The sequence below is a fragment of the Sinohyriopsis cumingii genome, chromosome 4, assembly GCF_028554795.1.
Source record: "Sinohyriopsis cumingii isolate HCF-2022 chromosome 4, ASM2855479v2, whole genome shotgun sequence".
NCBI classification, from domain to species: domain Eukaryota; kingdom Metazoa; phylum Mollusca; class Bivalvia; order Unionida; family Unionidae; genus Sinohyriopsis; species Sinohyriopsis cumingii.
In genome coordinates this window covers 90,582,126-90,726,304 of record NC_142964.1, presented here as the reverse complement: position 1 = coordinate 90,726,304, position 144,179 = coordinate 90,582,126, and the positions used below count along the sequence as shown (strand labels likewise).

At 37.1% G+C, this 144,179-nt stretch overlaps 5 protein-coding genes and 1 long non-coding RNA gene across 6 annotated transcripts in view; all 6 read right to left on the bottom strand.

Annotated features, from left to right (window-relative positions):
- The window catches only part of LOC149801656 (chitin synthase chs-2-like), a 152,781-nt gene extending 102,433 nt beyond the window's left edge, over nt 1-50,348 (bottom strand). The window contains exons 1-2 of the mRNA XM_089956824.1: nt 50,130-50,348; nt 1-17 (exon numbers count right to left, since the gene is read on the bottom strand). The exon at nt 1-17 is cut by the window's left edge and continues 49 nt beyond it. Of these exons, the coding sequence (XP_089812950.1) occupies nt 1-17; nt 50,130-50,348 (236 nt within the window). The remainder of the gene's footprint in view (nt 18-50,129) is intronic.
- Nucleotides 50,349-59,963: 9,615 nt separating this feature from the next.
- LOC149801655 (chitin synthase chs-2-like) lies at nt 59,964-74,965 on the bottom strand. The gene is made up of 7 exons (XM_089955922.1): nt 74,902-74,965; nt 74,466-74,571; nt 73,592-73,748; nt 73,101-73,256; nt 72,368-72,503; nt 68,963-69,163; nt 59,964-68,275 (listed from the first exon to the last, which is right to left on the bottom strand). The coding sequence occupies exons 1-7, from the start codon at nt 74,939-74,941 to the stop codon at nt 66,441-66,443; spliced, it is 2,631 nt and encodes an 876-aa protein (XP_089812048.1). The 5' UTR covers nt 74,942-74,965; the 3' UTR covers nt 59,964-66,440.
- Nucleotides 74,966-75,245: 280 nt separating this feature from the next.
- LOC149801654 (chitin synthase chs-2-like) lies at nt 75,246-83,311 on the bottom strand. The gene is made up of 8 exons (XM_089956823.1): nt 83,307-83,311; nt 83,100-83,208; nt 82,456-82,518; nt 80,516-80,847; nt 79,818-79,992; nt 79,232-79,369; nt 77,106-78,187; nt 75,246-75,453 (listed from the first exon to the last, which is right to left on the bottom strand). The coding sequence occupies exons 1-8, from the start codon at nt 83,309-83,311 to the stop codon at nt 75,246-75,248; spliced, it is 2,112 nt and encodes a 703-aa protein (XP_089812949.1).
- Nucleotides 83,312-83,719: 408 nt separating this feature from the next.
- On the bottom strand, nt 83,720-84,954 carry LOC149801653 (uncharacterized). Its single transcript, XR_016420703.1, has 3 exons — nt 84,890-84,954; nt 84,410-84,465; nt 83,720-83,863 (listed from the first exon to the last, which is right to left on the bottom strand). It is a non-coding gene; the product is annotated as an uncharacterized LOC149801653 (long non-coding RNA).
- Nucleotides 84,955-88,302: 3,348 nt separating this feature from the next.
- Nucleotides 88,303-101,969, bottom strand: LOC149801652 (myosin-IIIa-like). Its single transcript, XM_089956822.1, has 8 exons — nt 101,914-101,969; nt 98,499-98,631; nt 97,766-97,892; nt 96,149-96,229; nt 95,788-95,923; nt 91,534-91,765; nt 90,186-90,353; nt 88,303-88,407 (listed from the first exon to the last, which is right to left on the bottom strand). Exons 1-8 carry the CDS (start codon nt 101,967-101,969, stop codon nt 88,303-88,305), a joined length of 1,038 nt encoding a protein of 345 aa, XP_089812948.1.
- A 5,291-nt stretch (nt 101,970-107,260) lies between these two features.
- On the bottom strand, nt 107,261-133,615 carry LOC149801651 (myosin-IIIb-like). Its single transcript, XM_089956821.1, has 6 exons — nt 133,585-133,615; nt 119,661-119,801; nt 117,819-117,884; nt 114,945-115,169; nt 110,145-110,259; nt 107,261-107,502 (listed from the first exon to the last, which is right to left on the bottom strand). Exons 2-6 carry the CDS (start codon nt 119,751-119,753, stop codon nt 107,261-107,263), a joined length of 741 nt encoding a protein of 246 aa, XP_089812947.1. The 5' UTR covers nt 119,754-119,801; nt 133,585-133,615.
- Nucleotides 133,616-144,179: the final 10,564 nt, after the last annotated feature.

Here is a 144,179-nt window from a genome sequence, read left to right as displayed (position 1 = left end):
AGGTCCTGAATGTACGTCTGAAAAAAAGATTAAATGAAATGATACACTGCTGTCTGCAACAGATGGTGTTCCAAATTACTCTTATGAATGAAGTACAATTTGCTATTAATGTTCCTAAAGATAAAAGGAGAGAGAGAGAGAGAGAGAGAGAGAGAGAGAGAGAGAGAGAGAATATGGCAAGATACCATTGATAAATTTGTGTCTCATTGATGATACTGTTGCAATTTTGAAAATTATCCGTGCATGTATTGCTAATCTTCAACGGTCTTAAAAAAAAAGATGTAATAATTATTTCTGATATAAAGTATCGTATGACTATTAGAATCAAATACATCTAATAATATTTTAGAAGTTGTCTGTTAAGCCAAGCTATTTTTTTATACAAAGCACATTTTACATGCATTGTTCAGGATAATAACAAACCTGTGCTTTATCGAATTATATATTGATACATAGTCTATCGGTAACATTTCAGGAGAATGTCATTTGATCTTTCGCCATAAAAAATATAATCACATTCGATCATTACATAGCATGCAATACACAATCCTAGTATTTTTTGGGTCGACACTTACTCTACATGAATGAGAGTCGACAGATTTTTCGTTTACTGAAAATTTCACAGGAAATGGCGGAAATATTTTGAAGTTGTGACGATCTGAATTTGTACATGGTATACAATAGCTAGATAAAGGACATGAGGTCTAAAGGTCCGACAGGCTAATGGTGCGGCTGTAAATCGAGTGATACCACAAATCACACACGGGATTGAACAGAATTTTAATACAGTTATTGCAAAATATTTCCAAACTCTGTCTAGTAGTTTTGGAGAAGTTTTAATTTTGTTGTTCATTTTCTTTTCAAAGGCATTTCCGGTAATATGTGATGAGACCACATTCTGTAAAAGTACCATGTCTTCGTGCCAGAGGCTTTCTGACGTCAGTTTTACTGAACAACGGTCAGTGACCCAACTTACATGAATCTGTTTCAAATGTAACATAGTTCAAGTCATTTTTAGGTGAAGATATCGTTTCCTTGTTTTAAACACTTTCTTTTCTTTGCGCTATTCATTACCGGGTAGTTGCCATCAACTTGTATTGTTAGGTGTGAGGGTACAAAAAAGTCAACGAGTTGTGATAACATTTATCCAGGTGAGAAAAGTCTTGTGTTTGACAACAAAATGATTGCCAACATTCCAGTACACCATACATTCATCTAGGGAAAATAATGAAATTATATCGAATGCCAAATGTATCTTAATAGTGTCTCAACAAAATGGAGAAATTCGAAATTTTTATTTGCGCAGACTATATCCAGGAAATATATGTTTTTCTTCTGTTATGAAAATGAGCATCAGAAATATGTCATCTGTGTATGCGTGCGTGCAAGTGTATGTGTATGTGTGTATTGTGTTTGTATGTGTGCTTGCAATTGTATGCATGTAGCAGCAGGGAGGGCGAACAGACCACTTGGTTGAAATATAATTTGCTTAAAACAAAACATCATACGAAAAAAAGTATGTACTTTGTTCACATATATGAGGTTGCGCCCTCCCTGCTACTATTAATTTATCCAAATATTTTATCAAGACCCACACGATATCTTGTTCTAGGATCATGTAAATTTATTGTTATAAATCCATGCGGAGTAACTTGCGCTCGTAAAAAGAAGTTTCTAAATTTAATTATATCCATGTCACCACCACACCAGGTCTGATGAATATTTCGTAACGTATGAGTATAGACTCCATTAAACACAACTAAAATATTACAGTTGTCTCTGATCACTTTTGGTATTTGTGTGTATCGTTGAGTAACATAGATCACATCAGTGTTTTTATGTCTACCTCGAGAAAAAATCCTAGCAGGATTTGATGGTTTGTCCAGTATCACATCATCGTATACAACCAAATTATTAATAAATCCGTCTATGGAATATACTGATGGTGCTTCATCAACGTCGGTTAAAAACTCGATAAAGCCCTCATTCAATAATCTTGCGTTTTCATTAAAATCTTTAAGCACATCATAACATCGTTGATCATCAACTGATGGTGCTACCAAATATAACTTATCACATTTTACCCATCTCATTATAAGATTAAGTAACAATTGTGTCTTTCCACTTCCAGATAGTCCTATTATTATCATCCTAATCGAGTTCGGTAACGCAGGATAGTGTTTGACAGATTCTCGTTTTCGAGTCGCTGAGAAATCAATTATATCCATATTATATAAATACATGAATCTATATTGTTTAAGCTGTAGAACTAAAACCCCAACTAATGATCTATCCACGGTTACAACAAAAAATGCGAGAATAGCATATGGTGGAAAATGTGCATTATGTAAAAGAAAAAGTTTTCTTTTTACCTAAAAAAGATGGTGGTGATATTGCTAAATTAATGTCAAAGTTCCCAGGAACTCCGTGGGCTAAATTCTCTGGAGAAAAACGTCTACCAGGATATAATTATTGCGGTCCTGGAACCCGACTTGATATCAGGCTTGATAATCAGGATCAACCAAAACCAGGAGAGGAACCAATAAACGCTGTTGATAAAGCGTGTCATGTTCTTGATGTAGCTTATAAAAGCAAAAACCCACAAGACAGACATATTGCGGATCTGAAGTTGATTCAATCATTAAATTCTATAAAAAAATAAAAATATAAGAGAATCATTAGCTAATTGGTTAGTAAGATCCGCGATGAAAGGTAAATTAGCATTAGGTGCTGGTAATGTATAAAAAATGGAATCAATTTATTATTCCTCAATTGGATACTGGAAGGGTAAAGCAGCAATTAGTAAACTCGCTAATGCAGCAAAACTCAAGTATTCTACTGCTAAAGCGTGGTTATCCAAACAAGCAATATGGCAAATTTATCTACCGCCACCTAAGCAAATTCAATTTGCACATTTTGATGTTAGTGTTCCTAATGAAGTTCATCAGGCTGCTATATTATTTCTGCCTCATGATACCGTTAAAATTGGTCGACGTCAAATAACATACAAATATTCACTAACCGTTGTTGATGTTGCAAGTAGATATAAAGATGCAGAACCGCTATCAGCTAAAACACCATCTGAAGTAGCCGATGCGTTTGAACGAATTTATCAACGAGGTGGCTTACGATGGCCACAACTATTACAGGTTGATCCTGGCAGGGAATTTCTTGGTCCAGTATCATCGTTGATGAAACAACATAATGTCAAAATACGACGAGGACACACTGCAATTCATTGTGATCAGGCAATCGTTGAACGATTTAATCGAACAATCGCTGAGCGGTTATTTGGATATCAATACGCGAAGGAATTTATTCAGGATACGAGATCTCGCGAATGGGTTGCAAGATTACCAAATGTGATAACCGCGTTAAATAATGAGATTACTCGAACAACCAACATGAAACCCATTAATGCAATTACAAAAGTGCATATGCCAATACAACAACGTGATTTTGCAACACAACCAGTATTAGGTAATACCACTGTCAGGTATTTATATGAGCCCGTTGAACTTGAAGGTGGTAAAAAAAGAGCAACTGATCCTATTTGGAGTATTACGACGCACAAGATATCTAGCGTAACAAGATCCATTGGTAGACCCGCAATCTATAGACTGGATTCAACTGCTCCTCAACGTGGATTTGTATGTGAACAATTACAAATAATTCCCGAGGACACTCAATTACCACCCAAATCACTTAACTAGCACCTCTACGTCGATTACACTCAAGACAGGTCAGCATAGTATTTTTTCGTGTATGACCAAGATTGTTATTTTTTCTGTCTACGGTAAATTGTCTTGGATCATTTTTCAGATACCGCCATAACATTATACAATTACAACTAACACAATGATTATTCTGTTGTTGTTTCAGTGTGTTAATAAATTCAACATCAAGATCAAAATCGCGTTTATTTTTTTTTTGTCATTTTGTTTATAACCAGCCAATTGTTTTCTTATTATATCATTATTGAGGTCATCATTGATCACTGACGAATCCATGACGATTCTCCGCAGTTGAGATATTTTTCCAACTCGAGATACTGCAAGATAAACTAAGTTCGACCACTCGATACGATCATCGACGATCCAAACAACTGTATCACTAATAGTTAATCCCTGAGATGAATGAATCGTCATCGCGTATCCAAGCGTCCACGGGGATTTATCAGCACGTAGAGCATCTTCAACAACATCAGCATCAACTGCGACAATATCATTGAACACAAGATACTGTTTCCCCTGTCCTGGTATATCAACGTCAATAGTTTGCTGTCGCGTATCTGCTTTTCGATAACATAACGGAACTGGCAACGTTGGAAACTTTTCTCGTTGTAACTGAAACAACTCCCGTTGAAGTGTATCACGAACTATCTTCCTGCTTACCACTATCAAATCGTTTGGTCTCCACGATTGCAAAAAGTCGTTCATGGGTGTTTCTGAAATTATCTCGCACATTACCTCACACTGAATTTTGTTCGGTTGTAGTCTGATTAATTTTTTTAATTCTCTTAATTCTGCATCAAGTGCATTATGATCATCAGTTATTTCTTCGTAATAATCAACGAAATTTTTCAGCCAATCATGTGGAGATGCTCCGTCTATAGGTGGTGGTTGACCGTGATCGCTGCACATTATCACAGCAGTATTTCTTGTTAATAACCAATCAAGAAATGTTTTTAATGTTTCTGATGATACTGTACATATTTCATCCCAAACGATAATCCTCGGAATATATTTTTCTCCCATTCGATCAGGAGTCCATGCATCACCCTTCCATCGGAAGAAGCTGTGATAAGTACATGATTGTACTCCTCGTTGTTTCATTTCTCGCGCAAGTCTGTGTGTAGGTGTTAGTACGATCATATCTGAATTTTGAAATAGTTCGATCGCTCGAGTGGTTTTACCGGAACCTCAGATCCGTTTAGATAAACAGTTTTATTTCTAGTTATTGGATCGTATACCGATGGTACAGATGATAGCTTTAATGTTTGATTATTTTTGCCTGATTTTATGAGGTAAATACCTTTAACTTCAACATCAGCGGATTCGGAATAATTAAGTATATTTTCTTTTTTTTATTCTCCACGAACCCAATGATGCACAAGTATCGATATTTAATTTTTCCAATAATCCTGAACATTTTTATTGATATAAAACGAATCTGTAGCGACTCTGACAGCAAACTCAGAAACCTTATGTATCATCGATACTAGATTTATCGAAACGTACGCTACCATTGAAGATCTTAAATGAGTATATTGAGGTGACTCACCGTCCATATAGCTCACAATTGTACCTAGTTTGGCAAGAAAGCTATTTCTCGATTTATAAACGTGTTTTTATTCGTTGTATCAGCGATTATAAAATCTAACTCAGCATCATCCATGATCAACCTTATACAATATCGTTTATGGTCATATGATCCTCCTTGGGTGAACTTGCCAATTATTTTTCTGCCAAGATCTTTTGCGATTTTATTCTCATAATCTGTTTTGTTGGGGTTTTCATCATCAGAATACTCTTTTTGTTGTGGTAACCAAATTTCGGTTTGTTTCCGATATGAAGTAATTGCTTCGCTGATCGTCAGCGATATTAATATCGCACAATCAGCATATATCGTAATAGTACTATTGGTGCCCACATTTTTTCTGAAAAATGCCTACCGAACCAAACATAACAAATCGTATGAAGATCTTTAGCAAACTCGAATGACTCGACAAGAGCAAATCCAGTCAGGTCAAAATCCGGCAATGATCCATTTATCGATACTCGCGTCATTTCGTGTGTCGGATGACCGAATATTTCAAAATATACAGAAGAATCTCCGTATCCGAGAAAACTTCCCGGATAACATGCAACCATATCAACCGAAATAACATCTTTATGATAGTATTTAGTATTCCACAATCCGCCGTGTCCGTATTCGACACAACTCGATATTATATCATTGAGAAAATCAAATCTAGTTGGTTTCCACGAATTTTTCTTTCTAGCAAAATGAGCCGCAACTGACGGAACAGTAAAACAGTTGCTCAATAGTTCGTCAGTATCATCAGTATATTGCAGCGCAAGATTTTTCATTTTCTCTTGAAGAAGATCTGTTCGATAACTAACACCATTCGGTCTTACAAACTGATCAAATTTACTTTTTTCTTCCATATCTGATTCGTCGTTCTCAGAACTCTGAAATAACCATACTGACACAGGATCGTTTTTACTTATTTCGTTAATAAAATCAAACATATCTCCGCGATAGCATTCAACAGTTCGATTTCGTGGAAATATCTTTACTGCGTTAGCCCACGCGTGTGCGTTATGATCAATAATTTTAATCGAAGCTCCCTTTGATTTATATTTTGATTCATATAATATTTCTCCTGTTATCGTCGCTACGATTATTGGGAATTTTAATTTTTTTCCTAACTCAGCGACATCTTTGATAGACGCTCCGGTATCTTTAACCATTGCTCCCCACTCTTTGATTATTTTACGTCTTTTATCCGTTAGACCGTTTCCACGAGTCGAAACGGTAAAATGTTATGTTACTCGTTCAGCTACACAGTTTATTTTTGAAAATTCCATCGGCTTCAGATTATTAACGCTAGGTTTTTCATTCATCGGATAGATTCCATAAATAACTGCTGTTACAGGGTATGCTCGTTCATAATACTTTTTGTCAATACCAATCAATTTACCTGGTTTGGAATCTTTACTTAGTACGACAGATTTTTTTTATTAGCATGAACAGGATCATATTTGTCACAAATAATCCAATCATCTTTTTCTGTTAGCACGACAAATTTTATTCTGAAAAGATATTTGCGATTATCATGGTAATTAATGATATTTGTCGCTCGTTTGTCGTTCATCGTAGCGTCGATGATATCTTTCTTGCGTATAATCTTGAACGTTGACCAGACATGACATGCACCATCTGCGTGAAATTCTTTCTTGGCGTCGTGAATTTTATTAATCAAACTTCTATTTTTCGGATCAACCAGATCTCGCATCGGTAGGTCAGGAGATATTCTGTCGAGATTAAATTTATCTGCTTTCCAAGGCTTGATTCTGGATAATCTATCGAATTCGTTCATGTTATATTTCAAACAAGTATTTAAATTAAATTAGTATATATAAAATGTCTCCATGCAAATGGTTGATGATCGGTTCATTGACTCCTTGTAATAAATCCTGTAAAAAGGAATTCTGCGGACAGTACTTGCAGAGCGTTCGTAGAGGTTGTTTAGGACCAATACCGTGTCTGCGATGTGGTGTTGGAGTACGAGGCAAAACACAGTTGTATGCAAATAGTGGTGGAAAAAATATCGCCAGCTTAAAAGATACTATGACAAAAAAAATAATGACAGTAATAACGCTATAAAATCCGTGGAGGATTATCTAAGTTTTCAGACAAATTATGATTTAAACAAATAATATTATTATAATGAATGGAGAATTTGTGCAGCATCCTATAATAACTAACTCCGAATCAAATCGTGATGGCGTAGTTAGAAATTGCAGGTTGAAAAAACCAGTTGGTTTTGTTAGTAGTCATGGCTATCTAATGTTTACTGTTGATGGGAAGAAAAATTATTACTGTCACCGATTCACATACGAGTGTTTCTTCGGAGTGATCAAAGATGGTCTTGTGATCGATCATATCGACGGTATAAAAACCCATAATTATTTATCCAACCTTCAGGCTATTACACAGAGCGAGAACTCTGTACCGGGAGGGACTGGTAAATACTCAAAAAATCCTAGAGCAATTAAATCCTTCAATACAGAGATTTGCGAAGAGAGAATTTTTCAATCAATGAATGCAGCTGGCAAATATTTTGATATTCATCCGTATTCAGCACAAAATGTCGCACAAAATATAACTAAATCCGCTTTCTCAAAAAAATAAACAAAAAATTATTTTCTATTATTGTTGATGAGATAAACTATCATCTTTAGTAAGTAATTACCTCAAATTATATTTATTAACTATTTATTTAATTATTTATTTTTTGGTCAGAAATTCCCACTCACATATTACTGATTTTTTCGACTTGAGCGAAGGGAGATAAGTCTGTAAACATATATTTCTCCGTAGATTGTGATTTTTATGGTCGTAATTAGTTAATTAACCATATACGTCGTAATTAATATCAATAATGTAACATAATTAAACTCGTAGAAGGATATTTATATTTTCTAACTTACAAAATAGAAAAATAAACCTGGTAATATCGTACAATATAGCAAGTTATTTTTAGATCTATTCATAAACCGCTGTTTTAGTGCAGATATTTTACCATCTATTCATAAACCGTTGTTTTAATGCAGAAATATATATAACTTACAATCTATTCAGAAACCGTAACTATATAATAATTTCTGAAAGGTATATCAGATGTTTCCGTAGCTCATTGCGAACGCGTCGAACTATGAAACTCGAGGTCTGGCGATCGAGTCCCATGACTGACAACTGTCGGTGGCTACGCTTATTAGCGATTTTTATAATTAATTGGGGCTCCGCTAGGCCTCGAAACTCAACATAACCCCCTTCCACCATGTCGTAACGTAGAGGATACATGTTTTTGTATCACCCACGGGCTGATTATTGTGGGGGTGGGTGTCAAAATCTGTTGAGCGTAGAGAATGGCCCCGTATATGTTTGTACAGTCCTTGGTGTTGTATTGTCCTTTATGTTTCTGCCGTCCTTACTTAAGATTTATGTTTGTACTGTCCTTAATTGTTATGCCGTTTTTAATTAAGGTCTATATTTGTACTGTCCTTAATTTTTGTGTCGGCCTTAATTAAGATTTATGTTTGTACTGTCCTTCATTCATTCATTCATTATACATGTTGTGTTTTCCTTGAAACACGCCCTCTTGAGCTCGCTAGAACACTCGAATAGGGGTTCGCATGGGGGTTTGTGTTTCGTATACCCTTTGAACTCACTCGACTAGGGGTTCATAAGGGGATTATATGTTGTGTTGTCCTTGAAACACGCCCTCTTGAACTCGCTAGAACACTTGACTAGGGGTTCATAAGGGGATTATATGTTGTTTCGTATACCCTTTGAACTCGCTGGAACACTCGACTAGGGGTTCATAAGGGGATTATATGTTGTTTCGTATACCCTTTGAACTCGCTAGAACACTCGACTAGGGCTTCGTATTGGGATTATATGTTGTGTTGTCCTTGAAACATCCTACCGAGCCTGCTGGAACACTCGACTAGAGGTTCACATTTTTATTTTAAATACATATATATATTATATAATAAATTATGAAAATATCAATGATGTAATTGTTGCTATTAAAAAATTAGAAAAAGACGGTATTAATATATCTGATGAACTGAATCCTGAAAAGATTATTTCTGATTTTGAATTTTTAAAACAACGTAAAATTGATGGTGGTATACACTGTCGTCTGAATACAAGTTTATAAAACGAATTCAGGCGGCGATGTTCCAATCACTAGCTGCAGTAAAAGATGATCAGGTCAAGGAATTCGTCCCTCTCTCTGCCGCAGTAGAAAAAATTAGATTGGAGTTATCTCATTAATACGAGGCAAAGAAAACAATAAATGCTCGTGTAAGACAATTAAGAAAAATTATGTTAGATCGTGAAACGATCCAAAGTAACTTCGTTACTGATGAAACGACAGAGCACATGTAATATTTTATTATTCTGAAATATTTTTTTCTCAAATATTTTATATTTTATTATTCTGATATATATTTTCCATAAAATCTGATCGATTTGTATAATTTTGACTACCTATCTACATATCAAAATTAAAAAACTGATCGATTTGTATAATTCTGAGTACCAACCACCCCATCAGAATTACAAAACTGATCGATTTGTATAATTTTGAGTACCAAATACCTCATCAGAATTAACAAACTGATCGAGTTGTATAATTTTGAGTACCTAACTACATAGCAATTTCAGAATAATAATAATAATAAGATATTTCAGAATAATAAAAAAAATTCAGATTAAAAAAAAATATTTCAGAATAAAAAAAATATTTCTGATAAAAATCTTACGACTTTACATACAGATTCACAATTAATTCCTCTCCCCTTAGGTCAATTGAATGTCCAAGGTGGTCTGTGAGTTTAAAATTTATTCGTGTTAACATATTATTATGACACCGCAGATAAACAGGATTAGTTGGTTCTTGCACGATTAAATTTCCAGGGGAAATTTGTGGAGTGAACGTATAAAAGATTTATTCTTGTTGAGCCTGATTTGATTTTCCAAGATCTATTTGATAGCTGCCATCGATCACATCACAAACCAGATTAACCGCGATCGTTGATGTTATATTGACGATTCCTGGTGAGACATTTCTACCGCCTCTGTATAAATCGTTATTGTATCCGAGGATAAGCGAAGGTGGAGCTATTTTTCTCCACACAGCTAGTATATCATCGAAGTTTTCCTCGATTACATCATTGACCAATTTTCTTAATTCGGATGCGCCATATCCCGGAAATTTATAATTTGGAAGCGACGCTTCTGTTATTTTGTATACAGTTAAAAATCGTTGTTTGTTGTCTGACTTTTCAATATTTATTGCCTGAGTTAATCGCTGGTTAATATATTCCATGTCGGATACAAGTTGATTTAGTATTTCAATATGTTTAATGATTTCGTTGCGTGGTGATGATAAATAAAAAATATGTTCTTGGAAACTTTGCCGTAGCAGCTGTAGATGTATTTTATGTTCTTTATTAATTTCTTTAAAGTATTCAATAATTTGACTTAAGCAAAGATACATTTTTCTTTTTCCTCTTTCTTCTCTTCCTCTTCCAGGAACTAACTCAATAGCAAAAATCCACTGAATAATATTCTTGTTGAAAAAAAAAATTCGATATCCACCGTTGTATTTTGTATATCAAGTAAATGTTGTTTGTATGATGGGGTAATTTCGTGGTTTGATTGTTTGTCCGTGACATAATCAGACTTTTTTGGTTCTGGTGGTATCGATGGTGCATCCGGAGCAATTTCGGGCCATCCTAACACCGTTCTGATTGAAGATTGATATATATCCACGGCATAATCAGGTGAGTTTATTTCAATCGTGGTAGATAAAGTCGGTTCATGAACGTTAATTGATATTTTTGACTCTCTTCCGGTTATTGATTTTATTCTACGCTGAAATTCTTCATTAATCTCTTCAATCTCATAACTACCAGTGGGTATCCCAACAACGTTCCAGTCAGGAGTTCCATCGGGTTTGTTCTTATTAGCAAATGCAAGCAAATTATTTGCTGGTGTACCATTAAATGATTTCGATCTAATATTTGGCCAACTATAATATACCCGTAATTTTGCTAGTGCAATTTCTTTTACTGGAATTGCAGTTGGAAAATTGATGTTAAATTCAGGATTAGTCGAGCTTACTGAGATCATTGTTGTTCTTGGTGGAGTTGTGTTTGTCATGATCTGTTGATGTAGCTCTACTGATGTCATTATTAATACTCGTATCTTTAATACCAGCGTAGTTGTACATTTTAATCATCTCTGAAAACTCGAAATCAGAGATAATTCCATCACTGAGGCTTGCTGATAACAACGAAGATAACTTCGAGTATGCGACCGTCGCTGTATGTAATTTTATAATGTAATCGGATAACATTTCATTCGTGCAACTACATATTTTTTTGCAATACTATTAAGAACACCTGCAATCGTTGTTGCAGCTGAAATACAGATTGTCACGGCTACTGGTGCCATCATTGTTATCGTTGATAATATCACACCGGTTCCAGCAACAACAGCGGATACTGAATAAACAATCACGTCAACGATAACTAGTCGTCGTCGATATTTTTTTATTTTTACTGTATACTGCTCGTCTATATTTTTCAGCGATGTTTGCCACTCACGTGCTTGATTGTACCTGAATTTGTGAACGTCGATTGGGGTACTCATTATATTTTATGCAGTAAACAATTGAGGTGTTTCAGCTACAAATTCTAGACACCACCAGTAAGATATTGCGTTTAATGTCTTATCAGCTGCTTCCAGCATAAATTCTTCTTCGGTTCCTTTATTTAATACAACAGACACAACCCCGGAAAACCTATGGTTGGAATATCGCCATGGATACTTTGTAAATATCTCAAATTTTGCAGCACTGAACACAGACAGCCTGTACACGCCAGTGACTGTTGCGGTATATTTCATAGTTTCATTCTGCACTGACCATGTTGCAAATCCATATGATACTATGTACACGATGTTGGTAATATGCCCGGGAGTTACTTCGGGTGGGATTTTAATCAAGCTAACTTTGTTGACGATCTCAGGAATCCCCGCTACGATATCTTGTTGTGTTCGTTTGATCGTGTCAATGTTAGTTTTGATATCAACGAGTTTTATATCAACGGCGAGGGGATCACCAAAGAATTCATTTGCGGTTTCGTTAAGTTTTCAAAAATTTCTACGGAGATTTGTGAACGCGTTTACATGAACGTCATACTGGGCCCGTAACGTGGATAGTTTACCATCTACGGTGTTGTAGTTGGTGTCAACATATTTTTTCGTTGCTGCGTCTTCGTCGGATGTTGGATCTCTTAAAAGTACTATCTTATTCCCGTTCATGCTGAGTTCTCCCGTCATTGTGTCACCGGTATTTTTCACGCGATTAGCAACGCTTCTTGCAATTTCATCTCTGATAGTTGTAAATGATACACTTGAATCCCTGATTCTACCACTGTCAGTAAACACAGGGATGTTATCCGTGACCGCACCGAGTACTCGTCGAACTATATCATTCCACCTGATATTGCTGGTTTTTAGCTTACCATATCGATCCTGAAAAATAACAACCTCATCTGAGTCAACTCCAGCATGGTTCATAATATCAGCGAGTTCATCTTTAGTCGCGTACTTCGACAGATCAATATCACCTTTTTCTTCCTAGTGCTGGTAGAAGGGATCTTCCGGTAAATATCAACCATTATAGAAGATCTAAGATCTGTTTAAAACGAATCGGTTGCTTGTATAACCATGCAAGACTTTATGTGGTGGTTTGGATGATTTTGATATAGCATCGAGTACATTAATTACTTCACGGCCGCATATTGGCGGATCTGTCATTGTTTGTGTGGGTAGAGTTGAATACCAAGTTCGTGCGTGAAGTGGCGCGACATACTTGATAAACTCACGCGGTGGAGCTAACCCATACGAATCGAAATAAACGATTCCACGTAGATCAACCGCGTATGATACCCAATGAGTACCGGGTCCTGAATTCGAGTCGAGATTAATAATACCTGTTTCAACGCCGTTTGGTCGTTGTGGTAATTGATTTCGCATAAAAACACCTCCGAAGTTTTTTATTTTTAGTTGTTTAGCAGCATCAAGTAAATCAAAATTTGATGCTGGAGCATCTAACGAAGTAATCCTGGAAGCCTCAGACCTATTCCCCAACGAGATCCCGGTAATCTTAGACCAGATCCCTTTTTTATATCCTTTTCCTGTTGCTTTCTTTAGAGCCATTCCAGCAGTGGTTCCAACGGCACCTAACGCGGCTGCTTTTGCTACGGCTGGAGCGGCAGCAGCAATTAATGTTGGTATTGCTGAAAGAAGTGGAAATATACCACCGGTTTTAATCATGTCGCTGATGGCTCTTGGAGCGAAATCAAGTTGAACTGCGGTTTTTGATTTCTGCGCCTTATTGAAATGTTTTAGTTGAGTTTTAGTCAACGATAACTTGTTTGGACCACCATTAGCAATTTGATCTCGCTTTAGTGTTATTTTTGTAACGCAGTTTTTGTTAAATTTGATTGTAATTTTTTCACCTGACCAGGAGTCAGAGTAACATTAACATGATTGTATGATATTTTATGATAAATACTTGCCACGCTCCAAATAATGATTATAGATTTTCCACCGGTGCATCAACGAATCTCATTCGACCACTACCACCTTCAAGTAACATTGCTTTGTCACAGAGTATAACCGCGATTACTCTGTAATCAACACCATCACCTGTATCTAATGTTGCTTTGAGATGTATATAAAAAACAAATTGTTTTGATAAATCAAGATGCTCCAGCGAAAAATAATAGATCGGATACAAAATTCTAAAATCATGTTGTGATATTTGCAAACCAGTATCCACATTTTGATCACGCCCCATGAATGTCATCAAACGATGATATACGCGTGCTATACTATTTTGTTCATAATTTAGTAGTATATTTTCCGTTGGTTCTTGTTGTCCGTTTATCCACAAAGAAATATCTGTGATACCTAGTTTATCAAATATCATATGAGAGTGAGTCTGTGAGTTTAATCGATTATAATTTTGCAACGCAATAAAAATATGTCGCGGTGCAGAAACACCTTGCTGTGATGCTATATACCATGCAAACTGACCGTTAGTATTACTTTGTATACTATCCGTGCTTGTTGTCAACCAGACAACAGAGACTTACCACCTGTATCCATGAAAGAAATCAAGTTTTGTTCTTCTGTGATCGTTGGAGTCATTACCGGCATACACAACGAAAGTTTTTTTATTACTAGTTTACCAGCATCACCAACAGGTCTCCAGAGAGCATCGTTACCATCACTTTTTCTCACAACAGTAACCGTGTGTTTAGCTCCAAAGATAACTTTTCTAACATTTCTACAAAATCCGAAGATGTGTGATAATGGAATAGCACACGAAAAATTTCTCCTCTCTATATTCAACATTGATCGGCGTATTGCAAATCCCAAGTTGAAATTTGGGCTAGCACCATGAAACACTCGCCACATATCAGCATCATCGTTATTGGCATTGTTTCTTGGTCGTCTTATATTATACGGATCGCTTTCAGGGTGATCAGAATTATCTTTTACAAACATCATCGTGGGACCTGCTGATCTTGTATAATCATCAGAGTATCTTGCCAACCCTATTATTGTTGTAGCAACATCAACATCTTTCTGAATCGATTCAATATTTTTTCCACCAATCATATATGTAGCGCTATCAAATAATGCCATAATACCATTGTTGACAAAACCAATTTTTACTGCATCTCCGTAATTAGTATCATCCGTTCTTATAATTTCACCTTCCACCTCAATAAAAGCCTCAGCGGGTAAAAAATACCTACTTGTGTCATGAACTTGTAGTTCAATTCTTCCATGTTGATCTGGTATTCGTGCTTCATAGGAATAAAACTGATAATCACGTACCGATTCATCCTTACGGACAGGTGGTTCCATATCAAATGCTTCGTCGGATACGCGCTTGAACATTTTATTATAAATATTTTCGTCTAACACGAGAATCATCGTGTTCGGGAAATTCTGCTTCCTGATATTAAACTTGAAATATTATTCCTTGGTTCACCGAGCCCTTGATCTGCTAGTGTTGCTAGTCTCTGATTTGCAGCTTGATTTATTATTTTACTGCCATCTGCGGACATAATTTTAGTACTTGGTAATTTTACTGGTTGTGATTTTCGTCTTATTAATCGTGCTAGTCTATCTTTGATCGCCGAGAACTCCTTACCAGCAACATTGACGATTGCAGCAGAAGTTTTTTGACGAACAATATCAATAGCCTTTATCGATAATTGTTTTGCAATAGGCGCTGCTTTTGGGGCGATCCTTGTAAAAAATCCCCGTACAACATCACCAAGTCCATCTCCGTAAAATACGTCGTAGACTGGTAATCGTGAGTTCACTACTCTGACAGGTACAGATTTACGATGATTATTGTGTACAATCATCTTATTTTAATTACCATTTATCTAACAACCAGTCACTGTAATCATCAACGAGTTCATCGATAAGTTCTCGGTAAACACCGATATCCATAATACCACCTTGAAATAATCGCCGACAAATATCAGCTGCTTCATTAATTATTTCTGGTGAGTTATTTCCGGCACGTTTTCCCCATATGAGAACTTCTAACCGTGACACATCATTGAGGATATTATCAGGACAAACAAAATTATTTCCCAAACCACTACCAGTAGCACCTGGTTTTTCTCCTGGAGATTGTTGTTTATCTTGTTTCATTTTGTCCTCTACACTCCGTCTAAAATGTATGTACTCTTTATCCCTTATATTAACACGCGAATTTTTAGAAGCAAAATATAATGAAGAAATCCAACTTTCAAGTGCTACTTTATTAATATATTCAGGTTTTAGAAATTTTTCTCTAGAATTATAATCATATGCAGCAATATCAATTAATTTATTCCAGTCAGTAAAAGTATCAAGAGCCTCGTCGGTAAACATCGTTGCAGGTTGTGATGGTAATAATTTCTTGGGTTGTTCTGTTTGTTGCTCAGGTGGAGGAGGTTGTTGTTTTTTTGTGTGTGTTTTTATGTTGCTGTGGTAAAGAAATTTGTACTTGTGGTTGTTGTATTCGTGCAAAATATGTATCTATTGCGTTAATAAATGCAATATATCAACTATCAGCTTCTCTAGCCTGATCAAGTCCATAGTATATACGATATATCCACCTGTACCAAATAATACGACTGACATTATCATCAACATACTCGGATTTTGAAACCCTTTCTCGTTCATCAAAAGTCCGCGCGGCAAACTCACCTAAATCACTTATGTTTTTAATTGATTTTATAACTTTAATACTATCTTCGGTAAATTTATCTTTTATATCAACCCTAACCTTGGCTTCTGTTTCAGTGCTATCTTCAGGTATTTCTTCACTTACAGGTTGAGATTGAGCTGCAGCTATATCAGTTGAAAGATCTCGTAAAATCTTTTTTGTTTGTTTAGTTCTTCTTGCTATTTTTTCAGTTTGCTCAGCGGTTTGCTTTAATACTGGAAGAATACCCTTCTTCCTCTCCTCCTCATCCTTAATATCTCCCCATATAGCTCTTTCAGTAGTCGCTGCAACTTTTTCAGTAGCTGTAGTGACGGGTTTAAATAGTTTTTTAGTGTCTTCTTCGTACTCAACTTGTGCGTCCTGCTGCGTTTGTAGGTTTTTTCTGAATGAATCTCTAACAGGAAGAAATGTTTTGATTGCTTCTAATTGTTCTCGAGCTATTCTTGCAGTATTAGATTCCGGATGTACCATTATTATTACAACATAATGACTTAATTACAGCAGCAGGGAGGGCGCGATCTCATATATGTAAACAAAGTACATACTTTTTTTCGTATGATGTTTTGTTTTAAGCAAATTATATTTCAACCAAGTGGTCTGTTCGCCCTCCCTGCTGCTCATGTATGTATATATGTCCGTGTGTGTGTGTGTGTGTGTGTGTGTGTGTGTGTGCAACGATCTGTGCCAAATAAGACTCCATCCACATTATCCAACGTTCATTCATTACAACAATTTTTTTCTTTAATTCGACTTTTGAAATCTTTCTTGTATGTGTATGAAAGAAGCAATGCAAAAAATTCCCTCTATCCTTTATTGCGACATTTTGGGGTAATCTACAAATGTAACGTTGGGAAAGATTAAAAAATGGAATAATTTATACATTTTCTTTCTAATCGCGGTAAATGTGAGCAAACAATTGCTTACACAGACAGACGTAGGAGACAGTGACACGGGAAACTAAAGAGACATGAATATGTACTTACAAAGAATATGCCATCTTCAAATCTTTCACGCAAATATTTCAATATTATATCTTGGTCCAAATCTGGCAAACTGCATAAATCGTCCGTATTCATTGCTCGGGTTATCTTCCTTCAAATTTTAACAACTTTCCTCGGTTGGACCTGAAGTTAAAACCAATATCCATCACCGTCAAATCCCATAATGAATGTCATCTTACCAAGTAATACTTGCCGCTATTTATTAATCCTAATTGTTCACTTTCCCTAACAAGTGGAGTCACACCTGTTTTACTCAGCGCGCATGCGCCTATTTAGTTGTGTGAAATCTTGTCTTAGTCGCTTTAGAGCTCCACAACAAAATATCGAAATTAACGAGATGTAAAGAGACACAGTAGCGATGGCGATGAATATATACTTACAGCTATTTAGCGTACACGGAAACATCTTAGAACTCAAAATTGACACGGTTCCTGCATGATGCAGGCGCAGATCCTCAAAATACCGTTTAATAGGGAGCGTAAACTTAGAAAACTTACTGTAGTTAACGCTCCGGTTGTTTGGAGCCAATGTTTGAAGAGAGTGGGTCTGGTGGGGAAGCTAGGGTACATACATCTCCGTCAAGGATCCTCCCTTATGTACTTCAGCTTTGATTTAATTTATTTCCGTTAAATGTACGAATATTAGATTTTATCAAATGTATCGAATGAAAATAGACTGCTATGAAGACTTCCAAATCCTACATTGTCACAACAGACTTCAAGTAGGCATGTTTCCATGTCTTTGTGGTTTCGGATAAACAAGCTGAGAATATCCAATGATCGTCCAAATTACGTAATGCGTGTACCATTTAAAAAATAAGCATCTAAGCAAGCTCTCGCTCTCTCTCTCTCTCTCGCTCTCTCTCTCTCACACACATACATGCATGCATAACGACATTATTATTAATTGAAGTATATATTTAAAGTGCGTAAAATAAAATCTAGTCCAAAAACATGTATAATTCTACTTTGCAGGTAAAATAAACAATAATTCTCTCAAGGGTGTATGTACACAGGTAAGATACAGAGAATAATTCTCTCAAGGGTGTATGTACAGATACAGATAATGAGATAAATGCACATTGCAGTGCACTTCACAAGCTCCACAGTCAGAGAAAATGTTAATTTCTTTATCACTTTAACGCTAGAGACATTCTTTCCTGGTATGTAGTATGTCTGTATCTACCCATATTGAACCAAACTTTCATATAACCAACTCCAGGTTTGCATCACAAGTTAAGGCACAGTGGATTTTCTGTAAGGATGAATATCATTCTTAACAAAGTCCAACCGTATTAATTGGTAAAGTCATAATCTATCCAATTCATTAATAGAGGCCTTCCAGGTTTGTATTTCAATGTCAATACACATTTTCTTGAAAAATGTTATACATATTAGTTCATCCGTTACCTAATTATAATGTGGGTTTACGTAGCAAATGTATATAGATTTTAATAATATTTTTAACACATGTGTATCACAGTCAAAGCCGTCAAACATAACTAGATAGAATACTCTTTTATAGAAAGTGTTGGTAAAATCCATAAATGTAGGCAAATACAAAATACAAATTAAGGCTAAGTGCGTAGGAACGATAAACAATTCCATACCCTTGCAACGCCGAGCGTGTGCGTGTGTGTGTTTCACTTCTATTACGCCTTACATAAAAGACGACAGCTACCTGAAGCAAGCTCTATACTAAAATTAGTAACAAACCATTAAAATAGTATCTAATACATGCCCTCTTACGTAAATATAATGAGATACGGCGTGAGAGACGAGGTGTGCAGTGCTATAAGTTGCAGTTACACACGAAGCCCTTGATTTCTTAGCGGTATTCGCGTTTACCACGAACTCTACAAGTATTCTAGTTGTCATTTTAATGTCAATAAGTATTCCGTTTTAATGAGCCATTACAAAATTTTACGATTTGGACTGAGACGTTGAGATAAATGTGATTTTTTAAAATATTATTCTTTGATTAGACGGCCTTACGCTTTCTGCAGTTCATCGGTATTCTCTAGACTCCAATGCTGTATTAGTGCAGTGTAACGCCAAGGCAAAGACTCCTGCAGACATTTATTTTAGTATGTAGAATTACTTTTCACAACAAAATTGTCGGTCACATGCATTTGAAAGAAAACTTCCAACTGTCTCAGTTTCCACCAACTTTCGTATCAAACGATCTCTTTTGATTAAACTTCTATTCTAGCGGACTAATCAAGGGCGATGTAAATGGAAAGAGTGTTGATTGGTCAAAAAGATAATGAACGCTTCAAGGTCACGACCTCCATTTCAATTCCAATAAATTAGTTCTTGCATATACATTATTTGCTTTATAAATAGGTTAAAAGTGAATGCATTTGTGAAAAATAGCAGAATCAACTGAGACAGTTAAAATACTTGAAAGCTTATATAAATATGTATTGAAGTGAACATATTTCAACGACACTTCAATGAAATACTGGCTATTACTTTGTATTTATTTAAACGCAAGTTTTGATCTGATAACTGCTAACGATGAATACTTTAGTGAAAATGATGAGAACATTGATAACTTGCCAGAACGCTTATGTAATTGCAAACGCAGCCTAACTGGAGCTCGTAGAATAATAGTGCAGAAACTTAAAGCAATAGCAATATTTATACAAGTATTTCAGCTGAATGCAGCAACAACTGTAAAAAGATATGCGACTGTTGAAAACTTTAACAAATATTAACGTTGTTCACAATAATGAGCTAAGGTTTGAGCTTAAACAGGCGAGACAGTGAACACCTATCATATTGGTGTACAATCTTTAGACGCACAGTAATTGTATTTCTTCAAGTTGAACACAGCCACCGATTTAGAAGATATTTTAATCTCAAAAACATTACCTCATAATAAACAACTCTAAAACAAGTAGTCATATTTTAAAGGTGTTCACCTGAATGTAGTAACTGATGTAGAAAAGACAACTTTCAAAATGGTATTGGAGACGTTTAATGATTGCTGACGCCCCGTTCGCTGCAAGGAAAGCAAGTACTATATCTTATCATACCCACGAAGATATGACGAGAGAGAGAGAGAGAGAGAGAGAGAGAGAGAGATTTGGATTTTTAACTTAGCTTTAACAATGTTTCAGTCATATCGCTACGATGTCTGCAGTGTGACAGTTTATAGTGATGTCTAGCACTGGGACATCATGCCGCAGACACGTAGCATGATGTCCCACCCAGTCACATTATCCTGACACCAGGCCGATCAGTCCTAACACTAACCTCGTAATACAGAGAGAGAGAGAGAGAGAGAGAGAGAGAGAGAGAATTACTTTTCTGGACATGCAAAGAAAAAGGTGGTAGTTAAATACTTTAATAATTTGTGTTGCAGTACTAATCCGTGTTATCCACCCACTCCAAAATTTCGGAAAAGAAATGTTGGCAATTGCTGATTGTTCTGCCCTTTCAGAAATAACTGGGATGGGTGGTATTCAGTGTCCGCCTTTGAATCATCATTGAAAAAGTCGGGTATGTTTAAGAAACAAAACATGTACAATTCTTAGAAACCCATTTTAACAATATCCAGTGTAGCTGTTAAATTGGACACAAGGGTTTAGACACTCTGCTTAATATGTATAATATAGCTATCAGATGGAGACATACATGACAATCAATGTATAATTTTATCATTGACGTCATCCGTTGCATTAATTGGATAACCAATCAGAAGTCGTTATCTCTTGAACATGACATTAATTGGATAACCAATCAGAAGTCGTTATCTCTTGAACATGAATTCATTTTTTCTAATCAGAATCTTGATTCCTAAGATTTGTGCCAGATTTAGATTTGGAAGTGCTCGTAATCGACTGAAATATTTCTTTTACCAGAAGACTTTTGAATGGAAGGCTTACTAACAAAATAAACTTTATGAGCTAATGAATACTCATCATATCTACGAGCAGTATTTTCTAAAGGTTTGACCTTATGCTCATTAAAAAAATTCTCAACTTTAGATGACACTGTAAAACGCTTGCTGATTTCACTAAAGGATTCTAAAATTTAAAACAATACTTGGGATTATAAAAATTCCGAGACTAGGGGTATGTAATCTTCAAACAAAGTTTTCTGAAATATTTTATCCAAATTCGTATCCCAAGGACGAGCGCCCAATTTTCTGTTACGAGTCTATGCTCTTAAATAAGTAGCAGAAAAGAATGAAGACAACAGGCGACATGCTTTTGTAATGTTTAACAAATAATTTATTTCCCTAGAATACAAAAGTGAAAAATGAGAAAAGAAAACTTCAGGTATTGCGAATTAAATTAGAAAATAATCTAAGAATTAAAAATACACAAGTCCTAGTAATAAAAAGTCCTGAATAAAACTCAGTTCAAGTCCCGAAGAGGTTTGAAATTGAAGGTGATGACGTATATGTTACAGCCTGCGAAATACTGATGTGTCAACAGTCTCTTGCTGAAACACATATATATATTATTCCAAGTTTGAATTCAGTATAAATTCTAATGAATGTCTTTATCCAAGAATTTTGTCAGAGCACTTTTGTATTTCCAGAGAAAATAATCATTTGAATTCAATAATTTAAAGAAAATAAAATTCAGCCCAAACTGGTCACAACATAATACAACTTAAAGTGCTAGATATTAAAGCACGACTGGTAAAATCCTCACAGTCACAAGATAATATAATTCTCTGTTTGACCTCAGGTTACAATTCACATTTTATAAAATACAACCATTACCTTATGAAAAATAACCTTCTAGAATGATCTAATGAGCCTTGTTTATTTACAACTCAATGCTCTGTAAAGTTCACTTAGGAATCTCCAAAACCCTGACCCTGATCAACATATTTAGGTATACTTGTTTACCTGAATAATAAGCTCATACACATAGAGAATAATGAAGTTATTATTAATTATTTACATGTATGTTACTCATTTTCATTTAGTATCACGCACAGTTTCTTTTAATTGCATGGTTATATTCTGGACGTTGGTTCGATATCGGTCAAATGTGTGATTTCAACAAGCATAATTAAATGGATTTTTCAAAAACCAACTAGAAAAATCCATACTGTTCGGCAATTTTGATCTATCTGCCACTGGCGTGCTCCATCATGCCGTCCTTTGTGCTGCAGTCCCAGAAAAATTGCTATAAACTTCTGTTTGTCTCCGGTGGTGTGCAATGGCGGGGGGGGGGGGGGGCTGATTTCAATCCGACTTAGTTTACAGTCACAACACTTGCCAATACCTTGCCTGTCACTTCTAGTTCGGTCTTCTTTTCAGGCCTGCTGGTTTGGCACCTGCTTCCCTATGTTTCCCTCATTGTTCTGGTCCTTTCGTTTGTACTCATCGACTTGATGCATGTTGGGGGCAAGAGTAGGTCAGTTATCTTATGTGTCGTTCTACCCCATATTTCCAGCTACGCCCCTTACTTCCTTGTATTCAATAGCAGGCTGGTCATTAACTGCATGAGGCATCATGTGGAATCTCCACAGGTGGCTCATCGCCTCTTCCTACATCGATGTTGATGGATTGACGGTTGGTTACTGGAGAAGAATGATGGCACGCCTGACTGACTTACCTTAAATATTGAACGTGTGGCGCAAGTCGGCCATGTACAGTCGGGTAATGTGCACATAGCGTGCGAAGCACCCATTCGACATCTTACAGTGTGTACCACACACTTAACAATTACTCATTACTGAAGACAAAAAGGAGAAAATCGACGTCAGATGGCGCTTCAACCACTCTGGGGAGCTCCAGGGCTAAATATTTGGCTTTCATTTGCCAAATGAAAGAAAAATTTCGACTTCCAACTTTGTAAACATTTTCTAAGTAGAATTTTGAAAACAAACGCTGTACATGTGGATGTGAGCAAGGGGTTTAGTTATAAAATGGTTAGGAAAGGATTATGTATGTATGTATGTATGTATGTATGTATGTATGTATGTATGTATGTGTGTGTGTATGTATGTATGTATGTATGTATGTATGTATGTATGTATGTATGTATGTATGTACGTATGTATGGATGTATGTATGTATGTATGTATGTATGTATGTATGTATGTATGTATGTATGTATGTATGTATGTATGTATATGGGTGTGTGAGTGTATGTATGTATGTATGTATGTATGTTATTTATCGAAGCAGGTATAATAAATATACCGCTAAGCTTATATAACGCTATTTGACGTACGGGAAAACATTTTAAGAACTAGAAAATCTATGCGGCTACTGCGTGATACAGGGGCGTTTACTGGAATACCGTTTATGGGGAGCGAAAACTAAGAAAACTTACTGTAGGAGACGTTCCAGTTGTTTCGAGCTGACGTTAGAAGTGAATGGGGATGGTGGGGACGTTGGGGGTCGATATATCTTCGTCACAGCTCCTTCCTGTGTCCTGAAACATTTTTATTTCCGATAAGTGTACGGACATTAGATATTGTCAAATGTTCCAAGATATTGCTCCATTAAGATTTTAGATCCAATGTATCCAATGAAAATGGCGGACGTCTGTGCAGATTTCTGAGTCAAACATGGTCACAATAGACTTCGAGTAGGTATGAACCGTGTCTTTTGTTTCAGATAAACAAGCCGAGAATGTCTTTCAAATTCCAATAAGAAAAATTCTTTAATGTGTGCCAATAGCCCGAAGTACGTCACAGATTAAAAACTCAGATATAATAAGTATATATATATATATATATATATATATATATATATATATATATATATATATATATATATATATATATATATATATATATATATATATATATATATATATATATATATATTCTTTCCTGGTATGGAGTATGACCGTATCTACCCATATTGACTAACAGTCATATAACAACCTCCATGTTTGCATAACAAATTAAGGCACAATGGTTTTCTGTAAAATTAAATATGATTTCTCGACTAAAGACCAACATTATTAATGTGTAAGGTCTTAATCTATCGAATTCATTGATTCAAGCCTTTTAGGTTTGTATTTCAATATCAATGCACACTTTTTGAACAATTATATAATGATTAGTTCATGTACTACTTAATTATAATGTGGGTTTACCTAGCAAGTGTATTACGACTCTTTATAAAATTTGTACATTACATGTGAAGCCGCCAAAGAACTATGTACAATGACCCCATGCACATCTTTTGTTGACAAAATCGATAAAGGTAGACAAAAGAAGAACTTAATAACGGATAGGTATGCTGGAAGAATACAGGGGTGATTCCATACCCATGCAACTCTATATATATATATATATATATATATATATATATATATATATATATATATATATATATATATATATATATATATATATATATATATATATATATATATATATATATATATATATATATATATATATATATATATATATATACACACACACACACACACACACACACATTAATATGATTTTGCCAGAAGAAACGGATTGTGGCAATGATTTATGTAAACATAAACACGAATTTAGCAAACAATATTCACATATTCTTCTGTCAGATTTTTGTAGAACATGTTTGCTGTGTTTATTATAACCTATATTACACAGCGTGTCATACTGTTGACCAAGGGTCGATAACCTATATTACACAGCGTTACACTTTTTTTTCCGGATTAATTAAAAAATGAACGAGGGCGTGCCAACCAATAAAAGAGTAACACTGTTAAAATCGAGATTTTCGGCTGCCCCTCGCATGCCACACCAAATCTCCTGACGTGCAACCTTGCTCAAGCCATCCGTTTGAAGCACATTTATGAAAACTTGATATTTGGATTATATTTTACGAATTATGTTCGCATACATGAAATTCGTGTATATTAAACTTATATGACAGGGACGGACTGACAATGGTAACACTATATATCTAATCCATATTAGTTTGCTAACAATGGCTTTGTCGTCGTTGGTACTCTGCAAGATGCTTTCTTAATGAATGACTCGGAAGTTTATTCCGAACGATTCTGCAGAGAGAGAGAGAGAGAGAGAGAGAGAGAGAGAGAGAGAAACTTTCCCAAGTAATAAGCAATTAATCTTTCATTTTAATGACCTACATTAAGATCTAATTACAAAGCCTCCTCGTGAATTACCCGTCTAACTTCCGTCGTTGTTGCATATTACTATTGTGGTATCTTCCACGGCTATGTAGAGAAAACTATATTGTTATCTCCTTTTTCTTTCGAATCGCCGAAATTTTACGTTTCATCAACGGACACGATCTCTTGATATGAGAATAATTGCATTATGTTATGTCATGTAGTGACAAAGTTGAGTTGGTGCATTCGTGACAGAAACTGGTTAATTAAAGTAAATCAAAACATTCATTTCTCCAAACTGAATGCATTTAAAATATAAATTCGGAAAAGCCCATGCTAGAAGCAGTAAACCAACTATCACAGTATCACCTGCGATAATCATCACAAGGCAAGATTCGTTTGGTAAAAGACGTTATTAAAACTGATTCATGAAATTTATTTATTATATAAGAACTGCAGAAAATTAACCACCCTAATACAGACTAGGTACATGGGTAGGTAGACAGTGTAATACACAAACAGGGTTACAATGATAAAAATTAAACCCACAAGACATTCAAATACAAAAATCATCTTACAAATGCGGAAACACCTTAAATTAAATACGCGTTACAAGATAAACTCTCTGATTAGTCAAGGATCTTGTTTTCCTTCCTCTTACGTAATTTTGGATCTCATATCCAAACCTTTGCACATAAAGGAACTTGCATATCAATTTTCATAATTTGACAAGATCACAAATTAGTTGAAAAGGAAAGTTCGTTCAGTATACAGACTGCATATTAAGTATGTCTCATTTAATCGTCAATGGTTGTGGGAGCGGAGAATCTTTTCTAAAATTTAGAATTATGAAGGCGATACTCGAGGAAAGTTCACCGTCACCATCAGTATAAAAGTTGATTTGTAAGGTTAAGGTACAGTGCTCAATTAGTAAAACTTAACACATAGGTTAAAAGACATTTTATATTGATTTCTTTCAAAAGTGTTAGCTAATGAAAGGGGTGATAAACACTTTCTTCTAGTATGCAGGTGTGTGTGTGTGTGTGTGTGTGTGTGTGTAGTTCAGGCCTTCAGTTCGTTCGATTAGTAATTTTCCGCACCTTTTGACAATACCTAATGATCAAATCAAAGACGACGATTACCTAGATTATACGGAACAGCGCTTTCCTACCAGGAAAAGTCGATCCTATAGAAATGGGAGTGCTCTGTAACAAACCCACAGTGTTAAAGAGTTACAAATAACATCAACCCCTATTTTAATGCAACAGACTTCATTAAAATATGACTTTGGGATTACATGCATTTATAACTCCTGTTGCAATAATTACGAGTAAATATTAGCTTTATTACAATAGGAGTTGTTATAATGTCACTTGCTCGCGCTGGTATGGACGCTATTCATTGGTATTTCGGTTGTTATATTAGCTTAAGTAGTTGAACCCTTCATATTTTACTTGTTATATACACTGCATCTGCTTGTGGCTATTTTAGTGGGGTGTGTATTTGGATGGTTGGCTAATCGAATTGAGTATCTCAGGAGCATTTCTCAGATTTAGCGGCATTTCCCTAGTGAGAACTTGAAGCTCGGCTTGTGAGGTAGACGGAAGGGCGCCAGTGTACACAATTAATGCTTTCCTTTGGATATTATCAAGTTTATGTAAAAGTGGTTGTTTTGCCGAGTTGTAAATTTGACAACCATAGTCCAATTTGGATCTTACAAGTGATTTATAGATTGTAAGCAACGTTTCTTGGTTGGATCCCCATGTTGTTTCTTTGAGATTTCTTAGTAGGTTTATATGATAGCTGCAGCTTTGTATAAGTTAGTCTATGTGGTGGTTCCATGTTAAGTGGTTGTTGCCACGTTAACATATTTAATTAAATGGTTCTAAAAATAAAGGTTAGGGTATTCGAGTTTGTAGTTTCATTTGGGGGAGAATATGATGGCTACTGATTTTTCCTGCGAAATTTTAAACCCCCATTTATCCGCCCATTTCCCTATGTTATCTAAACTTTGTTGGATTTCTTTAATAACTGGTTTGCTGGCGGGGTTTCCTGCTCTCCAGATGCCGCTATCGTCGGCAAATTCCGATATGTTAACTTTGGTGGAGGCTATGTTTTGGTCTAGGTCATTAATCATGAGGTTGAAGAGCTTTGGGCTGAGTACACTCCCTTGGGGGGGGGGGGTGCCATTGTCCAGTGGAAATTCTTCGGAGTGGGTGTTGAATACTCTTGTTATAATTTTACGACCTGTTAGAAAATTTTCAATCCAGTAAAACATTCGCCCAGTGATTCCGAAGTGGTTTAGTTTGGCAATCAGTCCTTTAGTCCAGACCAGGTCAGAGGCTTTTTCAAAATCAAGAAAGAACGCTATGAGGTTTCTGTCGGTTTTTCTCATGGAGTTGAATGCTACTTTTATATCCGCTTCTAGTCGGAATAATTGATCGGTTTCGAAAGTGACATTGATTTTCCTGTAGCAGGTTGTTGCTTTCGAGATGATGTTTTAAATCTGTTAGAGATTATGGTTTCCATTAGTTTACAGATGTTATTGGTGTGGGAAATGGGTCGAAATGAATTTATGTTATTAGGGTCTTTGCCCGGTTTAGGGATGGGGATAACTATGGCTTATTTCCAGCTATAGAGTAGTTGTCCTTTATTCCAAATCGTGTTTAGTTGCTTAATAATGGCTGTTGTTATATTGCTGGGGAGATTTTTATTTATTATGTACCCCATTTGATCTTTGCCAGGGGATGTTTCTTTTTTTGAGCTAATTGCTATATCCCATTCATATAGTGTGACTTCACTATTGAGGTTCGAATCATGGGTTCCTAGGTCTTGGAAGAAGTTGGGTTGTGATTTTTCTACTTCGTTTCTATGATCTTGAAATATGTTTGTATGGTTATTGTTGCTGCTCATGTTGGAGAAATGACGGGCTAGCATATCGACTTTTTCTTTATTGGTGGTAGCACCTCTTAGTTTGGGGGTTGTGTAGGTTGTTTTCCCCCTAATGGTTATAATTTTATCCCAGACATTTTTGGAATTTGAATTTAAGTTTAGTTTGAAACAAAAGGACTGCCAACATATATCTTTAGCTAATTGTATGGGTTTTTTTAAAGTATTTTGTCTTTTCTTTGTGATGGAGGAAGTCTATTGAGTCTTTTGTGTGTTTATATTTATTTAGGGCTCTTTTTTTCCTTATGTGCTGCATTGATCACTCCACCATGGTACTGTCTGCTTATGATGGGAGTTTATGGATTTTGGGATGCATAATTTGGTTGCATTCAGGATTGTACTTATCATATTATCACGGTAAATGTTAATAACTTGTTTTTCTAAGTCTTTAGTGTTTATAGTAGCTAACATGTTTTTAAACTGATCCCAGTCTGCTTGGTCATATTTCCATCTAGGGGGGACTTCAATGGGGATATGTTCAGTTTTTATTTGGAGGGTTATGATTACAGAGTACAGGAGCGAGTACAGAAACCTTTTTGACACCATTAGATACGGAGAATTTCTCAGATGGTTCATAGTCTGAGAGAATCACTCCAGTCATTCATCATGGAAGAGCTGGATGAGGTTGGTAAACTTCTGAGGACAACCAAGCTTCTTGAGTACTATCCACAATGTGTCTCTGTTGACTGTAAGTAATAAGGTGAGGCGCATTAGGGACAATGGGACTTACCATTAAAAACAGGGTCCCGGCCCTTTGGGGACTATGTAAATAAACATGGGGAAAACTGGCCCGGCCCTTTGGGGACAATGGGAATTAACATGGGAATCTATTTTGGGTTAGTCTAGGGACAAGGGAAGTTTAACATGGGAGAAAAAAGCAATTCTAGGGACAAGGGGAATTTAACATGGGATTTTTTTTTGTTTTTTTTTAAAAATAAAAAATAAAAATAGGGTAGGCAATTGAAAATCTATCTCTTTTCGAGAGATTGGAGTAGCCCTGAAAAGGGCCTTTGGGTTTATGTTAATATGCCCTTAACATAAAGGGCATCTGCAACATCTTCTTCGTCTTAGGCTTCGTCTAATGGTAGGTCCATAGACTTACACTATTTTGAGGCATCCTTGCCTCTCCACGTAAATCCTACGTATCCATAGGCTGGTGTCGGTCCTATGGACAACTGTCCACTTGGATCGGACATACATCGGTATGTCCGTCCTGAACATCATCGAAGACACAAGCGTAGAAGATTGAACGTCGGTCCACATGTTGAGGCGCCGAGAACAGGTGAATCAATGCAGTGAACTGCGCTTATTTATAGGTTGGGGAAGGATTGAAACGGATTGAGTTCATTGACCAATCCAAGCACACGTTACAAAATTCAGTCAGCCTACGTCCAATCGGAAGAGAGCAGTCTGTGACGTCACGTGGTCTATATAGATTTGCTAGCGCCTGTGCGCAGTCAATTCATGCGACAGTTTTTCAACATGACGGAAACTCAGAAAACGATAAATTGGGGTGCACCAGCAATGGAGACCACCCAAGGGAACCCGGACTTACTTTCAGAAGAGGTAAATTGGGATTTTGTGGATTTTCTTACATCGCAAGAATTTGTTCCGGAACCTTCGCCACCTTCACCTTACCACACGTAGAGAATTTTAGACAGAGACAGAAAGAAGAATTGGAGAAATTTATACAACAGCAAAAGGAGGCGGAACAAGCTTTTCTCCTACAGCAACAACAGCAAGAAGAAGAGGTAAGAAAAAAACAGCAACAAGAAGAAGCAGCAGCAAAGAAACAAGGGTGTGAAAATCAAACGGTCACGGTACTGTTAGACATTTTAGCCGAGTTAAGAAGTCTGAAACAAATGTATGAGACTTCTTTATTACGACCGAAGAGAATACGACCTTCCCGAGCTAAACACTCCAACCCTGTGACTAAGCCTACCGTGGCACCTTTAGTGATTTCAACCAAATCATCATCATCATCAACAGTACTCAGTCCAGAAGTAGGCCTTGGCCGTGGCAAAGGCTTAAGACAGTTAAAGTTGATTGCTTAAACTCACCCCTACACCAAAAAAGGCCCTTTTCAGGGCCACCCACGTCTCTCGAAAAGAGATAGACTTTCAATTGCCAACATCCATTCAAACTAAAAAAAAACCCAACCCATTTGACCCCTATAGTACGTGTGTATGAGTGTGTGAGTTTACGTTCTTATTTTAAAATCAAAACTCAAAGACACTTACTTTTTAATACCTAATTTATTCTTTTATAAATATTAACAATTCAATTCACATTTCACAACTTAGCACTTTAAAAAGTTCATTCACTTCTTTTGTCTCATTTTTTTTTACTCTCTCTGTTTTTTCAATTTCTTCAGTCTTTTCCTCCTCTTCCTCCTCACTTTCTTCCCTTCTTCTTTTCTTCTCCTCTTTCTTTTTCTTCACATGTCTGCTTTCTTCCTCCGAAGAATCCCTATCTTCTTCTGAAGAATCCCTCTCTTCTTCTGACTCCTCTTGTTTCTTTTTTGGGCAATCTGGAGACCAATGTCCTTTTTCTTGACAATAATAACAGGTATCTTGACTTTTGTCTTTTCTAACCCCTTTTTTTCTTTTTCGACGGTCTGGACACTCTGAAGACCAATGCCCTTTCTTCTGACAGATATAGTAAGTATCTTGACTTTTATCTTGCAAGGAAGGAGAGTAGTCCGTCGGCTGGTCTGAAGAGAATTTTCTAATGACTCCTCGCAAAGCTCTGATGAAACGTTCGATTTGTGTAGTCTCTTCCATCGTTGTGCTCGGTTTAAGAGTGAAATGAATAGTGAAAGGACAAGACACATACCCTTTTATATACACTGGTCTGCTATGACTATAAATTAGTCCATGGTGTTTAAACTTTAGTCATTTAACGTTTTGCTATCAAGATGAAACGATCCAATTCATTTGAGAAGAAAGACGAAGAAAGTAAGAGGCAGAAACGTGATCTATCGCCTCGTACCAGGGCTGAAGTCTTGGCACAAATTCATGCCAGTGATTTTGAAGAGGACATGAGTGAACCAGAATCCGAACCCTCTAAACAAAGTTCATCACCCTTAGTCAACCCTGAACAGTACTATTCCATTCAAGAGACGGAAAAGCGTCCCTCTAGAAAATTTAGAACCACGGCTTACACCTACACGGTGAAGTTTAAAGATTTCAAGTCCGAAGTACCCTTGGAGAAAGCAGAAGGGTTCATCACCGACATGTGGGATTCTTTGCTCACCACACTCAAGCGACAATGTCAACCCAAAGAAGACGATCGCTTGAGACTTTCCATACAACACGACGGCTTGAAATCCCCTGTTTGGATCGAGTTTAGCAGCCCATCAGAATTGACCGCTTCCAAAGTCATGGACAAGATTCAACACGAACAACAATCCAATGACCAGTTTGACATCACCGATGGAAAAGCCACATTGGACATGACCCACGTCTCTCCTCCTCAAGGGACCAGACAACGCAAAAAGGTGTTATTGGTGAACGGCCTTCGTAGCACCAAAAAGAGCCTCGTCCAAATTTACAATTCTCAAGACCAGATGTGTTTAGCCAGGGCAATCGTGGTGGGACGAATCTATGCCGACAAAAACGACACGGCAGAATGGAAAAGAGCATGGGAGAACATTCGAAAATCGAACCGAGCCAAACAACGAAACGAAGCAGAACTCCTGTTACAACAAGCCGGACTGTCCAAAGACACACCCTGCGGTATTCCTGAGATGCAAAAATTGTAAATGTCCTAACTCCACGCTACACCTTGAAAGTGCACCCTCAAGAAGTGCGCGGACTTCTGTTGTTTCGAGGCCAAGACTTTAAGGATGGAAAATACATTCACCTCTATCATCACGATGACCATTTCGATACCATTACCACTATCACCGGATTCCTGTGATATGCTTATTATTGCGAGAAATGTGACTATGGTTATAATAATCGAGAGTAACACAAACATTGCGGATCGAAATGCTCAGGATGTTTGGCCTCTCCACCCTGTCTGAACGAAGGGCAAGAACCAGTGCATTGTTCTGCTTGTCTGCGCACGTTTGTCAGCCCTGCCTGTTACCAACAACATTTGAAGACGCAAGGTTCACAGAAGAAATGTCCTTGTCAACTGCTGAGATTGTGCCCTACGTGTGGACAAGGCATACTTACCAATAATGCTAAGGCACACGTATGTCGAGGAAAGAAAAAATGTCACATTTGTCACCACATCGTGGACTTGGAACACGAATGCTACGTGCAAACATACCAACCCCAACCAGAGAAAGAAGATGGACACAAGAATAAAGGCAAATTCATCTTTTTCGATTTCGAATGCATGCAAGAGACCGGTATTCACATTCCTAATTTCTGCGTGGCTCATCGAGCGTGCGAGAAGTGCATTCAAGAACCTATCTTGAGTTATTGCCCTCACTGCAGCAAGATTCCTGGAGGGCGTGAAAAAAATCTTTCGAGGACCGAACACACTAGCCGATTTCGCTCGATGGGTCTTACACCCCATCGACAAGACGTGGATCCAAGAGGACATCGAACGTTACGGAGATTGTCATCGTCATGCCACGGTGATGGCTCACAGTTTCTCCGGATAGAATGGACAGTTTCTTTCGAGGTACTATACGGAACATGGCACCCAACTTCCTAAAGTCACTTTGAACGGAGCCAAAATCATTTTCATGCAAGTGGGACAAGTGCAGTTTAAAGATTCGATGAGATACTTGGCCATGCCTTTGAGTCGAATGCCTAAAACGTTTGGAATGACAGAAATGGCTAAAGGTTATTTTCCTCACTTTTTCAATACGGAAGCCAATCAAGATGCCATTCTACCCCATTTGCCCGAGGCTCACTATTACGACCCCGACAACATGCGTACCGAACAACGAGAAGCTTTCTACGCTTGGTACCAGGCTTACGCCTCAGACCCTTTCGACTTTCAGGAAGAAATGTTAAAGTATTGTCGTTCCGACGTAGACATTTTACGGCGTTGCTGTGGAAAATTTCGAGAACTGTTCATGGAACACGGAGGGGTCGATCCTTTGAAAGAAGCTTGCACCATTGCCAAAGCGTGTTCCTTAGTCTACCGACAACGATTCATGCCTGAAAACACCGTGGCTGTCATCAGTCCTCAAACGACCAACTATGTCAAACGTCAATACTCGGTCAAAGCCCTACGCTGGTTACGTTACTTGTGCGACAAGGAAGACAAATGGATTCAGCATGCCCGCAACGGAGGGGGCGAAAAGACCATCGGAACGCATTCGGTCGATAGCTTAGACTTAGAAAATCCCAAAATCGTGTACGAGTTTAATGGTTACTTATTTCACTGATGCCCCGTCTGTTACCCTGACCGCGGCACTAAAAATCAGCTTTTACAACGAACCATGGAAGATTGTACCAGGCCACTTGTCAGCGACGCCTAAAGCTAGAACAGCAAGGATACCAAGTGGTGGAAATGTGGGAACACGAGTACGATCACCGTTTGAAAACCGATCCCGAGTTTAAACGCCTCGTCGAAAGCTACCAGTTCATGGACCCCCCGAACCTGAGGGATAGTTTGTACGGAGGAAGAACCAATGCCACCTGTTTGCTGTACCAAGCCGACGAAGAGAAAGGAGAAGAAATCAAATACTTGGACGTGTGTTCGCTGTATCCCTAATGTGCAAATATTGTCGCTTTCCTGCAGGGCACCCACAATTGTTCACCGAACACATCGACCTGAAAAACATTCGACAATACGAAGGCTTGATCAAGTGCAAAATTTTACCTCCCACGAACCTATACCATCCCGTCTTACCTCACCATTGCCAAGGCAAACTGATGTTTCCTTTGTGCCGTACTTGCGCCGAAACGTGCAACCAAGATCAACCTTGTCATCACACCCAGGAAGAACGGGCCTTGACGGGGACGTGGGTCAGCGTAGAATTGTTCAAAGCTATGGACATGGGATACCAACTGTTAGAAGTGTACGAAATTTGTCACTTTCCGAAGACACAACAATACCACAAGGGTGACCCCACGCAGAAAGGCATTTTCGCAGACTACGTGGATGCCTTTTTGAAACTGAAGCAAGAAGCCAGTGGCTATCCGTCCTGGTGTCACACTCCCGAAGACCAAAATACATTCAAAGAGAAATACCGGGCACAAGAAAGCATCACTTTAGATCACATCGAGAAAAACGAAGGTAGGCGATCGTTTGCCAAAGTGATGTTAAATTGCTTGTGGGGCAAAATGGCAAAACGACCGTGTTTACCCAAGACGGAATATTTGACCGAACCTTCCCGCTATTTCCAGATGATTCACGACAAAACCAAATACATGAAACACGTGGACGTCGTTCGCGAGAATTTGATCTTGGTCAATTACGAAGAAGATCTGGACTTTGTACAAGACGACCCTTTGGAAATGTCATCATTGCGGCTTACGTGACAGCTCATGCTCGCTTAAAATTGTACGAAGTTTAGAACTGTTAGGGGAACGTGTCCTGTACTTTGACACGGACAGTTGTATTTACATCGATCACCCGAGTCAACATCACCCTGACATCGAAGGAGACCGTTTAGGAGCCTGGACAGACGAGCACCCCAACGATAAGATTCTAAGTTTCGTCAGTGGTGGTCCTAAAAATTACGGCTACGAATACCATGACAAAAAAGGAGAACTGCACACGAAGTGTAAAGTGAAAGGATTGACTCTGAATTATGGTACCAGTCGAGTGGTGAACTTTGGCGTATTGAAAGAAGCCTTGCAGTCTAGAGAAGATGAACACTTTAAAGTGACCACCTATCAACGCAACAAGATTGTACGTTTACCCACTCACCACATCGTCATTCGACCCTTGGAAAAAGCCTATCAAATCGTGTACCAGAAGCGAGTGCGACTTCCCAATCATTTCACCTTACCGTATGGACACGTCGGTATTGGTCTGTATATAAAAAGGAACCCTAGGCAAGATCGATAGTTCATTGTGACTACCAAGACCAAGCGAACAAGATCAATACTTTCAGAGAAACACGAAATAAGTTCAGAAAGGCACAATTCAAGTTTGGGGCTTCTGAAGTGGAATGCGATTGTGAGCCTTGCGATGGGAACGATGCTGTACGTTGTGACCTTAGCGATGCCGTAAAGCATCATGGGAACTTTGTTCTCACTACACCTATCATGGAAAGTGATGCTGTGCGTGTCAAACCTGAGGGATGCGAAAGCGATGCCGCTCGTCCTCTTAGACACTTTACTGGGTTTCGTTTTAAAGGTGAATGTCCACCTTCACGTCTACCTCCCTACGGATGTCATCTAGCCCTGAGCAAACTCCTGTCCATGTCACCCAACCCTCATCGAAACGAACCTGTGAAAGACGAATGTTCGTTTCCTGTGCGTTTGTTGGAATACTGCGACTTTGAAAATCGTCTTCAATCGTTCAAACGAAAATGGCCTAAATATCTGGAAGGCCCGACCCCCGAAGAATTAGCCAGAGCCGGATTTTTCTACTTGGGCGAAGGGGATAAAGTCAAGTGCTTCAGTTGCGGTGTGTCACTTCACCACTGGGAACAACAAGATTCGGCCTACCTAGAACATGCTCGTTGGTCACCGAATTATCATTACTTACCCTTAGTGGGACCGAGACATTGAAGTAACTTACCATGTCGTGGAAGAAGAAGAAGAAACCAAATTGGTTAGGAGTCAAATGTTGGACATCACCAAGACCAGTATTTAAACTTCATTTCAAAAACGATATTGAATCATTACCTAAAGAACTGCAAGAGAAGATTTACAAAGAAGTTTGGCAGGGGCTTGCCAGAGTGAAATCTGGGTGACTGTAGAACTTTTGTGCCGAGAATTTCACAAGAGGAAAGCGAAAAAAGTCAATCAATGTGTTAGATTTCTCTGGGTCAAGGGTGCATTCATCCTATTATATTACTCTAAACCGTTTACATCAAAAGAGTTCAATGAGATTCTTGGACGTTACCCTGAGTGGCAGTGGTCAGAAATTACTCACTATGTGGATTACTTTTGCTCTAGGAGAAGATTGTGAATTGTACTGACTGACCTATTCATGGATGCTTTGCTAGAGAACATTCGTGCTTTGCCTGTTGAGTTGAGAGAACGCATTTACCGAGAACTGGTCAAAATACAAGTGAAACGTAAAGAACAATTGCATCCGTTACGTCACCGGTGTTTGAACCACTGGTACCTGAATGCTATACAAGGACTGATTCATTTGAAAGTGTTCCATTGGACAGACATTGATCAACGACCCCCTGGTTTTAAAAAGGATTGGTTTGCTATTGATGATTCTATCTACTACATTGTAAACTTACTGCATCGAATTCCAGAGAAAGAGTTAACGAATGCCATACAAGGACTGATTCAGTTGAAAGTGTTCCATTGGAGAGACATTGATCAACGACCCCCTGGTTTTGAAAAGGATTGGTTTGCTGTTGATGATTCTATCTACTACATTGTAAACTTACTGCATCGAATTCCAGAGGAAGAGTTAACGAATTACCAACATCTTTTACACAATGTCAACTTAGTGAAAGAGGAAACTTCTGAACGAATTGTAATGTGTAAATTAGTGATTAAACGATTTAAATTCGACACTGAAGTAAAACCATGTCTGTGCAAACGGTACATTTTTTATGTCAGAAAGAGGATTTAGTATGACCTATTCATGGATACTTTACAAGAGAACATTCGTGCTTTGCCTGTGGAGTTGAGAGAACGCATTTACCGAGAGCTGGTCAAAATACAAGTGAAACGTAAAGAACAGTTGCATCCGTTAAGTCACCAGATGTTTAACCACTGGTACCTGAATGGTATAAAAGAACTCATTCGTCAGAAATTGTTTCAGTGGTCAGACCTTGCTCAACACTTTGAGTTAGTGAATGAACGAAATGTTCATCATTTTGGTTCTTCGAGATTCACCTAGTGCATCGCATTGAGGAAGACAAGTTAAAGGATTACCAACATATTTTACGATGGAATCTACTTAGAGGAACAGGAAACTTCTAATCGAACTCTGAAGTTTAGGTTACAGTATGCAAGATTTAGATTCCCCACTGGAGAACGAAGATCTCTGGCTAGAAAGTACGTGTATTGCTTCCGAAACAAAGAGTATAAAAACAGGAATCCATGCCACGACTTTTATCACATGTGATTCAACAGATTCCGTGGAAGGAACTCAATGACCATATTCAAACCGTGGATCATTACCATCAATTATTACAAGATCTGTATCCATTCAATTTGGGACGACGCATAGTGTGTGTCTTAGTGACTTGTTTTCTGGGATTTCGTTTGCCAGCCGATTCCTTGTGGACTCTTTACGAACAGTACTTACCACCCCAATGTCCTTAAATGATCACGAAAGACTCCTTTTGCTCAAAGCCTTGCGTTTTCATCTGGATACTTCTCGACCTTTACGGGAAAAAAAGATTCGTCAACTTTTAGCTACCGAAGACGTGTATAACGATGTGTGTGTAGCTTGTGACTTACACCCCCATTGGACAGATGTCCGTGCCTGGACAGAATGGGATTTTGAAGCTTGGACCCAAGAAGTGGCCCAGTATGCACGAGAGTTGTTCAAAGAAAAAAGTTACCTTTCAACCTGTGTTCGTGACCGTGCCAGAAGAAGAAGAACCAGTCACCCAGGACAGGACTGTCGTGGACATGCCTGAAAGACCCTTTCGGGAGGACACTTGTGTGACACTACCCCATATAGAACTGGTCAGAACATTACCCAAAACATGTTGTACAGACACTTGTTTTTATTCCACGTTGATGGTTATCGTGTGCCTTTTATCGTTGTACTTAAGCCTTTGGCTTTTATGTATTTTTGTCTTTCGTGTTCATGTTTAAAACATTCAATAAACGTGTCCTGAAAAAGTATATAAACTCTTGTCTTGTCTCTTTTCGTGTCACAAGTGACATTCCTAATACTATGGCTACTTCTGCTGTCTTTGCTCCCTCTTCCTCCACTGTCAAAGTCATCGACGAACACTTAGATCGTGCCAGTTGGGAGGCTTTGTATCTTCGCCATCCCTTTAACATGCTCATTGCTGGACCTAGCGGTTCAGGCAAAACCGAATTCGTCAAACGTTTGATCGAACATAAATATCATTTGATCGATTGACCACATCAACGCATCGTGTGGTGTTACAAAGAGTAGCAATCGGCGTACAGCCTCTTACGAGAAAGTCAAGGCGATTCCATCGTGTTTGTGGAAGGCATTCCTAAAGAAGACGACGGCATCGTCTCTGACTCCCGTCAAACCCATTTGGTCATTTTCGACAACATGTTAGGAGACGACGAAGAAGAAATTAAACTGTGGTTCACGCGCAAAGGGCATCACCGTAATGCCAGTGTCGTTTACATCACTAAAATTTGTTTCAACAAAGTAAAGCCCATCGTACCATCAGTCTCAATGCGCATTACGTGGTCTTGTTTAAAAGCCCTCGAGATAAATCGCAAGTGCAAGTCTTAGCCAAACAGTTAGGAACGCCTTGGCTGACTCAGGCGTACGACGATGACTCAGGCGTACGACGATGCCACTCAAACTTCACACGCTTATTTACTCGTCGATTTGAAACCTACGACCCCCGACGATTTGCGATTTCGTACCGACTTGTTTCACCACTGGGGCCAAGACGGAGGGCCTGTCCTGTACACGTCTCCGTCCTCGACTTAACTTCACTCAACAAAAAAAATCTATAAAAACCTTAGACACTTTTCATCTGTCTCACAGAGTTTGAACATGACGTTCCTTCAGTCGCATCTTCCCGTCAAATTGATTCGTGCCTTGTATGGCATCAGTCGAGAAAAAAATCCACAAATACGAACTCGTGTCTTAGAAGCTAGTCTCAAAGAAGTCTTACGATGGTTCACGGTGACAGCACGTCAATTACTACAAGGGATCATTCAGATTCCTTATCAAACCAAAAGCTTTTTTGATCGAAACAAAGTCGCTTTGACCCAACTGGCCGATCCCCGCATCGACATTCAAACCAAAAAACAAATAATTTTGAAACCTGGAGGGAGCGGTACTCTAGGAGGGGTCATCATTCGCTCTCTCTTAAGATGGGATCCTAATGCTCCCAAACTTCTCCCCAAGAAAAAGTCAAAAGAAGCTCCAAAAACAAAATAAAAAGAGCCACGGTGTCAAGACCAAGTCCCCAAGGAGACCCGTGTCTCCAAGAACTTCTCCAGTGGTGGGACCCTCCTTTTACCAGTCACCACCCCGGAAAAAGAAAAGAAGCCCCCAGAAAAAGAAACAGAGAAAAAGTCCCCCCCAAAAAAAAAGCCCACAGAAGAAAACTAGTCGCAAGAGAGGCACTTCGGCCAGGACGCAACCTTACACTCGCAAACCACGACCAGCAACGGCAGTAACCGCGTCTCCGGTAGCCTCAGGTTCATTCACTTCTCCGTTGATGACACCAAGAACTTCTCCAGTGGCAGGTCCCTCCAATTTAGCGGCAGTGGCCGCTGCTCACAAAGTACCTTCTCCCAAAATCAAAGTTCAAGAAAGATCGGGCATGTTACAAAGTTTACTGGATTTGTCCAAGCAAGAACTGGCTCGATTTAGTCCGTTACGTACCCCTACGACGTGTCATGCCTGTCCTCAAGTTGATACGACGTAAAGACAATCAGTGGTTACGCGTTCCAGTATAAAAAAGGCCTGTGACTAAGTAGGGGTATCAGTGTTTTTGGTGCTGAAAACTCAAAGATGTCACCCTCCAGAAAACATCCCTCTTCTAAAACCCAAGGAAAGAAAAGGAAAGGACTGCCTCCTCGTTTAGTCAAACATGGGGACACGTTATCTGTCCTTTCCAAAGCTTCTCCACCCCTACGAAAAAAATTCATTCAAACGGCCTCCAAAGAGGTTATCGATACTGTGTGCGAATGTTGTTTGAACGTCTTGAAAGGCACGATCCCTTTGTCCAAACACCAGAAACAATGCTTAGGCAAACATCGTCACGTTCTTCGCCAAATGGTTCAAAAGAAAATCCCCATTCGTCAAAAAGGAAGATGTTGGTTCAACGTGGAGGAATTTTACCCCTCTTGCTAGGCCCATTGCTGAAAGGAGCCTTGGGAACCATGTTGGGAGGACTGGTGGGAGCAAGATAAAAAGGCTCTCTGAAGTCCCAAGATCTCAGAATCGACCCCTGACATCCCATGGAAGGACGAAAACTTGCTTTAGTGCCTTACAAACGATGGATGGAATACCATCGTTGGCAAGAACAACGCACCCCGCATTTACCTCACAATCCTAATTTGAGCGAGATGTCCCAGTTACAACACGAATTGCAGTCCTTGATGGATCGCCAAGATTTGTCTGAAACAGAAAAATCACAAAAGTACGGTCAACTCTTGCAACGACTGCAACTCTTTCACCAGAAAGCTTTAGACGAAACAGCTCTTCCCACTCTGAAAGATTTTAAGACCTTGATGAAAAGTCCAGCACCATCATCACTACCACCATCACCACTACTACCATCCCCAAGGGTCACGAGAGATGCTACCCCACGAAGACCTGAAAAAGAAGAGATGCGAGAAGTGTTTAAAACACCGTCAGCAGCTCCCATGTCTAGTAAGATTGCAGCATCCTTGTTGACCCCGTCCCCCACACCCCAACGAGAAGAAATGAAAGCTTGGGTTAAAACGATGATGTCCACTCCTCCTTCGACAGAAGTGAAAAAGAAAGAAGGGAAACCAGAAGTGAAAAAGAAAAGAAGACCAAAGCCATTCCATTGCCACCTCCACCACCACTACCTTCGACTTCTACTCCCGTAGCCCATCGGACACGTAAATCCGTTTCCAAACCACCCTTTCGTCAAACCCAAAGTAGCATCCTCGAAGAGTGGGTGCCTTAATAACAAAACAAAAAAAATGGAAAAAGTGTTAGCCAGCATTTACTACAATCCCTCCCATCCTGCAGGTTACGCAGGAGTTCAAAAATTGTATCGTGCTGCCAAAACTCGACTGAAAAGTCTCCGTTTACCTCAAGTGCAACGATGGTTACAAGAACAAGCTACCTACACTTTACACAAACCCATTCGACGCAAGTTTGCCAGAAGTCGCACCCGAGTGGAAGGCATCGATCATCAATGGCAAGCAGATTTAGCCGATGTCTCTCATTTGGCCAGCTACAATCGCGGCTACAAATATTTGTTCATCGACGTCTTTTCCAAATTTGCCTGAGTCGTACCCTTGACTTCCAAATCGAGCAGTGAGTTAGTGCGAGCCCTGCAACGGGTGTTGAAACAAAGTGGTCGTCACCTTCTTCGATGGCAAACGGACAAAGGCACCGAATTTCTGAACCAAGCTTTCCAAAAAGAATTAAAGAAACGTGACATTCATTTTTTTACCACCGAGAATCCCGAAACCAAAGCCAGCATCGTGGAACGTTTTCAACGCACTTTGAAAGAACGCATGTGGAAATATTTTACGCATCACCACACTCTGAAGTACATCGACATCTTACCGCACCTGGTGCAAGCGTACAACCAATCCTACCATCGAAGCATCGGACGTGCCCCGCAAGAGGTGACTCCCAAGAACGAAGTGTTGGTGTTTGAGCGCCTGTTTGGTACGTCCCCGACGAGGGCTGTCCCCAAGAAAAGTGGAGTGTTGACCGTAGGATATTGGGTATGCATTGGCAAAACCAAACGCACTTTCGACAAAGGTTACTTACCTAACTGGACTACCGAATTGTTTCGTGTCACTGGACGAGTGCATGGCCGTCATCCTGCCGTCTATAAATTGGAAGACATGAACGGAGAAGTGCTCAAAGGAACGTTTTATTTGCTCGAGTTACAACGTGTCACCAAAAAAGAAGGCGACGTGTACGACATCGAAAGCATTCTCGAACGCAGAACCCGTAAAGTAGGCAAACGACGTGTCAAAGAAGTCAAATTACGTTGGAAAGGATATCCACCCAGTTTTGATTCTTGGTACGCTTCGCTAGTCATCGACTATAAAAAGAAGTGACCATAATGCCCTTTCACACAGACGCAGCTACTACTGCTACCACTCCTTCACCCAGTTCTTCTGTGCAAGATTTACAAAAACAACGTTTGTGGGTGTGGTGTGGAGAACGTGTGCCTAAAACACAAATCGTCTTTTTCTGCCAAATCTTCGTGGTGTATTGTGTCACTGGGGCAGCCATTGCCAATTTGAGTTTGCAACAAGGAGACAAACAATTGTGGACCATTTTGTTAAGCAGTTGGATCGGTTACCTGCTTCCCAATCCCTCCTGAAATTCTCCTCGAACGGGAACAACGGGAACCTTGTGTCCAGTGTCAGTGTCAGTCACCACTCCAATAACAACCACAGCAACAACTCCATTTTAGGCGGAGACACGCCTCTGACGTCCAGTAACCCTTCGGACAGCCGCAGAACTCTGGAATTATGAACAATAACAACCAATTTTACTTAACCTTACCCAGTGACAGTTCTATGGAGGTGTTTCCCAAGAACACGTTGTGCTGTTACACGGCCAAATTACCTCAGGCCATCCAATTAGATCACGAAGCCCATTGGGAAACGGCTTTAGTGGTAATCATTCACCCGACCCAAGCCCTCAATGTCCTTCCTAATCAAAATTTTTTTACGGTGGAAGTTCATGACGAACCATTGCAAAAGTACTTGAATACCCATGTCAAATATGAACACAAAAACTATGACAAAACTCAAAAGTGGTCCTACCACTTGTTCGTTCCCCCAGGCTATTATTTTAGTGGTCAACATTTGGTCAGCACCGTTACCTCCAGATTTAATGTCGTGTTTCTTAAAGCTTTGGAAAGTGTCAAAAAAAGTGTCACCATGGAATAGCACAAAGCAGCTCGTCGCTTCTTGATGAAATTTGACGGGGGTAAAATCATGTCTATTTTATTTTGCCCTGAATTTTTTGACATGTTGGGTGGGGACATGGACATGAGAATGACCATGATCAAGAAAAACGAATTACCAGTCATTTCCGACAACGATTCTTTTAGCAAGTTATTTCGTTCCCCGGTAGAAATGAACCAAGGACTGAATTTGATTTTGTGTACTCCGATGTGGTGGAGTACAACGTGGTGGGACACACCTCTGTACCGTTACTGCGTGTCATTCCTTTCAAAGTGGATTCTGCCACGGCCGCTGACGAGGAAGGTGGAAACACTTACCACGTCCACCGCGAATTTGTACATCCTCACTATTTGCCTGTCAGCAAGTAGTATTTGTACACGGTCAACATTGCTATAAAAGGAGATCTGGGACAAAATATTTCATTCACCAAAGGAAAAGTCACGGTGAAACTCCATTTTCGAAAACGGTTCTCTCACGACTCGTAAGTCACGTATCCAGTGTACCGAGGGGTTGCTCGACAGCGAGGACACGGTTTAGGAGATATGTTAAAATCGGCCTTTCGTTCGGTGGCCCCGGTGTTGAAACCGATGGTGACACGCGGATTGCACGCCTTGAAAGATGCGACACTGACACAAGGCAAAGAATTTCTCCAAAATGTCATCATTGACAAACAAAACCCCAAAACAGCTTTCTTCAGGGCAGGCAAAAATGTATTGCTGCAAACGGGTAAAGACCTTTTAGGCCGACGAGAAATACCTATAAATGCCCTGCACGCTACCGAGTCAGACATTCCTACTTCCCTGACACCACAGCAAGGACAAGGTAGAAAGAGACGACAAAGAAAACACCCTTTCACCAGACTTCACACTTCTAAAGCTAGAAAGACAAAGAAAAGAAGAACCGTTCGAGACTTAGACGTTTTCGATTATTAAAGTATTGAGACACAGAGAAAAATCATGCACCGAGAGTCTTGCGCCTGTTCCAAGTCGGAACTGGATCTGTTTGCCATGCCACCCACCATGATGACCATGCAAGAATCCCAGTGGGTGGAATTTCATCCCGTCTCCTCTTTGACGGATTCCGCTCCTATCGAGTTTGAAATTAAAGGACAACCCGAAGATTACATCGATCTGAATAGCAGTTACTTGTACTTGAAAGTGAAAGTGATCAAAGCGGCGGACAACACCAATCCTGGAGCCAATGATAGAGTAGCTCCCGTCAACAATTTCATGCATTCCTTGTTCAGCGAAGTGGACTTGTACTTGAATAACAAACTGGTCAGCAGCAGCATGGATACTTACCCTTATCGTGCCTACCTGGAAAATCTCTTGACGTACGGAAAAGAAGCCAAGAATACTCATCTGGATACTTGCGTGTTATGGAAACCTGACACAGCGGATGATGCCACGTTTAACGATACAGTCCTGACAGCAGATGACAATCCTCACAATGTGGGGTTTAACACACGTAGAAATAAAATTCTGCAAGGGCGAAGTTTAGAACTGATGGATCGTTTGCATTTGGACATGTGCCTGCAAGAAAATTCTTTGCTAAACGGCGTGGATATCCGCCTGAGACTGAATCGTAGCACTGCTGCTTTCCATTTGATAGCTCATGCTAACGAGTACAAAACTGTCATCCAAGAAGCCAGGCTCTACGTACGACGTGTGGAAGTGTTACCCAAAGTGGGAAACGACGTCAGTCACACGTTGAGCAGAACGACCGCTAAGTATCCGATACGACGCGTGGAAGTGAAAACGTTCACCATTCCTGCTGGACAGCGATCCATGATCGAAGATCATGTGTTCCAAGGACAGTTACCCAAACGTTTGATCGTTGGTATCGTCAGGAATTCAGCTTTCAATGGACTTCACCACGAAAATTCTTTTGAGTTTCGACACTTTGGCGTGTCCAAGATTGAAGTCAGTCGCGACGGCAAGGCCTTGTGTACCAGACCCTTTGAGCCTAACTTTAGTGCCGCGATGAATTACTTGAGATCGTACTTGTCCTTGTACGAAGTTACCGAACAGTTAGGAACCAACACCAGTCACGGTATTACGTACGAGGATTATGCAGGAGGCTACGCTTTGTGGGCTTTCGATTTCACTCCAGACCAAGGCAGCGACGAGGGACATTTCCACCCTATAAAATCCGGCCAGATTCGTGTGGAACTTCAGTTTGCAATCCGAGACCCTGATGTAACGGTGAACGTCATCCTGTATGCAGAATTCAATAATACCATAGAAATCAACAGTTTGAGAGAAGTCATTCTAGACTATTAGAAACCATGGAAGACTGTTATCCCTCTTTACAAAGTGGAGAAACTTTGGAAATGGAATGTAAGGAGACCGTGGAAGAAGAAGAATCCCAAGACAAAGACGAAGAAGTTATCATGATGAAGTCGAGATGGCCAGAACAAGAAACCCATTTAGTCTCCTGTTTTGCAAAACACTTGGTCGAAAAAATTACGGAATTGATCAAGAAAGATTGCTATGGATGTCAAAACGATCATCCCAGTCAAATTCAACACGATAAATGCCTGATGCTGAGTCAAGAAGAAAAATTGGACGAGTATCTGGACGAAGCTTGGAGTCTCATCTCAGACGAAGTCGCGTTGCATCAGTGGTATAAAGACTTGCTTGAACATTCTTGTCCACCATTAACCACTCAAGAGATTCATCGTATCGAAGCTGTCCTGAATTGAGTGGGGAGACGAAGCTAAACGCCTTTTACTTGTCAGACATTTTCAATCAAAAAGTCAGGATCGAATTGATCACTTATTATTACCTGTGAAGAAGAAGAAAAGAAAACAACACACAAATCAATGGATATCTGGGAACTTTATTACCTTTTGAACCACAGTTCGTACATGGCTTCTTGGAATCCTGTCGTCTGTGCTAAAGATGAAATCCCTCATCGCAAACCTCAAGACCATCAAGCTTATGTGATCAACACGGACGACAGTCATCTCTCAGGAACCCACTGGGTAGCCGTCTACTTTCCTCATGAAGGATGTGTGGAATATTTCGATTCGTATGGATTGCCCCCTTTGGAAGACGATATCATTGACTTTATGAGAAGAAATGCTCAGACCACCCGATTCAATAATGTGAAATTACAAGGCACAGATTCCTTGGTGTGTGGACAATATTGTGTGTATTTTCTGCATCATCGCAGCCTGGGCTATTCCTTAGAACATTTAGTGACTCATTTTGATCCTCGTTCTTCTTCTAGAAACGATGTGAAAGTAGATAAATGGTTTTGTGACCATTATGCTTATCTTTTGTCTCAAACTAGGAAACGTAGTGTCCATCAATGGCCTAATGACTTCCAACAGTGGAAATCACAATTTCATTCACAACGTTGTCAGCCTCTTCCAAAATAATATGTTAGTTGAAAAAAAAATGTTTGATGTTATATTATTGGATTATTGTTAAAAATGTTATAGTTGTTTGTTAGTGTTAAGTGATTTTGAATAAAAAAATGTTGTGTTTTGAAGAAAAAATGTCTTTGTGGTTTGTTTTGCTATAGGAATCTTGATTCATGCTCTTTGACTTCTTTCTATCCCTCTCATGACACTCATTCAACGTTCCGGCTCGAAAACCGTGGAGGGATGTTTTCCTTCACGTCCGCGCTTTGACTTTAAAGCCGGGGCAGCCTCCAGTCTAACCATCCATTGTCGACTCATCCTCCTACGAAGATGTGCTCCAGACTAGCTAAGTTAAACGAAGCCTACGTGAATTTGCATCGGGTTAGACAGTCTGATACCGAAGCCAGAAGAGATAGAGAATGTGAGAATGTTAAAAGTCACTGAAGACTTGATAGAAGAGCTCTTCAGAGAAGAAATGAACAGGGAGAAAGAAGAATGGACAGAGAAGTACAGACTTCAGAAACAACAGAGAGAGAGCAGCAACAGCAACAACAACAGCAGCAGCAACCTGAACCTGACAGAGGCTTTGTCGATTGTCGTATCGACACCAAAGAGTTCTTCTTCTCTTTCCGAAGAAGCAGACCTATCGTCAGAAAGTCTATCGTCACAGGACGCCGCATTCTTAGAATATAAAAGATCGCCCTAGCTTCTACTTCGCACACAAAATAACCAAAAAAACCCCAGCCCTTTTCAGGGCTACCCCAATCTCTAGAAAAGAAATAACAATCGATTTGCCAATGTGTGTATGTAGAGTAGTGTGAATATAAACACTAACTCTTTTCTGGTGTGATTGTATGTGTTTGTGTTTGTAAGCACTCACGTACGTTTGTGTGGATAGTAGATAATGATAATGTTTTTTGATGTTTGACGTGTGGGAATAGTAGATTTGGGGTTTGTTTATTGCTGCTTCGCGTATGTGGATATTATATTATTTTTTAATGAAAATGTTTAAAATAGTAATGGGTAGTAAAAAAAGTGAGTGTTTCTTTTAGGTCCGCGCGTTGTCTGGTTATGATCTAGGTAAGATAAATTTTGTTTTAGGGGGATGTTTTCCTTCACGTCCGCGGTTTTAGTATAAATTGAAAATCGCTCGGCAGTCTAGCTACCCTTGTTGATTGATCAACACTAGAGAATGAGCAGAAGGCTAGCGAAACTGTTGGAACTTCATGTGCACCTGGAATATGTCAGGCTCATACTAAATGAACTGGCCGCGGAGGCCATCGTCGAAGAGGGAAGGATGAAAGAGGAGGAGAGAAGAAAAAAAGAAGAGGAGGAAAAGGAGAGAGGAATGGCTGTACCACAGCCACAAGAAGGAAATTTCAGAATCCCAGAGACAGAAGATTGGGATTCTGAAACCACTCATTCCGCCTCTGCTCTCCCCCCAAAAAGAGTGAAAGGAGATTGGAGTAGGAGATGTGTATGTGGTGCCAGGCCTGGAAGGTGCCATCATTAACCAGGTGCCATGGAGTTCAAAACAACAGCCCTTTACAGGGCTACCCAAACCTTTGGAAAAGAAACAGTAATCTATTTGCCAATGTGTGTATGTAGAGTAGTGTGAATATAAACACTGACTCTTTTTTTTCCTAGTGTGAGTGTATGTGTTTGTGTTTGTAAGCACTCACGTACGTTTGTGTGGATAGTAGATTATTGGGTTTTGTAAGGCTTAAGTTGGTTTGTGTGGATATAGATTTAGGTTTAATTTTAATGCTTTGCGTTTGTGGATAGTAGATTTGGGGTTTGTTTATTGCTGCTTCGCGTATGTGGATAGTAGATAATATGAAATGAGAAAAGCAGGGGATGTTTTCCTTCACGTCCGCGCGTTTTAAGTAATGATCTAGGTAATATAAATTTTGTGTCTTAGGGGGATGTTTTCCTTCACGTCCGCGCTTTTCGTATAAGAACCCACAACGTTCGTCATTCACACCATTCTACAAAGAATAAAAAAGAAGATGGCTTCGAACCACCTTGATAAAATGAAAAAATTGCAAGACGTCCTGGACAATTTGGGCATGATGGAGCAAATGTTGGTTAACCTAAACGAGGATCACTATTCTTATAGTCCCATCGAGTGAAGATGGAGATTAACAACTTACGAAAACTAAAGGAAATCATAAGTGATCTGTTGAAAGAAATAAAGGAGAAGGAGGATGAAGAGGAAAGGATAAGGATGAGAGCATGGAACGAAAAATTGAAAAGGAAGAAGAAAATGAGAAGAGGAAGAAAGAAGAGGAGGAGAAGCAGAAAGAAGAGAAAAAGAAGAAAAAGGAGGAAGAAAAGAAAGAAAAGAAGAGAAACAGGGTAGGACAGAAAATAAGAAGCTGGTGGAGAAATAGAAGAAATTAGAAGAAGAAGGAAACCAAAGGCCCTTTTCAGGGCCACTCCAGTCTCTCGAAAAGAGATAGACTTTCAATTGATAACCCTTTTTTTATTTTTTATTTTTATTTATAAAAAAAATTCCATGTTAAATTCCCCTTGTCCCTTGAATTGCTTTTTTATCCCACGTTAAATTTCCCTTGTCCCTAGACTAACCCAAAATAAATTCCAATGTTAATTCCCATTGTCCCCAAAGGGCCGGGCCAGTTTTCCCCATGTTAAATTTACATAGTCCCCAAAGGGCCGGGACCCTGTTTTTAATGGTAAGTCCCATTGTCCCTAATGCGCCCCACCTTACTACTACTGTATCGAAAGCCTTTGTCAGGTTCAGGAAGACGGCATACAGATTCATGTTCTGCTCAAGGCATTTCTCTTGAGCTTGTCTCACTGCAAATATCATGTCAACGGTGCTGCGGTCTGGGCGAAAACCACACTGAGACTCGTGGATGTTATCTTCTGACACTGCCGCAATAACCCTGTTGAGAATGATGCGAGCAAGTAATTTGCCAGCTATTGAGAGGAAGGAGATGCCTTTGTAGTTACTGCAGTCTGCACGTGTGCCTTTATTCTTATAGAGGGTCACAATTAATGTTTCGCGGAGGTCGTCTGGCATCTAGTCTTCCGTCCACATGCTGATTAGCACATCGTGGAATGCCTCCAGAGTCTGTTCACTGAGGGCATTGTACACCTCCTCTGGGATACCATCCTTTCCAGGTGCCCTGCAACAGTTCATTTGTTTAATGGCCTTCCTCAACTCCTCTATCGTTGACGGAACATCCAGTTGGTCGTGCGTTGGCTGTTGAGGTATTTAGTCATGAACAGATTGACTGACCGATGGGGGCAGATTTAGGAGCTGACTCAAGTGTTCTTTGTAGCTGTCCTTAATGCCAGCATTCTCCTTTATTAGTGTACTGCCATCTTCAGCAAGCAAGGGGGCATAGCCAGACTTTGAAAGGCCGAAGATTGACTTGATGGCGTTGTAGAACTCTTCGGAGTTGATAGTGTCGGCATAGCGTTGCACTTCATCAGCTTTTTTCCCACCAATGGTCATGCATCTTGTGGATTTCTCTCTGAGCCTCAGCTTGATAGGATTTGAAACGGTCCTCTGGGGGGGGATGGAAATTGTGTCATTTTTCCAGTCCATGAATACTTTGTTCTTTCTGGCAAGCAGATCTTCAATGTCACTGTTGTTCTCATCGAACCAGTCTTGATGGATTTACTTCGTGAGGCCCAGAGTCGCCTTAGCTGCTTCTCTAATCATGTCCTTGAGGTTATTACATTTCTTTGAGGCTTTTCCATGTATATGTCCATTGTTGGACGGTTGACATCTAAGCTATTCTGGAAATTGAGATGGGAGGAAAGCTGATGTAGTTTGACAATGTTGAAGGCTGTAAGCACAAGCTTAGGACGCCTTGGGTGATGTAGAGCAATGCACAGCTTTAGGGTAGTTCGGACAAGTCTGTTGTCTGTCCAGCATTCCGCTCCTTGCATGACCTTGGTGATGAGGACATCGTGGGTATCACGCTGGCGGACTATTACATAGTCGCTTAAGTACCATTGTTGATATCTCAGGTGTATCCAGGTGTTCTAGTGTTTGTTCGCCATTCTGAACAAGTTTGTGAGTAGGAGGTCAACTTCTGCGCATTTGCTGAGCAGGAACAGGCCGGTGTTGTTCATCTTGCCGACACCGTGCTTGGAAACACACCTTTCCATCGACCATAATCGCAGCCAACACGGGCGTTGAAGTCCCCCAGTAGTATGATCTTGTCGCCAGTGGAACTGAACTAAGTACAGAGCTGATGTCCATATAGAACTGCTCAATGGTTTCCGCTGAGCTCAAGAGGGAAGGGGCGTAGACGCTCATGATTGTTGCATGGCATGTGTGGCTGATAGGTAGTCACAGTTTCATTAGTCTCGCATTGATACCAACAGGCGGGTTTGAAAGCTGATTCAGAAAACTTGATTGGATATCCAGGCCGACTACGTGGATCCTGTCCTCGTACCACTGAGTTGCAACTAACAAACCGATGAGAGTGATGCTGTCTCTGTGCAAAGGCTCTTTCATTTTAATCTCCTTCACGCACAGGTTATCTTGTGCACTTATCTTTCATCCTTATCATCACACTCATCGTTCCTTACTTGCACCTACCAAAGTTCTACGGCAATGGGCGACTGGCGATGCAATAGGTGGAGATAACCACTGGGAGTTGTGGTTAGAGACCTGCACGTAGGCGGCCCTTGGAGAAGTGGTCCCTCTGCTCTGTCCCCAGGGCAGCAGAACAGTTCGGCAGCATCCAGGGCGACTGAGCAGACATTTTCAGGAAAGCGCTGCTCACCCTGCATAGAGAGGGGCCTAGAAAAGGTGTCCAAAAAATAGCCTGCTCTTCAAAATCTGGCCAGCTTGCGGCGCCTGGCAAGATCGTCCATATCTACGGTCGAAAATATCAAAGAAAATAACTTAATGGAGCATGGAACATCCGTACTCTCATGGACAAAGAGAACGTAGCAAGACCTCACAGGAGAACAGCCCTAGTTGTTAGGGAGCTTGCACGCTACAATATCGACATTGCAGCCTTGAGTGAAACCAGTTTCGCAGAGCAGGGTTCTCTTGACTGAGCTAGCAAGTGGCTACACCTTCTTCTAGAAAGGAAAAGCCCAAAACGAGGAGAGGATCCACGTAGTCGAATAAACACAAGACCACCTGGATACACCTGAGATATCAACAATGGTACTTAAGCGACTATGTAATAGTCCGCCAGCGCGATGCCCACGATGTCCTCATCACCAAGGTCATGCAAGGAGCGGAATGCTGGACAGAAAACAGACTTGTCCGAACTACCCTAAAGCTGAGCATTGCTCTACATCACCCAAGGCGTCTTAAGCTTGTGCTTACAGCCTTCAACAGTGTCAGACTACATCAGCTTTCCTCCCATCTCAATTTCCAGAATAGCTTAGATGTAAAGCTGTCCAACAATGGACATATACATGGAAAAGCCTCAAAGAAATGTAAGAAACTCAGGGCCATGATAAGAGAAGCAGCTATGGCGCCTCTGGGCCTCACGAAGTAAATCCATCAAGACTGGTTCGATGAGAACAACAGTGACATTGAAGATCTGCTTGCCAGAAAGAACAAAGTATTCATGGACTGGAAAAATGACACAATTTCCATCCCCCCCCAGAGGACCGTTTCAAATCCTATCAAGCTGAGGCTCAGAGAGAAATCCACAAGATGCATGACCATTGGTGGGAAAAAAGCTGATGAAGTGCAACGCTATGCCGACACTATCAACTCCGAAGAGTTCTACAACGCCATCAAGTCAATCTTCGGCCTTTCAAAGTCTGGCTATGCCCCCTTGCTTGCTGAAGATGGCAGTACACTAATAAAGGAGAATGCTGGCATTAAGGACAGCTACAAAGAACACTTGAGTCAGCTCCTAAATCTGCCCCCATCGGTCAGTCAATCTGTTCATGACTAAATACCTCAACAGCCAACGCACGACCAACTGGATGTTCCGCCAACGATAGAGGAGTTGAGGAAGGCCATTAAACAAATGAACTATTGCAGGGCACCTGGAAAGGATGGTATCCCAGAGGAGGTGTACAATTCTCTCAGTGAACAGACTCTGGAGGAATTACACGATGTGTTAATCAGCATCTGGACGGACGGTGAGAGACCAGACGACCTCCGCGAAACATTAATTGTGACCCTCTATAAGAATAAAGGCACACGTGCAGACTGCAGTAACTACAAAGGCATCTCCTTCCTCTCAATAGCTGGCAAATTACTTGCTCGCATCATTCTCAACAGGGTTATTGCGGCAGTGTCAGAAGATAACATCCACGAGTCTCAGTGTGGTTTTCGCCCAGACCGCAGCACCGTTGACATGATATTTGCAGTGAGACAAGTTCAAGAGAAATGCCTTGAGCAGAGCATGAATCTGTATGCCGTCTTCTTGAACCTGACAAAGGCTTTCGATATAGTCAACAGAGACACATTGTGGTTAGTGCTCAAGAAGCTTGGTTGTCCTCAGAAGTTTACCAACCTCATCCGGATCTTCCATGATGAATGACTGGAGTGATTCTCTCAGACGGTGAACCCTCTGAGAAATTCTCCATATCTGATGGTGTCAAAATGGTTTCTGTACTCGCTCCTGTACTCTTTAACCTCTTCTTCACACGGATGCTGATCCATGCCATCCGTGATCTTGACCTATGTGTCTACATTAGATATCTCCTAGATGGATCAATGTTTGATCTTCGTCGCCTTGCTGCAAAACCCAAGACGCTATAAAGACTCATCACGGAAGTACTCTCTGCAGATGAATGTGCCCTCATGGGCCTTGAAGAGCCTCAACTACAGGCGACCGTGGACAGGTTCTATGAAGGCTCCAACCTATCTGACTCACAATCAAGTCCGCCCTAAACACTATTGGCGACACGCACCTGAAAAATGTGTGCAGTTTAAAATACCTTCGCAGTACAATATCCATTGATGGCTCCCTGGACAAAGAGATCACTTGGAGTATCCAAAATGTCAGTCAAGCACTCTGAACCAAGGTCTTGCAGCGCAAGTACATACGCCTGTCAACAAAGATGAAAGTGTACAATGCAGTTGTCCTAATGTTTTTCTTGTATGGCTGTGAAACGTTGATTGTCTACCGAAGGCATATCAGTCAGTGACAAACAATATCACCAGCGCTACCTGAGATTCATCATTCGGATCAAGTGGCAGGACCGAATCACCAACCAGAAGTCATTGACAGAGCCAACACAGCAAGCATCGAAGCCAAAGTAATCCAGGCAAAGATTCGTTGGACTGGCCATGTCATCCGCAAGGATCAAAACAGAATCCACCAGGCTTAGACAGAAGCCACTGCCGAGCCCTGACCAGAAAAGCCTGTTCCACCTTCGAGGTTGACCACCACCAGCGCCTTGCTGCAGCTCGTGAGAGACGTCACAGAGCTGTATCCCATCCAACCCCATCCACCGGTGTTCCATGACCTACATGCAACCGCATGTGTGCATCGGAATTTTGACTCTGGAGCCACATGCGCGTTCACCGTTTATGAGATCGCATAACTTGTCTTCCTTTCAAAATAGTCGGTACACTGTTAACTTTATATATTCATTAGAAAAAGAGCGAAGAAGAACTGAAAATATAATTTATCAGAGCGAAACAGACTTTGAATCTGGTATCAGAGATAATGTTATGGTCCTATTTGATATATAATACATTCTTGACAAACCTATCACCATTTATAATTATATAACTTTACTAAAGAAAGTCTAGAAGGAAACAGAACCCCTATGAGACAATGAGGTACAGTATTATCATTTAACTTTATAATACAGAAATGAAGGAAAAAAGAGGAAGGAACAACTCCAGCGTGATTTTAGGGTCTCTACGATTGTAGAAATAAATGGTTGAATAATGTTTTTCAATCACTATCTCGTCATCTCTATGCATGCGCATATAATCCGACAAGACTGATCTTTGAACCTTGCAGTGAAATATTAATAAAGGGCATAGTCCTCCATGCAATCAGGTATTGCAGTGTATTCATATAGTGACCATGATTTGATAGAATTCTTTTCTTCACATCATGCATGAACACAAGCTTAACTAAACAGACCAAAATCTGCTGTCTCAATCTGTCTATAGTAATCAATAAATAATATATTCCAGTGGCTCTCAAACGTTTATCCTCGAGGACAACTTGAACTAACCCGATGGCTTTTGATGGACCACCTAATGGTTTTTCCTAGCGTTGAATGCATCGTCTGGATACTACTGTAAAGCTATTTACATAAAAGCGCTGCAAATTGGAATTTAAAAAAATGTTGATCTGCAAATAAAAGCACACAGCTCATTTTAATATCAGTAGTCGTTCCTTTCGAATGTGATGACTGATTCTGTTTTCGCTTTTAATACGAAAGTTAAGGTTTTCGATTGTTCCGCATCCGTACCCAGGACGACTTGAAAGAGATCGCAGACCACGATTAATCACTAGTCAGTGTAAGATATTTTGAGAACCTCTGACGTAGATCGTGTTCTACCAGCGCATTATGTGACACCAGATCAGGGTACACGTTCTTTTCAGCTGGATCGACATGTGTGCAAGGATATATGTACTTTGCAGCTGGATCGACATGTGTGCAATGATATATGTACTTTTCAGGTGGACATAATTCTTATAATCATGCAACTAACATCTCAAACGGACAGGTCATTATTGTTGGACTATATTTTATTAATATGTGTTGTTATGGCTTGTTTTGTTTTCTGTTTTGCTTGCTATTTTATTAAGTTGCTTCTTTAAATCTGATATGCACAATTACAGGTATGGCATAATGTTTTTGTTTTGCTTTGAGTTCGGTTTTCAACCGAACGAGATCATAAAAGCACCACATAAAACCCAATTAAAACATCTTTGGGCGTATTGATCTTTCAGATGACTACACGAGATTGAATGCTTGACCGCAAAAAATAGGAAAAGCAAAGTATGTATGTGTGTATGTATGTGTGTGTATGTATGTATGTATGTGTGTATGTATGTATGTGTGTACGTATGTGTATGTATGTATGTATGTGTGTATGTATGTGTGTGTATGTATGTGTGTGTATGTATGTATGTATTGTGTATGTGTGTATGTGTGTGTATGTGTGTATGTGTGTGTATGTGTGTGTATGTGTGCATGTATGTATCTGTGTATGTGTGTATGTATGTGTGTATGTATGTATGTATGTATGTATATGTATTTATATGCATGTATATGTATATATGTATATGTATGTATATGTATGTATGTATGTAAATGTATGTAAATGTATGTATGTAAATGTATGTATGTATGTGTATGTATATGTATGTATATGTATGTATGTATATGTATGTATGTCTATGTATATGTATGTATGTATGTCTATGTATATATGCATATATGTATATATATGTATATGTATGTATGCATATGTATGTATGTATATGTATGTATATGTATGTATGTATATGTATGTATGTAATTATGTATGTATGTATGTGTATGTATATGTATGTATATGTATGTATGTATGTATGTATATATATGTATGTATATATATATGTATATGTATGCATATGTATGTATGTGTATGTATGTATGTATGTATGTCTAAGCATGCATGCATGTATGTATGTCTGTCTGTCTGTCTGTCTGCGTGCGTGCATGCATGTATGTGTGTGTGTCTATGTGTGTGTGTGTGTTCGTGCGTGCGTGCATGCATGCATGTATATATGTATGTATGCATTTGCCGTCTTATTATTGTAAAGTTCGGGTACAATAAAGATGTGTGATTACACACAAATGTTTCCTACCAGTTAGCTGTTAGATCAATATTTGACCACTCATGATCATCAACACGTCATTTTTATGATAGTAATGACTGAGTTACACTAATAGCATAACACAACAATTACTGTATAACTGACAATAATTATATTCACTTGTTTGAATGACAAATATTTATAAATACAATTGGTGTGTCACGTCGAGCATTCGTTGCAAACTTAAAGCCTATGAAACAATTCTTTCACAATGTAACTTCTTTCTTAACCATAATGCAGAGAATATTAAATACTTTGAAAATCTCTAATTGCGAGTCTCAAATATGAGAGGAGCACAAGGAGTTACAAGCAATGAGCAGTTGCGCGCCATAGTGGATGTGGCACGCGTGAAACTTTACTTAAACTTGCGTTCGTTACACAACTGAGGACATAAAAGTCTACTTTTGTTCTGGACATTTTATTTTCCTCATTATCACTGTCAAATATGTTTATCACATCTTTGAAGAAAAAAAAAAATCATTCACAACCCTTCAGTTGAAACCACTAGACTAAAGAAGTCAACTATTGGGCCATGTCCTGTATTAAAAATTGGCGTACATAGTTCTACATCAGAGAGAGAGAGAGAGAGAGAGAGAGAGAGAGAGAGACAGACAGACAGACAGACAGACAGAAGAGAACGGCTTTAGTGGACAGAAACCTCACAGGTAGGCGATACAGAATTAACAGGGGGACAATAAAAGAGGTAATGGGATCAAGAGTGGTGTGTGCATTCGACCGTTTGTATTTAACGTGAACGTCAGTGAAGGTGGGCATCTTCAAGGTTCCGATATGATGACCCTATCTACAAGTAGGCGGATCGAACAGATATAATGATGCTTTGTCCTAGCGACATCTATTCGATTTATTGAGCTGCCTCCCATAGTATATAATGCCAACTAACCAATAGCGTGAGGCACTGTACATCCGCCGAAAACGATGGGGGCAATTAACGTTAAAAAGATATTTTGGAAGTTTAGCATCGAAAATATGAAAATGTTTCAGAGGGAAGCTTTTGCAGGTGTATCTGAGTGAAAGGTAATTTTGCAAACACGGACCGGGCTGGATAATTTCTTAAGTGTCAGTCCATTCAAGCTGGGTGCTCCCCTTGTCTCGATCAAATTTGAACAACTTAAATTGATTGAAAGACTTGGCTTGCCGCATCCAATGAAATTCACAGACCCTAAGCACAGAAATATCTGTTCGATGCACCAAGATGTAGATAGTGTTATCGATATCGAACCTTGGATAACGAAGATGGAACGGGTGAAGACATGGAGGCTATGTTTCTAATAGCTAAGTAAGAAAAGACAAACGGTTGAAAATGAAACTTTCTTTTTTAAATAAAAAACACGAATTTTGCATTCTATTGCCATCATCCCCTTTTTCTTCAAAATTTTAATTTTAACAATTATCGGCATGATGCATCAAAAAGCAACAGAAGACCTTCATGACGAAGATGGCATCTATATCCGATTTCGTACTGATGGCAACCTCCTCAACTTAAGGCGACTTCATGCCCACACCAAGACCTTGGAAAAACTGATTAGAGAACTTCTCTCTGCAGACGACGACGCCCTTGTTGCCCACACGGAAGCCGCCTTACAGTGCGTAACATCTTGCTTTGCAGAAGCTTGCCAGCTCCTTGGATTTGAGGTCAGCCAAAGAAAACTGAGGTACTTCACCAGACTGCTCCGAAGGAAGAGTACCGGCCGCCAATCATCTTCATTGACCAGACAGAGCTGAATGTAGTCCACCAGTTTACTTATCTGGGCTGTGTGATATCCTCTGATGCCAGAGTCTACACGGCTGTCGTACTGACCACCCTTCTATATGGCGCCGAATCTTGGGTCACCTACAACCGCCACCTCCGCCTCCTTGAACGCTTCAACATCCACTGAAGTGACTTCGTCACCAACACTGCAGTACTCAAACAAGCAGAGACGCTCGTGAAGATGCAGCTACGCTGGGCAGGGCACGTGTACATGATGGAGGAGCATCGACTGCCAAATATTGCATTGTATGGCGAGCTGTCCAGTGACTACCTGATAGAAGGGCAAGTCGAAAGAGATATAAAGACTCCTTGATAAAGACCACCTGTGGCATCGATCACCACCGATGGGCATCACAAGCTGCTGACCGTGAAAGCTGGCGACGTACAGTTCACCGGGCCACTACCACTTTTGAACAAAACACTCAGGCCAGCTTGGAAAAAAACGATGGCGAAGAAAAAAACGGGAACCATCGGCAGCACCCACCACAACCCAGATATTCCCCTGCAGCATCTGTGGACGCACGTGCCTGTCACGTATGTGGGATCGTCAGCCACCAGCGCGCGTACAATAGACGTAGACATCCCCCTTCCTAAATCTTCGCAAGCGAAGTCAAGCCAAACAACATCAGAATTAAAGGTTTGACCCAAGTCAAATAAAATCAAAGTACTATTACATGAAAGTGTAGGGTCCAGAAAAATCTCGAATTAGAATCGGGTAACATGCATTGGAAAATGTACATATTTAGACACGAGTGACAATTTCTTGAATATGCAAGAATTACATCTTTGTTTCAACTCTGAATCTCCCCAATATATTTTTCCATCAGCTCCGTAAAGTTTCCCAATATATCTTTTAAATCATTTCTGTGAATTCTCTCAATATATCTTTCAGTCATCTTCAGTGTTTCTTTGAACTCCCCCTAATGTATCTTTCACACAAGCTTACGATAAATCAACCGAACTGTCATGTAAAAGGTGGTTAAATGTTTGGAATAAAATATCCGTTAATGTAAAAAGGCATATCCAGTCATGCTATTATTCTTAAAAAGTGCTAAAAGGATTTTTTTTTCCCTTTTAAATATTTTCCACAATACACATTTCATTTCGTGATCCGGAAAACTTTGGTCTGACGACTACATTTTTTAAAATAAAATTTAATGTCCGCATCTTACTCAGCCAAAGATGTAGACTGGTTGCACTTACTCCGTTTCTGCCGTACGAGAAGGAACTTTAATGTTACCACGTGTTTTCCATTACCGTACGTACACGTCGTTGGGTTCTGATGCAACTACTTGTTCTATTGTAAGATTTGACTGAAGAACAGACATGAAAATACATTAAGCAAATAAGAACTCCATGTATAAACAATTTTAACAGTAAAGAAACAATTCGAAACACGCGTCACGGATGAATTTCATGAACAAAGCAAACCTGTCATTTTGAAAATAAAGAGCACACGAGTTTGAACAATATAGTATTAACAAAAATGGAAAGCATGTTCTAACTATCAAAGTGCACAATAAAACAGGAATCTGGCAAATTCCTAATTTTATTTATACATACCCGCAATAATAATTATAACAATAATGAATGGGCGAAAGCATTTATAACTAAGATCACATGCTAATTGTAAAGACAAATATTTAAGCATACAAAACATATTCAGCTATTTTTATAATGACTCAATAAATTCAAAATTTCATAATACAAGTTGCACATTAAAAAAAATACAATTTATAAATATTGTAATGAAAGATATTGAAAATAATCACAATTTATAAATATTATAATGAAAAGTATTGAATATAAGATAACGTATCAAAATGTCAATAACAAAACATTTTACTTGCATACAACAAAACAGCACAAACATTTTAATATTCAGATTAAGAAATTGGGTTTAACATAAAACATTTTGAAAAATGTATTGCTACACGTAACAAAACACGTTCAAGTATTGCTATAAGTAACAAAGCGTTGACGAATTGCTATACATAAAAATATGTTGAAATATTGCTACACGTAACAAAATATGCTGAAGTATTGTTACATGTAACAAAATATTCGATTTCTTCCAATTTCATCTACTTATACACTTAACTATAATAGTATTGATAACAAACAACTATTCAAAACAAAATCACTTCTCAATTGCACATATCAACAAAACATACTGAATTGTACATATCACGAAAACAGCAGCAGAGTACACTTGCACTGAGCACTTGAACAACAAAATGGTGACATACCTTTAATATAGTGTGATTCACTGGGACCTTAAGCAACAACATTTCTACATAAAATTAATGCTGTCAGACACCCATATTACATTAAAGCTGATAAAAGTAACACCAAACGAAACCTCACGCGCAAACATTCTCAATCATGGCTTGAAAATATAGAGGTATACATTAAATTTTGGCAGGAATACAACAAAATGAACTCTGACAGTCTGGAGAAGTTATATATAATCTGGGAAAGTTTAATTAATCATGCTGTACAAGAAGATTATGCAAAAACTATAACATAAATTTTGAGAAAATGAATCTTCTGAATATATAAATTTATAAATTAGAAAACACGTATTTTGAATGTGTAAAACTTTGCAATGATATCAATGTTTTGACAAATGACTAAGATAACTCCAGATAAATAATACCATATTATTGAGGACCTCACGAACTAGGGTTAGCTAAAGATAGATCAGGGACATTCAGGTTTCGTTTTCTCTAAAAAGATTTTTAATGATGTATGGTGGCATTTAACCACAACTGGTCAAGATAACCGCGACGAAATTATGTCAGTGTGTTTATGTAATCGCATTTCTTAAGATTACATTTAAATATGAATTGTTTTAAAATTTAGTACTAATCTAGTTTAACTGAAGTATATTCAGTGCAGATTATTGAATGTTCGGCACCTTAGATGTCATTGAAATAAACGCTCAGACGAAAATTATTAATCTCTCTTTACTTTTACATTGGTGGCCAGGTTACAAACTAGATCAGGATAACGGGACATCAGGTCTATGATCAATCTGAACGTCCTCGAATTTTCCTCTAAGTCTAGAAAGAGAATGACATGACGGAAATGGACAAGAGATCGGTCTATACTAAAACAAAATTGCACTAATTTTCAAAGTGCGCAGTTTTTTGTTTCATTTAATTTCCGGTTCGTACTAGATCACACCTTTATGTTGACATGGTCCAAAAATGGGCACGTACTTTAACATTGATTCTGCAGTATGTATTTCTCGGGGCGTGAAAATAATGACATACGAAAGGAATACAGATGCATTAGGGTCCAAATAATGTGAAAAATTACCGTGTATAAGTATGTGTAATCAAATTCTAAAACTGATACAAATTACTAAAATGGCCGGATTGAACCCTTAAATGACTTACATGACTTGGACTATACTCATTAGTATGCACGGTAGATACAATTTACCGTTTTGAACAAAAAGAAAGTGCTTAACAACTAATTTTGACGTAGATTAAGTGTAAACGATTCCAAATAAAAATATACGTTAAAATGAAGGAGGCTAACAAATGTAGAACCTGGCTTGGAAAACATTTGAACTGAAGTACTGATTATGTAGGCCTTCGATACCAATTATTTCAGCTATCTATATTGGTTTTTGAAAATCAGATTACACATACCTAATGGCCAATATTTTAGTTTATTTCGCCGCTTGTTAATCAATTTTCCTTTCAAGATTATTATAAAACTGCCCAGGAAATATTTTAGACAAAATCAGTTTTTAAGTATGTAAACATTGTTAGAGAAGCCCACCAATAGGTGTGATCCAGAGTAAACAGGTATTAAATTATATGCGTTCGTTGAATACTAGAAATATTTTTTGAATGGAGAAGTCAAAACAGGATTGAAAGAGAAATGCGAGAGCTTTTTAGAGCCAGAGTTTTCTTCTAATATGCTTCGAGTCTCCTACCCTACAACATCACGAGTATCGCCGGAGGGAATATAGTTTAGCTGATTATAATGTATGATCACAGCCTTTTTTCAGATTAATTTTATGTTTGGGCTTCCTTATTTCACCCAAGTTAATCTTTCCATTATACAGCTTTTTGCCAGATTCCGCCTTTTTACTAAGTTGCATCACATTTCAATATACATGTCGCCAATTATTTTAAACTCCACACTTGATCATACTTTTGTCTTTTTAAAATCGCCAACAGTCGTCATTTCTACATGTGCTGTGATGTTGAGAAAGACCGTTATTTCATCTGCTGAAGACAACTGACTTGAAAGTGCCAACATTTCTGACAGTTCGACTTAAATTTATCTGGAAATATTACAGTGCTTATGTTATATGTTAGAACAAGTTTTGTGGAATTTATACCTGCAAAATATACTGTCAAGATGTATGGAACTGAATATGCTGACGACACCGCATTGGAGTATTTCCAAATATAATTCTTGGAGCAATTGTTAAGAACATCAGTGTTTGTTTTATTTCCTTTCTATTTTCTATAACTTGCATTGATTCAATTGTATCTTTTTAGAGTTTGATATTTTCTTTCCTTTCTAAATTACAGTTTAGTAATGTACCTACACTCATTTTTCAATGTCTGTCATTTCGTTCTCTGCATTGAGTTCTAAAACATTATGTTCTGTCTCTCCCTTTCTATCACTTTCCGTTCATAGAAAATTGCATCTTTTATCACTATTAATTTTATTTTCTTTCCGCAATTTTATATTTTCCTTCCTTGTCTTATATAGGATAACACGCTAAATACGATACGATGCAAATAACCTCCATTTGACAGGATCATCTGATGCCATTAATCAATATTCGACTTGGTAACGCGTATCCGTAAACCATGGCCTGACCATGGGTTGAGAATTTATAAAACGAGAAACATCTAACAAGAAAGCCAACGTCATACATTAGTAAGGAAAAACTATGTACTCAACCGAACTGGTCATTACTAAACCCAAAGTACGCTGTTCTCTTGATCCAGTTTTTGTCCCAGCCGTTATTGTAAAAGTCCCTAGCGATCAATAATTTTCGAATGGACGCTCTGAGATGATTACTGAGATGACAATCACACAATAAAGAGCGCAGACTTAGCGTAAACTATATATTAGCATTATTTTCTAGAAAAACTGTTAATATTTTTAAGATCAATAAAAACGGATTCATAATCATCTCGATTTGCAATTAACATGGACAAATTTTTTAAAAATAGAAAAATAAGCGACGAGAGATGATCATCGTCCCAAATAAATCTCTGGGAACAGATTTGCGAAGAAAATAAATTGAGACCTGTTACTAAAGGTCTTAGGTTTCCGTTTACAATCTTTTAAGGAACAAAAGCTACTAGTAAATCCTCCGCCCGAAAGGCAGTTATACCTATACATGAAAATGCTAATAAAGCCACCCTAACTGCAGGTATTTCTTTACAAAAAAATGCTAGCATAAAATGAAAGGAAATATGAAATTGCTATTGCTATTTTGCTATTATTGTGAACACTTATAACTCCAATATTCCAACTTTGGGATGTATAAAATGCAAAATGGGATTAGTCAAGTACCTGTAATGACAAATATAAGTCTGAACTGACTATGAAAAAAGACATTTTTGAAAAAGACAACACTTTCAGACATTAAATACGACTAATTTTGAATAAAAGTAATAACGCTTTCAGACATTAAATACGACTAATTTTGAATAAAAGCGATAACGCTTTCAGTCATTAAATATAACTAACTTTGAATAAAAGCTACACAATTATAGGTTACTGCATTTGTATGGGAAAATATGAACGAGTTTTTCGGATGTAAATAATGCACGACCTTGGGAGTTCAGTATATCCATCCGACCAAACGAGTTCATATTTTCCCATACAAATGCAGTAACCTTTTTATTATATGCTCATTTTCTCATTCTACCTAATGCTTAATTATATTAACAAAATACACTACAAGAAACAAAGTAACTGAATGTATGCTGTATTCCAAACTAAATAGACAAGCGCACATTCATCATTACACAACAACAACATTATTACTGCGCACATAACTCCGCCCAGATAAATTTGAACTCAGTCGGGCATTCGACAAAACCTTTGAAAAAAAATAACGTGTCTAGTTAAAATTGAAATTTAGAGTCATATTGTGAAAGAATGTGCATAGCAACAACGTTTCCATTTGATCTGGAATGCATAGATTTTGGTATATTTTTTCGATTATACGAAATTTCGATTATGGACTGGATTTATATGTGACAATTCCACATGAAATACATAGGATTGAAGAAGCGAGGGTGAAGCGTGTTGACATCTGCAAATGTGTTTCTGTTTCTGTCACTAAATGTTTGAAATCATAATGTGGGGAAAATATGAAGTCTTTCAATTGCAATTATCAAAAAGACGCTATGGAATTGAATACTTATTACATTTTGAGTGCAGTAAGGAGGATGTAATTGCATTATATTCGAAATTACAGTACAATTTCGAAATGTGTAATCAAGATTGAGAACCTATGACATGGCTTATATAATTCGTATTTGCAGAACTAAGAAAGTACCTGTTGAGGAAATTCAGGATGTAAAACTAAGTATATTTTTTGCCATTCTCATTACCAGCTAAAGAAGACAGTTTATGCCTTGTCACTTGTACGTTATTTGTAAGGACCCTTTCTGGCGTCTACTGTATAGCTAGCCTAAATCCAAAATCTTGTATCAAGAAAGTGAACGCAAAATGTGCCAAAGCAGCTGGTATTTGGCAGTCCACGAAACATCTGCTTTACTTCATCAGAAACAAATTTAATCAACCAAAACATAGAGCGAATATTACGCGAGTGTACATGATTTGTTTACAAATCAAAAGTGCTGGCGTCTGCGTCCATTGTTTGTTCACAGTAGAAAGAAGTTTCTTAATGCACGTGAATGTAATATGAAGGTGTGCAATATCATAAAATACTGAATGATTCTGACATGTAAAGTTAACGGAGAAAAAATGAGCATATAATAAAAATACTTACAGAATACACCGTTCATTATATTTCACTCACGACATCTGCGATTGACAAGTCAATGTTTATTGCTTTCACCGTTTCTTAGATTTCACTGCCGACGTGTGCAATTGACAACAAAATGTTTACATTATTAAACGTTTGAATAATACTACTTTGAACATCTCTTACGACTGAACGCTATCGACATGTTGATTCGGACTTTTAGCTGAATACTACAGCCGTAGTACAAAGAACAACAACAACAACAATCAAACAAAATCATCTTGCATTCACGTGTGAAATGCAATAGAAATGAAACAACTGTTACGTCTAGTTACGTCTTAGATTAGATGATGTTCGGGTACGTAGGCAACCTTGCGTTCAGCATCCGTTTCGTTCATTCGTTAAAGTGTTATTGCATATCAGATATTCAGCCGCGATTCGATTTAAACAAAATACCATTACTATTGTTGTCGTTGTCGTCGAAAACTTAAGACCTGAGTAAAGTGTCTCCAATCATCCCCGTTACTAAAGTCCATTGTATATCCGAATCTGAATCGACCACTAGGAAATTTGTTATTCACTGCTTAAAACAAATCAAGGCCTACAAAGTTGTATGGTCGTAAATGAAAATGATGCTTAGAATAAAAAATATTTTTACGATTGTCAACGGTTCTATGTCCCCAAAACATAACAAAATTCATGTCTACACAGTCGATGTTAACTGTCCTATCATTGTGCTATTATTTTCCGTGCCTTTTATGATACATAGCTTGTATGCAATGGGTAAAATAACTTCAGTTGACACTTCACAGCTTAAAATTGTCTTCGAGTTCTTAGGATCACAAAACAATAGCCAAGTCAATTGACCATTGGAAGAGTCTAACATTCGGCTTTTTTTCTGACTCGGGGATCATGCTTGTAGTTGCATACCTCAGTCCTACCAATGTCCAAACTTAATTTAGATCCGTCATTGTTTTCATGTGCCATCTCCAGCACACATGAAATATCTGTACACTTGTCCACTTAAACTTTTTGGAGTTGGATAACATTATGCATACCGTTCTCTCTATTCAGACCACCTCGTCTGCCAACGGTGTAATTATACAGTTCATATCTCCGAGAATCAAAGTGCTGTTGCGCGTGTTGACTTAATTTGCGTGAACCCATCGCTGCCAGACGTGTGCGTCTTTCGTGTCTTCGGAACATACGTTTCTGCGTCTTAAAATTTTGCTTAAAATTGCGACCATAAGCAGTCATTAGCTGTGGATTGCTGTAAATATGTTCACTGTCTTCAGGATCAAAGTAGTCTGGTTGTTCCTCGATTATATCAGTTGAAGTGTTCAGGGAGGGATTCACACGTCTGTCGATGGTAGATCCACTGTTATAGAACGAATAATCATCATCATCATCGGTATCGCCGCTGTAATCTGGCACCGGCTCTGAACTCTGGAGCTTCTTTGATTCCTTTACGGCTTCTTGAAACATGTCATCTCTGCTAATGTTTAACTTACAGAAGCCGAGTCTTGTGCTCGAAATGAGGTGCTGAAATGTTCCCCAACGATGGATAAGCATAGCTATGAACTGTACAAATAATAGAGTGGCGAAAGTCAACAAGAAGAACACTGACACAGGTTCGTATTTCCCTACTATGTAAAAGGCCCGAAGTTGATATTTGTTCAGCTGAAGTTGTAAGAGTGCAACAGAGAACATAAAATTCAGAAGGAAAAATCCAAAGACAACATTATTTCGTAGAGATATCAAATCCTGTTTGATTTTCTCTTGTTGCTTTTTGTCTTCGTCCAGGGGATACAAATATTTCCGAATAACGATGTCCCAAAACTGAACTTCGGTTTTCTCAATATCATCTGTCCTTGCCTCTTTTAAAGGTGCTTGTTCCATCCAATAAGTTGGATTTTCTATCACTTGCGGGCAGGCCCTAAAGGACGGCTGCTGACAAGGACTGCGCGGCTGTCTCTGGTTGTGGCCACTCGACAAAACTTCTGGTGACTTTGTGACTGACTTTTTTGTGTCTATTTTCAACATTTGCCGAACATATTCCATAAGTTCCTGAAGAAAAGTGGCGACTCCAAGAGAAGATAATATCCTGGTACACAAACCTTTTTTCTTTTCCTTTTGCGCAACCTCTTCAACAGCTTCTGCTACTGATGGAACCTTTGGACCTTCTCTTGTACCCCAAGAAACATTGTGCAGATTGCATAGATAATAAATAGTCAAGAAGATGAAAGTGGAAGGAACGGTAAAAAAGTACAATAAACCATGTACCAAGCACCATGCTTCCTTAGGGTGCCATATAGCTGATGTGGTGAAGACTATTCCAATTCCTTCTAAGAAAAGCACATTTGGTGATACAAATTCTTCATTCACAATACTCAGAATCGTACCCACAGTCACTATCACCATAACGATGGTATAGAAAGACGTGCAAAATGCTGCAACCTGGAGTTGGGTTTCACTTTTACATTTTATACAGATAACAATATATGTTAACACGGGGATAACGGAGAGGAGATAGGAGTATGTTGTGGAAAGTCCAAGGACGGCCTGATAGGATCCAGCAATCATTAGAGTAACGGTTCCAGGAGCTAACAGACTCGTGGTCATCAAGACAAACTGATAGAATATGTATGGTGTGCTGATGTTATCGTTCATCTGTACGGTCACCCTCCAGTTGGATAGAAGATCCATGATATTTGCCATCGTTGAGGGAGCCCAGCGACGTCGTTGCACATAAAATTCATTGAAGGTCTCTGGGGCAAAGGTGAGGGCATCCGCTCCAGCGGCGTAGTCAATCTTGTAGCCTTGTTGTAGGAGAAGCGTGCACAGCCAACGATCTTCACCTAAAATATGTACGTGCATGATTATTTTAACTGCCTTGGCCTCGACACACAGATACCAACATGTACAGAGAAGCTCAAAACATTTGTTGAGGTCGAACTATATCTTGCCATCATCACTTAGACATCAAGTGATCAAGTGACACTAAAACAAATTCGTATTTGCTCTCTCTCTCTCTCTCTCTCTAAGATTATATATATATATATATATATATATATATATATATATATATATATATATATATATATATATATATATATATAGAGAGAGAGAGAGAGAGAGAGAGAGAGAGAGAGAGAGATAAATAGATAAATTGAAAGAGAAATATAGAGAGAGAGATAGAGATATATATATATATATAGAGAGAGAGAGACTGATAGAGAAATAGAGAGAGATAGAGAAAGAGATAGAGAGAGAGAGAGAGAGAGATAGATAGATAGAGCGAGAGACAGATAGAGAGATAGAGAGATAGATAGAGTATATAATACGTGTATATATACATTTGTGTATGAATTACTTTACTCAAAACTATTTATATAGTCACACTACTGGTAAATAACAAGAAATTACTTACAATTTGACAGTCGAGCAGCAGACATTACATCTTTCAAGCCGATATTTAAATGTTTTGGTGTGTGAATCATCAATAGGCATTTTTTCTGTCCCAAGTAATCGTAAGAAACAATTACCTTGTTCAAACTGGATGTAGTGTCGAGCCTCCGTAGGCTTGGTTGTGTAGGTATTCAGGACATTGTCGTCCATGATGGCTGATGCACGAAACAAAGAAAAACATCCTGGGCAGCATAGGACACACCCAAACACATGTTCTGCTGCTTTTTGAAGCCAATGGCCTACTGCATACTCAAACTGCTGGTACCAGACCATAGGACCTGAAGCACATTAATGTATAATTTAGTCACAAAAATACACACACACATATACACACATATATACATACATACATTCATACACACATACATACACACATAGATATCTTCATACGTACATATACAAACATATCTGTTTACATATACATGTACACATCTACATATAAATACACATCTATACATTTGCATATCTATACATACGCATACCTACCTACATAAACACATGCACACACATACACACACGTATACATACATACACACATACATATACGCATATATACGCTTATTTGTATGCATATATACATACATACACATACATATACATAAATATACATACATACACATATATACACTCATATACACATACGCACATACATACACTAATACATTAATATATACAAACATACATTAATACATGCACATACATACACATACACGCATATATACATATACACACACATACATACACACATACATACATACACACATACATACACACATACATACATAACATACATACATAACATACATATATACATAATATACATAACATACATATATACATAATATACATAACATATATACATACATACACACATATATACATGCATACACACATGCTTATATACATACATACATACATATATGCACACACACACACACACACACACACACACACACACACATACACACATACAAATACACATATACATACATGAATACAATGTTTGTGTCCCTGACATTGACATGGGGATTTTTGGTAAATTTACTCCTATAAATATTGTCCTTAATTTATAAACAGACAGAAATTATGTATCAATATTAATACAACAAAATACATCACCGCTTAAATATGCTGCTGACGTTTACGTCACCACCAACTCTTGTATTATTATCCACGAAATTTTTTATTTTATTTCAATACGTGATAAAAACTAGAACTTCCTGTTTAAACCTAACTTTAAATCTTCCATACTTGAACACCCAAAATGTGTCGTTATTATAAAATTGTATTGTCTTATTAACGAAGATTTACGTAATGTGCGGGACCGTCAAAAGTTGGCACTGGTATGACTTGCCCTTGATACGAGAGTATCACATGGACAAATAACTTGCTAAAGTAACGATCAGAATGCTGGCATATCACATGGACAAATAACTCGCTAAAGTAACGATCAGAATGTTGGCATTCTGTGACATGTTATGAAATGATCACTGATTCTTTGAAACTTTAGAAGCAGCTAAATTGATGGATTAAAAAACAAACAATTGAAACACAGAATTACGAAAACACTGTGCTATCAAAGACAGGGCCTGACATTGGCGTAGTTTCAAACTATTCTAATACAAAGCCACACGGAGAAAATAGAAACATCAGACCCTTTTTATACAAAATTACTGATATATGAAAATATACTGCAGCATTTCAGATTGGACATGTTGGACCACGTTCTCTTCAGCAATAACCCTTTTATCTCATATCACAAGATTCCGCCATGTTGTACTTCATATTTGCTGCCGTTTCTCCATGATTAATCTTTACCACAAAAGGTTCAATATAGATACATGATTGCAATTCAAATTTCTGTACCGTAAGAAAATGAACGACTCGATTTTTCAATATCCCCCCCCCCTTCCATTTCCTCCAAGCGAATGTGAAACCCATTTATTTGGAAAGTTTTGTGATTTATGATTGGATCGGTATGACATACTAGGAAAGCTCTGCGTACCATTTCCCGGTTCAATATAGTAAAATCGATAGTTCCATTTTTTCCAGTCTACTAGTCAAATCGGTAGGTTTTTATTTCCCGGTCAGATATAATGAATTAGGTAGGTCCCTATTTTCCGCGTCTTTTACTATTGAAGTATTTAAAATAAAAAGAAGCCATTTGTCGTGTTTTTTCATCACAATTTGTGAACTTACACTGCACAAAATCCATAACATTTGTTTAAAACGATCGTGAAATCAGTACGATTGTTTAAAATTATCGTCACCGCTCCGGTGGAATAGTGGTTAGAGCGTCCGCCTCGGATACGGGAGAGCGTGTGTTCGATACCCGGCCGAGTCATAACAAAGACTTACAAAAATGGTACTGACAGCTGCCTCGCTTGGCGCTCAGCATTAAGAGGTTAATGGTAGGACTGGTCAGCCTGGTGTCAGGATAATGTGACTGGGTGGGACATAATGCGACATGTCTGCGGCATGATGCCCCTGTGCTAGACATCACTATAAACTGTCACACTGCAGACATCGTAGCGATATGACTGACAAATTGTTAAAGTTACGTTAAAAATCCAAATCACACACACACGCACACACACAAATCACACAAAATTATCGTATAATCAGTATGCTTCTATATCGGCGACTGATCGGTTTGTTCAAGGAGGAACATTAGTCGATAAATAAGCTCGTACTTCCCACCCCCATTTTCTGTTGACGCGGATAAACATTTTTGGGGCTTGAAGTCACCTCGTCATAAAATCGATGAATTGTTTGCAGACAGGCGTATCCACAACACATCGGTACACATTTTAGACTCTTACCGGTATTTCTCGCGTCTCTTGAACAGCTGTCGATTGAAGTGTCCTTTCTAACGATACGAACAGCTATTTAAGGAGCAAATCCTATCTATGACCACTTGCAAGTCCACTTGGAATAACACAACCTTAGTCTGAAGCCATTTGGACTTCGTGCCTGCATACGGCTTTTGCAAACTGTCGCTAAATGTCAAAATGTACGGTGGAGTGCTCCGGATGGATTTGTACTCAGCAAAAGTGCACATTTTAACAGTTGACGTCACATGCATAAATTGTGCATTAGTATACGCAGAGATTTTGGAGGCTATTTTATCGAACTAATCACACATAACAGCGAATCCTGCCTTATTAGAGGGAGGTAAATTTGAATTCTATTCATCATTAGTTTTAACGGGGAATTTCAGGAAATTCATTAAAGTAAATTTTAACAGAGAAACGGAATTTTAATCTATACGTAGTGTCCTTTAAAAAGCACTACAAATTTTCTTTTCAAAGGTTCTTTTTCCACAGTTAATCTTTAAGTAGAAGGTGATCGCGATTTGTTTGTACATTTCTAATTCTTTAAATGACGATAATTTCCGAAATCATACTTTATATGTATTTAATAAATATGTATTACCAGAAAGCTGTTGAAGGATGTTATAAAAAAAAAATCAGCTAACACACCTGACCCGATTGGATGTATACGTCCACACACTGCTCCAACTTTTTTGTTCTTCTTCATGCGGCCAATTAACATAAGAACAGATTCGGGCTGGAAGTCAACATCTCCGTCCAGTGCTAATATAAACGTGTTGCTCGCCTGGAAATGAGGACATTATTATAAGACAATGCAAAGAAAGTTTACATAAAGTATCGACATATTTTACTTCTATACTATTAAAATACATAATATTTAATGTAAAGGGTTTAGTATAAACAATAGTCACATCCTACGGTGATTTTAAACGTTTGTTTTGACCCAAATAACTATTTCAGAAATATCACCCTTGTTATGAACAATGGAATACTTTCACTAATAATTCTTAATCATTCTAAATCTGAATTTCTTATTTTCTGTATATAATAATAATATTAGTGATCTTTGCTAGGAGTTCGACTTTTACATAATTTGCACTTATTTAACAATGTGCAAAAGTACATATAGATCTAAATGCACACTTTCTAAAGAACGATTCCCTTGAATTGTCTTGAGAAATTAATAGGTTTTCCAGGTTTTATTATAATTCACTCATAATGCTTTATAGTTTACTAAATCCAAAGTTATCGCTATTTCCATGCTGCATTTCTAATCTACCAGTAAATGCTTAATACTCAAAATTATTTTGGAATCTTTGAACTATTTTCAGATCTCAAGATGTTTGGGATAATAAATAAAGAACAGATACGTTTGCAGAACCTTTTCTATTTCTTCATGGGGTAGAATATTCAAGAGGGATGTATGAGGCCAGATTTTATTCCGTCGTTTGTTTTCCGTTTCCGCTTTATCAAGAAGATCCCCTGCTGTCTTGTCGTTGAAAAATGTCAACCCCAGAAGGTAATACATGTACAGGATCTGTGAAAAATCCAAAGTTTTGTTAGCTACATTTCATACTCTTTACATGTTTTAGTCTTCGTCTTCTTGACATTAACATCTGACCTTCTCATCGATAATATGGACGTTGAGCACGTTTTAAATTGCTGAGGCCGTGCTGGAGGTATCTGAGTTGCTTCTTAAATATCAACGTGTAGTCCTAGCTGTCATTGTAAACTTGAGGATTATTAACACCTCACCAGTAAAGACGCCCTAAGCATGCTCTAAACCAATTTTGGTTAAGGCGTGTTTTCACGAACTATTTTGGAAGTGAACATTTCCGGTTTGGAGGAAGTCCTTGATTACACGATACTTGCCTGAGACCATCTTTTTCTGTGACGAATCTTGCTCTTGTCTTTTAGATGGGCAACCATCATAACGCCTCCTGGCATCGTCCAAACGAGCTTTCCCCCGTAGGGAGTCGAGGTCTTCTTGGGGTATCTGTCCCATTCAATGTCACCTTTGGCCACGGACCTAAAAATGAGAATATGTTCAAGAGGCGCAATAAATACTAAACTGCGTTGTGATCAACAAAAATACTTAAGAAACCGACCAACTTGAAACAATGCTTAAATGTGGATTTGTTTAAAACAAATGTTGTGATTGAATTGTACCCTGATACTTTAGGGGTTTGACTAGATTTTATCATGGTCCTAATAGCTGAAAAAATTGTTCTCCATCTCAGTAAAAGTCTCTTATCATGAAACATCCAAGGCAGGGAAAATCACAACCAGGTCATTTTCTTCAGACAAAAATGTTGGAGACCTTTTTCAGCCAGATCAGAACCATCTAAGAAGATTCGAGCCTGATGTCACCAAGTGTCTTAACTTTTTCCATACTTATATTATATATTAAGTTCTGACAGCCGGCGATAAGTGCACACTTAAAATTTCTAAGTTGTCAAAACCTAGAATGCAACTTATGAAAACGAAAACATTAGTTGATAGTTGACAAAAATTTCTTCTCGGAATTTAATCACATGTCCTATACATAACCCAAGCTAAGACGTAATCTTATTACACTGCACTGTCGATATTCGTTCAAAGTGGGCAACATGTAGAGAATGTTTTGTAACGTTTTATTCAAATCTTTTAAAAGTGTTATATATTATTTAGGTTAAGTTATAAGCCATACTTGCGTGGCAGCACCTCCGACGCAGTAAATGAGCTTAATTGTGAAAGTCATACTTACGTGGCAGCAACTCCAACGCAGTTAATAAGCTGAATGACGTACTCGTTTAGAACTTTCTGTCCAGCTTTCTCGTCGTACTTGAAAGCGTCATCAAAAATTATGTGAACTGGAAAGAGAATTTAATTTAATACCCTTTTCATAAACACTCCTTGGATACTTTTCTTCTATTCAAACATTAACATTGAGTAATGATATTTGTCAACGTAAATTTTTACATCCATCGCGAATGTACTGATATTATGAGACATTAAGTTGTACTTTGTAATGCATAATAGTGTCACTATAGTAAGTGAACAGTTGTTGATTGGCATAATCGTAGCATGGAAAAATAAAGCTATTATAGACTATGATTTCCAACAATTCATCACATTGTCATCTACTCTTCAAAACTATCGGTCGTAGTGTCCAAAGAAAAACAATACATGTTTATTCTTACTTTCACTTTCAAATCTATCAGGATCACGTGTCTCCAACATTTTTTCGGCCTGTTTACTGGCCGCAATGTGGGCATCCAGTCTGAAAAGAAGGCAAGTTAATATGCGTCATTTTGACATTGTATATAAGCATTGCGAATTTGATTCAGAAATCGTTCTAAAGAGATAGTTGAATCTAGAACATAACTCCACAATGATTACTATGGAAACAGAAAGAGAACCCTGCATAATCGTGCCCTTTGAAAATATACGGCTCTAAAGAAAAGGGTTAAAATACTTTTACATTTTTTTAAATAATAAAAGTAATTATTTGTTTTAAAAGAAACTATACAAAACTTCAATTCCCTTACCTAAAGAGGGACTTCAGTAACTGAGTCATTTCTCTTTGCGTCTCATGCCACATTGTAGCGCAAACATAGACCATAGGTGTTTCACTGGTCGTTCTTTCCTTGTCGTCTTTTTTTGACGAGTTGTCTTCCGCGTGGTCGTTCCGTCGAGACATCAGAAGAGAAATGTCCACAGAAAGGGAGCTTTTCATCGTATTCACGAATATCCTGAAATAATACACTGTAAAGTTTTTAATTACAGTCTCTTTAACCTTCATGGTTTTAGGTCTTAAAACCAAAGCTAAGAATTACAAAGAGCAGAAACAGACTAGGAAGCGTTTCTATGTGAGATGGTGAAAATCACATGATTTACTCAGATGTTGTAATGTTTCTCCGGATAATATAATGCATGAATATGTATTACTTCGAGGGATTAAAACCACACGTCAGCATAATATGGCGCCGATTAAAGGAAAAGTTCTCAATATCTAATTATAAAGAATTGCGACAAAAAACTTAAGGAATATACTCCAATCCAAATAAAGTTGGATATGAGAAATAACAAGATGAAATATAAAATATAAGAATCTTAAACTGCTGTAGAAGTTTTATAAATATAAAAGCTGAAGCTAAACAATATGAAATTCTTAAAAACCGCATTCCCTCAAAACGTCACATATTTTCTATGGTGGTACAGTGTTCCTTTAAAACGTTCACATAGAATACTGCCGTCTGACAGGGTGGAGATTGATACTCTCGACAATAAGGTGTTGCACTGTCGATGGACACTGACAGGGAATAAAGTCTGGTCGGGTGTTCACCCTTCAGGAGACGTGGACGAGTCAAGAGTGTGTGCTGCATATGCGAAGGGCATAGTACCACCTCATCTCCGACTTATTTGTAGGGATGACAGTTTCCAATGATGGATGTTATGATCCAAAGCTTATTAGAATTTCCGTCCCACATAAGTTGCAAAGTATACACAATATGCCAGTGTATGTAATACCTGAAACAAAGATGTGTTATAATGTTCCCTAATAAACTTTATATCGAATGCCTCCGTCTCATGGGGTGGAAGTTGATACTCTCGACAAACATGTGTTGCACTGTCGGTTGATATGGTCAGGGTATAGAGGTTTACCCTTCAGGAGATAAAGAGTCAAGTATCCTATAGGCGATCGGTACAATATACTCATCTCAGTTTTTCTGCTGAAGGGATGCCAATATATATCAATAATTATCGATGTTATGATCCAAAGCTTAAATGTAAAATTTTCATTCCAAATATGTTGCAAAGTATACACAAGATGCCAGCTTATATAATATATGAAATCTTCCATTCAGAAATGGATCAATACATACCAACTTTATCTACCCTCCTCCCCCTTCATTATCCTAAATACCAATTTGACAAGGCAGTCAGAGTATAGAATATTTTTTTCACATTGAAGGATTACAATACACGCTGTTTCTTTAAGATCTGGGACATTAACAGGAATTTTTCGCATAAACATGTAACATTTTGTGCGAAGAAACGAAGTTTTCTGTTAAAAACTTAAATCGACCAAGATTAACAATTGTTTAAGACGGCGAATCCAACGCGGTAAGGGAACTTGGAATTGTGCATAGACGAAGAACAATTTACTTCTGTCTTTATTAGTGTACTTTAAATATGATACGTCCGATAATACGTCACCGAATCGTTTAGAATCAATGGAACATTAAAACGAAGCAGTTGAACTCTCGGACACTATCACTCATTTCGGTAGCAAAACCATTTAAGATGTTAATTGCTACAACATGTTACTGTATTTCGTTACATATGTTATGACCTAATCCTACGGCCTATATTAGGCGATGCCTACAACAAATATACATACCTTTCTTGTTTTGCCATTCTCTCGCATCTTGGAAACCAGATGTAATACGTCATCAACAAAATGGATATCCATAAGAATGATCCAAAAGTAATTGGAAGCATCAGACTTTCTAAATCCATTTTTGGACATTCTCTTTGCATGTCACTTAAGTCCAACCATGGTATGTCTCCACGACACGAGAAAAATGTGATCAATAGACATAAGGGAGTTACTAGCACGAGTGGTAAACAGAAGGACACTTGCTGCATATACCATTTGCAGGCTAAACAACTCAGGTATGAGCACAATAGAGTGCTTAAAACCTGAAGGATTATTTGCTCATAAGTTCTTAGAAACTGGAATATACTACTAAAAGTCTGCTCTGTTGTTGCCGTATTAGGTTTTGTAGGGTCTTTCAGGACTTTCTCCGATGCAGCCTTTGTGGTGTTGCCCATAAATGTAATGGTTTTGGATATCACGATATCTGTTACGTCTACCGGTACTGGTGAAGACGTTGAAGTTTTCCACATATTGTATGTGGCATTCTTAGAATCTTCTAATTCCTTTACCCCAGAGGTGACTTTTTCAGGGAGTCTTGCCTCAAAATCCACCACCAGCAAGAAGGCTAGACCTATGTAGACACAAGCTTGAACAGGTATCAGTACGATATGTGTTGTGTCCCGCGACCTCAAAAGCTGCTTTCGATGGTAATTAACGCATATAATGGACTTTTCATCCTTTTTGATATCATGATGGATAAAATTCTCCCACCACCTAACGGAAATGAGAAGAGTTGCCACTGGAATTACCCATGGATCTATTTCTGCATCAGTTAGGAATGAACCTCTGTCAAACTGTACAAAGTACATCATAACGAACATGCCGACTTGAATACAAAGAACACCGACCGACTGGGCTAGTTTGGCACAACGTTCAATAAACTTCCTTTTCTTGTAATGAATAGTTTCTAGAAACGTCAAAAGAGCAGGAATAAATGTAACGTGAAGAAGAATTATGATGCCTCTAAAATTGTCCACATAAGGAAGAGCTTTGAAGACGAGCAATCCTGTCCCTATAGCTGGTAAGGTTTCAACAATTACAACCTGCAAGACAAAATGGACAAGCATTCAGTAATCAATGATTCATATTCATTAATACTTAGGGAAGTTGTTGTTGTTGTAGGGTTCAATGCCATTTTCAGCACACGATAGGCTATACATGGCGGCCAGTATTAATGGTGGAGGAAAAACCCTGAAAACCCGCGGAAAGAACCACCGACCCACGAGAAGCTACTGGCAAGCTTTCTCACTGCTTAGGGAAGAAGAAATGATATGTTTTTGTTTTGGGGGTTTAACTCTATTTCTCAGCACATGATATGCTATACATGGCGACCGGTATAACTGGTTGAGAAAAACCTAGGAAACCCCTGGTAAAAGCCACCCACCCACGGAAGGCTACTGGCATGCTTTCTCACATGTCCACAATGGACGAGACCGGGACTCGAACCCACGCAGACAAGTGAGATGGCAGCGGTCAGTAAAGGTGAGTGGTTCAAAGCACTCAGCTATGAGGGTCTCCAGGAAGATGAAATGTGTATTTTTCCAATTTCTCTGTATTACTCAGCCAAATATTTTAAGGTTTGGAACAATGCTCTTCTAAACGACAGTTATTTATTTATGATTAACTGCTAACAAATCCATCCAAGCAAGGATGTTTCTTTTTTCATATATTTTTCAGGTAGTTGGTCATAGACAAGTACACTATGTTTGAATTAAAGATAAAACTATACTCCTAGGTCGTCAGCAATTAGTTGAACATTCAATTCCGTAAGGAATAACATTTTGCCTATTTTGTAACATTCTCTAAAACATCCAGGAATTTGGATTACATAACCTTTAACTGAATTTATTGATGTAAAAAGATGTAGTTACGTTTTGGATCTTTTTAAAATTTAGAGTTACATAACGAAATATTTAGACAAACATTAATAACCACTGAGAATTAACCATTTCATATTTTATTTTTGTATGTAGCTAGTACGTAAAGCTATCGGCATAATTTCTTTTCAAATCCAACAGCATGTGTGGAAAATATAAACTCTCGATACACGAACTAGAAATAATTTTTATTTTGCAAAGAAAACATACAGCCACTAGAATCCGCTTATCCAGCCACTTCTTTTTTCCAAACAGCCACTTGACTAGAGCCATTATCCATGTTAGACCCAGAGGCACCAAGATGCACAGCAAAACTTGAGTAGTCAATTCGTTCCGTCTTTCCGGAATCTGTAATGCAAGAAATAGTCACCGCACAAAATTCATGCTAGCCCGTATTCGAAAGATTAACAAAAAGGTACGTGCACAGCACAAAGTATTTGTTTGATTCCGATTCTGTGAAACTTAGTTTATTGTTGCAAACGAGTACACATTAATGTTTACAGGCAGAGTTATTGCAGTCTACAATGAATGCCCACGCACAACAATTATGTACCAGGACTTGTACATATTAAAACCTCTTTACAATATGCATATTCGAAACGTATGTGTACTTGAATCACACTTAAATGTATGTGCCATATGGGCCAAGGGGTAAGAAAATACAATCTTGGAATAAACGTATACATATGCACCCGATTTATAAACGTGTTTGCGATATGGGGAAATGAAAACTAAAATCCGTATTACAACCTGTATGAAAGATATATTGGACAAAAGGTGCGTGGCAGAGAATTACCTTATTGGACATTGTTATCATAGAAATGATGGAGAGCTTGCTCCAGACGCCCGTGACCAATACACCAACAAAAAGCAAGCAGAACAGGAGAAAGCGAATGGCACGGAGACACATCTCCTCGCATCTGTTGGATCCTTCGTAATCCCGCTCTGTCTGACGGAACATGTCATAGGCTCTACGAGAAAAAAAATATATAAGGTCATTTCTGATTCTATGGAGGATTTAAAGTTATTGATAAAGTGGTTGTTGCATATTCTGCACAAACGTATGGAATACAAAATACAAATAATCAGTATTAATTATTTGTCTTTATGAAGACTGAAATGATTTAAGGACTGGGTTGATCTTTGGGCCTAACTCTGTACTGTTTAAGCTGATTAAAGCAAAGACATTATCTGTGATCTATGCACATTGTAGTTGTTGCATAAGAGGAAATTGTGCATATGAAAAGCCTATTCATTCAAAACAGGAAACAGACCTTACGCCCATGTATAAAGCTACAGCACAAGTTGTTGTTTTTTTCCTGTTGACGTCTCCAAGACTCATTGATATTGCAATGCCATAATTATTAATTCATGATTCTTCACATTAAATGCAAATATTCCAATGACTGGTCATCTTGGCATCTTTCAAAATTCTTTTTCAAAAAGTAAATGGTTTAAACTGATACAGCATAAAAAGCATATAAAAAGAATCACTTTTTCTTCTTAAAATCTGATATAGTTTCAGGCTTAAAGATCTTTGGTTCCTCCTCCTCGGTTTGGATCAGTTTCTTTTCTTCCAATGATACTTTCCAGTTCTTGCTCTTGATGGATGAAACGTCCGAGTCATGACTAGATGCGAAATCCGATGTCTCTATGTCCTCAGTGGAGCACTCCAAAACTAGATCTGCTTTTGAGACAAATGATGTCGAAACCTCGGACGCCGTGTTCTTTGAAATGGGAGATGACTTTATTCTGTTTTTCTCCTCTTGTCGTCTTTTATTTTCTGCCTCTTCTAATATCTTTCTCTGTACCGCCTCTTCTCTTTCCTGCACAATTCAATGACATTAAGTTAATACAATCAGTCAAGAAACAGCATACATTGGTTAATCTCTCCTTCCCAAAATTTACCCCAAACCAGGTATATTTACTTCAAAGGCTAGTGTACATTTTGACAGCGTCTCCGAGTTGTCATTGCAAAAGATTGTAAATTTTAAAACGTACTATAGGCATTATTTCACTGTGTAAAAGGTCAGAGTTTGTTTTAGTTGTACATCCTACGAGCATTAGTCTTTCCTTAAGGTACAATAATTTCATAGTAAATATAAAAAGCAAACTGACAACGGGACCAAAGTAACTTACCTTTTATGTAAAGTGACAAGTCCTTGGGATGTTGAACAGACACTAAACAATCACGTATACGAGGATTTATCAGTATTTCCTATCATAAATGCTATGAGAAAAGGTTACTTGACTGTTTTCAATTATTTTAATTCTTCTGAAAGTATCTTTTCATGGACCTAATTCACGTATCTCGTATTGTGAACAATGTCCTGAAAACGTGCGGAAGTCCAACACCTGTTCCCGGTAATTGAATTCCATAATTCGTTGCTGCTTTTGTAATGGTTTCTGTATAAAGAATTATGGAAAAACCAGAAGTCTAAAAAAGCTAAATCTGGGTTGTACGTGTGTGGTGGGGATGGTGGTGGTAGGGGTGGTGGGTTGTTTCAGCGTCAAGTTCTTGTAAGGTCTGCATTGTAAGTTTGTGTGCACGTCGTGCGGTAGCGTTATCCAGGTACAAAATAAGGATACTCATTAGCTGGTCTGGACAATTCCCGAATGTCCTCCCGTAAATTATATCTAATTTACTGTGGCACAATATTGTCCATTCACAGAGTTTGTTCTCTGATACCATGTAGTTCAAACATATTCCTTGCATGTTGAAGAACATAATGCATATACCTTTTCCTTCAAATTTTGGAAGACCTGCTAAAAGCAGAAGTTTGCTCAAATTTACCGCTTTTTCTCTTACTCTTAGGTTCAAAATAATGTATCCAACCTTCACCACATCTAATAATTGTATTTATTTTTAAATGTAGCCTTCTAGATTTTTACCTGTACAAGACTTCTCTGCAGATATTTCCTAAAACATATGTTCTTTATCAAATAATCAACACACCCAATGGGCACAAGTCCTTCCTTGGTCAGAATTTCCTCTGCACTTCGGTATGAAATATAAAATTTTCTGTTATCTCTCAAGCATCAGTATGTCCGTCTTCCTTCGGATATAATTCCACATTATCAACTATTAATTTTGAAAGAAGTCCTTGGTCTACCTTTTCTGATACAAGTCTTAACACAACTAAAATGTGTCATCCGTCTATTGACCTGACTTAGCACGTTCTTTAGGTCCATCATCAGTATCCAAGTTGGTTTTTATCCGTGCAAATGATTTTCCTAGTATAACATCAAATAAATAATCACTCCATTTACCATTTCTTACAAACATGAGGTAGAAATGACGAACTCGCCAATCATCTCTTGTTTATAAGGTATTAAATTTGTTGTTTAATATTTTCCATCAACTCTCGTACACTTCTGATTTTAGGTAGAAATGTATATCTTTGTTCACGTAAGCAAGTGTGGTTAATACTCACCTTAAGTATTTTTTTTTGTATCCGCCTATCGAGTTCTTCCTCGTGATTGTACTTCAGAAAAACCTGCGAAACATTGCATAATTATTGATAGTATACACCAACAGGTTTGTACAGGGACATGTCAAGATTCACTTGATGCGCCTGTGTAGTTTAGTGTATATTCATAAAAATCTTAAATTTTCGGAGGAATAACTTTTGAAGTTCAACATTTCAGGATCACATGTAACTAAAATTGTGAAACAATATGTCTTTCGATTCATAAATATTTTCAGCAGATTATCCCAAGAATAAATAAAACTTAATGTCTAAATACGAGTGAGGAAGTTAATTATCGATCTGTTTGGTTTTCAAAGATATCAATGATATAAATGTTACCTGCCTTAATTCGTTCCTTTTTGCGATAACAAGAAAACCTGTACTTTGCTTTTATCCACGTCTTGCTCTCGTACTAGTATCGTTTAAGTAAATTAAAGTCCACATTTGCCTTTCCCTGGTATTATATGAATTCATTATGGCTCTAATGCTGTTCATGTCTCCAGACCGTCGTGGAATACGAGCCATCCTAAATATAAATTCTGAATTTGTTTGCCTTACAGTCAGAAAAATTCGAAAACATCTTATTTAATTTCAAAATTATGACCTACCTTTCTGGGTCCGGTGCGGTGTTCTGTTATTCCAGCACGATGTAGGATATTTTCCACGACCGTCTTTGGTTCGTCCTTGCGATCAGTGGGTTCTACAAGATTTTGAAACCTAGATAGACAGAAATATTACACATAGATTTTTTCACTCCGACATAAGTAAATAAGTACATTCTACAAACTTTTTTCATGTATTGTATGACTTAATACTGCATGACTTAGTTTTATCTTATTATAAATGTGAGAGAAATGCCTTTACTCCTGTTTGGTTTCTAATGCAAAATCATGATTAGCACTTATTTAAAAAAAAGTCTTTAAGTTCAAATTCGAAATAAAACGCTCGATCTCTTAAGAAATTTCTTAATTTTAAATCAATAATAAAGCTTAACGTTTCAAATTCGATCATGTACTATTTTTGGAGATTTAATATTCAATCTTATGAAAGTGAATATTATTAACACTTATTATATCAGCGGTATTCACTTGCTGCTAAATTATGTTACATTGAAACATTTTCCCTAAAATCTCTCACCTAAATAATGACCAAGATTTTGAAAAAGTTCAATGGAGTGAACGTTTAGAATTTCAAGACATGTAGAAACTTGCTAGTTACTTGCCTCTTAATAAAGTCTTCAAACTGATATCTCAGGGGGAAGCCATCTCGGCGCACCATGGCGACCTCCTTAACTCCACTACTAAGCAGCTGTCTTCTGACCAAATCTATATCAAAGCACTCGGGTCTTAGCTTCTCGTTTGGTTTGATGCATCTAACAAGCAAGAATAAAATCTCAAACTTTCCCGAAGGCACGAGATAGAAAATTTAGAACTGAAAGATGAATCACGTTTCTGTAAGCGACTCAAAATACTGTACTGTACCGATGACATTTTAGAAAAATATAAGCATACAAATTCAAGCGAAAATCCAACAAAGGACGTGCTTAGTAGCTTAAGGAGAATAAATGTGTAAATTGTCTTCAAGTATTTTTCTATACATTACTCCTAGATTTTTACTCAACATTTTTCATGTCAAAGGGAATAAACCTTTTGGAACTATTACTTGTAAAATGTACCTGTAAAATGTACCTGTCTTTGAATGAAATGGTGTGGATGATTTTGGAAAGCAATCAGATGGTATCAGTCATTTTGGTACTTGCTTTCGTTGCTCTTCATTCATACATTTAGATGCGTTTATTTATAAATACGTAGGAATACAAATAGCATAACCAGGTAACAAGGCCCTTTTAAATTCACAACATAATCGGTAATAAGTCAAAATTTCCGTCACAATGAATATAAATTACAAGGAATCTTACTTGACAAACCACGGTTTCATTATTCGCAGTTTCTGTTCCAGCCTAAGTAAGGATTTCTGAAAAAGCAGAAAACGAGGAAATTAATTGATAGAGGATTTTAAAGCGCCTAAAACGAGTAAAGCAATTGATAAACATTTTTAAGAGTGCATAAATCTAGCAAATCAACTGATAGAGGATTCAGGAAGAGCAAAAACAAGTAAATCGACTGATAGAGGATTCTAAAAGCACATAAATCGAATAAATCCATTAACCTACAATATAATCGAAAGCTATACTGCAATGCATTCGTTAATATGGTATTTTCACAAATTCTCTCGTGACATTTTACGATGATATGTGCAAATCTCATTTTTACTACGGCAAAAGTGGTGCGAATGACTCTACAAATCTTTAGTTGTCTAGCAGCATATCTCAATAGTAAAGGAATAATACTAGATTTAAATTAACTGGGTTTTCTTTCACATTTTAATGGAGCATGACCTTGAAACGTTTCGTCTCATAATCTTGCAATTTTCCTCTTTTCGCTTTATCTGATGAAGCGAATCTGAAATTAAAAAAAGAGACGAGTGAGTACTAAAATAAACAGCCTTATTGTCGTCTTGTTTACAACTGTGCCTGTGTAAACTCGATATACATTAGATTGAATAAAATAGGTCATCAATAGCTGTTGATCATGATTAGGCATTATGAATCTGACATTATTTTGCCCGCTTGTACACGTGCCCATCTCTCTAGATTTACAAACGTTTATAACTACGATGCAGGATTTGTGAAATAGAGACCATGCATATTCTTAACGACTTGCATGGTAATTAAGTCTCAGACGCCATTTTAGTATAATCAAACATATGCAATGCACCTCGTGTACACATATGAATAACTGTTATATAAAGAATACGACTTTGTTTTAACTTACCCCCCTTTGATCTTTTTTGCCGCCCTTTCCGACAGGGACGTGTTTATACTTCTGTCATTCATCTTGCTATAAAAATAGCAAAAATAAGTTAAAATATTTCAAGAATTGGAGTTTAATATTGTAAAAGTTATTAAATGGAAGTACCTTATTAGTAGATTTATATTTACTCCAGCAGTCCTTTTGGTTATTATTACTTTTAGTCCTCTTTACCTTGCAGGTATAAATGCAATTCTTATACGCTTATATTAGTACCTAATATGAAGGACAAAAAGGCTAAAGGATTTATAGGTTACTGCATTTGTATGGGAAAATATGAACGAGATTTGGGATGGAATACTGCACGAACTTGTGAGTGCAGTATATCCTTCCGACAAAACGAGTTCATATTTTCCCATACAAATGCAGTAACCTTTTTATTATATGCTCATTTTTTAAATTCTACCTAAGGTTTAATTATATAAACAAAATACACTACAAGAAACAACGTAAATGAATGAATGCCGTATTCCAAACTAAATACACAAGCGCAGATTTGTCATTACACAATGACATCATTATTAATTCGCACATAACTCCGCCCAGATAAATTTGAACTTAGTTGCGCGCTCGACATAACTTTCGAAAGAAAATGGCGTCTCATGTTAAAATTGAAATTTGCAGTCATATTGTGAATGAACGCGCATTGCAACAACTGTTCCATTTGATCTGGAATGAATATATTTTGACATTTTGTTTCGATTCGACGAAAGTTTGTGATTTTGGACTGGATTCATCTGTGCAAATTATACATGAAATACATCGGATTGAAGTGGCGCGGGAGAAGCGTGTTTACGTCTACAAATTTGTTTCTGTTTCTGTCATTGAATGTTTGAAATGATAATGTGGGAAAAATATGAAGTCTTTCAATTGCAATTATCAAAAAGACGCTATGGAATTTGATGCTTATTTCATTTTGAATGCAGTAAGGAGGATGCAGTTGCACTTATCATCGAAATTACAGCACAATTTCGAAATGTGTAATCCAGATTGAAAACCGATGACATGGCTCATGTAATTCGGATTTGCAGAATTAAGAAAATAAATTTTGAGGAAATTCAGGATGTAAAACTGTAAGTATATTTTATTTTGCCATTCTTATCACCAGCTAAAGAAAACAGTATATGCCTTGTCGCTTGTATGTTATTTGTAAGGACCTAATCTTCCTTCATTTATATAATGTAGCTAGCCTAAATCCGAAACATTGTATCGACGCGGAATGTGCCAAAACAGCTGGGGTTTTTTGCAGTCCACGAAACAGGTTTTAGTTCATTCAGAAACAAATTTAAACAACCACAACGTAAAGAGCCTCTTGTGCAAGTGTACGTCATTTGTTTACAAATCAAAAGTGCTGGCGTCTGAGTCCATTGTTTGTTTACAAAACAAAGTAGTTCCTTTATTCACGTGAATGCTATATGTGTATTGTCGCGCGCGTTCAGTATCGGTGAATACTGAACGATTCTGACAATGAAAAGTTAACGGGGAAAAAAATGAGCATATAATAAAACACGTTACCGATTTTTTGGGTTAGCCTTTCTACAACTTCTCATTTCGATGGAAAGCTCATACAGTTTATGAACAGCGTGCACATTATGTTAACTTTATAAACATGTAGCTTTATGCATATGTTTAAATCAATCAAGCTATTTAAGTTATTCGAATGTTAACTAGCTTTATGAATATGTATAAATGAATCAAGCTATTTGAATTATTCGAATGTTAAATAGCTTTGTCATTATGTATAAATGAATCAAGCTATTTAAGTTATTCGAACGTTAAATATCTTTGTGAATATGTATAAATGAATCAAGCTATTTAAGTTATTCGAATGTTAAATAGCTTTGTGAATGGGTATAAATGAATATATTGTTAAGCTATTTTAAGTTATTCACATGTTAAGTAGTTTTGTGAATGTGTGTAAATTAATGTCGTTTAGCTAATAAAGTTATTCACAAATTGTATAGATTTGTGAATATGTTTAAGTGAAGTGAATCTGTCATTTAGCTATTCAAGTTATTCACTGTGAACATGTTAAATGCACAATATGCCAGTACTTTACTTATGCAGCCGTTACGTAGATTTGTTTTATTTAGAAACCGAAGCAGATCGCAAATTACACATACAATGTTTTTCTTCTTACTTAAAGAAAAACAAGAACCATTTTAAGCACTAAAATTGCGCATGCAGTTAGTGAGTCTAGAATTCAAATTTGGAAATTCAGTTGTCTGGCCAGAAAAGAAATAAAATTCACTTGAAATCAACTTTTGACGTAGCATTGATACGAGCATGGTTACTTATGTATTTGAATGTTTTGATTAAAGTAAGCATGGATTAATCGACATCGAAACCTCACCTGACGACACATCAATTGACCTCCCCGAAAAACGGAGAATGACCCTTCTCACTAATTAGCATAGCTGTGGTCTTAAAATCTGCATTGTCTTCTTACAAACAAATATTGAAAGGTCATTTAAAAGTGGAGAAAAGTTGATGAAAATTGGGAGAGAAGCTTTAAAGATTTGAAACATGAACTGTATAGGCTATGTTGGTGTCCGACAGGATTCCTGACCGACCGCTTTGCCGCGCCCAATATGTTGGAAAAAATAAGCAATTTGGTAAACATTCACACCTGTCTACATGCTTAGGTTGGTCAGCTGTTCATATGGATTTCTGTTTGGTGAAAGCTGATTGAGAGCCACTACACTCGGCCAAATGGTCAAGTTAATGTTACAGACAAAAGCCGTTCTTCAGAAAGTGTTTCATAACGTCATAATCAAAAATATTCATCAACGTTTTATGAAGCAAGCGTGCGCCTCAAAACTTTATGTTACGAGGTCCGCCATGATAACATCTAGTAAATTATTTAGTGTTGCCGAATACGGATGAATTATGAAACTTTTGTCTTGTCTTTAATTTCAAATATTGCATGGCTGAGATCAACTTACTTCAGTATGAACTCGTTCTTGCTGTAATGCAAACATTGCCTGAGGGAATTTGACAAAGTGTCTGTGTTCTTCTTTAGAAACTCTTTGGCATCATACATTACCTAAAATGAATTCGAAACAAAAGAAAGTCAAAAATTACCAGTGTACCATATGATCCATTAATGTGACGGACATGAATCTGGTATGCATAATGGTTTATTGGATAATGGAAAGCACAGTATGCTTCTAAGACGCGACAGTTACAAATTGCAGGACATTTAGCTCGTACAACAACCGTCTAGAATGTATCCAGTAATCCAATCGCACACGTGTAAATTCGCATTGCTCGATATTTTTGAAGAGCAGGGCGCTCGCAAGCCGTACCAGAACAAAGGCTGTCGAAGACGTTGCGGCCAGTACTGTTAAGGCCATGCTAGACCAAGGCATTCTCATACCTTGCGGCTAGTAATGTCAGGGCCGTTACAGAAATTAAACCTTAAGTTTAAGCATTAAAATGTGAAGAAATTTGTGCACCTTTACAACAAAGCTCTGGCATCACCAGCAAGTCAAACACGGAACAGGGCATAGAGGATGAAAATTTAGATTTTTTTTGGTCGACCACTGAAAATATTCTTCGTATCCAACTATTTTAAACCGGGAATGGTTGTACTGACATATTAATATGGCCATTTTGGGTTTAACGCCATTCTTATGCACGTGATACAAGGCGCCCAGTATATTTGGTTGAGGAAGAAACGAGTACGAACCATCGACCCACGGGAAGCAACTAGCAAGCTTTCTAACATACCAAAGCTGGCCAAGCCTCAGAATCGAATTCCGCGGACAGATGAGACGTCGATGATCTGTAAAGGCGAACCTTAGACCATTTGTCCATCCGGGGCCCCTAGAAGACTAAGGATTACTTCTGTCCCGAAGCCATAACCACCTAAGTGAAACGAGTACAGCTAGATGTTCCAGTTATACAAACATCTCGTGGAAAAGGTTGTCAGTTATCTTTTCGGTCAGCTTTCCTTGGCATTATTGTCAATGCGATTAGGTATTTAACACACATTACAGGATGACGTCATATACAACAATTTATTATGTACATATTGTTGCCTTCTCCGAGACACATGGACAAGTAGAAATCATTTCAAGTTGTCACAATCGTCCCCACCCCATAATATTCTTTAGTTCGTTGGTATCGGATTGCAAATTAAAAATTGCTGTCAATATAAAAAACCGTGTTCGCTAATGTCGAATAGCAGGTGAAATATCCCGTGTTAAGATCAAAACAACCATAGCAAAGGAAAGCTTGAGAAAACGTTTTCATAAATACTGGAGAGAATACCAAAAATGAATTGTTAACCTGGTCACAGGTCGTACTAAAACACTTGTAAAATTGTTAAAATTTTAGGTTTATATTCTTTAATTTAAGAGAAGCTTGTTTCTCACATTTATAGCTTGCAATATATATTGCCCATGACATTCATTAATGAAGCGTAATGTGAAAATTGTTCGAATCAAGGACAGAGATATAGCACAATTTCATTATATAAGATTTAACTACAGTTATAAATGGCAAAAATAATATTATACATTTAATGATCAAATACAGAGAACAAAATTTATACATAGGGATAAAATTATACTCTTGTACAGCAAAAAGTATTATACGATATTTGTATTATTTTAAAAGACTTGAAATCAAAATTTCTTCTCGATGTATTATATAGACAAAGTGCCCGGAATATACTTTTCGGGGAAAGAGAAAAAATTTCTTTGCTGTACGTGCTATTCATATTTGAAAATGATATTGATAGTTGACAATGCTGGTGTGATACTTTACTACAGAATATACTTTAAAGAACTAACAGGCGACTGGGAGACAGTCACGTACCTCCCCTGCATAGTGTATGATTCCAAAGTGGCACTCGTTGTACTCCGACCGGCACTTGTAGTACTTGTTGTGGTTGTTGTGGCTATCGAGATGGTGTATGAAACTCTCGTCGGTTGACTTGGGCATCGAGATTTCATCCTCGAGAACGGGAATGACTCCATATGGAGTCTTTGTAATACAAAATTAAAACAAATATAAGTAAAGATAATATTGCATGCTGTTTTAATCATCGCTTTCATAGCATAAAAGAACGTTCGACATATTCATAGGTTACCGGCCACAAAGTCAGCTTAAGATGCACAATTTCTTTATAGAAGTGAATATTTGTGTGCACGTGATTGGAATACATAGGCTAGAAATAGGCCCAAGACTATATGAGCCTCTGGACTTGTTCGATTAGTACACACAAGTTGAAAAAGGCATCTGGACTTGTTTGACTGGAAAGCACAAGCTGAAATAGGCATTAGAACTTTTTCGAATAGAACACAAAAGTTGAAATAGGCGTCCAAACTAGAGATCTTTTTTCAAATGCTCGATAGAGAGACAACTGTTTGGTCATTGCGTATACAACTATAGATAAAATATAATTCATTAATTCTAATTCTAGGTTCCAAAAGTATGATTTCAATTAAGTAGGTATGTATGGTCGTATGCACAGAAAATGGCGTTGAAAGGTATTTCAGGGAAGGAAATTTAAGAACTCTAAGAGGCAAATAATAAACCAAGTTCCATATTTTCTTGAAAGCAAACGACACAAATGAATAAAAACAAAATAACGGAGGTTTGCATATAAGGTTAAATACGCCTCCAAAAAGGACTGAAAGCATCGTTGTCTTACAAGTACCTATAGCAGAAGGTTCAGTCCAAAAAGGACTGAAAGCATCGCTGTCTTACAAGTATCTGTAGCAGAAGGTTCAGCCAAAAAAGGACTGAAAGCATCTCTATCTTACAAGTACCTGTAGCAGAAGGTTCAGTCCAAAAAGGACGGAAAGCATCGATGTCTTACAAGTACCTGTAGCAGAAGGTTCAGTCCAAAAAGGACTGAAAACATCGCTGTCTTACAAGTACCTGTAGCAGAAGGTTCAGCCCAAAAAGGACTGAAAGCATCGCTGTCTTACATGTACCTGTAGCAGAAGGTTCAGTCCAAAAAGTACTGAAAGCATCGCTGTCTTACATGTACCTGTAGCAGAAGGTTTAGTCCAAAAAGGACTGAAAGCATCGCTGTCTTACAAGTACCTGTAGCAGAATGTTTAGTCCAAAAAGGACGGAAAGCATCGCTGTCTTACAAGTACCTGTAGCAGAAGGTTCAGTCCAAAAAGGACGGAAAGCATTGCTGTCTTACAAGTACCTGTAGCAGAAGGTTCAGGACATCTATATTGTCCCTGAAGACGATGTCGGCGAAGTTGATCCCTTCCCTACTGTAGTCGTCCTTTTCACACACAAAAATCTTCTCTATGAAAAACTGATGCAATTTCTCATTCGTTATGTTGATCAAAAGCTGTTCGAAACTGTTTTGACGGAGATTCTCGAAACCCGAAATGTCTAGAACACAAAGTGATAGATCCGAGTCTTTGGCGTGCCTACAAAGAAATATATATCATGTTTAATTGATATAAAATACATTGTTATAGCTCTATGGTTATAAACTATGCAACAGAAGAAGCAAAGCCAAAACGTTTGAGTAAAATTTAACAAATACTCTATTTCACTAGATTACAAAGTAAAAATGTTGTTGTTGTTGTAGGGTTTAACGCCATTTTTCAGCACACGATAGGCTATACATGGCGGCAAGTATTAATGGTGGATGAAGAACCCGGGAAAAGCCAGGAAAGAACCACCGATCCACGAGAAGCTACTGGCAAGCTTTCTCACATACCCACATCAGAAGAATCCTATACTCGATCCACGCAGACAGAGGTGAGATGGCAGTAATCCGTAACGGAGAGCGCTTTAGACCACTCGGCCACTCGGGGCCCCAAGTAAAAATGTAAGAGAAATTAGTGTTTATAAGTCCAAACATACAGGTTGTTCAGAATGAATTCCAATAGTGTTGAATGAGTTGATGTATCAATAGTCTTGAATATCTTGATGTACCAATAGTCTTAAATAATTTACCCAACATGTCTTTGATCAAGTCATCGTTATCCCAAATTAGTGTTTTAGTCAAAAAGTCTATGAGCACCTTGTAAATCCAATGAATAATTTAAATAAATGATTATATACGAACACAATTGAAAATGATTTCACAGACTGATAGTGCAACAGGAATTAAGACGTTGTGTACAAAACGTCTATTTATATACAATGTGTCACCTGACCTCTGACGCAAAAGAAAATGTCCCGAAATTTCCTAGATATCGGTCTTTTCCAACGAATAATCCCAATAAATTGTCAACAGTTTGCTTCCAGAACGTTGTAAGTTCGTAAACATGGTTAGGATCTCAACATAAAATTTTAGCAAATATCGTATAAATGCATGACGAAAATCAGGTAGGTACAACCCTCAACATGACAAAATTTATGAACACAATATAAATTGAATATACACAAAAGTATATCAAAATTTTGAGAGCTTTAATGGATAGAAAGAACAAAACAATATTTCCAATGATTACACTACCGGCCTCTAAGAAGCAATTAACAGTCTCCATTAACCACTACAAAAGCCATCATGCAGAAAATATTCAAACCTACGTGATCTCTTACGAAATGTAGGCTCCTTTGTAAAAAAGACAGCAGTTTGAAATTAAATTCCTTTCTATGATGTCAAAAAAGTAGAACCTGTAATAATAAGCTACTAAAACGAAAATTATTTTCTGTTTCTAACAGTTTATAAAATCCGCTTTAGAAGCTACCATTATTTTCCGCCCTAGGGTGTACTATTTCATAGCATAGTTCATGCATTAGTAATTACCTTGATCAGTCAGTACAGCTGATGACTCTTATGAGCATGAAGTTAAGCCAATAAGCCAACATAACCACTTTTGGAATAATAGTTGTATTAGATCTATGATCGTGCAAGGATGTGTGTGTGTGTGTGTGTGTGTGTGTGTGTGTGTGTGTGTGTGTGTGTGTGTCCGTGTGCGTGTGATTTGGATTTTTAACGTAGCTTTAACAATTTTTCAGTTATATTGCTACGATGTCTACAGTGTGTCAGTTTATAGTGATGCTTAGCACTGGAGCATCATGCCGCAGACATGTAGCATGATGTCCCATCCAGTCACATTATCCTGACACCAGGCCGACCAGTCCTAACACTAACCTCTTAATGCTGAGCGCCAAGCGAGGAAGCAATTAGTACCATATTTGTAACTCTTTGGTATGCCTTGGCCGGGGCTCGAACCCACGACCTCCCGCATCCGAGGCGGACGCTCTAACCACTAGGCCACTGGAGCGGTCTGCAAGGATTTGTAAATTCAAGTTCTTTTCGTTTATTGTTTGCGTTGTTTTTATCTTTTATAATTTTACATATCACAAAGGCTTAAGACTAATGAAAAACTAGTTATGCACTATTCGTTGCTAGTCCGTATGTATGTATGTATGTATGTATGTATGTATGTATGTATGTATGTATGTATGTATGTATGTATGCATGCATGCATGTATGCATGTATGTATGCATGATGTATGTATGTATGTATGCATGCATGCATGCATATATGTATTTATGATTGTGTGTGTATGTATGTATGTATGTAGGTATGTATGTATGTGTGCGTATATGTGTGTGTGAATGGATGGATGGAAGCATGCATGCATGCATATACGTGTATGTTAAGATATCAACTTCACAACAGTGTAGAGGAGATTATAAGGTTTCAAGGTACCATGTTTCTTTCTAGCTTTTCAAACTTATAATATTGCTAGAGGATACATTGATTGTAGAATGTCAACACAGACAATCTAAATGCATTTAACAAACGCATTGTGTATGTTGTTGTAAAAATAGAAAATGAAATACAGTTTCCATGGAAATGAGATGTTCAACCTTCTAAACTAACACTGTTGAAAGATCTTTCAAGTTGATCTACCGATTCGATGTCTTCGAAGTCTTCGTGGATCCGATTTTCTACATGTTTAATTCTGATTTTCGGACGAATCCATAAAACATGAATTTCATGAACATGTAACCCTACTTTTGGTTTTGAGGTTTTTTTTAATAGCGTGTTTTAAAATGAAAAACCAGTGTCTTCTCATGCACAAAATCTGGAAGAAAAAACACTTGTCAAAAAAAAAAACGAAACGATATATATTGATGCAAAAAGAACATCAAAACCTTCAATTGATCACGCTTACCTGCATTTTATGAGAATTGTCTAAAATTGGTATTCAGGCCGCTGATCTTCTACACATTAAAAACTGCACAATTGGTAACAATATCTGTATTTGAAATCAACCATGTTGTGCTACGTGCTTACTTATGTAAACGCTCCATAGCATGTTGATTGAATCAAATTAATCAAACGGTGTATGCATGCATCACAATAAACTAAAGTAAACTTGTTATGTATATTTATTTGTGTGCTGAAATTTGTCCTTGATTGTAAATTGTACTTTAGTTAACTTTTGTTCACGATTGAAAGTTGCATATAGAATTCACAATACTCTAAGCGTCTCATGAATTTTCAGTTTGTATTGTGGAGATATAAATTTCTTGTTTATTTGATTTAATGTTGATTTCACTTTATATCTGACTAACATGTTGGTTCAATTTCTATCTGACTTGTCATGTTGGTTTCAATTTCTATCTGACTTGTCATGTTGGTTTCAATTTCTATCTGACTCATCATGCTGGTTTCAATTTTTATGACTTATCATGTTGGTTTCAATTTTTATCTGACTCATCATACTGGTTTCAATTTTTATCTGACTCATCATGCTGGTTTTAATTTCTATCTGACTTAACAATGATGGTTTCAATTTCTGACTTACCATGTTGGTTTCAATTTTTATCTGACTTACCATGCTGGTTTCAATTTTTATCTGACTTACCATGCTGGTTTCAATTTCTATCTGACTCATCATGCTGGTTTCAATTTCTATCTGACTCATCATGTTGGTTTCAATTTCTATCTGACTTATCATGTTGGTTTCAATTTCTATCTGACTTACATGTTGGTTTCAATTTCTATCTGACTTACCATGTTGGTTTCAATTTCTATCTGACTTACCATGTTGGTTTCAATTTCTATCTGACTTACCATGTTGGTTTCAATTTCTATCTGACTTACCATGTTGGTTTCAATTTCTATCTGACTTACCATGTTGGTTTCAATTTCTATCTGACTTATCATGTTGGTTTCAATTTCTATCTGACTTACCATGTTGGTTTCAATTTCTATCTGACTTACCATGTTGGTTTCAATTTCTATCTGACTTACCATGTTGGTTTCAATTTCTATCTGACTTACCATGCTGGTTTCAATTTCTATCTGACTTATCATGTTGGTTTCAATTTCTATCTGACTTACCATGTTGGTTTCAATTTCTATCTGACTTACCATGTTGGTTTCAATTTCTATCTGACTAAACAATGATGTTTACACTTTCTATATATTACATAACTGAAATCTTGAGTCATAACTAATCCAAAATAAGTTACCTTCCGATTTGTGATTGCAAAGAGGTGTTGATTTTGGTGATGATTCCTTCAAAAATACAGAGGTAGAGTTGCTTGACGAGGGCATCACGACCATCTTGTGCCTTCTCCAGGGTTTTGTAATGCCGTAATTCCTCACCTAAATTAAAATGATAAATTATCTCAAACTATTCTTCATTTACGCCATAAAAATATGGGCCATTAATTTAAATTCTAACATTACTTTTATACCTCAACCGTACGACAAAAATAATAAAGAAAAAAAATATTTAATCAGGTAGATATTTTAAACGTTCTATGTGACATAATGATGATGACATCATGATGATGATGATGATGAGCAGGAATAGATGAACCATATTACCTCTAATGTGGTGCGTGTTTGCGAGCAATGCAGTCACCAATTCCTGCTGAGCGTCTTCTTCAATTCCAAGTAATGAACAGGCTGTAAAATGGAAAATAAAAGAGGCTAGTCAACACTCCTTGCGAGACTCAATAAAAATATTGTTTGACGCAATTTTTTTTCCTCTTATAAGGGAAGGAGGATTTATTCTAAGAAGACAAAAGACGATAATATATGGTTCAAATTGGAGAACAATTTTAAATGCTGAGTCTGTCACTCAAGTTGAAGGGACAAACGATGAATATTTAATGAGACAGATTGTTCGGATCTAAACAATCGTCAAGCATCATGTGATCCTTTTAGACACAACACGTGTCACGTGTACAATGATCACATTATGTGATCCATCACGACAACACGTGTACACTGACGCTGTCCATATGAACAATCGTTGGAATAGGTTAAGTCAAAAATCACACGATACTACTTTTAAGCAACCGAGTTATGCATTAAAAATTTTGTTCGTAAGTTGGATGACGAAAACAAACTTTTAAACAGTACCTATGTTAAATGTTGTTAATCCTATTTATAACTCACTTTTGTAGGTATAAAGATTTGTGGGGCATGGCGGTCGGGGATACCTGCAACATTTTGTCTTGGTTCAATCTGACCCTTAAAAATAAAACTTTCATAGACCACAAATCCAAGCCACGTGCTTTTTTGTATACCCGTTCAAAAGTAGCTGTAAAACGCATTCTGAACACAAAACTGAAACTATGATCACTGAAACGTCAAAGTTAAGTCACAGTGACCTTCTAGTAAGATGGTGTTTTACTCACTAGAATGCATTCATCTACCAAGTTACATTCCGTGGTGGTCAATGGCTGAAACACTAGCCTTGACCAAAATAACGGAATCGTAAAATTTAGGTCGCAGTGATTTACATTTAGTAAAATGGTGATGAATTCAGATAGATACATTTACGTTCCAAGTTGCACAGTTCTGGAACTGACAATGCCTAGAACATGATTGTAACAGAAAATTTATCTCAAATTAAAAAAAGTGTGAAGTTTAGGTCACGGAGACAATTTTTGGCAAGATGGCATTGAACCTACCAAGACGCAATAGTTTTGTATTGTTTCGTTTGGTGTTTTACGGTACAGCAACACCCTTTACCTTTTTGGTCACAAAGTCTGTCACACTAGACTCGGAGCTACCGCGGTTCCAAGACCACAACTCGTCTGTATTCCACGTTGTACAACTATGTGACTGACAATGCCGGAGAAAATTACCTAAACACAAAATGCAACAGGAATCGCAAAGGTGTGACATTTAGGTCACTGTGACCTTCTTTGGTACACACCAAGAAGCACAACCCTAAGACTGATAACTATGAGACGCTAACCTAAACGCAAAACGTATAGTCACTGAAGTGTAAACTTCGGCCCCAGTGAAATCCACTTGGCTAATATTTATTGTACTCATCAAAAATACATTTACTTACAAAGTTACACGTGTCATACAAAGCTATTATGATGCATGAGAAATTTAACTAAACGCAAAATTTAAATATTTGGTGGAATGACAGACGGACGGAAAAGGATAACAAGTATATCTCTTCCACATGGCATCACTGACCTGGAACTAAATAACTTTCCTCGTGGTCTTCATGAATTTTGAAGCTTTCGTTGGTTTCGTCCTCTGTGAACTGAATATTGGACAGCAGCAAAATGGCAGCCAGAACACTGTACAATTGGTCTATTAACTGTAATGGAATAAAGTGCATACTGTATTGAAGCTGTTTCATGATGGTTTGGACAATATTGTTGACTGAATGGACTACGTTTATCCAGGAAATGAAAACGTGATGAAAGGTTCCTGAAGTACCATTAGAATGCGAGAAATGACAAGCTAAAAGAGTAAGTGTACATGAATTGAGATGGCTTCGGATTAACCAATAATGCGTTAAAATATGGTTCAGTCAATATGATACATGTATGGGGCATATAATGTGGAGTAAACCTAAATTACCTTTCATTACGCATACTTTTATTATAATAAGGAAACTGGTGATGTTTCATTACGTGACAACATTCCGTTTAATTGGTCAACAAGGTCATTATCAACAGTTCCCCATTAAAATTCTCAATTCCAATAATTTGTCATATTTTAACACACAAAAACAACTATTCATGAAAGTAAATGATTTTTCCATAATGTAGGGATTAACAAAATAAGCTGAAAAGACTGCTAAGGATAAACGTCGAGTTTATCACCCCATGGAATAAAACTTTCTGATTGGCAACACTAATGATTTCATCACTGATAAAATAGCTGATAGCTACAATGGAGAAAAGGCTATGATACGCACCTCGTCTGAAAACTGAATGTCCTTGAGAATTTCTTCCATCTTCTCAAACTTTTCCTTGTACTCTCTGAGTTCTTCGGTGTTCCGAAACGATTGACAGCCGCTGTATGGATATTCAGCCTCATCCACCAGAATCCTGCAGATGAAAAATAATTCCCACTGGAATCCTGCAGCAGAGCAGTTAGGTGTGCGTTTCTTAATTATTCCTTCTCGTTCCTATTAGCTCCATCAGTGAGCTTCGTCCATGGAATATTTTTCAAAACTCTAATTACTATCGTGAACGTCATCAAACATTTCAAAATCGAATCCCTTCGGTCTGAGGCTTATTTATATAATGTATTCCACATTCAGGCACACGGATGTTACAGTGCCCCAGTTTTTTTCCCCCAAGTTTCGAGACTGTCCTTTTCAATTTTTTTTTGTTACAAAACAGTGTAACAAATATAAACAGAAATTTAAATTTGATGGTAGTGACTTATATTAGACAAATGACACGTTTCCGCTAGCAAGCTGACCAAATGCTTCTCTATCCAGTATACATTTAGTAGCAATGGACCGTCAGGCAAATCAGCCGACCAGATAAATACCTAGTAAGTCACCAACCTTGTATACAGACCAAGACTGTTGAAGCCAAATTATATGCCCATGATAGACATGCCATGGCATCCCTATGTTCCCTCCCTTACACATTTCTTGAACGTACATTTATATGTGACTGACGTAAATCTTACATGCCTAATGACTCGCTGTTAAAGCTACTGCAATAAAAATGCATCTATAAGAAACCAGTGGATTCAATCCCACTAAAAATCATATTATATAAGACTTTTTTAAAATCTGAATCCAGCCTTGATGGACATCATATAGTTTTGGGTTCTTGGGTTGACTTAAATTTGTCAACACGTGATCGGTTATACATGGCGGCCAGTATATTTGGTGGAGGAAGAACCCGGGAAGAACAGCAGACCAACAAGAAACTACTGGCAAGATTTCTCGCATACTCACGTTGGCCGAACCTTAGAGCTACTCGGCCAAAAGATGTCCCCTTACATCATATGGACTTGCAAATATGCAAAATTGCATAGAAGCCAGGTTTTAAAAAGATACACAAAGAATGCACATCTTTCAATTTAATGCTGCACCATTCTGCGATTGATACCTTAGTCAACTAAAACTGTTGTAACAAACAGCGCTAATACTCCACCTAGACCGATACGAGACAGTACTTAACAGAGCTGAAACGAGTATCCGAATATTCGACTCAGAATATATTTTGCGACTATTCGAAAACGAAATTGGTATTGGAATATTTGTTTGTTTTCCCAGTAAGTCTGGCACTTGCAAACAAAAACAAACAAGGCGAAATATAAAGAATACAATGTTTAATACATTAGTTTATAAGAGAACAATTTAAAACATGCTAAATCACCCGAAATTCAAACTTCGACTCGCAAGGTACGTGTGTCAAAATTGTGTATTGTCGCATTCCTACTATCATCGCCATTTATATTGTGAATAGTCGCATTACTCCCCTTATCGCCATCAATTTTCTTTATCCCTTTTAAAACCCTAACGAGTTGGGACAGCATGTTAATGAAAAACATGGTAAAGAATAGACCATATCAAAATCAACGGAGCCTTTACATCTCAGTGAAACAGAGCTCCAAATAATGTTGCAACTGTTGTCAAAAATGTGTTGCCTGGATCAGTTTTAGTCCCACAATTTAAGACTTCTACCCTGATATTTGTGTTGTTTGGGTCTATGTCTTACTTCCAATATAAACGGCACTGTTTAGCGTGTTCCCCGGTCGACTGACAGCGGAACTTGCGCCCTTGGCAGCCTATATTGACACTTTTCCTAAAATTAAGGTCTAATCTCTTTGGTCAGACTATATTTATTACAGAGTTTTTTTTTCCAAATGGAATGCATTTTAAGTACCGTTGACATGCGTTTCAGTTTGGTCCTGTAAAAGACCGAAAAGAACTATTAAGAGCACCAAGAAGCCTTAAGAGGTACTAAGTTCTACAAAGTGGCACCAAGTATTCCAACAGCACTTATTGAAGAAATACAATAAACTTCTGTTAACCACTGTTTATTATCATGCATAACCATATTCAGCGGTATCATGGCAGGCAAATCGCACTGGGGACAACTCTTTATATATTACGGTTTATGTTGCACGATTTACCTTTCTTGGATTTCAATAAAACTGATCAAAAGGAAACCAGTGTTCTGTTGTCTCTATCTTTACAAATAAACAAGATCTCTTTTGATTAAGGCCATAATTTTCAGAAAAATTAAGGAAAACGTTTATGAATGCGTTAATAAATTACATTGTGAAAATTGACATGTATTTAATAGACGAAAAAATATTGTACATTAATTTGCCAGTGTAGTTACTGAAGCATCAATTGTAAAATGATTTCAGTATTGTTAAAATTTGTCACATTAATCAACTGAATATTCACAAGTGTCGTAATTCACAAGTGTTGTATTTCATTAAACAGTCTTGATAAATAAATAATTTATTAAAATGATTGTTTATCATTTCAAAAACAAAGAACATTTTCGGAATTTATTCATTATCGTGATGACCATATTATAACTACGCATTATCAGCATGATCAAAAGCAGTAGAACATGTATTGTATCACATTACCGGCACTGGCGTTTATGACTCATTGCCAAAGGCGTGACTTTTAATACCATCTTGCTACTGACCCCTATATTGTCAAAGGCAATCAAGCAGAAGTTATTTGACCCCTTTAAACCGGTTAACAGTCCTGCTGTAAATGATGGCAAACTTGTTTAGTTACACTCGTTCTCTGCAACTCGCTCTATCCCACACGTTCTCTGCACTAGCCATGTCCCACTCGTTCTCTGCAACTCGCCGTCTCCTATTTGCTCTCTACAACTCGCACTCTTTCGTTCACTCTCGATTACTCTGTTCACCTTATGATACTCAGGCTTGCTCTCTCCATCTCACCTTGTGTACTCCCTTGCTTGGTCTCGATTACTCCGATTCAGCCTTTCCTACCCGCTCTCGATTACTGCTGTTCGATCTCGATTACCTTTTCTCACTTTTTAACGATTTGGCGTTTCAAACTTATCCTCCGATCTTGTAAATGATTTACTTACTTACAATCCATCGATTTATTTTTTTACCACAAGGGAGTGGAGTATATCAGGAGGTAAAGTGTCAGGCTCGCAATCCAATGGTCGCGGGCTCAGTACCCACTCAAGCAGCCCATAAAGACTGTCTTGTTGCGTCCTTGCGAAAGGCACCTAGTTTCCATTTCATCGACTTGATATAACCAATAATGTTAAAAGTTATGTAAATAGCAACAAACAACACAAATAATCAAAAACATATGATGTAAGTAGATTGGTAGGGATTGATGTTCTTTATGTCATTACCTGTAATCGGACAAGTTCCCTTCGAGGTAGTAATACAAAAGTTTTTGTTTGGGCATTCCTGCGAACAGACTGTAAAAGATGTGGAAATTTCTGTCGTCGGCATGGTGATGGACGATACGGGACATCTCTAATGTGTAGAATTCAATATCCGCTGTCAAAGAAGTCGAAGAGTCATATCACACATAATGGTGAATAAAAGGTACATATCATAACAAACATGACTGTAGAGTTGTGAATTTTCTTTTGACAATAAATTTTATCCCTGTCTCCTATTGTCTCATCAATCAAAAGCTTCCATTTTCAACATTAATAGTTTGTAAACATTTTTCGAAATTGTATACATATGCCATTTTATCATCAGATTTCATACCAATTAGGCATGACCTCGAACATTTTCTAACAAAATAAAAACAATGTTAATTTAAACGCTTTTTTATTGTTTGTCTCGTCTTTTTTTATTATTGTCTTTGAAAAGACTCAAAGAAAGTTGAAAGCATTAAACATAGTTAAAGACTAGTTTTGCACAGTTTTTGTCACTTTGTTGCATATATTTTAATTAATTCCTGACATACGTGATCCCTTGCTGGAACTAGTGCTCTTGAAAGGACTGTTGTCGGCTATATCCATAGTTATATATACATATATATCTGATGACATAAAATGATGGCGAAATAAAACATGCGCGGAACACTTGCTGTCTGCAGTTTCAGATCAGATTCAGATTGATGTCAAGGTTATTAGGGGTTGTCCATAAAGGACGTCCGCAAAGATGGGGGGAAGGGGGTTGTTCAAATGCGGACAACTGCGGACAAGGGGGCGGACGTCCGCAAGCTGCTTTAGGCCTACTGCGTGTATTCCAGTATGTTTTGCGGACGTCCTTAATGGGTGATCACTAAGTATAAATTATTTGTTAATTTCAATTTGTACGATTCCTGCCACGGAATACAATGCTGTCGGGCATTTCTGTGCACTTAAGGTTTCCGTCTCCAATACTGAAGCAAAACGCATTCCGAATTCGACCGATTGACGAAAATAAAATATTGCAATGCTTGCCATTTGAAAAGAGGCAATTGTCACCAGAATATTCTATTCATACTAATATTAATTTTGGACAAACCGGATATCACCCCCGTGTTTTCATAACTCACGAAAGGTCGGCCTATTCTGCGCACAGCTTTGAAAAGATATAATGTTTATCCACCCGGCTATAGAAATGAAATATAATACTTTAGACTGTTTCTTTCAACACTTCAGTCGAGTAAATAAGTCAGGTTTATAGCTAGTTTTACAAATTTCAACGTAATAATGGCAATAAATGGCAAGAGCTTTTAAGCAAACTAAACCGATCCTGTAAAAAAAATTAGTAAAGTTCAACATTTTATAAAAAAAATAATAAGCTAATATGTGGAAGAGAAACAATAATGAATAGGATGTAATGTGTTTACAACGTCTTTTTTATGGGGAAAAATTACTAGAGAATTTAAAAACAAACTATACGCCATGGAATTTCGTTCTAGCGGCAAGTTGATACGTTGGGTAGCAGACGATTTTGTACGTGTGGTACAACTTCTTGCAAAATGGGAAACTTGGATTAAGATGCAGAATTTTTTAAGGTTTACATTTCCATCTTTTAAATAATGTATTTATTTGTATGATTCTAAAAGATGCATAGTAAATCGGATTTTCTGGGTTACAGGTTCAAGAAGGTCATGGAGTGGGTCTACATGTTGACATTTAGAAATCACATTTTCATGTGCATTTCGAGTCTAAATGTGGGATATTTTTGTACACTTTATGAATATCACTGTCCTTGATTAAAGTACGATCGTTCTTTCTCGATACAAAATGGATTTTTGAACCAAAATAACACATGATGCAATGTTTACAGCAATGACGTATCGCTTTGCAGAATTACCCGACGCGCAGAATTGGCCGACATGGTGGGTATATATGAATGGGTTGGCCTTGAAGCAGGCGGCTGGCTGCAGTAGCCACTACTACACTGCTGCTACACACAGTACATCTGAAAGTATCGACTCCAGCAGCCTTCCGCACACGTGTGTGTTAATCGATAGGCAACATACTGTTTAACAGTTTTTAATATCCGTATTTTTCCAGCTAATACTACATATTATTTAAGAATATTGTTACCTATATCTGATTTAATTCATATTTATTTTAATTTAATTGTTTGTGAGTTTTACATTTTTTATTCTATTATATGCTATTATAATGTAAATTTATTCACTGGAGATGATATGGTTTCCAGAAAATCGGTTGACCTTATTCATTCTTTCATAAACACCAGGTGTTGACCTGGATCCTGACCTTGATTCAAGATTAGTAGCAGCCACGTGAATAAGTTCTATTTTTATTTTAAAATGATTGGTTGTTGTCAAGGTCATGATGAGACTACGTCGTTCAAGAAGTAAACAATTTTTAAAAATTTTATTCTCGGAGTAAAATCATTGGTCTGATCAATGCCATATTCTGTGTACGTGAATTTTTTTATATGTAAACACGATCACGTGACCCCCCTTTTGATTTCGCAATTTGGGGAATTTAGAAACTGAGTCTTAGAATACGATATAACCTTTGTTTTAGAGAGAGAGATCTCAGTTTTCGGGCTTTTACACTTGGTATCAAATTGTGTTCTTTTGTGGTAGCAAGATTTTTGAGTTATAATTTTCTTCAGATCGTTTGGATTTCAAAAGGATTAATTCTTTTTCCTGGAAATATTTGTGTGCTCAAACAGGATTCTTGAATAAGGATATTTAGTGAAGTTTTATTAGGATTTCCAACACCGGAGTTTCATTATTTGTATTTCTACAAGGAACTGTAGATAATAATAAAAAAAAAACAGTACAGACTACAGCATACGTCATCGTCATCCATCTTGGATTCTTCGTCGGAATTCGAACTTGAAATTATTAGAACATTTTATTACTAGGACTTTTGCAATTTAATTCGTGGATTATTTTTGGTTTATTCTTGGATTATTTTTGGATTTGATTCTTGAAACCGCAAGTTCTTATTTTTTTCATTTTTACAGACTTTTTCCAGGGAAATAAATTACTTGTTAAATTTTACAAAGCTTGTTGTTTTCACTCTTTCTGTGTTACTGTTTATTAGAGCCTAAACACGTAACATAAGAATATTCTGTATACTACCGAGGCTAATAATGGATGCGCGTTATAAACTGTATAGCGACCTTAAGGATGCTTTCATTGCTGCATACCCTGATCTGAAGGCAGATCTGGCACATAAACGTGCACAGGAGCAGAGGACCAATTGTAAACAAAATGAAGAAGAAGTCAAAAACTTGATTCTAGTTTGGCATGCGAGAGCAGCAGAAAGAAAAATTCGTTTAATGAACATGTGGGGCCCGCGCTGCCACACCTAAGGCAAGTCTAAGCCAAGCATCAGATTCAACTACTTCGACACTAACCACGTCATCTGAGTAACTTACGTCAACTGTGGTGATAATAAATAGTGACGTTCAGTCAGGGGTGGAAGAGGCATCTTCTGCTGACGTAACAGCAAGAGAGACGGATGCCGAGATGCAAACTACAGCAGTAGCATGTCTAGTGAAGAAAAAAAAACAACGCTCTACACCAGCACAAGACGCAGCAAGCAATGAGTTAGAATCTGTCAACGCACAAATGGCTAGTCTTCTACAGGTAAAAAAAAAAACACTGGACTGTGGATAGCGGATATGAAAACAAAGTCTGATGAACTCCGCAGCAAAAAGGTGCAGCTGGAGAAAAAGTTAAAACGTCTGGCAGCTGAACGAGCACGCAAACAGAACTCCAGGCTTGACTTCAAGAGAAAGCTGACTGAAGTTACGGAAGAACATCCAGTCATTGGCCAGCGACTCAAGCAGTTCTGTCGGCAGAAAGTAGGAAGGCCCCGCTTAGATGACCAACCACAGTTGCTAACGACAATCGTGGACATTGTATCATGTTGAGCAGCTGCTGATCCGCGGGACGATCTGAGAAGCTTAGCAGCTACAAAATGTTGGATGGCTTGCATGAAGCCCTCGTCCCATATGGTTTCATCATCAGTCGAGTAGGAACATATCTACGTCTACTTCCACGTAATTCGGTGACGACTGAAGGTAAGCGTCACGCGACTACAGCGTCTGTCAAGCTGCTTAAGGCAGCAAACAGTGAAAGGAGCAATCACGTGGATGCTCATTTTCCAGCAGCTACCATCTGCTACTTGAAAGATCTGGCTGTCGCTATGGGAGAACAGTTTTTTTCTTGAACCAAGACGACAAGGCACGTGTCCCACTAGGATTACCGCAGCAAATAAGCAGGCGCCCATTCTGATGCACACTGAGTATCGTGTGCAGCTGCCAAATCACGACTGGGTTATAGCTGAACGCCACAAACTGATCCCATCAGTCTATGCTGCATGTGTTATAAAACCAGGGGCTGTATCGTATTCAGGGCCAACTGCTATCTTCATTCGTAGTGGGAAGCATGACAGTAGCACAGCAATGACACACGCTGCTGTTTTTGTAGAATTCAAACAACTTCCTGCTTTTCAGCCTGTTATGTGTATTAATGGATCAGTGAAGCCGACTGGTCATAACAGCAGATGGCGGTCCGGATGAGAACCCTCGATTTCTGAAAACACTAGACGCAGCCTATCGAGCCTTCCATTACACTAACCTGGATGCAATTTTCGTTGCGTGCCATGCACCAGGGCACTCTGCCTACAACACCGTTGAACGACGCATGATTCCTCTGTCACGCGACCTATCAGAATTGATTCTGCCTCACAGTCATTATGGATCTCATTTGGACAGCAATGACAAGACATGTGATGTAGAGTTGGAAAGGGCCAATTTCCAGAAGGCCGGTAAAGTGTTGGCAGAAATCTGGAGCTCAACGGTTATTAATGGATTTGATGTGGTAGCATCTTTTGTATCATGTGATGCAGGAAAACTGGACATCAATCCAGCGTCAGATGAGTGGTCAAGTCGTCACATTCAACAGTCGCAGTATTGCTTGCAGATTGTGAAGTGCAACAGTGAATCCTGATGTGGTCAGCGTCGCACTAACTACAATGATATATTTCCTGGATGATTTTTACCTCCACCTGTTCCGCACTACAGCACAGATAAAGGGATTACCTATGCACCAGTTGGCAGCAACAGTGGAACGTTTGGATAGCGTTATCAACGACTGGCTCTTTTACATCTGCAGCCTTCACACGATTTCCTGAGGATGCCATTTGATTTATACTGTCCGTCGGTGACTGCTGATCTTGAGAACCGCGTTTGTACACAGTGTGGCCTGTACTTTCCATCTCAGGCTGCGAAGCGCAATCATTCCCGTATTCACAAGCATGCAGCAGTGAGCACACAAGCTGAAGTGGCAGACGTAGGCGCTGTGGAGCCTGAATCTGTTAGCGCTATTCTGTCAACTGCATCAACTTCCGCAACTGAAAGTAGCGATGATGGTCTGCCAGTTCTTCGCAACTTATTTGACTTGCTACAGTCTGCGCTTTTTGGAGTGGAGTAAGACATTGCCAGTCTATCGAATTTAGGTTTCTGTGAGATGACAACTTTAGTTGTATGTTCTAAATAAAGACTTTTTAAAGAAAGAACTTTCTATTTAATCTTTTTTTCTTTGTTTTGAGCTACATGTTGTGATGAGATCAGTGAGCGTTGTATTTTGAGAGCACCAGCTATTACACTGCCAGACCATAGAGCAGTGTATAATGCTAGATGCGGACGTCCGCAGCCGGGGCGGGGGTGGGTGGGGGTGGGTAAGCCACATGCGGACAAAAGCGGACAAGGGGGGAGGGGGTAGAAAAACAGGTATTATCTGCGGACGTCCTTTATGGACAACCCCTTAGGACCATAAAATTCATGAAACCTTAAATAACGGAGAAAGACATTTTATTAATAATAGTATTCGAACGAATTATATCAAAGAATATTGCTAGTTTTTGTGAAGGTTTAAAATATCCATCAAAGTTTCTCCTTCTATCTGTTTTTTAATTTCTTAGCTCCAAGAAATGATTCGTCATTAAGTCATACTGTAAAAATGGTACAGAATCGATGTTTTCTTGGTTCTCATTTTATTGCTAAAAATGCAGGATAAATGTGGTAGATTCCTGACAAACAGTAAATTTTCAAAACTTTCCATTTTATGTGTTTTAAACGTTCACACGATTACAAGTAACCTGTTTGTATTGGAAAAGCCAGTAAATATTTGGATGGTTATCCAATTACAACAGGAACAGGGAAAAAAAGATGAGAGATTCGTACTAACGAAGATCAAAATCTCGTCTTGAACATAACATTTCGATATTATAGAAGAAGCAGAGTAAAAACCATACATAGAGATAACAAAAGCAGAAAATGGATTTATCTGAAAAGAAAAACAAATGGTGCTTTTGTGGGTTTTGTTTCAACTTAGGTTCAGTAATATGTCATCGTTGAAGATAAGTACCACAGATAACGCTGTATTTGATTTGTGTGCAATGCGGATCTTTCACGAACGGAAACCAAAGATAGTGAGTCAAACTAAGTATTATGTCAAGAAACCTTTGATGGTGAAGTAGAGCAAATCCTTCGACACAAGAGACAATTCTTATGCTACTGCCTATTACTGACCCATGTTTAGGAATGCTAAATGTGATACCAGTCTAAACGTAACTGTCAACCACCCCCTTTGTTTTCTGGTCATATAGTAGCTAGATTTTAACAGTAACGTTGTGATAAACATGAGAACCCTTTTGTCCAGCCTCCATTTTGATTTACTTAAGCAACAGTTTTACCAGTGAGATTAAACTGAGGTGTAGACAGACATGGTGTACCTAAGTTGGCACGAAAAGAAAAACTAAAGGACTGCAGGAATTTAAAGACTTAATAATGTTGACTTAATTTTTGTCAGCAAGTTTTTTTGGTAATTTTATTGTGTTTATTTTTGTAATCGTCTCGTATATTTTTATGCTTACCTAATCTTGTAAAGTGCTAAGAGCTTCTAAAGATTAGGCGTTTTATTAAGTCTACATTATTATTATTATTATTATTATTATTTTCCACACGTGTTATAACTTCCCGTCTCAGTTATCTGATTGTTTCAGAAATTGACTTTTGCAACATCTGTTACACATCGTTGCACATGATCAGGCAAGAATGTTTATGGATGCGACAAGACATGGCTGCTCTTAGAACTATTGCATTCCTTGAGCACCTCTTGTTTTATAAACTGACTTGCAAACAGGCGATACGTCTATTAAAGGAGATCTATCACGAGTGAAGAGAAAACAGTGTATTGTCAAGAAACCAAGACTGATCATGCAAACTGTTCCACTTAAAAATATTTCATTGCATTTACTCAAGCTACTCAGAAACAAGTAGATTTTCTGATTATTATTTTTTTCAAAGCAAAAGCCATCGATTTGCATGGATATTTTGTTATCCATTTTGAACTTTTACGATTAACGACTGCATTGCTACATCAATAAAATGAATCTGATTTTTTCCCCAATAATTTTAGGACATTGACGTTTTATACAAATTTAGCTTCTACTTGTTTCAATTGTGTAATTTGTAAAATCAATGACTGTTTTCGTACGAAACTGAATAGGCGTTTTTCGCTTAGACATAAATGATGCGCATTGTTTCAAATCAAGACTGTTTTCATATGAAACTGAAGAAACTTGTATTGTCGTTGGTACATATATGTTGCGCAAGTCAATGACTGTATGTGAAACTAAAAAGACTTATTGTCAATAAAACATTGTCTGCATTTGTCAAATCAATGACTGTTTTCATATGAAACTGAAAAGACTTATTTTCAATGAGACATTTCTTGTAGGTATTTTATCAAATCAATTACTAGTACTGTTTTCATACGAAACTGAAGAGACGTTTATTTTGAATGAGACATTAAGTATTTTGTCAAATCAGTGACGGTTTTCAAATGAAACGGAATATACCATTTTCATTGAGACATTTCTTGTAGGTATTTTGTCAAATCAATGACTTGTTTTTTCATATGAAACTGAAAAGACTTATTTCCATTGAGACATTTCTTGCGTGGATTTGTACAGCGGACGTTGTTGGGGAGGGGGATTCTGTAGATGTAGAAACATCGCTCATCGCTCAAGAGTAACGTCTTTAAGTAAAAGATTTTAATGGTTGTGAGTTGCCTATACTGATTTTTATTTTTTCCGCATTGGTAAATCACAATTTCATAATTACTTACCTCCGAGCAGCGTCCCTGAGTCGTCATAGTACAATTCAACCAACTTTCCGAAGCGACTTGAGTTTGGGTTTAAGGCAGTCGATGCATTTCCAAAGAGTTCTAGGAGGGGATTTACCTATAATAATAATAATAATAATAATAATAGCATATTTCTCGTCTTTATGTCTAAATATTCCCCAGTTATTTTATAAAATATAGTCAAATCTCCAATGACGTATTTTATTTTAACATGTATTTAACCTCCAATGATGCATGCCTTAGTTACAGTAAGTAATCGTTTGTTAAATATTTCATATTTAGTTGTACATTTTAGCTGATCTAATTGTGATGTTTTCTAAATAAAAATTTATTCTGCATTTAAATAAAGTGAAACCTATACGGAAGACAGGACACACACACACACACACATACATACATACATACATACATACATACATACATACATACATACATACATACATACATACATACATACATACATACATAAATTATAAAATAAACAACACCAACACGTAGGATGTGTTTATTTTATAATTTATCAAGAAAACCTGGACAACACCATGGCATCAACATATCTTGATATGTTATCATATCAACATATATGAGTAATTATAACATTTTTTCATAATTAGAATTATATCTAATTAATAACAAAAGCAGAAAATAGATATTATTCAAGGTTATTAGGACCATACAATTTATGAAACCTTAAATCAAGATACTTTTTGGAAAGCAGTATTAATGATGTCAATAGCGTAATTTCTATTTTAAAAAATGCTGACCTAACTCTGTGTCAAAGATGATTTAAAAACATCCACGAATTAGCAATAGAACGACTTATTTAAAAGCGACAATGGAAAAATTAGAGAAACAGATGAAAAATGGATTACCATCACGCTTTCTTGAAAATTATCTGGAAGACAATCTTGTGCCAAAGGGATTGCGTTTAAAATTAAAAGTTCATATTGGGAATGATACAGCATCAAAGAAGTTTCAAGAATCTATTGACTCCCTATTGGAAAAGGTATCGTTGGAAATATGTGATAGACTAAAAGAAGAACATCAGAGGAGAGTGATCAAGACTGGCAAAGAACTAGAAAAACATATAGATGAACTAAAAACTTTGATAAAAGGAAATACTGGCATTTTTGATGAAGAACGTTTTTGTAAAAAACGGAATCTAAAACAGACTATTTTTTATTAAGTCAACTTAAAAAGTTACAGAATTTACAGAGAGAAAAACAATTTTCCTGGACAACGAGAAACATCAGCATCGAAAATTGCTAGAGAAAAATCAAAAAGAGATAATCAACAACCAAATAAATCAGCAGAGGAAAATAACTTCATCAATGTAACAAATAAACGTGCAGTAATTAAGAATCACACACGAAATAAACAACAACCAAGAAATGAAAATGAAATGGAACAAGCATCGCCAACAGCAAGAATTACATATCAACCAAATCACATAGAAAAAATAAACCCATTCAAAACAATTGCAAAAATAATCAAGCAAAAATCTTAACAGCTCCAGGCACACAAAAGGCAACCTATGCAGATGCAGTAAAAATGGGGCGAAGAAAACTACACAGAAATCCATCATAACCGTTATAGCAACAATACAAAGACTAATGGAAACCCTCAAGGATCTGTTGCAAACAAAACAAATAGCAGAAAGAATAGGAGATTTATTAGAATACAAAACAAGAACAGATGGAGGAAATAAAAGAAAAGAAAAATAGAAATCGAAAGAGGAAAAGAAACTGTGTTAAACCTATCTAAGCGAATTCTAACTAATAGTGATTACATTCTTCTAGGTAAAGGATTATCGTATTGTCCGAGAACCAAAGTGCATGATAATATTAATTTAGCAGATGCATTTTTCATATACACAAGATCGTTAAAATTAAAAGAATTTTCCTCACAGTCATGTACATATGCACAATATGAAAGCAGTTTTTATCTACAAAATAAGCCCTTTTTCAATAAAAAAGAATCATCATTTACACCTTCTAGTGGACGAGATATTCATCTCGATTTTTATATTGAAGCAACTAAACAAGAAATTTTACATAACAGTACTGAAAGAAAACATTTTACAAACATATCTAAAGAAGAACTTTGTTGTTGTTGTAGGGTTTAATGCCATTTTCAGCACACGATAGACTATACATGGCGGCCAGTATTAATGGTGGAGGAAGAACCCAGGAAAACCCCGGAAAGAACCACCGACCCACGAGAAGCTACTGGCAAGCTTTCTCACATACCCACATTGGCTGAATCCGAGACTCGAACCGGCGCAGACAGAGGTGAGATGGCAGTGATCCCCACAAAGAAGAACTAAATTCTTTAAGTACCTTATCATAAGACGAAACTATTATTATTGAAAAAGCTGATAAGTCTAGCACCATAGTAATAATGAATAAGGAGGATTATATTAAAGAAGTAGAATTACAATTAAATGATGAAGAATATTATACAAAACGTTCCTATAATTATTCTGAAGAAATTAAAGAAAAAATGAGCTTATGTATTAATCAAATCTCTATACACAATTGTTCCATATGTGATGAGCTAGATATCTTCCCAAATAAAATACGCACACCTCAGTTTTACATTTTACCAAAAACACGTAAATCGGTTGATAAGTCACTGCCATTAGGATATCCAGGTAGACCCATTATTTCTAAATATAATTCAATTACAAATAATATATCGCAATATATTGATCACATTTTACAACCACTGATGAAATCACTACCTTCATATGTCAAAGACACTTTTGATTTCATTACCAAACTGAAATCTTTACTGAAACTAACTGAAAATTCATTCCTAGTTACACTTGATGTGGTTTCACTCTACACGAATATACCACACAATAATGGTACCGAAGCGTGTAAATATTATCTTGAAGAAAACGAATATACATATAACTATCAAAAGAACATGTTTGTGATTTGATAAAACTTGTGCTTGGAAATAACTTTTTTTCAGTTTGGTAATACAAACTATCTCCAGAAAATGGATAGTCCTATGGCACCTGCTTATGCATCTTTATTTATGGGAAAAATTAGAAAATGATTTTCTAAATAAATGTCTCTTAAAACCAGATGTATGGTTAAGATTTTTTAGACGATATCTTTATGATTTGGAGTTATTCATTAGAAGACCTTTATTATTTTATAGACAGTTTAAACAAATTACATCCAACAATAAAATTTACATTCAATGTGTCTAAAACTCAAGTATCATTTTTGGATGTAGATGTCGTGAAAGATGAAAATAATGACATTACTACCATGGTTTATGTTAAAAACACAAATATTCATCAATATGTTGAATATTCTTCATGCCATCCTAAATCATGTAAAAACGGGATACCATATAGTCAAGCAAAAAGATATAGAAAAATTATTTCGGATGACGCTGTTTTTAAATCATCTTTGACAGTTAGGTCCGCATTTTTTAAATAGAAATTACCCTATTGACATCATTAATACTGCTTTCCAAAAAGTATCTTCTCTTACACAACTTGAATCTTTACAATGTAAAATCAGAAATAGAAATGAAGATATCATTCCTTTTGTTACTGAATATAATCCAAGTTTGCCTAATATAGGTAAGATTATCAATAAATATTGGGATTTATTAAAATAATCATGCAAAGCAAGTGTTGAATCGCTACAAGAAAGCAAACCCACACTTGCTTATAAAAGAACTAACAATCTTAAAGATTTCCTAACTAATTCTAAATTAGAAAAAAAAAATAGGATCATCAAATAAATGTAATAGACCTAGATGTTCGCTCTGTTATTTTATTAATGAAAATACTTCTTTCAATAGTAATAATACGAAAAAAACTTTTAATATGCGTTGTGCAACATCAAATGTTATTTATTTGATCACATGCAAAAAATGTGGCATCCAATATATTGGACAAACCAGTCAACACATCTAAACGTATGAACCAACATAGATCAGATATAAAAAAAATTATATCGATCAATCATTTTCAACTCCTCTTGCCGCACATTTTAACAATTTCCCATACTTTGCAAGATTTCTCCTTCCAACCTATTTGTTATAGCTGATTCTGAGATGGAACGTCTGCTAAAGGAAACCTATTGGATTCACCGTCTTAATACGGTATATCCAAAAGGTCTAAATTCAAAAACACTATATGACATTCATTAATCCTGTGTTTTTTTTTTTTATAATTATGTCCCCTTGTTTACAATTATTCAAGAATATTTTTATATTACTATAATTTACAGAATAACTTAAATAGTGAAAGTATAGACTAATATGATAAAACTAAGTTTAATAATTCTTCAAAAATGAAAGTGCATTTTTAAATTAATTCTCAATATATAATGATTAATTATTTTATAAAATACTTGATAGTAAGTATTATGCACGCCATAATTTTGTATTATATAAATTGAGTTATGATGAAATTTTGAACTTATAGACGTACATGCCCGTATGGGCGAAACCGCAGATCCAATCCCTCCACCTGTACATATACGGTAAACCTGGACATAATACAAAAACAACTATTGTATCCAGACTAGCGAATATAGCTATAGGAACATAACAAAAACAGATGTGCGGGCTAGAGAAGTAACTCTCTTAATGAGTTTATCCCAATGTAATCTCAGTCAACACTTTTGTAACTGATACCCCCACCCCCACACACAATGTTTCTGAAAACAGATGCATTCGCCACATATAAGAGACGAATAAAGAACGAGTTTAGTGGAGTATTAATTACAAGAGGGAGAAGAACGTCTGCACCTTTTGTAGCCTGTCGGTGAGGTTTGGAATGATGCAGTTCCCCTTTCTTACAAGATGCTGGAAGATGTATTTGGTGGATTCTGTTTTGCCGGCCCCAGATTCTCCGTTGACGAGGATGCATTGCGACTCTTTTTGAGTGATCATATTCAGATAAGCCCGGCTGGCGGTCCAGAACACATGTGGGGGCTGTTCATCCCGGCACACTCGCTCGTACTTTTGATGATGCTGTTCAATTGAAAAGCAGAAAATAATCTCATTCATTTCATGGCCAAAATAATTGTAACTTTAGTCCTAATTGTCCACTCTTTCAAACTAAATATTACCTTCTCAGAAAATTCTTTATATTTTCACCCCTTTGGAATAATTCACACAGGCATCTTCATGTAATGAATGTTGCCCCACCAGACCCATCCCATGTTATGAACATTAATAAGGCATTTATGGCATCATTGCTATTCCATTTCAACCTGAAACATCATTTGACAGAATCTCAGTACAAATTTTGTCATCACGACGTGGGTCCCGAGTGGCCGAGTGGTCTAAAGCGCTCACCGTTACGAATCATTGCCATCTCAACTCTCTGCGTGGGTTGGAGTCTCGGGTTCGGCCAATGTGGGTATGTGAGAAAGCTTGCAATTAGCTTCTCGTGGGTAGGTGATTATTTCCGGGGTTTTCCCGGGTTCTTCCCCCACCATTTATACTGGCAGCCATGTATAGCCTATATCGTGCTGAAATATGGCGTTAAACCCTATAGCAAGAACAAGAACAAGAACAAAAATTCATCACGACTTAAAGGTAATGACACATACAAAGAGAGTGAGGTATTCGTACTATTTTATTGTATCGAAACCAACAATACAGAATCATGCAAAACAATCATTTATTTATTTTTTTTTTTTGTATTCCAAGATTGGACCAGCTTACATGCAAGCGTTTGAAGAATTCTCTAGCTCACCCTACCATCTCTCCGGTCCGTCTTCTCTATCTCTTCATAGAATCTCTCGAGCTAATCCATTTTGAATGATTTGGCATTCTGCCAAATTGTAAGAAAACTGCGTGATAAGCTTCCGCTGCTTAAGGCTGCACTTCCGGCCAAAACCAGTTTTTAAAATAACACCGTTTATCAATGTGCGTCAGTAAACGTGAAATCAGTGCCTAATTTGGTTGGTCCGAGCCCTCTTCAGTCTGATTTTTTTACAAGACGTTTTGCCCAGCTGGACGCTGAGCGTAGTATGATCGACAGTCATCTTACAGATTCACGGCTATTTAAAACAAGTCTTTGAGTTAAAAATCATCCTAGATGTTTTGTTTGTTTCGTTTTTGGGAGGTTACAGAGATGCAGAATAACAGTGGTATTAATTACACTTTGTTCTGTGAAAACGTTGGAAAACGAGATTCACTTTGCCCCAGGTTATAGTCATATCTGGTGCTAAGATGATAATTTGTTTTTAAATGAGCTTGTTACACTTGCTTCATTGAGGGCATGTTTTGCAATACAGGTGGGGTATACACAATGCATTTTCTAATGCTAGTTTACATATAACAGGTTGCTCAGTATTTCGCGATAAAAAAGGTAATTTATACTTGCTTTCTGCTAAAGTGGCGACTTACAGTTTCGTATTGTGCATAGCGTTAGATTCTTAAACAAAAAAAAATTCACAGGTTTTCCTCAATGATTATACTGGCTATTTATAAAACACCTTATATATCGTAGGTATTGGTAAAAAAAAAAAAAAACTTCCATTTATTCTGGTGTATGATGATTTGCTTTATTACGGATTAGAGAGTAATGGGTGTATTATGGATTCCAGAGTATACAGCTTAGCCCTACTTCCGATGTGCATCTCTCAAAAAACTGCTCGTTCCGTTTGCCCATTTTCACTTCCTGGACTTCAAAGGTAAATTGTAAAAAAAAGAGCAATAACTGTTTTACATTTATTACACGTTCATAAACTGGTATTGCCTACTCTGGCAAAATTCGTTTTCCCTATTTTAATAATTGCTAAAGATGTTTAGACTAATTTAGGCTGATTTTTTGCGCATGGGATCGGTCATTTTGGTTAGCTGTGTGCTAAGATCATGTACACTTTCCACAAGCACAATATCTAAATGTTCAGCCACAGTACATGCAAGTAAAATAGAAGTATCCCAACATTCTCTCCACTGTGTTTTAATGCAAACAACGTAACCTTATAGATGTCACTCTCTCAGAAGTTCGTAATATCTGAAGAGCTCCTCCATAATAAAATCTGCACAAAAAGAAACCGAATGTGGAAAAAGTCAAAGATATCGCTATTTTTATATAACAGAAGATTTTTTTGAAAATCAGTTCCGAAACGCGAATTTCAAAAGGTTACTCTAAATTATGAACATATAGATTAAAAAATCCGTCCTTTCAGTATTTACGACAAGGCGAAGATCGAAAAAAATTCTAGTTTCATCTTCTAATTTAAATGTCAAAGATTAAAAACATATATAAAGAAATGTCTCTTTCCACCTTCCATCTTCACATTTTCAAGAAAAGACAAAATATAAAATCGTTTTCCTTCATTTTACGTGCCATACTACTGTCTTTGAAGATGAAAACATGAAAGATTGAAACATTATCCATCAATTCATGTGCCTCTTTCAAAGATGGAATAAGTAATATGTTGGACGGACCAGAGTATTTGATTTCCAGCATCTTAGTGCTGCCCTCTGCAGGTAGTCAGTACGTTTCGTGACTGAAATGTAATCAAGTCTAATAACTAGACATGAAAGCAAAGATTCACATCGGCACAAACAAAATCTATGACAAACCATTATGAATGTTATATGCGTGTCCAACATACATTATAACGAGAGAGAGAGAGAGAGAGAGAGAGAGAGACTCACCGCATCTGTGTATATTGGTAATGGTTTACAGGGATTTACTGCAATCAGCAGGTCCTGAATGTACGTCTGAAAAAAGATTAAATGAAATGATACGCTGCTGTCTGCAGCAGATGGTGTTCCAAATTACTCGTATGAATGAAGTACAATTTGCTATTAATGTTCATAAAAATAAAAGGAGAGAGAGAGAGAGAGAGAGAGAGTATGGTAAGATACCATTCATAAATTTGTGTCTCATTGATGATACTGTTGCAATTTTCAAAATTATCCGTGCATGTATTGCAAATCTTCAACGGTCTTAAAAGAAGATGTAATAATTATTTCTGATATAAAGTATCGTGTTACTATTAGAATCAAATACATCTAATAATATTTTAGGAGTTGTCTGTTAAGCCAAGCTATTTTTTGTTATACAAAGCACATTTTACATGCATCGTTCAGGATAATAACAAACCTGTGCTTTATTGATTTATATATTGATACATAGTCTATTGGTAACATTTCAGGAGAATGTCATTTGATCTTTCGCCATAAAAGATATAATCACATCTGATCATTACATAGTATGCAATACACAATCCTAGTATTTTTTGGGTCGACACTTACTCTTCATGAATGAGAGTCGACAGATTTTTCGTTTACTGAAAATTTCACAGGAAATGGCGGGAATATTTTGAAGTTGTGACGATCTGAATTTGTACATGGTATACAATAGCTAGATAAAAGACATAAGGTCCAAAGGTCCGACAGGCTAATGGTGCGGCTGTAAATCGAGTGATACCACAAATCACACAACGGGATTGAACAGAATCTTAATACATTTATTGCACAATATTTCCAAACTCTGTCTAGTAGTTTTGGAGAAGTTTTAATTTTGTTGTTGGTTTTCTTTTCAAAGGCATTTCCGGTAATATGTGATGAGACCACATTCTGTAAAAGTACCATGTCTTCGTGCCAGAGGCTTTCTGACGTCAGTTTTACTGAACAACGGTCAGTGACTCAACTTACATGAATATATTTCAAATGTAACATAGTTCACGCCATTTTTAGGTGAAGATATCGTTTCCTTGTTTTAAACACTTTCTTTTCTTTGCGCTATTCATTACCGGGTAGTTGCCATCAACTTGTATTGTTAGGTGTGAGGGTACAAAAAAGTCAACGAGTTGTGATAACATGTATCCAGCTGAGAAAAGTCTTGTGTTTGACAACAAAATGATTGCCAACATTCCAGTACACTATACATTCATCTAGGGGAAAATAATGAAATTATATCGAATGCCAAATGTATCTTAATAGTGTCTCAACAAAATGGAGAAATTCGAAATTTTTATTTGCGCAGACTATATTCAGAAGAAAATAGATGTTTTTCTTCTGTTATGAAAATGAGCATCAGAAATATGTCATCTGTGTATGCGTGCGTGCAAGTGTATATGTATGTGTGCATGTGTATGTGTGTATTGTGTTTGTATGTGTGCTTGCAATTGTATGCATGTATGTATGTATGTCCGTGTGTGTAAGTGTGTGTGCGCGTGTGTAACGATCTGTGCCAAATAAGACTCCATCCATATCATCCTACGTTTATTCATTACAACTACTTTTTTCTTTAATTCGACTTTTGAAATATTTCTTGTATGTGTATGAAAGTAGTAATGCAAAAAATTCCTTCTATACTTTATTGCCACATTTTGGGGTAATCTACAAATAAAACGTTGGAAAAGATTAAAAAATGGAATAATTCATACATTTTCTTTCTAATCGCGGTAAGTGTGAGCAAACAATTGCTTACACAGACAGACGTAGGAGACAGTGACACGGGAAACTAAAGAGACATGAATATGTACTTACATAGAATATGCCATCTTCAAATCTTTCAAGTAGATATTTCAATATTATATCTTGGTCCAAATCTGGCAAACTGCATAAATCGTCCGTATTCATTGCTCGGGTTATCTTCCTTCAAATTTTAACGACTTTCCTCGGTTGGACCTGAAGTTAAAACCAGTATCCATCACCGTCAAATCCCATAATGAATGTCATCTTACCAAGTAATACTTACCGCTATTTATTAAATCCTAATTGTTCACTTTCCTTAACAAGTGGAGTCGCACCTCGTTTTACTCAGCGCGCATGCGCCTATTTATTTATATGAAATCTTGTCTTAGTCGCTTTAGAGCTCCACAAAAAAATATCGAAATTAACGAGGTGTATCGAGACACAGTAGCGATGGCGATGAATATATATTTACAGCTATTTGGCGTACACGGAAACATTTTAGAAATCAAAATCGATACGGTTCCTGCATGATGCAGGCGCAGATCCTCAAAATGCCGTTTAAAGGGAGCGTAAACTTAGAAAACTTAATGTAGGAAACGCTCCGGTTGTTTGGAGCCAATGTTTGAAGAGAGTGGGGCTGGTGAGGAAGTTAGGGTACATACATCTCCGTCAAGGATCCTCCCCTACGTACTTCAGCTTTGATTTAATTTATTTCCGTTAAACGTACGAATATTAGATTTTATCAAATTTATCGAATGAAAGTAGACTGCTATGAAGACTTCTAAGTCCTACATTGTCACAACAGACTTTGAGTAGGCATGTTTCCATGTCTTTGTGGTTTCGGATAAACAAGCTGAGAATATCCAATGATCGTCCAAATTACGTAATGCATGTACCATTAAAAAAAAAATAAGCATTTAAGCAAGCTCTCTCTCTCTCACACACACACACACACACACACACACATAACGATATTAATATCAATTGAAGTATATATTTAAAGTGCGTAAAATAAAAACGAGTGCAAAAACATATATAATTCTACTTTGCAGGTAAAATACTACTTTGCAGCTAAAATAAAGAGAATTCTCTCAAGGGTGTACAAGCTCCAGTCAGAGAAAATGTTAATTTCTTTATCACTTTAACGCTAGAGACATTCTTTCCTGGTATGTAGTATGTCTGTATCTACCCATATTGAACCCAACATCATATAACCAACTCCAGGTTTGCATCACAAGTTAAGGCACAGTGGATTTTCTGTAAGGATGAATATCATTCTTAACAAAGTCCAACCGTATTAATTGGTAAAGTCATAATCTATCCAATTCATTAATAGAGGCCTTCCAGGTTTATATTTCAATGTCAATACACATTTTCTTGAAATATGTTATACATATTAGTTCATCTGTTACCTAATTTTAATGTGGGTTTACCTAGCAATTGTATATAGATTTTAATAATATTTATAACACATGTACATCACAGTCAAAGCCGTCAAACATAACTAGGTAGAATATTCTTTTATAGAAAGTGTTGGTAAAATCCATAAATGTAGGCAAATACAAAATACAAATTAAGGCTAAGTACGTAGGAACGATAAACAATTCCATACCCTTGCAACTCCGAGCGTGTGTGTGTGTTGTGTGTTTCACTTCTATTACGCCTTACATAAAAGACGACAGCTACCTGAAGCAAGCCCTATGCTAAAATTACTAACAAACCATTAAAATAGTATCTAATACATGCCCTCTTACGTAAATATAATGAGATACGGCGTGAGAGACGAGGTGTGCAGTGCTATAAGTTGCAGTTACACACGAAGCCCTTGATTTCTTAGCGGTATTCGCGTTTACCACGAACTCTACAAGTATTCTAGTTGTCATTTTAATGTCAATAATTATTCCGTTTTAATGAGCCATTTCAAAATTTTACGATTTGGACTGAGACGTTGAGATAAATGTGATTTTTTAAAATATTATTCTTTGATTAGACGGCCTTACGCTTTCTGCAGTTCATCGGTATTTTCTAGACTCCAATGCTGTATTAGTGCAGTGTCACGCCAAAGCAAAGACCCCTGCAGACATTTATTTTAGTATGTAGAATTGCTTTTCACAAAAAAATTGTTGGTCACATGCATTTGAAAGAAAGCCTCCAACTGTCTTACTTTCCACCAACTTTCGTATCAAACGATCTCTTTTGATGAAACTTCTATTCTAGCGAACTACTCAAGGGCGATGTAAATGGAAAAAGTGTTGATTGGTCAAAAGATAATGAAAGCTTCAAGGTCACGACCCCCAGTAAATCAATTCCAATAAATTAGCTCTTGCATATACATTATTTGCTTTATAAATAGGTTAAAAGTGAATGCTTTTGTGAAAAATAGCAGAATCGACTGAAACAGTTAAAATACTTGAAAGCTTATATAAATATGTATTGAAGTGAACATATTTCAACGACATTTCAGTTTATGAAATACTGGCTATTACTTTGTGTTTATTTAAACGCAAGTTTTTATGTGATAACTGCTAACGATGAATACTTTAGTGAAAATGATGAGAACATTGATAACTTGCCAGGACGCTTATGTAATTGCAAACGCAGCCTAACTGGAGCTCGTAGAATAATAGTGCAGAAACTTAAAGCAATAGCAATATTTATACAAGTATTTCAGCTGAATGCAGCAACAACTGTAAAAAGATATGCGACTCTCAGAAACTTTAACACATATTAACGTTGTTCACAATAATGAGCTAAGGTTTGAGCTTAAACAGGCGAGACAGTGAACACCTATCATATTGGTGTACAATCTTTAGACGCACAGTAATTGTATCTCTTCAAGTTGAACACAGCCACCGATTTAGAAGATATTTTAATCTCAAAAACATTACCTCATAAAAAACAAACTCTAAGACCAGTAGTCATATTTTAAAGGTGTTCACCTGAATGTAGTAACTGATGTAGAAAAGACGACTTTCAAAATGGTATTGGAGACGTTTAATGATTGCTGACGCCCCCTTCGCTGCAAGGAAAGCAAGTACTATGTCTTATCATACCCACGAAGATAAGACGAGAGAGAGAGAGAGAGAGAGACAGAGATTTGGATTTTTAACTTAACTTTAACAATGTTTCAGTCATATTGCTACGATATCTACAGTGTGGCAGTTTATAGTGGTGTCTAGCACTGGGGCATCATGCCGCAGACATGTAGCATGATGTCCCACCCAGTCACATTATCCTGACACCAGGCCGACCTGTCTTAACACTAACCTCGTAATACACAGAGAGAGAGAGAGAGAGAGAGAGAGAGAGAGAGAGAGAGAGCATTACCTTTCTGGACATGCAAAGAAAAAAGTGGTAGTTAAACACTTTAATAATTTGTGTTGCAGTACTAATCCGTGTAATCCACCCAAGAAAAGAAATGTCGGCAATTGCTGATTGTTCTGCCCTTTCAGAAATAACTGGGATGGGTGGTATTCAGTGTCCGCCTTTGAAACATTGAAAAAGTCGGGGATGTTTAAGAAACAAAACATGTACAATTCTTAGAAACCCATTTTAACAATATCTAACGTAGCTATTAAATTGGACAAAAGGGTTTAGGCACTCTGCTTAATATGTATAATACAGATATCAGATGGAGACATACATGACAATCAATAAATAATTTTATCATTGACGTCATCCTTTGCAATAACTGGATAACCAATCAGAAGTCGTTATCTCTTGAACATGAATTGATTTTTTCTGAAATTCATTTTAAATAAATAAAAATCCATGTATTCATATTTTTGATACAGTATTATGAATAAAGTCAAATGTATGCATGTAATTATTAAGAGGTGATGACCCATACGGTAGAATGACGGGTACGATCCAGTGAAGGATATAAAATTATAAAATTTGTAATCGTAGCACGTGAGAATGAAAGGCGAATAAACATGGAGGTATATTTGAGAGGAGTATTGTGCCATAGTATGGTTATGCTGCATCCTTCTATCGTGCCAGGAAATAAAGAATGTTGGAAAGATGCACAGTTATTGCAAATGCTGAAAATTCACAATACTTACGTAAGAGGGCTTCTAAGACTATGACAAGTGTAAAGTGAAGTTTGCATTTACTTTCATGTAATATGGCTGAAAATTCTTTGGATATTGTACTTTTGGAAACTGTACACGATCTAAGCGAGCAGAACCGTGCTCTTTGTAGAGCTCTCAAATCGTCAAATAAAAACTTAAAATGTATTTAAAAATAATTAAAAAATTTTAAAAAAATACATTAAGCGCAGAACTTCGGTGCTGCTGTGCAGAATATCGTATCGAGACCAATTCGATATCGTGATCGGGGATCATGTAAATTTATCGTATTGAATCCGTGTGGGGTTGACTGTGCCCGGCCAAAGAAATTTTTTAATTTAATTATATCCCTGTCGCAGCTGCACCAAGTCGGGTGAATATTCCGCAGAGTATGTGTATCAACTCCATTAAATACAGCGAAAATATTACAGTTGTCTCTTATCACTTTTGGTATATGTGTATATCGTTGAGTAACATAAATCACTTCAGTGTTTTTATGTATTCCTCTGGAAAATATTATAGCTGGATTTGACTGTTTATCCAGCATTACGTCATCATATGCTACTAAATTATTAATAAATCCATCAAGATCATCAACAAACTGTGCTTCCTCAATATCGGTGATACAATTAACAACATCATTGCCGTCCTCGTACTTCGTAGCATCGCTGATCATCAACTGACGGAGCAACTAAATACAGCTAATCCCATTTTAACCATCTCATTATTGAATTAAGCAGCAATTGTGTTTTACCTGATCCGGACGGACGAATTATTATCATTCTAACAGAATTTGGTAAAGCACAATGATGTTTAACTGGGTCTTACTTTCGTATCGCTGAGAAATCAATTACATTCTTGTATAAATAATATGGATTTATAATTTGTAAAATGTAGAGCGTTTACGCGCACAAGCAATTTAACAACGGTGACAAAAAATAGCAAACACGCACTCACAGGCAAGTGTGCAAAATGTGGCACGCGCAAGTACAAATGTATTTCTAATAATCCGATAGGTGGATCGCTGCTTCGCTAGGAAAATTGACAGGGGCACCACGGGCGAAATACCCAGGAGAAAAACATATCCCTTGATACAATTACTGCGGCCCCGGAACCAGACTTGATATCAGGCTTGATAACCAAAATCAGCCAAAAACCCGGGGAGAATCCGATAAATGCGACCGATCAGGCATGTCATGTTCATGATGTAGCTTATAACAGTAAAGATCTTCAGCAACAACATATTGCAGATGTAAACTTGATTCATGCATTAAATTCTATAAAAAATTAATCTCTTCGAGAATCATTAGCTAACTTTTTAATAAAATGTGCAGTGAAAGGTAAATTATTATTAGGAAATGGAATTTCCCGAGCGGGTAATTAATCATCCGATTATAAAAACTAATGGCATCAATTTATTATAGCCCAAAAGGATACTGGAAAAGTAAATCTGCAATTGATAAACTCGCTGATGCAGCAAATACTACGCGTTCTGCTGTTGCAAATTGGTTAGCACGACAGACAATATGGCAAATTTAACTGCCACCACCTTAAAAAAAAACTCAATATGCACATTTTGATGTCTGTGTTCCAAATGAAGATCAGGCGGATATATTTTTACCGCACCATACTATTAAAACACGTAGACGTCAAACATAAATACGCTTTAACTATTGTTTACGTTGCAAGTAGATATAAAGAACCAGAGCCGTTATCAACTAAAACAGCAACTTAATTTGTATCCGTGTTTGAACGAGTTTATCGACGAGGATCTGGACCACAAGGTAGTCTACGATGGCCACAACTATTACAGATTGATTCTGGCAAAGAATTTCTTGGTGCAGTACCATCTCTGATGGAAAAATTAACGTCACAGTTAGACGAAGGCATACTGCAATTCATCGTGATCAGGCAATTGTTGAACGATTTAATCGAACACTTGCTAAGCGGTTATTTGGATATCAATATGCGAGGGAAATAATTCAAAAAGACAAAAGATCTCGCGAATGGGTTGCAAGATTACAAAGTGTGATAACTGCATTAAATAATGAAATTACTCGAACAACTGCAATGAAACCCGTTAATGCAATTACAAAAAAACATACCAAAAAAACGACAAATTTTCAGACCATCCAATACTAGGTAATGTGACTAAGATATCTATATGAACCCGGTGAACATGAAAAATGTATACAAAAAGAGCGACTGATCCTATCTGGAGTATTACGACACATAAAATTTCTAGCGTGGTAGACCTGCAATCTACCGATTAGATTCAACTGCTCCTCAAGGTGGATTTGTGCGTGAACAATTACAAGTAATTCCTGGAGACACACAATTACCACCGCATTCAGGTTTGTAAATTGCAAGTGCCAGCACCTCTACGTCGATTACACTCAAGACAGGTCAATATTATATTTTCATGTATGGCCAAGACTACTACTGATTCTGTGTACTGTAAAATGTCTAATGATTATTACTTGAGCATCGTCACAACATCAAACAATTGCATTCAGCACAATGATTATTTTGTCGTTGTTTTAACGTCATAATAAAATCAACATCGAGATCAAAGTTGAGTTTATTTTTTGTCATGCTTTTATAACCGACTAATTTCTTTTTTATTATATCATCAACTTCATCGTTGTTTCCTGAATTATCGTTGTTCTCTACAAAGTCAAGACATATTCTCTTTAGCTGAGATATTCTTCTGACTCGAGAAACCGATAGATAATCTCAATTTGACCATTCAATACGGTTATCAACGATCCAAACTCGAGTATCAGAAATAGTTAATCCTTGAGATGAATGAATAGTTGTAGCATATCCTAATTTCCACGGAGATATTTTCATCGTTAATGCAGCTTCAACTACACTGATAGGAACTAAAACTATCATTTAATACAAGAATTTGATTTTCTGTCGAACCTGGAATTTCGATGTCGATGCTTTGTTGTCGTGTATCTACTGGTCTATAACACAACGGTACAAATAAGTCTGAAAACTTTTTCTTACGTAACTCAATTGTTGTTGAAGTGTATTTCTAACTATCTTTCTACTTGCGACTACCAGATCATGTGGTTACCATGTATCCAAAACAAAAACATCAATTGGTGTTTCTGAAATAACTGTACGTAATATCTCACATCCAGTCTCATTTGGTTTTAATCTTATTAACATTTATTCTTAAATTACATCAAGCGCTCTTTGGTCATCATCTACTTACTCGTAGTAATCAGCAAACTTCTTTCGCCATTCATGTAGAGAATCCCTCCAAAACGGTGTTGGTTGTCCATGATTACCACACATAATCACAGCGGTATTTTTCGTTAATAGCCAATCAAGAAATATTTTTAATACTTCCAGCGACACTGTGCATATTTCATCCCAAAAAATTATTTAGGCATTTATTTTTCGACCATTCGTCCTGAAGTCCATGCATCTCCGTTCCATCAAAAAAGCTATGATGAGTACATGATTTTACATTTGTTTCTCTCTAAATAATTTAATAACTCGAATTATTTTACAGGAACCATCAGGACCGTTAAGATAAACTACACTGTCTTGATACAGAATCATGTACCGATGGTGCTGATGACAATCCTGATTGATTATTTTTACGATAAATATCTTTCATTGCAACATCAGCTGATTCAGAATAACCGTGTATTTCTTCTGACTTGATTCTCCGCTCGCCCCACGACGCATAATCATTTATATTAAGCTGATCTAACAATTTCTAAAAAAAAAGTTTACTGATATACAATAAATCCGTAGCCACTCTGAATGAATAATCATGAAATCTATTTATCATCGATAACGCCAAATTTCATGTCTATCTCTTCAGACTGACTTTAAGAGATAATCTGTGTTCAATTTAACATAGCACTCAAAAGATTTGTTCGTTTCCTTTAACAACAGAATCTAAACAAAGTTTTAAACAAGTTACTGACAAAATGACAGTCTATTCTTACAGCGATGATAATTATATTATCGTTGTTAATGATGATGGTGATGGTGATTATTTTTATGATAATTATAATGTTGGATTTAATGACAATTATATTATGACTTTTGTTGATGATGATAATGATGATGACAACGACAACGATGACGATGATACACAGACCAAGACTATGAACATACATATGGTAATTCTGTCAACGTGCAATAATGTTTCAAAAAGAAAGACGTAGACATTATACGCAATGGGCAGATAAGGTGTCTAGTCAGTTCACATATAGGGTTATATACGACCAAAGGCAGCCGATTGAGCTTGTCCGAAAGGAAACAAATAAGATCCAATGTATTTTCTAAAAGATGCACACAATTTGTCCCACTTCATGTAGAAACCAGTAAATTTCTTTCAATAGAACTAAACTACATGTGTGTAGTCTTTAGTCCGTCTGTCTTATTTTATTCAACATCTAAGTCATCCGTAGATTTCGATTTTGTTTCACAGATTACGATGTCATGAATGAAATTAGTTTATATTAAACTTAACTGATGCAGTGACATAGCAACACTATTCCACATCTGCCAGCTAAAATAGCTTTGTCAGCGCTGGCACTGTGCCAGATGCTTTCAGGTTTATTTCGAACGATTTTGTTCCTTGAGAGAGAAAAAAGAAACTTTCAGCTAATAAGTATTTATGGCATAGTCTTTCATTTTAATACTACTGTGTTACCTACCCTTGCCATTTACAGAAAACTGTCGCTATCTCCTTTTTCTTTCCAATTGCCGAAATTTTATCTATTGTTACAGAATTATTTTATCGGACACGATTTTGCACTTTTATATATGAAAATGATAATAAATGCATTATGTTATCTCATGCAGTGGCAAAGCTGAATTGTCCAAGAAAACTGGTGAAAATGTCCAATAAAAAAAACTCATTTCTCCATACCTCAAAAATAAATTCAGATATGCCTGTGCTAAAAGCACTAGATTAATTAAACAAGTGCATATCACATGCGATAATCGTCACAAAGCAAGATTCGATGAGGTAAAAGACATTATGAAAACCGATTCATATATATGCATTTATTACGTAACTGTAGCAAATTCTGAAATCTCTTGCCAAGAAGTTCATTTTAAACGTTCGTTAGGATCGTCCCCAAAAATGGTGCAAGGCAACTCATTACTTCGACTAGCCCAAATGAACCATCCTTCATTACTTCGACTAGCCCTAATGAACCACCCGAATACAAACTAGGTGCATGGGTTGGTAGTGAGTAAAATCCACAAACAGGGGGTTACAATGATAACAAATAAAAGCACGGGACATTCAAGTGCTAAAATATTACAATCACGGAAATACTAAATTAAATACGCGATACCTGATCAGCTAGCTGTCTGATTAGTCAAGAACTTCGTTTTCATTCTCGTTACACAATTCACTCACCCGACTCTCCGCTAATGGAGGAACCCGAGTATTAGTTTTCATGACTTGTCACGATGACAAAGCAATCATAAAGTTATGTGTATACCGACTGAATATTAAGTGCCTTATTCAGTTGAAAATGATTATAGGAGCGGACATTATTTATAAGAAATAGATTTATGATCAAAGCAAACGAGGAAAGTTCACCGTCACCACTAATATAGAAGTTGAATTTTAAGGCTAAGCTACATGTTCAGTGCGCATAACAAGCCAACATAATTGTAATGACATTTTATATTAATTTCCTCCAATCATGTTAGCTAATGAAGGGGAGTGTAATGTAAAGTACTATATATATATATATATATATATATATATATATATATATATATATATATATATATATATATATATATATATATATATATATATATATATATATATATATATATATATATATATAGATATAGATATATAGATATAGATATATAGATAATATATAGATATAGATTTTATATATATATATAGATAATATATAGATAATATATATATATATAGATAGATAGATAAATAATATATATATATATATATATATATATATATATATATATATATATATATATATATATATATATATATATATATATATACATACATACATACATACATACATACATACATACATATACAGGCGAGGCAGAAATATGAACTAAGCGAAATGATGAAACAACTAGAATTCAAATATTTAAATGAATTTACAGCTGATCTAAGTCATTATTATGAATTAATTAACACTGCTATCGACCATACAATTGCTTGTATCCTCCATTTCTAGTGTTACCCTTTCCGTTGGTCCGTGTGACCATAAATTGTACATCATTGAATGACAGTCGAATATCCGATTCGCTCTTTTTTTAACAGGATTTTACAGGTATTTTATACAATGAGAGAGAGATGTCTGCTTAAAAAACAGTAAAATGGAGAGAGAGAGAGAGAGAGAGAGAGAGAGAGAGAGACTCCGTTCCTGTGTTCCTTTGTTGCTCGATTGGTCTGCTGTCTTACTAACCAACACTGGAGTGAGACGGAAAGACGGGAAGGGTACCATCGGACATTACAATTTTTATTTTACAAATCTGCTTTTAGAACTTTATTAACAGATTTTATGGAATAAGAAGAAAGCAAAAAGACAAAGCTTTAAATAGATTACATTATGTAACCAGTAAAATGTACCCTGCAGTCTCGACAGGCTGGTATGGAGTATGACCATATCTACCCATATTGACTAACATTCAGATAACCCCCTCCATGTTTGCATAACAAGGTACAGTGGATTTTCTATGATATATAGATGTGGCTCACTGCTATCTTAATCGATTTGTAAACTCTTCATCAAATATTATTATATTAAGTTTAATATTCCCAGTTTGTGTGTCCATGTCAATACATCTCTGCTTACACAATTTCATAAATATTAGTTCATCTTTTATAACTTGCTTGTACCTAATTTCTCCAAAACTATAATAAATGATTAGAATATGATTTAATGAACTCTAAACAATTTGCAGGTGTGTGTGTGTGTGTGTGTGTGTGTGTGTGTGTGTGTGTTTTGGATTTTTATCGTAGCTTTAACAATTTTTCAGTCATATGGCTACATTGTCTGCAGTGTGGCAGTTTATGGTGATGTCTAGCACTGGGGTATCAGGCTGCAGACATAGCATCATGTCCTACCCAGTCACATTATCCTGACACCAGGCCGACCAGTCCTAACACTAACCTCTTAATGCTGAACGCCAAGCGAGTTGGCTGCCAGTACCATTATGATAAGTCTTTGGTATGACTCGGCCGGTATTAGACCCCGCGACCTCCCGCACCCAAGGCGGAGGCTGTAACCACTTAGGCCATCGGAGCGGTCTAAATTTACAATAGGATCAGTACTGCAATTGTAGCTGCATATAAAACAGATTCCACGTATTATGTAATCTGATATGCATTTTGTAATCTGAGTGACAGTGGCCAATATTACCTCAAAGATGTCGTACACAAATTGCTTTTCATTTTGAGTTTATGCCAGAAATGTTATCAAAGCAAATGTGTTGCCTGAGTTTAATATATTTCCATAAAATAAACTGCCACACTGCAGACATCGTAGAGATATGACTGGAAATTTTATAAAGCTCCGTGAAGGAGTCCAAATCGCACAAACACACATGTATATTTGTAGGTAGGTAGGTAAGTAAGCAGGCAGATAGGTAGGTAGGTATGTTAATGCTTTCAACACACTGGATGTATTGTGACAAGGAGAATAAAGAATGAAACCACAGGTCTAATTTCAAAAGTCTTCGAAACTTCTAATGGGACGCAGAATTCAAACTTATGTTACAGCTTTTAATAACGGATTCGAAACGAAACGGCAAATCTAAACAGATTATTATAATGAACATCAAAGGTGATCAATGCCGCCCTTGAATGTAGTACAAAACATTTAAAGCAATTTCTAGAGGTTTTCATTATCCACTTTGAAATTAGAAAACAGTTTTCAGCGACAAATTTATTCTTTCAAAAAGTCATTCACAATATAAAGAGAAAACCATAAGCTGCAATTCTCTCTCTCTCTCTCTCTCTCTCTCTCTCTCTCTCTCTCAGGATTTTTGAAAGACTTTCGACCTTGTGTCTCAATATCGGTATCATGAAAGCTTTTCGGTTTTGTGTCGTCTCGGAAATTCTTGTTTTGACAAGAAAATTGGAATGCAACATGATGCCCCAGTGCTAGATATAACTATATCACTATAAACTATCACACTGTAGACATCGTAGCGATGCGACTCAAAAAATGTTAAAGCTACGTTAAAATCCAAATCTCTCTCTCTCTCTCTCTCACACACACACACGCATTAAAAATCAAATGGAAACTACGATTCTTTTTATCTCAGATCCTCTACTGTAAATACTAAAATACAAGTTTTATTTCTCACCCCGTTGTCAGCATTCAGCCTAGCTAAAAGAACAAGCGTAAAACGCTGGAGTAAAGTAGAATACTGTGCTCCCTTATTGCCTCTTAAAGAGCTTCAAACCTAGTCTCTTTTATCACTTGAATTTCTGCTTTAATAATTAAACTATATATGAGTGGGGTATTTTGACTCCAAATATATTAGATGTTTTTAAGTGTTTATAAACTAGTAAATTTATTGAGTCCTTTAGTAAGAATCAGCAGCATCAGTATCATCATCAATAAAAAAAAAAATGTATGCATTTGGGTTTAACGACATGTCAGTACAACGCTGGATATATGGTACAGATAAAAAGTTAAGTTTAACTCTGTAAATATAAAGAATTGCAGAAGACGAAGAAGAAGACGATGATGATGACGACGACGATGAAAGAAAGATATACAGAAAGAAAGAAAGAAAGAAAGAAAGAAAGAAAGAAAGAATATGAACTTGATTTTAAAAATAAACAATAGATCATTAAAATCTGGGATGCACAATACACTTTGAATATCTAGACAAGGAAACAAATCTGCAATGCGTTTGTCCTGTTTTATGTTTGAAATGAAACGAATCAAATGATTATATATTGAATACGAATTAAATGATAATATATTGAATACCAATCTAATGATACTATATTAAATACGAATCTAATGATAATATATTGAATACGAATCTAATGATAATATGTTGAATACGAATCTAATGATACTATATTAAATACGAATATAATGATAATATATTAAATACGAATCTAATGATAATATATTGAATACGAATCTAATGATAATATATTGAATACGAATCTAATGATACTATATTAAATACGAATATAATGATAATATATTAAATACGAATCTAATGATAATATATTGAATACGAATCTAATGATAATATATTGAATACGAATCTAATATATTGAATACGAATCTAATGATAATATATTAAATACGAATCTAATGATAATATATTGAATACGAATCTAATGATAATATATTGAATACGAATCTAATGATAATATATTGAATAGTAATCTAATGATAATATATTGAATAGGAATCTTTACACGAATTAAATATGCCTTTCGCCTAACTCAGTACGTTTGTTTCTAGCATGGGCCAATTTGTATCATACAATGGCTAGCGTGCCAGACTCGCGACTGAAAGGGTTTGGTTCGAATCCTATAAAAATGGGTCAGCCTGGATCGGCTGCTGTCGTGTGTCCTTGGAAAAGGTACTTTTACTCCTCGTGCATAGACACTAACAAATCTGTTGGTGTTGTAGTGAGTTAAAGCATGACTATAAACACGTGAAAGTTTGACTACGTTTCAATACATTATAGAGTCTTTGAATGTACACTTGTACAGTTACATTTACCAATACAAGCAAATGGTACCAATATTTCACTTTTCAGTGAATATAGCAAATGGAACTATAAAATTCTATCTTCGATATTAAGATACAGAGATACACTTTAAATTTTCTATGTGATATAATTTATCGACATTAAAAATATAAAGCATTGTTTTGTTTTATTAAAACAAAAGCGGAACATACCCTTCTTTCTTTCTCCTCTCTCGTCCCGAACAGCTCAATGGGTTTTAAACTGTCGCTTTCCAGCTTTTATAAGATATCTGCAATTATTACTGTTGTGCAATTTTTTTTTAAATTATAAAAAAAAAACCTGCGTAATTACATCATAGGATCTTACTTTACCAATTGTGCGTAGGTAGCTCATCAAAGGTGAAACATTTCGAGTGGAAAGGAGTGACACCAAAATTCGTTATATCCGGCAGTTAGAAAGTTTGAATGCGCATTTACCCAGAACAAACACTTGGTCTTCACAGTTGGAGTGGTATGCATATCGTTAACAAAACGCGGGATGGGCGAAAAGGGAACGACTGCAAACATTTGTCAGATTTTAATTTAAAAAATTTAAAGAAAAAAATTATTTTGCCCAGCGTAATTCACAGGAGAATCACAAAACAAACAAAAATCCTCAATTTAATGTGAAAATTTGGTCTTCACTTTATATCACTTATTAATATAGAAAAATCACCCTTTTTAGTGACGAATTTTCCACGAAATACATATAGTAATGGAAAATAAAGGAAAACGAGCTGCTTTTGACAAACAATTTCCGAATGCTTTCTCAAATGTCTTTTCCGCAACCGAAAACTTTCCTTGTTCACATGATTTGCCTATATTTGAAAATTTACCATAATGGGACTGGAAACCTTTAAAACGGATGAGGGGTAAGAACAATTGCACATCAGGGTGGATTTGTGCCCAGGCTAAAACCCCATCCGTGCCTTCCTAGTCTACAAAAATTAGACGCAGCCGGTTCTGGCGAAAAGCAGTTCATGTTCATCACCTTTCCTGTTTTAAAATTTAGATTTAATATTTTGCTTATACTGTTAGCGAAGCAAACATTTTCTTTCCTGAGACTTTGTTTTTTCAATTTTATGATACGAAGTGACAAAGATGATGCAAATGGAAAGATTTAGTTTTACAACTCGCAAGTTAAAAATGATATTTTTTTCTTGATGTTTTTAAAGCATCAACATGGGCAAATGAAATAAATGATCGACTTAATATCAGCAATGCATTTTTAATGTACCGAGTACATGAACATCTTTACAGTGCGTTAGATCTTTAACATAACTTGAACAATTTTTCAGTCATATCGCTACGATGTCTGCATTGTGGCAGTTTATAGTGATGTCTAGCACTAGGGTATCATCTCGCAGATGTCCCACTCAGCCAAATTATCTTGACACCAGGCCGACCAGTCCTAATACTAATTTCAAAGCTGAGTGTCAAGCGAGAAAGCTGTTAGTACCATTTTTATGTCTTTGGTACGACTCGGATAACCCGCGCCCATTGCTTTATTCGATTTTCAGCGTTACTTATACGGTATTGTCTATATGTTTCAATCAACGACAAACGGTACACATCAAGAAAAAAAAAGCTGATTAAATATAGCAATAAAATTTTTGTTTAGGTACCGACTTTATCTCTCACCCAATCATGATCGTGTCAAAAAACGATGGAGAAAGCCGACATAGAGCGTTGCTTACACCCGAAAATAAGCCTTAATTTTTTTGGGGATACAACATCGGTTACGGAAATAGATTGCAAGCTTGTCAGATCGAAGTTTTACATTTTAAAAATATATAAGTTAAAAAATCTACTCATTTTAAATACATATTAGGAAATATTTCACTCGAAGTGGAAGCATTTTCTAACGTCAATTCGTGGCTTCGCCAGTCCTAACAATACATTTCCACTTCGATCGTGGAATATTTCCTGATATTCACTTAAAAACGTAGATATTCTACGCACTGACCTGCTTTTTCAATTTTTTTATGCTTAAATGTTGCACTATGAGCTTAAAAACGTATTAGATACCGGGTAATAAAGTAAGGACACGTGACACAGGGGTAGGGGTGTACAGAATGTGGCTTAAGACATGCCCACAGTATCAAACTATCTAGTACAGAGTGACAAGTGAGACATAATACATTTTCAAACATAACAAGCTTGCGAAATTTATATTGGAAGAATCTGCCTGTAATATCGCTGTGAAATACGAAGACTTTGTATTCTATTTCTTCAGTGTCAGTGAACAAATATAAACCTACTTATTTCTCATACAATATCGCTATGAAATATGAAGACTTTGTATTCTATTTCTTCAGTGTCAATGAACAAATATAAACCTACTTATTTCTCATACAATATCGCTATGAAATATGAAGACTTTGTATTCTATTTCTTCAGTGTCAATGAACAAATATAAACCTACTTATTCTCATACAATATCGATAAACAATGGGCACGATGGATATTTAAAACAAAAGATAGGTTCAGGATGAATATCTAAAAGCCATGCCAGCTGGATTGAATTTGCTGGGGGCTTTTTTTTTGGGGGGGGGGGTAACGAGGGGGCGTAACGTTACTCTCAAAATCGGGGCATTGCTTTTCAAATTAATTATCAAGAACAACTACTATTAAACTACGAGAAAATAATTGTACAGAGTAATAACAATAGGAAAGAATGAGAAAATGACCACTAGCCATGCGAATTTCTGCCATATTTAAAAATAATGTACACAAAATTACATCAAACTGAGGTATAAATGCGAAGGATGTTGAGAAAACAAATGTTCATTCATCAGAATTTAATCTAATATTGGTGGATATGAATCAACCTCAGCTATCAACCTCAAGTCTCCCTTCTCAAACTTCACAAGTAAATGACCGAGGAATCTTTACGAGTTGATGGTGGGGGTTGGAGTATATGGAAAAAATGGAGGATATAGACGATGGCGGCAGTGAATGAAGGGGAGCAGGGGCCGAATTGTACGTGTTCGGGGTAAGTGGTTATAGTTGATTATATTCTATTTAGAGCTGTGATATTGTAATGAATCGGTTTCGCAGTCCTGGGTTATATTGTCCATGCTTTGAAGTGTAATAGACGACGCCATTCCTAAAATAATATTATAGATGCCAAGTTTTCTTCCATCGCTCAAATCTTGTCCGGATATTTGATTTGTGAAATCTTATATGACACAAAAGGACATAGATATCCAATATTTAAAATGAAACTAACTTACAGGCTGATTGGACACTTTATACCAAGCCCACCAAAATATCACGTTTTCTTTTGATATACAAATGAAGTTCCTTGTGCACTGTAAGATTGTACCGGGTGTTTGTTGAAGCGAACAGTAAAGCTCAATCATAGTTCACATTTTGGAAACCTTACTGTTTCAATATTTGATCATTAAAACGAGAAATAAATGTACATTTTTTCCTCCGTAAGTTAAGAGATGTTCTTTAACCTTTCCCATTTACTATTAAGATGAACAAACGATATTTTAAAAAATCCAAGTAGAGTGTTGTGATTTGGATTTTTAACGTAGCTTTAACAATTTTTCAGTCATATCGCTACGATGTCTGCAGTGTGGCACTTTATAGTTATGTCTAGCACTGGGGCATCATGCAGACACCCAGTCACATTACCCTGCCACCAGACCAACCAGTCCCAACACTAACCTCTTAATGCTGAACGCCAAGCGAGGCAGCCGTGAGTACCATTTTTATAAGCCTTTGGTATGACTCGGTCGGGGATTGAACCCATGACCTACCGCATCCGAGTAGGACGCTCTAACCACTAGGCCACCTCCAAGTAGAGTAAACATATCCTAAAATTTAAAATTGATTGGAGAACTACACTTTACATTTTGAAGAAGGGAATACAATTGTAGACTTATTTAAAATAGACAGAAAAACGGAGGTCATAAATTGAAGTTGTATATAAATCATAATCGTATTACGAACTTGACACAATAAATAAAAAATGTGTATTTAATACAATGCCTGAAGAAATGTAACTATGTGGACCTTTTCCGCTTTTTAGATTAAAATAAAGAGCCAATATTACAAATTCACTCTAAATAAGGAAATTATTCTTAAATTAAAAATTGACAATTGAATAAACTACTACAGTTTAATGGAAGAAAAAAAAAACCATACACATATCTAGCTTCGTCTGATAAATATCCAAATTGTTGGCAACATCGATTCACTAAAATGAACAAAACATAAAACAATTGTAGTGCTAAAAGAAAGCACTTAATATAAAGTCATTGCACATGTGGATTTTCTAAACTGGTTTATTGGTTGAAGTTTGACGTAATTGCTGGAAAGAGAAATCACCAAAACGTACAAATTGTTACTTGTCCATAATTTTTATCACACGGGCTACGCCTGCCTAGAACCTGTTTCCGGCATGTGGAAACTTTACTCCTATCTTACCCTTCTATTTGCCTTAAAATTCTTAAATTTCATTATTATAAAATTGAATATTGAAAAATAGTAGGAATCACCAACTCGAAAGAGCAAGATGGCGGTCTGTGATAGATTGAGTATCAGTGATTACGTCATTGTAAAATTGTGGGTTCGTTCGTAAAAAAGAAAACAAAAAAAAAAAAACCTCCATTCTTCGCCTCACCTCTCGTATCTGTCAATCAGCTAATTTCATTACCTTTATAGGACACGTGTAAGGAGGAATTGACACTTATTTGTACAACTAATTTATGCAAGATGGAACCACATATATGCTCAAGGAACTGAACATCTTCATACCAGGTATTTTTGAAAATAAACAGGCTACGAATCACCAGGACAATACTCATAATTGTAGTCAGCGTTTCAGCTGCAATTACTAACTTTACAATGGATTTGTACGACACAGGACCCAAAGTTCCATCGTTTTACAGATTTTGAATTTCATGGTCAGTTGTTAACCTTCGAAACAGGACCATTTTCTAAACAGGAATAATCGTCATTAGGATGCTTCAGCAACTTGTTCGTGGGCGCCCACAAATAGGGGCAAGCCTTATGGACTTCGCCCTCCCCCCCCCCCCCAATCAAAACGTGGTTTGGCCTACATCCGTAAAACTTAATAGCTAACCACTACATGTTTGTTCTCCCACCCCCGAAAATAATTCTGCGGGAGTCCCTGAACTTGTTCACTGTTTTAAGTTCTCATCTACTTCTAGGTAGTTTTTCATGTTTGTACATTGTATCGACAATTTCGCAATGTGTGCCGACGTTTCGTTCTTTGCGAAGAACGACAATGACCAGCCCGATTAGCACGGTATCACAAAAGCGGGTTATTTAGAGATACCAGTAAGGTAAGCGGCTTGCAAAAATCGTCAAATAAAATACTTGCCCTATCCACCGTAAAGTAAAGAGCCGAAAACATTCACCAGAGTGCAAATCAAATCCAGCCAATAGATCAACTTAACTTCATTGAAAATTACAATAAAACTACGAAATCAATGTTAACATTACCATGATACCGGAACATGAATATTTGAAAGGCCATATGTACATTTTAGTTAGGCCTTTCTATGAAGACATTGTGGCGTTTTCTTTTTGGGGGTGGGTGGGTAGGGTGGGCTTTTTTAAAATAAAGGAAAAACATTTTGATGACACAAAAGTTGAATATGTTATACAAATAAGAAATCATCTTCGGCATTACACCGTGCAGAATTACAAGTGGACGGACAGTCACAAAATACATAAATGCTGTTAGGAGTCAAGTCCCAACGCAATCTGATTAAAAACGTTTCTCCACTGTTACGCATGAAGATCTGGCAGCGACTGCTCAGGGTTCATGTTCTGGTAACCTAATTTATTACCGTAATCGTTAATTTTATCAACCAGTCAGATGAAGTCTTATATCTTCGCGTTTGGAGAAATAGAACTGTGGATGAAGAGCATCAATGTGGACCAAACGATCTGATTCACTTTCTGACTTTAAAGCGGCATTTCCATTGGCTAATTCATAGGTCACCGGAACATGACCCTTAAGCGGTCGTCGTCAGATCTTCACGTAAGAGAGCGGAGATCTGATTTAATCAGATTGGTCCAAAAATGACAGAGCTTTCAGAAAATGACCTCGTTTGTGCCAAATACATTATATTGGATACAACAGGGACATTCATGGAACTGCAGACATCGTAGCAATATTACTACATTTTTTAAAGCTACGTTCAAATCTAAATCACACACGCACACCCACCCACCCACCCCACCCACCCCACCCCACACACACACGGGGCAGGAAAACTATTTTTCAGATGGATATGAAAGTAGTTTCATTAAATAACTATAATTATATTTATTTTCAATACTGTGAGCTTAAACTTCACAAAGTAAACGAAAATAGCCGTGATTGTGTGCACAGATTTAGCTCGATGGCATGAAATCGACAACACTGGTACCAGCGTAAGATAAGAATACTATAATCGCATCTAAGCCATGACAGGCCCAAAAAGAAGGTTAAAAGAATAGAAAATGATCACTTTTCAGAATACATCAGCTAGAAAACTGAACCAATTAGGTGATGCCTCGCCGTACAGGTAATCAACCTTCTTTATGTACGACTGCACACTGGTAAACTGATTATTCACTTTCCTTAAAGCTTAAACAGTACCAGATGGATACATATAGGCTTATTATAAGGTAATCTTGTATTTATATTAGACAACGTAAGTCAACAGTGCATATTGAAAAAACGTCTACCTCCAATGAAACTCATGAGTATGAAAAGAATAAAGCGTGCGGTTCTTTTTATACCTACTGAATTGGTCAATCTGATCAAATCAGATCTCCAGTGTCCTGGGTGAAGATCTGACAGCGACCGCTTTGATGTTCTGGTGACCTTTAAGTTAGCCAATGGAAATGCAGCTTAATTTGAAAGTGAATCAAATCGTTCGGCACACACTGATGCTATTCAGCTAAAATGCTAAGTATATAAGACTTAATCAGACTGGCTAATAAAATTAGCGATTATGGTAATAGATTGGGTCACCCAAACATGAACCCAAAGCGGTCAGTGTCAGATCTTCGCGTAGGACAGTGGATATCTGATTTTAATCAGATTGCTGAATTGGTACGCGGCAGGGTCTCCTTCTCAATACATTCTTGTGTGTACGAGTGCGTGTATGTGTGTGAGAGAGAGAGATTTGGCTTAACAATTTTAACAATTTGAGTCATATCGCTACGAGCTCTAGTCTGCAGTGTTGTCTAGCATTTAGGCATCACGCTTCGGACATGTGGCATGTCCCACCCAGTCACATTATCCTGACACCAGTCCTGACACTAACTTATTAATGCTTAGCGCTAAGCGAGGCAGCTGCCAGTACCATTTTTAAAAGTCTTTGGTACGACTCTGCCGGGCTTAGAACCCGCGACCTCCTGTATCTGAGGCGGAGGCTAACCACAATCAAAGAGAACGGTCGATAGCACATTATAAGATGTACATACCTCATTACATATTGCGTATTTAATAATACATTATGAACATTTCTTGTTGTATCATATGCATGTATTGTTATATGATGTGCATTTTTTTTACATTATGTACAGTTTTAAATATATGATGTGCAGTTACTATATGCTGTGCATTTCCTTTTATATCGTCTGTTATAATATGTTTTGCATCATTTATTATACGATGTACATTTCTAATGGCATACTATACATTTGTTGGTATTCTATGTGCCTTTGTCACTGTATATGTTGTGCGAACTTCATTATGAGACATTACTGTTTTATTATGCCCCATTTTTTTTTTTTTAATTTAGAATATTCAAATTTCTTTACGAGAAGGATCAAATTGTAAGCGCCGTCAAGAGTGGGAATTTACTGTTGTGCTGGTTACGAAGGAAAATGTTTTGCAATCCAGATAGAAGTATGTTGTACCGATGGTAGAATTACATAACACGGGTAACGCTCTGATATTTGAAATTATCATATAATACAGTATCAACCGCTCGTAGCCAAAACAGACCACCTAAGACAGCCTGACGTTGCAAATACTCTAACACTGTATGGGACATTTAACCAAAAATATCGTTGACCTTATTATTACATCGGAATAAAGAGGATGTAACAATGTTTGGAATGCAATTATATAAAACATTACGTTTTTGAAGACTAAAAGATCTACTTACCCATGATCTTCCTCGTCGGGGATGAGACTGATAAATGTATTTTTCCCAAAGTGCATTAGATGTGCACGCGGAGCGAACTGCAGCATTCTGCACGCACATCATTTATATAAAATATGCACGTGCTTTTACGTGTCAACTCGTGCGTTTTGAAATATGAGAGCAATTAGTACAAAAGATAACGGAAGCTATTTCTTACTTGCTTAAAATTTATGGAAAGAATAGTACATTTGTGGGAGCATACACACGTTCATAAACACATACGTACATACAGACAGTCGGACTCGTCTTAATGGTCATTTTTACAGTCTCCTGGTCAGAACGTCCATTCTTATTTGCCACCGCCATATTTCCTTTATAAAAGCCATGTATTAAGCGTTTACTTTCTTCCCGATGTCAACGTCCCAATGTATGCTAACCAATAACGGTTTCTTGCTGCTTTCAGCTTTCACTCGAGTGCAGAGGAATTTGAAGTTTAGCTATCAAACACGCACGCAAGCATTACACATTTAAAAAAAAAAACCTTCTTGTCTAGTATACTATTATCTATATATTGCCTAGTATACTCAGTTTTCGCAAAAGTGTTTATTTACATTTTAATGTTTTCAATGTATTTTTTTTTAAAGAATACGCATTAAAGTTCAGCACTTGGGTCTAGTGACAGTATTTCATTAATTTTTATGTATATGTAAAGATCTATCATTTTCTTTCTATTGGCTCTACTCAAGCACTCACTGTGTAACTTTCAATATGTTCGTTTTGACTATTATTACTTAAAGACTTTGAATTGATACAGCCTTTTTGACACCAATAATCACCCAAATCGTTTAAGAAAATTGTTTAAGAGTACAATAGAATGAAGTGAAAATTGCCTTTCTTATAACTCCTCTCCCAGCCTCGTTTGAGTTGTTTTGTGATCATACGTACTATACGTGGTCATCAAATACGATAAATATAGAACTAGTATTAGCTGTAATTTATTTTGTTTAATCAGCTGTGTCGTATTGAATAATTATTTCAGATGTGTATTGCTTGCTAACATTTCGGGATTAAGATCACTGTAAGCTCTTTGTATATTTTGTGTTTGCCTCATTTTTATTTTTTACGTAACTTTTAAAAACTTTTCAGTCATATCACTACAGTGTCTGCAGTATGGCAGTTTATTGTGATGTCTGACACTGGGCATCATGCCGCAGACATGCAGCATGATGCCCCACCCAGTCACATTATCCTGACACCAGGCCGACCTGTCTTAACACTAACCTCTCAAATCTGAGCGCATGGCGAGGCAGTCACTAGTACTATTTTATAAGTCTTTGGCATGAATCAAGGGGTTCTAACCCACAACCTCCCGCATTCAAGGCAGACGCTCTAACCCAGAGGTCGGCATCCTATTTTACATAGCGTGTCGCTTTTCCCCAGGCTTAATTACAAAATGAACAAGCGCGTGCCACCAGTAAGAGAGTAACACTGTTAAAATCGAGACTTTTGGCTGCCCTTCGCGTGCCACACAAAACCTCTTGATGTGCTACGTTGTGGCACGCGTGCCGTATGTTGCCGACACCTGTTCTAGGAACGTTATAATTAGTGTTATCTGCATAAAAGCCTCAAACTTTAAAATAGTCTGGAAAAGTCTGCATAATCGATTTGTACAAATACATTGTTAGCTGCGGTCACTAGAAAACCAATAATGGTGCATTTATACGCCAGATATTCATCAAAAATTCACTACAAATGAAACATTGTATTGCACTGGTATTGATCTGTTAAGCTAGTCGTTTTAATACATGAAAAGATAACGGGCTAACACCAGTGTAGCAATAATAATAATGAGGACTTTGTAAAGCTCCTAATCTTTAGAAGTTCTAAGCGCTTTACAATATTAGACAACACCTATAAGATAAAAAAACGTATAATGATATGATTACAAAAACAAACACCATGAAATTAGAAAACATTAAAATAACATGCTGAGAATATTTAAGGTAGGAAACATTATTCGGTCTTAAAGTTTGTTCTTGCAGTCGAAATAAGTGAGTTTTGAGAGCCCTCTTGAATGTGATCACTGTGTCTTTGTGTCTATGTTCAGTGGGCAATTCATTCCACGTTGCTGGGCCCTGGTATGCAAAAGAACGCTGTCCATATGACTTTGTTTTCATAGTGGGAATAATGAGTATACGATTGTCAGAAGAGGAGCGTAAGTATCTTGCTGGTGTGTACACATGGGTGAGGTCGGATATGTATGTCGGACTAGAGTCCGACAATGAAACGTAGCACAGAGAACAAATTTTGTGTTTGATTCTGGATCGAATTGATAGCCAGTGTAGGGTACAGAGCAGCGGGGAGGTGCGCTCTGATCGTTGTACTCTAAGTATGATCCGAGCAGCTGTGTTTTGAACTTTTTGAAGTTTCTGGAGCAGATATTGAGATGAACCAGACAGAACTGAGTTACAATAGTCCTCTTGAAAGTACTAATGAACACACAAGTGTTTTAGTGGCATCAACTGAAAGATATTTGCGAATTGAGCTGATGTGTCTCAGCTCAAGATATTCAGCCTTGCATATGTTCATGACATGTTGGTGCAATGTGAGAGTACTGTCCAGAGTAACACCTAGGTTTCG

What these genes read in the sequence shown, in the direction of transcription:
- LOC149801651 (XM_089956821.1), bottom strand. Translation starts at nt 119,753, where the DNA reads ATGAATACGGACGATTTATGCAGTTTGCCAGATTTGGACCAAGATATA. An exon ending in TCACCGACAGGCTACAAAAG is followed by an intron (nt 110,260 to 114,944) that starts GTGCAGACGTTC and finishes TTATTATTATAG; the next exon opens with GTAAATCCCCTCCTAGAACT. An exon ending in CTCAGGGACGCTGCTCGGAG is followed by an intron (nt 107,503 to 110,144) that starts GTAAGTAATTAT and finishes GTCTTTATTTAG; the next exon opens with AACATACAACTAAAGTTGTC.
- LOC149801654 (XM_089956823.1), bottom strand. An exon ending in TACAAAAAAAAATACTTAAG is followed by an intron (nt 80,848 to 82,455) that starts GTGAGTATTAAC and finishes TGAATTGTGCAG; the next exon opens with GAAAGAGAAGAGGCGGTACA. An exon ending in AGAATGGCAAAACAAGAAAG is followed by an intron (nt 75,454 to 77,105) that starts GTATGTATATTT and finishes GTATTATTTCAG; the next exon opens with GATATTCGTGAATACGATGA.
- LOC149801652 (XM_089956822.1), bottom strand. Translation starts at nt 101,969, where the DNA reads ATGCCCAAACAAAAACTTTTGTATTACTACCTCGAAGGGAACTTGTCC. An exon ending in GGGAACTTGTCCGATTACAG is followed by an intron (nt 98,632 to 101,913) that starts GTAATGACATAA and finishes TTTCATCTGCAG; the next exon opens with GATTCTGGTGGATGAGGCTG. An exon ending in GGAAAGTTATTTAGTTCCAG is followed by an intron (nt 96,230 to 97,765) that starts GTCAGTGATGCC and finishes TCCATTTTACAG; the next exon opens with CCTGTTCATTACTTGGAATT.
- LOC149801655 (XM_089955922.1), bottom strand. Translation starts at nt 74,941, where the DNA reads ATGTTGGAGACACGTGATCCTGATAGATTTGAAAGTGAAA. An exon ending in TGATAGATTTGAAAGTGAAA is followed by an intron (nt 74,572 to 74,901) that starts GTAAGAATAAAC and finishes TTCTCTTTCCAG; the next exon opens with TTCACATAATTTTTGATGAC. An exon ending in CTACATCCAGTTTGAACAAG is followed by an intron (nt 68,276 to 68,962) that starts GTAATTGTTTCT and finishes TACATATTTTAG; the next exon opens with GTGAAGATCGTTGGCTGTGC.